Source organism: Lacerta agilis, chromosome 10 (assembly GCF_009819535.1).
Source record: "Lacerta agilis isolate rLacAgi1 chromosome 10, rLacAgi1.pri, whole genome shotgun sequence".
In the NCBI taxonomy this organism is placed as follows: domain Eukaryota; kingdom Metazoa; phylum Chordata; class Lepidosauria; order Squamata; family Lacertidae; genus Lacerta; species Lacerta agilis.
In genome coordinates, this window is record NC_046321.1 from 51,763,724 (window position 1) to 51,907,902 (window position 144,179).

Sequence of the window (144,179 nt, forward strand, 5' to 3'; positions counted from 1 at the left end):
TCTATGGAATGCTGTCCCCGGGGAGACTTTTTGTAGTAAAAGAAAAATGACTAATAAATGAAATTAACAACTACTACTACTACTACTACTACTACTACTACTTAAGGGTCTCAACAAGTGTAGTGTTCCTGTTTTATTATTATTATTTATTGAACTGCTATACCGCCCTATACCTGGAGGTCTCAGGGCAGTTTGCAGAAAATATCAACATAAAAACCGCAATATATATAATCAAAATAAAAACAACAACCCAATAACCCCCCCCCCAAAAGAGTCACATTTTAAAAGGGCATAGGATGTCAATCAGGTCAACCAAAAGCCTGGTTAAAAAGGAACCTAAAGGTGTATAATGATTCTCTATTTTAAATGCTTCTTTCGTTTTTGCATGGACAAGCGGAGTCCCCCCAACCCCAGGTGATCCCTAAGCGGAACAATGACTCAAGACAACATCCTATGTGATTAAAATTGGCCACAACTTTATTAAGATTCAGATGTAGGGAGACCTTGGCTCAGGCATTGGGTGTTTATCCTTCCCAGCCCCCCAGCCGGGGATCTGGGAGACTTCAGGGTTATCCAGAATGTGTGGGGATTGGGCTGGCTCTGGAGAACATATTTTCAAGCAGAGAGCCTACCCCCCATTTTGCCGCCGTTGGAGGGGAGAGCAATGACAACCTCTCAGCGTATGGCCAATGCCTCCCCCCAAGACCCCTTTAACAGCGAACCCTGGTATCACCGCCACAAGGGGGGCATGGTTCACCGCTTCACGCCCCCCCCCCATTTAGGAAGATAGACTAAAGGATTCCGCCCAAGGCCTGAAACCACCAAATTTGTGACGTTTTGCTATGGGAAAGGCAAAACCTGCCAATGCAGAAACATTCCTTTCCGGCCCTTCAACAGCGAACCTGACGTAGCAGCGCCTGTGTACCTGTGGAGAAGAGGTTAACCCGCAAAAGAAGGCTTAACTGAGGGAGGGGAGGGTGGGAGAAGCTCTGGAGCCAACTGACGCTTTGCAGGTAAGATTCACCTTCTGTTGTGTGGGCAAGGCGGTCCCTCCCCTTACCTGGTCAATCCCCTGGCAACGCCTCCCCAGGCGGGATTGGGCGATTGGTTGAGGTAGACGGAGACCTCCAGGTATCCAGCCTGCAGAGGATAAAGCCAGCCCGAACTACCAGGAGCCACACTGAGATCAAGGGGGCTGCGCATGACCACACAAAAGGCACCCCCCGTTTGATGTGGGGAGCAGTCATTATACTCATTTGTTGTAAGCTGCCCAAAAAACCTCATGTTTTGAGGTGACTTGTAAATTCCATAACTACGGTATATAAACCCTGTTTTTATTTTCAGTCAGAAATTTGCTAGTGCTTTGGGAGTGGATAGAAATTGCTCACTAAAATGCTTTAACTATTTCTCTTTTCTCCACCATGTTTTGTTACCGTTGTTTCCCCTAATTTGCGAATACTTCATTAAGTCCATCCATGTGGACCTGGTGCTTCTTTCAGCACTGCTGTCCCTGAGTCAGCTCTCTGCCTGCCATCTGGGAATCCTGATACCACTGGGTGAGCGGCCATTTTGCAGCTCCATCAAGCGCTCTTCACCCAGTGCCTCCTGATAATGCCAGTCTGTATTGGCTATATGCTGACATCTCTGAGAACAAAGTCAATTCAGAGAGAGGGCCTTTATTTTTGGAAAGGAGGTTTATAAAAATAAATAAATCTGAATGCTGTAAACAAAACAACAAAATGCTCATTTTATCCTGACGAGACCAAACACTTGTGAAACAACTTCCATAAAATCATCCCAAAGGTGGTGAAGGGAGGGGGGAAGAAGTTGGTGTAACTGGGGGAGAAAAGTTCCCAAAAAATGGCGAGCATTTTTGCCTTGGCCTAGTTCTTAATGACATTATATTTCAGCAAATTAAAACATGGGGTGTATGTTTAGATGAGAGAAGAGAAACATGAAAGGGAAGACTATGGAACGCTGAGGAAAACAAAGGTGTGACAAGTGTTGGCTGCGAAAGAAAAATCTCTCACCACAGCAGGTCCCGTGAATTCTATCAGCTAATGCTGTCATCTTAAAGGTTTATGAGGCAAGCTAATCCAGAATGAGTTTCTGAGGATGCTATTTTCTGACTTTTGGGGGTTATTAATAATCATTACATTTTAAGTGACAGAAAATTGAACACCCACAATTCGTTGTTAGTGCTTTTCACTTGAATTGACCTTCTCATATGTTTGGACAGTAAGTGGGAAATCTATTTATTACACAGTCAGGTTATTTTTTAATTACCTTTTGGTTTTTAAAACTATAAGCAAAGCTCCTTAAAAGTTGAAAGTTTGAGGATGTTTTTAAAGCACACATTAACGTGTAATATTCTCTTCAACATATCCAACAACTGGCCCATTTATTTGTGCATTTTCATTTCGCAAAAAATAATTGTATCCATTTCAACCACTTTTTCGAACAGAGGAACATTTTTCTCCATTATTGTATAGATCTTACAATTTACTGAAGCTATTTTGGCCTCAGTATATGCAGAGGGAGAGCAAAATTCGGCTCTGCAGATTTCTTATTTTAGAAGAAAAAAAAAGCTATTGGGCCTGAACAGTTTCAGATAGGTTCATACACATCGCAACCAATATTATGAAAGCCTCTTTATTTTATTATTCCAGCGCATCATTTTTGTGCGATGTGCTGTTCACATTCAGTAAAATGACTCACCAAAATGGCTCTGTAGATTTTCATCTCCCAAATAGGAGGTGAATCTCCCAGAGAAAAAAGCCCTGGTGATGGAAAGGTGACATTAACCCAATCCATACGTTGAGTTGCTGCACACAACAAGCTTTAAAAAGTTGCCTCTTAAAAGAGGCAGTGATTCAATCACTCTTGAAAAGCCAACCTTCGACTCCTTAGTTTGTGACATTGACTGCTCAGTCACAAATATTCTTCATCTGGAGGTTAATATTATATGATGTAAGAATCAGGCCTTTGGTGTGGTGGCATTTCCTCCCATTAATTTTTTAGGCAGAGACGCTTATCCAAGTCCATACCTGTATTGGAAATGGAATTGCTTTTATATATGTTATATTGTTAATCCCTTTAGGATGTTTCATGGGAGTGGTTCAAAAGTGAAATGACATGAAAGCCACTTCCGCCCTGGGGAGGAGGTGGTATCGCGGGCAGTCACAGCCCTGCCACGTGCACAGGGGCTGGTTTTCCCGCCCACCCGCCCTTTAAGCTTTTTCTTTTCTGACCTTGCTATGGACCTCAGTTGGTTGCCATTGAGGGGCCTGGTAGGAATTTTTCCCACTTGGCAAATTGGCACCAGCCATTTGGTTTTTTGCCTACCTCGTAGCAATTCGTCACAACTCTTGGTTTTGGCAAAACAAAATAGAAAATTATTTCCAGTAGCACCTTAGAGACCAACTGAGTTTGTTCTTGGTATGAGCTTTTGTGTGCATGCACACTTCTTCAGATCTGAAGAATGCATGCACACGAAAGCTCATACCAAGAACAAACTCAGTTGTTCTCTAAGGTGCTACGGGAAATAATTTTCTATTTTGTTTCGACTATGGCAGACCAACACGGCTACCCACCTGTAACTTGGTTTTGGCAGTTAGGCATTGGAATATCCCTGTGAGGAGGGGAGGTTGCGCCATCACCTGCCCTGCAATTTGAAGGGTATTCCATTAAAGGTTTCCGTGGGCATGGCCCTGTCCGAAGCCTAGGGAGGTTAGGGCCTAAGGTATGCCCCTATCGGTGACCCCAGGGGGAGTACCTAGTTTATTTGCATCACAGGACTCCCTTTAGTGGTGGTTAACCCTAAGGCCTTAGAAGGCCTTAGAAAGCCTCGCTAACAACAAGGCCAGTGGAAGTGATGATATTCCAGCTGAACTATTTAAAATTTTAAAAGATGATGCTATTAAGGTGCTACACTCAATATGCCAGCAAGTTTGGAAAACTCAGCAGTGGCCAGAGGATTGGAGAAGATCAGTCTACATCCCAATCCCAAAGAAGGGCAGTGCCAAAGAATGCTCCAACTACCGCACAATTGCACTCATTTCACACGCTAGCAAGGTTATGCTTAAAATTCTACAAGGCAGGCTTAAGCAGTATGTGGACCGAGAACTCCCAGAAGTGCAAGCTGGATTTCGAAGGGGCAGAGGAACCAAAGACCAAATTGCAAACATGCGCTGGATTATGGAGAAAGCTAGAGAGTTCCAGAAAAACATCTACTTCTGCTTCAAAGCATTTGACTGTGTCGACCACAACAAACTATGGCAAGTTCTTAAAGAAATGGGAGTGCCGGATCACCTCATTTGTCTCCTGAGAAATCTCTATGTGGGACAAGAAGCTACAGTTAGAACTGGATATGGAACAACTGATTGGTTCAAAATTGGGAAAGGAGTACGACAAGGCTGTATATTGTCTCCCTGCTTATTTAACTTATATGCAGAATTCATCATGCGAAAGGCTGGACTGGATGAATCCCAAACCGGAATTAAGATTGCCGGAAGAAATATCAACAACCTCAGATATGCTGATGACACAACCTTGATGGCAGAAAGTGAGGAGGAATTAAAGAACCTTTTAATGAGGGTGAAAGAGGAGAGCGCAAAATATGGTCTGAAGCTCAACATCAAAAAAACTAAGATCATGGCCACTGGTCCCATCACCTCCTGGCAAATAGAAGGGGAAGAAATGGAGGCAGTGAGAGATTTCACTTTCTTGGGTTCCATGATCACTGCAGATGGTGACAGCAGTCACGAAATTAGAAGATGCCTGCTTCTTGGGAGAAAAGCAATGACAAACCTAGACAGCATCTTAAAAAGCAAAGACATCACCTTGCCGACAAAGGTCCGTATAGTTAAAGCTATGGTTTTCCCAGTAGTAATGTACGGAAGTGAGAGCTGGACCATCAAGAAGGCTGATCGCCGAAGAATTGATGCTTTTGAATTATGGTGCTGGAGGAGACTCTTGAGAGTCCCATGGACTGCAAGAAGATCAAACCTATCCATTCTCAAAGAAATCAGCCCTGAGTGCTCACTAGAAGGACAGATCCTGAAGTTGAGGCTGCAGTACTTTGGCCACCTCATGAGAAGAGAAGACTCCCTGGAAAAGACCCTGATGTTGGGAAAGATGGAGGGCACAAGGAGAAGGGGACGACAGAGGATTAGATGGTTGGACAGTGTTCTCGAAGCTACTAACATGAGTTTGGCCAAACTGCGAGAGGCAGTGAAGGATAGGCGTGCCCGGCGTGCTCTGGTCCATGGGGTCACGAAGAGCCGGACACGACTGAACGACTGAACAACGAACAACAACCCTTCCCAGACTCCCAGCACACGGGCTGGGGTCGGATATAGTGGGTTAGGATCCAATGCCTAAGCCAATACCGCTCAACATCTGTAACCAATAAAGTTGTGGCCTTTTTCTGCCCATTAACCTTATATATTCTGTCACGTGTCATTTATTTTCCACGGGGAGGACGGGACATTGCCACGCAATAAGTATTTTATTTTAAAAGGTTACAGCTGCTTTATGGAACAATTTAAAGAACTCTACACAGCAAATGGCTCAAGGTGGCAAGTCCATTAATTTCTTCTAAAAATACAACCTATTTTTACCCCAACCTTCACCATGTTCTCACAGAATCTTACAAAAAATAAAATAAAAACATGTTCAAATAAAAAACAATTGCCTGGCAGGACGGAGGGAGGCAAAACTTCCAAATGAACGAAAGCCAGATTGTCAGGATTGAAACATCTTCAAATGATGGCAAGAGACGGAGATGACTTCCTGGTAGCTGGTGAATATCTGAACATGCCGATTGTCTTGCTTGCTTAGGGGAATTAGAAAGAATGGCAAAATTTATTATCATAAATTAAACTAAAATGGCTTTATGGCAGTATTACAAAATGGAGAAGGTGTTCAGTTCACTACAAGGAACAGCACAGGATGAAGGGTCTGTAGGTAAGGATGTTATGAACAGAATGTACAGGAGAAGGAAGTTAGAGACATAAGGCACAATAATGTGATGAGGAAGGAGAAATTCCTTTAATAATTCCAGGGTGTGGTGATGACCTAAAGGTGCACAGTTGGACACAGAGGGGTTGGGGGGCTGTTTCTGAAGGCTAGTGTTTCATGGGGTGATGGGGACTCCCCTGCAATTAGACAGAGTTGGGACAACCTAGCATTGTCTCCTGTGAGAGGAATCTTTTGCGCCCTGAAAAATCTTGTTCCCTGAGTCCAGTGATGGCTGGTGCCCACTGGAACTGTTAGGGTTGAAGGCAGTCAGTGGACCGAGAGCCAGTGAAAGAACCAACTCCTCATTGGTTTTAAGCAAGGCAGCAGGCAGGCAAGCAGGGAGGGGATGGCTGATGGCAGACTGAGGTTGGTGGGTCCTAATGGACTATCCTCCACTCAAGCTTTCATTGAAGGTAAGCAAAGCTTTCACAGAGAGCTCCTGAGGCAGGACTGATTCCCTTGAGTTTCTAGGTTCCCCCATGATAGAAATGAGTTGCTTTTTGGTAATGTTGGCTTGTGCTTCCTGCAGAAGTTCTGACTAGTTGGGAGGCTGGGGATGATAAATATAATTTGGAGACAGGGGCATTGAGGAGGGAAGCAAGGATGAGGGTCTAGCTAAAGTTGGAGGTGTCCAGCTCCCATGAAGATCAACAAGTCTGGAGCATCTTCAAAATGATGAGCGTGAAAAATGAGAGAGAGAGAGAGAGAGAGAGGAGCGTGGAGCTGTCTGGTAAGTGTCTGATCCGCAGAACTAGACTGAAGTGTGGAACAGCCTGAGTGGGGAAGATTGTGGACTGAGAGATTCCCAGTGAGAAGAAAGGACTTCCAGACTGAAATCTTGACATGCAATGGAACTTCCTCTGCCCCTCCTCCCTCCCATGCAATTGTGTCACCCCCACAATCTGCTATGGGGTTTCCCCCAGTCATCCAGAGCAGATTTAGGAGGGCACATGTGGGAGCAGAGGGCGGCAAAGTTGTATTGTACGAGCAGAAGTTGCTGTGCTCACACAATGGCTGTGGTGGATTCAATCCTAGGTGCACATTAACAGACTGACTCCTCACAAATACACAAGGCACTAGTATTAGGCGTCAGCTCTGCCCATATCACTTGTAAGAGGGCCAGTTTCTGTGTCCAGTTTTTGTGAAAAATAATACTAATCATCTAGCCCACCTGAAGACAATAGTAGCACCTAAGAATACAAAATCAGGTCATTTTTTTTTCTACAGAAAGAAAAACCCACAGCACTGGAAGATCTAAAGATGTAAGTTGTGTTAACGTCTTTACGGTAAGATAACACTATTTGTTGTGTACAAATGTTTAGCAACATTACTAGGAATTTTGCTCTAGGGTATTGATCATGCTTGCACTATTGTATAAAAATACACCAGATCTTCCCCCATTGTCTCCCCCCCCCCACGACTAAAGAGGTTATTAAACATATTTAAGATACTCATGAACTGTTTTGGCAGATACTTATCGATGCATTTTAAACCTTTTGTTAGCTATAGTCTTCAGTCATTTTAGTACATTGAGAAGTAATCTTCAAGTCTGCCAGTCCCGTTTTTGCATTACAAATCATTTGTAGTTTTATAACTGTCATTTCCAAGGACATCTGGAAAAAGATGGATTTATGAAAGGTTACTGTGCATTCTAAGGAGGCCGGGAATTAGCATGACTTTGTAAAGGTTCTTGTAAATTGAGCAGCAGCTATAACTGGCAATAAGCTGTTTTCTGCTCTAGTCAAGTATCTTTATTTAAATATTAAGGGAGAGGTATGACCCCTGCCCTCAAAGATCACTGTGATACAGCAATAGCGCAATCTATTAACTGTCAATGAAGTGCTATGGCCCCGGATCTCTCAAGATACCTATTTGTGGACACTGCTATAATAATCCTTCCATTAGGCATCCCCACGGCAAATAACCTTGGCTTTAACAGAGTCAGTTTAAAATTCCTTGGAGTAAAATTAAGCGAATATCTGGGTTTTGTCAGTTTAGGATGGACTGCCCGTATTAGCGTCGTTCTCTAAATTATAAGTAGCTGCCATTTTAATGGAAGCATTTCAGACATGCCCATAGGTAAATACGAAATGCAGAGGGGCTAAAAAGCCAACACGTTACTTTGTGTCATTTAACCAGAATATATATAGGCTTATTGGCTTCCTTCTGTATACATTTCATCTCTTTTCTTGAAGGAAAACTTGGGGTCGCTAAGAATTGAACCTTGGAAATAAAAAAAGATAGAAAGGAATCATCCCCCATTGATACACAGATAATATTATAAAAGCAGTCTTTTTTAAAAAAAAGTTATCTAAATAGTTCACTCGCAATTAGATAGGCAGTGTTGAAAAAGCAGAGGAGCATTCTAGTTTTGCTGCGTTTTAAGTAAATTCTTTTAAATGCAGATATATAGACAGAAAGAGATTTGGAACTGTATTGATGTCTCCTCAGTGATTTTAATCAAGTTCTGTTCTGCTATTTTCCCAGTTTGCTGCAGTCTAGCTTTTAGCGTAAGGGCCCCTCTAGACTTCTTTTTATTGTCCATTCATCATGATTTGTGCTTATGATGCAATCAGGTTATTTATACGTGACCTTTCAATACCATTTGCGCCTGCAATCATTTTGAGGCAGTTCTAGTGCTTCAACTGCAATTGGTCCATGTCTGGCAGTTTACTGCTAAAACATTGTAACTTTTCAATACTGCAAACATTCCCATTCTTTTCCTTCTCTTTTTCCTCCTGGTTTTAAGGCACTATTGTGGAAGAGCACCTTGGCAATGTGTTTGTTATGTACTAAGCTTGGATCCTGGAACAATAGGCAGGTAGGATCCTAGAATGCAACAACTGATTGGCTTGCAGGAGAAGACCAATCAGGCTCCAGCAGGAAGTTAATCAGCCTATTAGGCTAGTAGGATCATAGGATGCAACAACTGATTGGCCTGCAGGAGAAGACCAATCAGGCTCCAGGGGGGAAGCAGAATTAGCCAATCAGACGGGACTCATTGTGTAAATAATGTATATAAAAGCCTGAGGTTTGGGGGCCAATTCAATCTCTGTTTTACAAGCTGCAATAAAGAGCATGAAATCACTGCAGGACTCCGAATATATTTCAGTGCTAAAACACTTGTGGCATAGCTGCTCCCACGTACTTCCTGGTTGGTGCCAGATATTGGCATTCCTGTGGATTTTTGTATGTGGAAAAAGAAACCCCGGGGAAGCAACTCAAAGCAACAGGTAAAGTGAGCTGACTTGTGGATGATCCAGAATAAATCTACTTCAAATGCACTATTAATGCATTGATAATATGTTGTTGAACACACATGCAATGAGACAGCAGCCTGTAAATCAGGTTACAGTCCCCTAAGCTAAAGGGACAACATCCTCCCCCCAACTTCCAAAACTTATATCTGCTCTCTGTCAGTTTGCATTTCTTAGTGCATAAAGTATTGATCTGATGTGTAGATATCTTTCCTGTTCTGGTTGATTCAGGAGGGTTCTGGAAGCTTCTCTGTGTGAAAGAAACAAGCAGAAGGTTCATGATGTTTGGGTTATTCCTTCAGAGAAGCTGAGTAAAGCTGGCTTAACCTGGTTCTGTTATCTCTTTCAGTCAAGGTCATGCTGACTATAAAAGTAGGGCCACTTTCTCTTTCTATCTCTTTTCCTTCTGGTGTGATGCTCTGTACAGTGAGAGCCAGTGTGGTGTAGTGGTTAAGAGCGGTAGACTCGTAATCTGGGGAACCGGGTTCGTGTCTCCGCTCCTCCACATGCAGCTGCTGGGTGACCTTGGGCTAGTCACACTTCTTTGAAGTCTCCCAGCCCCACTCACCTCACAGAGTGTTTGTTGTAGGGGAGGATGAAGGGGAAGGAGAATGTTAACCACTTTGAGACTCCTTCGGGTAGTGAAAAGTGGGATATCAAATCCAAACTCTTCTTCTTCTCTTCTACATAGTGTTATTGTAAGTTATTGTAAGTTTTAAGTTAAGTCTGCTGCAAATGGATTTCTTATGGACAGTGCACATCCTGAATGTATTGGATTTGTGACCATTGTGCTCATTTGCCTTCAGCAGCAGTAAAGCTCTGCTGGATGAAATGCAATCACCTCTGGTCTATTTTTTGGGAGTCCTGCAACGTGTTTAAGTTTTTACTCTGCTAACTATACATTGGAATCTGCTCTGGATCAATATTGAGTAGAATTCAATGACACATCGTCCTGCACCCGAGACCTGTCATATAAATGTATACCACTTGCTAGTGAACAACAACCGGGGATAGATTCCCAAAGGCATCCACTTGACCGCTGTGGCAAACTGGATCATGGGGTAGATAGGCTTTTGGCCTGATCCAGCAGATCATTTTACTTGCTTAAATTAAATACCGGTAACCCAAATTTCTGAAATATCATTTTATCACTCAGAACCCCTCTTTTCCAGTGTCTCCTTCTCATTCGTCCTTGAAGTTGGATTGTTTCAAGCAACTCATAGTTCACATTAAGCACCGCTGGATACATTCAGATGACGCGGCAAAAAAGGAAGCATGTGCTTCTGATCTTCTCCAAACAGCCACACTGGAAGAAGATGGGGGAGCACATGAGCCCAACATAGCTTAGGGTTTCTTCCCTGTCGTGATAAGCCATGGTTTGTAATGCAGACCTGAATTGCCATTGCACAAATCACATCTGGAAGGGTGTTTCACATATGGAAGTCTGCTTCTACCAGCAGATCACCACTGGTTTGTGCATGCCAAATGTAAAGATTTTTTTGGCAGAGACTGCTAATTTCCCTATATTATGTTTATTTTTTTTGTCTATTTTAGAAGGGAGCCTCGTGTGCCTAAATCAAGGACACCATGGAGCACCAGAGATTTTTTAGAGATCTCACCAGAAATCAGAGCTGCAGAGGGTGGTGCAGTGTTGGGTGCAGGCAGAAGGAAGTGATGCAGCGATGGTGCCACGAGGATAGGTGGTGCAAGAGGTGGAGGCAGTGGTATGGGCAGTGCGGCAGAACAGAGCAGGACTTTCTGTTCCTCACCATCCCTGGGTAAGGATTAACAAGGGCTTTTCCTTAAAAATGATAGTCCTTCATCACTTTATGATACAATCCAGCATGGGATTTCAATGGATTTCTGCTGCTCTACTGAATCATAATTTTGTGGTGCCATATATATATTTTTAAATGCCCCAGGGACTTAGCTGCTCTGCACCTCACATTTTTAAAATGAAGCAAATTATATAACACCAGTTCTCTAGCAAAAGTTTGTAATCATTGAAAGACCGTAGTTGTATATGTATTTACCTCAGATTAAGCCTCATTCAGCACAGTGGGGTTTACCTCTGAGGAAACATGCATGGAATTGAATGGTAGGTGTCAGTTAATAGGTATAATGGTGTTCAGTATGCCTGACATAAAAATACCTGGTAGATATCCAAGACTGAACCATTTCAAATGCCATTTTATGATACATAGTATCTAGCAAGGGCATGAAGAGGATACCAAGCTCCTAACATTCTGATGGTGTAAGTGTTAAACGGGTATTCTTAGATTATAGGAATTTAGATGTTGGGAAAGATGGAGGGCACAAGGAGAAGGGGACGACAGAGGATGAGATGGTTGGACAGTGTTCTTGAAGCTACTAACATGAGTTTGGCCAAACTGCGAGAGGCAGTGAAGGATAGGCGTGCCTGGCGTGCTCTGGTCCATGGGGTCACGAAGAGTCGGACACGACTGAACGACTGAACAACAACAAAGTATTATAGTATTTTGGTATCAAGGGCTTTGTTCTGAGGGTCAGCAAAAGCCTTCCAAATGTAGAAACATATGCTAATGACAGATATATTGGCAAAGAGGGAAGGGATGCTAAGTCTTCCAGGAACTTTTACGAATGGCATTTTTGAAACTATGATTCAGTAGACATTGTTCCATATGGCCCATTTCAGTGCTGACACATTTAGGACCATGACAAGAGACAAATAGACATATGCAGTTGCTACACATTTCATTCTCTGAAAAACAAATGCCTGGAAATGCAGTGAATGTGTTTGCTCCACGTCCACCAATTTCACTTAAAATGAATGTTGAGGGGTCACATGTGTCATCTCAAGTGTTAACAGCAGCTGTGGGGCAGGAGATTCCAACCAGGAGCAAAGGGCCCCAGAAGGCATTCACCGTTTCCACTCCTGCTCTGGTTCTGATGAAAAATATTCTCCTCTTCTGGTGGCTATTGCCTCCAGAGAGCAAAGACACTTATGGGAGCATGCCTTCCAGGACTGATAGCTCCCATGGGGTTCATATGCATGCACAATTTTTGCTGGGACTACAGCTGTCCTTCCCATGCACTGTGCTTCCAACACACTGTGGACTCAGACGACACCCTCCACTGAAGTTATTAATACTGGAGGGGACAGACGACAATTATTGTATTTCAAGTAACTCATTTAGCACCACATCTGCTTTGGTCCTAGGACTGTACATACATTACAATGGTGTACAACAAGAATAATGGTGTGAGGAGATGCCAGGGCAGTGGCATACTATACGTACCAGACACTCTTAAGAGCTTCTCATTGTGCTCCAAGAGAGAGTGAGGTGTGCCTGAAAGTGTGGCAAGGCCACACTCTGGAGAAAAGGGAGATGCACAATCACCAGTAAGATAGACATGCTAACAGCTACCATTTCTGAGACCGATCCCAAGGAGGAGGAGCTTGGAATAAAAGGAGCAGAGATGTGGAAGAGATGCCAGTGAGATAGAAGTTCTCAGCATAAATATGATGGAATCCAACAAGGATAGTGAAGACAAAAGAGGGAAGGGTTGGACAGAGGGGCAAGGCCAAGAGGAATGAGCAAGCACTTCCCCAAAGGAGCTGTAAAAGGCGAGAGAGGTGAAAGGAAGGACTGGGGGGGGGGTGTGTCAGAGAACCTACCTGAGCAGGAAAGCTGGTTTCACCAGGGACATAGCACACAGAAAGCCATTGAAATAATAAATGAATATGGGAGTCTGGTGGGTTTTAAAATTAAGAACTTAACAGAAAATGACATCGAGACTATAGAAAGCTCTATGGGGCTAAAAACATGCCAAAAAGTGAAATATTTAGGAATTTGGATTAGTTCAAAAAATATAAACCTATATCAAGATAACGATGTCCCAACCTGGAACAATATTAAAAAATATATAACGAAATGGGACAACTTCAAACTATTGCTTTTAGGCAGGGTGGTGACCAAAAAGATGATGGTGATTCCCAAGCTTTTATTTTTATTTCAAACAGTGCCAATATTGGGTGGGGAAGACAGATTAAAGGAATGGCAGAGACACATCTCAAGGTATTTGTGGCAGGGTAAGCTACCCCGAATAAAACACCAAAACATGATTGATATAAGAGCAAGAGGTGGACTGGCCTTGCCAGACCTAATCTTATATTACGAGGTGGCATGCCTTACGTGGATTAAGGAGTGGTGTCGCCTAGATAATACAGAGCTACTTGATTTAGAAGGCTTTAACCTAAGATTCAGGTGGCATGCATACATGAATTACGAAAAATACAAGGTACATAAAGAAATTTCTAATCATATTATCAGAGGTTCTTTATTAAAATTTTGGATAAAATATAAATATTTGTTGGAGCAGCGGACCCCATGGTGGAACTCTCCTCTTGAGGCGTTAGCGGTGAGGAAATACTGAGGCCAACTGGTCAACATATAGGTCTCTGTTGGAGGAAAAAGACAATAAACTATAGTTAAAACCATATGAACAAATAAAGAATCAATTAAAAGGTTGGTTGCAATACCATCAGATTTTTGAAAGATATAAAGCAGATAGAAAGAAGGGATTTGAAAAAGAACAATCAAGATTTGAATCAGAAATTATACAATCTAATAATAAAACTTTCGAAAGCCTACCGCCACTTATGGAAGAGGAGGTCAAGCCGACGATGATCCGCTGGGCACAAGATGTGGGGCATAACATATTATTTGCAAGATGGGAGAAACTGTGGAAAGAAAGCTGGAGTTTCACTTCCAGCAATGCCATCAGGGGAAATATGTTAAAAATGTTTTATAAATGTCACTACAACCCAGAAATGATTAGTAAGATATATAAGGCCACATCCAATATTTGCTGGAGGTGTGAGGAGGTAGGCGATTACTATCATATATGGTGGAAGTGCAAAAAAATAGATGTATTTTGGAGGGAAATTCATATTGAATTAGAAACCATCTTAACAACAAAATTTATGAAATCCCCTGAAGCCTACCTCTTGGGAATAACCACCTCAGATATACTGACTAAATTCAGGAATTTCTTCTTGTACTCCTCGGCGGCCACAAGAATTCTTGTAGCGTCATATTGGAAACGTGAAGAGGCTCCAGTAAAAAAGAATGGTTTGTTAAAACAATAGAATTCTTAGAATTGGCAGTCTTATCAGAAAAAATAAAAGAAAACCCTAGAAGTAGAGTGGTGGAAGAATGGGATAGGTTTTTGAGGTACTGTATCTAAAAATGAGATACGATCTGAACATGGTATACGCTCTGTAATAGTTCTTGTGGGTAAAGTAATAAATATTCAGTGGAAAAGTAATGCGTTAAATGAAGTAGGTATGAAGTAAACAATATACTGATAGAGGTTTCGAAGTGGTGGAGCGTAGGAAGTCAATATAAGCACAGAATGTGCACAAGACCTTATTAGTTTATATATATATATATGTTGTTATCCTTCAGTGGGTAGACAAAGTCTCATGCTCCAGGAAAATTATTTGGTCTTAAGACAAATTGTTTGTATTTTGTTTTTTTTTTTCTTTTGTTTTTTCTTTCTTTCTTTCTTTCTTTCTTTCTTCCTTATAATGTATTGAAGATGTGAGCCTGTCGGTTTGCTTGTTAAATGTAATTGTTGTTGTTGTTGTTGTTGTTTTTCGTTGCTTTCTTTGGTAAAATGGAAAATGAACTAATAAAAAACATTTTTTAAAAAAGGAATGAGCAAGCATGTCCCCACAGGAGCTGTAAAAGGCGAGAGAGGTGAAAGGAAGGACTGGGGGGGTGAGAGAACCTACCTGAGCAGGAAAGCTGGTTTCACCAGGGACATAGCACACAAATCTATGTGCAATGTTGGATATATACTGTAAAGCTGTGTCATAGAAAGGATCCCATGATGATAAGTGCTAGGCCTACCAGGAATCAATGAAGGTAAGGGCCTTTTTGGTCTTCCAAGTTCACAGAGGCTGCATGTGAGATTGTGATCACAAGCTCTGTTTCCCCTGTTCGCACTCTCAGACCAACTTGTGAAAGGACCTACACACTCACAAATGGAGTGTGTATAGACTCTTTCTGCATGATCAGGGACAGCATTATTATTATTATTTTGCACAAACCAAGCCTAAGCACCTACAGTGTGTACACATGTACAGTAGCTCTTTCACCAGTGATACTGAGCATGGAAGGGGGGGTTCATGAACATAAGGGACACAACCTCAGTCCCTTGGCCACTTCTTGATTGCTCCACAGTGTCACACATGATATTCTTCTGTCTTCACCCTTGGAATTACTTTCCCCTAAGTAAATATATTTGTTTGTTTAGTTAAAAGCATGTCTATACCATTTGATATTTCAAAAATCTTACCAACACAGTCGCTAGATTAGCAATGATCTGAGGACCCTGAGAGAGGTCCCTGCTGAGGCATAAGTATTTATACGTGTTGCAATGTAAAATACATAGAATGGGTGACTGTGCTACCCTATATAGGGTTTGTCATCCTACTCTCACTGGGTCCAATTTTTTGGGTTTCTGAAGCCTCTAACCTAACCCCTGCCCCCAGGCCACATAACCTGAAAGGAGGGAAGCAGATGTTGCTATTATCCTGCCCCCTGGTCCTTGTTCTTTTTATCCTTTGTTCTGGACAGGTGTGCTGTATGTTTATAAAGGTTTGCACTGGGTGCCAAGAATAACATCGCAGGACATTCTGCATCGAATTAATAATGTCAGCTGAGTAAAATATTCCCCTTAAATTTCAGACATAAATTAATATCTTCATATTATCTTAATAATGACACACCAGTGTCACATATGACCTCAATAAGAACAATTGTCATTTTTAATGAAATCTGGAAGAAAAAGCTAGTTCTTGTACAATATGAGAAATGTTCCCATCTCGTACAGTATATGCCCTCCCCATGAATCTATAATGCTCACCATACAATTGTTTTTCAGCACTTTCTCTCACTCTAACCTAGCCTCTTATTCAATTATAATGCTCGAATGAGTCACATGCAATATTTCCAGTCCACTTTTCCTGGCTCATGAAACTTTTTAACGAAATGTTAGCATTTGCAGACACCAGATGTTTTGACATAAGGAGAAGCAATATGCAAATTTTAATCCATGCTAGGAACAATAGCCTGCAGGCACCATTTTTTTTATTACATGAATCATATACTTAACCACAATGTGGTGGATTATATCAGAATCATTGCCATCCTGAGCATTCTACACTTGTCTTGTAGTTGCCAATTAATGAAAGTGATATATATTTAAGTTGATGGGTATCAGTGATTTAACCGAGACCACTTGGCACTTAACTACCAGAGCATCCTTGATTAAATTTGTGGTCCTGACACTGATTAGTATCAAAACTTCACAGGTTCGTCTCTAATCGACATTGTCTGTCAATACACAGGATGCTGACATCAAATTTGATTGTAAGCACTTTTGTAATACCACTGTCTCTAATCAGGTAGGCAGCATGCAATGTTTTCTTAATTTGAATATTGTGATTCAATTTCTCCATGCTGTATATAACCTTTAACGGCTCCATTCTACCAGGTGCTGAGCATTCTTTGGATTAAAATGCACTAAGCCCTTTGCGGATTCAGATCCCTAGTGTGTTACCACACACGAGAGTCACATTTCCTTTCTAGTTCATCAAATTCAAAATTAACTGCAAGAGTGCTAATTAGCCGCCACTGTTTGCAACACAATAATTAAAAGAGTTATTATTAAACAATTCCAAAGCAAATAAATCTGATGTATGACTAATGGTCTCTAAAATAATAATAATAAAACCTGTGTTTTAAAATGTGCACCACCAAGACTACAAAACTTTGCTAAATTGTATTCACAGTGCGCCATTCTATGATATACATAAGCTAGCACATCCATTCCAAGAATGGAAGTACTCTTAGTACCGGGAGTTTTAAATGTTAACAAGCAAATCCTTACTAAAGTTCATTAAACATGGGTATCTTCCAAGTGCCAAAATGTTGTCTAATTATCAGCTTTCTGAAATGTTTTACATCCTAAAGTACCATATTGTTTATCCTAGATTGTCTGGGGAACATCTAGTATATTAAAAAGGGTTTCCAGTACTTCTTCGTGAATTAACTGATATCATCTTGCCTGCTAGCAATTCCGCAACATTTTAAAAATGTTTCCCATAAATCAAAGCCTTAGCAGCAGGAATAAACAGAAAGGAGGAGATCGTATTAAATGCACAATGGGAAGCTACTGGATCATGATGTCTTATAATGGATGCAGTGTTTAGCTGTTGTTCGACTTCGTCTCTGCTGGGTACCCTCTCAGATGTGCTTAGCTGGTGTTATTATATTGTCTCGCTGGATGTGATGCTTATTGTCAGTCTGAACAAAACAACTTCATGTGGGCTCTACAAAGACCTATTTTACTTTTGCTTGAGAATTGTATACCTATAATAAATATAAATACCAGCCCATATTAAAAGTAGTTTTAATAAAGATTGCATAAAGGTACGAAATAAAGTACCTTCTTTCGCATACTTAGAAAACAAGAGATTTGTATTAACAGGAGAAAATAGCAATTACTATAAAAATGACTCTACAGTCTCATAATAGCAATGTAAATGTCTTAACTGATCTAAAAGACTTAACATAATTTTAAATTACAATAATTTTACATTCTCCGTTTTTATATACAACCCTATTACAGTCAAATGTATTATAATAACAATGTTCTTATTAAGATTAAGTGGCTGAATTATTCTCAGCCCTTTATAGTATAAAGCAACGGCATTTCTAGCTCTTAAAAAAATGGTTTCACTTCTTTTGGCATTTGATATCTACAATGTCAGCCATAAAACACTCTAGGGTTCGTGATTTTGTTGTTGTTGTTGTTCAATGAGGACTTATGTCCATTTCACAACTTAGACAAGACAGCAATATTTCAGTTCCTTTTTTTGCATAATGATGAGTTTACCGGTCGATGTATTCCGGAAGAACAAGATAATTCTCGAATGTCTGTTATTAGCTTGTGGGGTGGGGAGCTAACCAGCCCTTCTCCTCCAATGAATATTTCAGTTCCTAAGGCCTCCACCATATGAACAGTACATACCTATTACTAAGACTTGATTAAAGCTGTATTGGAAGCCTCTCGGACATATTTCTCATAAACTACACTTGTAGCATACACTCAAATATTAATCTGGTCTGCTTTCCTTTCCCATTCTGGGGAATGTTGCATGAACTAAGACAGGAAGTTCCATCTCCTTTCTATAAAGAGCTCTATATGAGATCTCCCAGGGTTTGATCTTGCCAGGTGCTGAGTGTCAGTAAAATAACAAAGGCCTGTAGCCAAAGGCACTATGCAGATACTTAACACAATTTGCACAGCAATTATTTTTGAGATTGGTGCAAAACCTGAGTGTGACCAAGCATACTAGAGATTTCAACCTGCGCTGGGTTGCTGTCCATTCAAATGGCAGGCATATAATCCGACAGTTGGGAGATTTGTCTGCTCGTGTTGTATAATGGAATTGCTTTAAAAAAAATAAATCAAAACGAACATTTGAAACACTTACGCCTACTGCAATGTCTTTTTCAGAGAAGTAAGGAGATTCAGTATCTCCTAAAATCCAGAGTTCAAAGGAATGGCCAAGCACGCCCATAGAAGCTGAATGAGCAAACCATGTAGAACATTCATATTTAATTTCTTTATCTCCATTAAGGACTTGTCCACCGATGTCTTTAAAATAATGTGATTTCTATGAAAGGCCAATCTGAAATACGCTCTCTCACTTTCCACTTTTGAAACATCACTTAACTTTTCTAAGTGCAAAGTTGGGGGCGGATGAGTGCCAGCTTATTTCCTGATTATTAGTATTTGATATAGAATTATTCTATTTATTCAGTTCAACAACCCACACTATTCTCCATGATCCCTTTAGATATGAAAATGATGTGAGTAACCCATGCCCTCTTACAGTTAAACCTCTATTATTTCATTAATCTATATGTACCATTACAAGTGTATTACCATCTTAACACATATAGTTACCCTAATAATCCATTGAGATTCCAAGGTCACCTTTTGGATAGTAAATCTAGAGTGATAAAATATCACCAGAAAGTTAAACCCCACATCTGTGCTGTAGTTTTAGCATAAAACATTGGCAAGGGGAACAAGATATACCATAGTACGGCAAAGTAAACAAGCTACACTTCTTAAATATTACTTAGCTGAAATTATTATGGTTGAAAATAATATTATAATCTAATGATTACTGACTCCAATGAGTATAAAGTTGTGCACTAAGCTCACTGTTTTTTGCATCATTCACAGTTTAACCCTATTCATGTCTACTCAGAAGCAGGACAATGAATTCAGTAAGATATCCCCCAGGTAACTGTTCATAGAACTTCAGCCTTAATTGTGTATGATATGTAACATCACAATTGCAGGAATTATGCATCTCTTCTAGTCTATTTGACCGACATACTATATTGACTCCTTTCTCTGATCAATAATGTGGAAATAGTTGAATGTTTGAGGTAACAGATGTCCATAAACTGCAAAACAATGTTTTAAGCGTTGCCATTTCATTTTTTTTAAAAAATAAATAAATTCTTCAACATTCCTGCTGCATTAAGGGACAAACAACATCCTAGATAGATAGATGGATAGATAGACAGAAAGTCTTTAATATGTATTATCTAACTTGTATTAACTAACTCTCCAGTTGGATAATATTCCCAAGCTCCAGAGTTTTAGAACCAGTATCAATATGTCGTTTAAAAATCACCAGACATTAGGACTGAGCCCATAAGGAGCTTTTCCTCAAATTGTGGGGATGGAGAAGATTTAGGGGCAAAAAAGGAGGTGAAAGTGATTTTTCTTTTCTTTTCTTGCCACTACTTTCAGCTTCATGGCAGTGGGTCCTCCCAGGGTGCTAGAGGCCAATTTACTCTCACAAAGCTCCTGGAACAATGTTACCTTTTCACAAGGAATTGTTTTATGAGGAATTGGGGTTAAGAAATGCCTACTTTTAATAAAAAACAACACTTCATGCTACGTGATAACTGTGTCAGTTTGGGGGGCATTGTGAGGGGACAGAATGGTGGCCGGAAAATAGGTGACTGCCAAGAAATCACAGTAAGTTTCATCCTCATCTCCCCAAAACAGTTGAAAAGTCCATCTCCCCAGCCTGTGAAATTGGCAACCATCTCAATTCAGCCCTGATAAACACATTATCTAATGTGTCTCATTCACTTTGGGAAAGGTGGGTGATATCGGTATTTAGCACAGCCCTAGGATGTATTTCCCTTAGCAGTGACAGAGACTCCGGTGCTTAAACAAAGTGCCTCTCAGTTTCAGGCCTAGCTTGGTTAGCTACTGTAGACCGAGTATTCTCAGCTCCTTTGAGAGAGCAGTGCTGGCCTGTTTATATGGTCCAGGAGCAGACCGGAGTGAAAACTGCCTCTCCAAGGTCAGCTTCTGAATGCCCGCCCCCAGGCCACCATGGATTGGCTGAAATTCAAACCAGATCTGGCGGGGACCTGTGTTGCTCCATGGCGGCCAGGAATAGAGCTAATGGGAAGGTGACGATGCTCTGGTTGGTCCCAGAGTCATCGCAACGGGATGCAGCCACCGTCCACCCTTGAACTGGGTAAGTGGCCATTCTGAGCTCTTTTGGGATGACAGATTCTGTTATAAACAGTAGCAGCCTAGCTTTTTGCCTTTGATTGGTCAAGAGAACAGTACCGCCTGCTTGCTGTACTTCAGGTTGTAGCTTCACCATCTCTTTCTTCAGGCTCCCAAATTAGTATACCCATCTCCAAATCTTGAGTCATGTATGGCTGCCCTTGGGCCCAACACAGCCCCAACAGCAGTCCACCGTTTTTTTTTTGGGGGGGGGATACAACCAGTGCTTTTTTTCAGGGGGTATTCAAGAGTATGCAGTACTGGCACCTCTTTTTGTCGTTGTTAAAAAGTGTGACACTTACTATAACAACTTCCTGGTGAATACCGGCACCTATTTGTCTAGAAAAAAGCACTGGATACAATATTGGTGTATAATTGCAAGGAAACACACCTGCAGCATTATTAGTAAATAAATACGAATCAGTGGGTTGGATCCAGACTGGGTCACACTGAGAGCAGACCCATTGAAATCAATAAAACTGAAGTTAGTCTTAACTTAATTGAGTCCTACAAATTTCAGTGGCATGGCCATGTCTGGATCTTATCCATTGCAAAATGTCAGCTGTGAAATATCAGTCTTACTGTGATCACTTCCAACCAAATATATGCTTTTCACCAGAGCTTCTATTCAGGGGGAACTCACAGGAACTCAGTTCTCGCACCTCTCAGGTGCGTTCTGGCATGTCTCAGGTGCCATTCTAAGAGAACAAGGTAGGTGACTTCCGGAACCTCTTTTTCTATAAAAATAGAACTGCTTTTCACTCTATTGCTCATCTGTGATGTATGCACACACCTAAACTATATATTCCGAGGAAGGTTCTCTCAACAACAGCTGACTCCTTTCTTTTTCCAGTTGAGCTGAGCAACAACATAAATACGTTTCATAATTTTCTTAGCACCAGCAAAGTCAAAACAAAACAAAACAGCAGCACCCTAACTATGCAGTCTTTTCCGTGCTATACATCATCTCCATCATCTGAACTGAAGCTACTTCTTCTGCTGCTTCCTTTGGACACAGCAGGAGACACAGAGGATAACAGTGGATCTGTCCCAAATGGTGAGATTGTATCGTCCAGTAATATGTCATCCAACCTCTGCTCTTTCAAAGCGGCACTAAAAGACAAATCTGTAAAGTGTGAGAGTGGATCCGAAAAGGCTGCAGAGGCATCACCAAGGTCAGAGTGTTGCTCGTGGACCACAGCAAGATGTTGAGAATAATCTACTGAATTCTCTTCCTGATAGACCTGCTGTTTCATGACATGCGATGCTAAGTCCACCGTGCTGATTGTAGGCATGATTGGCAGGCCATGAGCTCGTGCTTGTATTTCTAGTTCCTGTGGTTTAAGACAATAATATTTAGAATATCACTGTAAAAGGTGACTTGATTTTGTTTCCGTAAACCAGAATGGGGAAACTGTGGCCTACCAGATGTTGTTGGACTCAAACTCCCATCAGCCCCAGTCAACATGGCCAATGGTCAGGGATAATTAGAAGTGTACTCCAACAATATTTGGAATGTCACAGAGGTTCCCATCCCTGTTGTAACCTGAGATGTGATAATGAGGGAATTGAAAGCTACATCTGAAATAATTATGAAATCTATTTTGACAGTATGCTTAAAATGCGCAATATTCATACTGCTGACAAACATTGTACAGCATGTTGTTTTTCAGTAGCATAACAGTGATGTTCACACATCATACTAAACCAGGCTTCCACAACCTGATGCCCTACAGTTGTTTTGAACTAAACCCACCGTCATTCTCGACCACTGGACATGTTTGCTGGGGCTGATAGAAGCTTGAGTCCTACATCATCTGGCAGGTACCAGGTAGGGCAAAACTGCACTAGAACACAGTAGGTTGTGAAGTTGGCTTGTTTAATGAGCCAGTTTGCTTTAAACCACAAACTCTGCTTCGTGCATAATGGCAATCCAGGATATGGTGGAAGTGAAACTACACACTGACAAAATCATTCTTCCGCCCTTCTTCGTGGACAGGGGAACACACAAGGCCGTTCAGGCTTGTAAATGTTACACTGAGCTATGGTTAGCATGATAGGGGCATGTGGACATTTTGATTAACTATGGTTTGTCATGATGGTAATGAGCCTGGGAGAACTGGAAGGAGGATACTAGAAAACCTTGGGTTTTTTTTTTTTTGCTAACCACTGTTTAGTGTTATGTCCAAATTTCAACAAACTGTGGTTAGTGTTAACTGTAGCTTACAGAAATTAACCTACTGAAAACCATGGTTTATTAGTTGATGCATTTCAATAAGCCATATTTAGTTTAACTACAGTTCAGACATAAAGCTAACATATAATTAATTGAAAATGGAAGTAAAATGTTCTGATCTCACAGTCGTGGCAGAGGAGAAGAGGCAAACAGTGGGTGCAGAATCCTAAGACTCATTCTCATTACGACGAGTCAGAGTTTATTGATATGTTTGAAAACTGGCATTACCATGGGCATTTTCAAAGCATAAAAGAGTATATTGGAGACTTAAGTGTTTAAATATTTTTTTCAGTAAATCAAGTTGTTGAAAGGAGTACCATTGCTACGCACAATGGACATCTATTTACATTGCGGCTCAATGCACCCAAAGTTAAGCATTCTTAAATTCCATTATTTCAGTGAGAAAATTACAATGTAATCATAGATATTTAACCTTCTACTATGACCTGTTAAACTCAGCAGGGCTTACTTACATGTCTACTCAGAGGTAAGTTCCATAGAGTTCCGTGGGCTTACTCCAAGGTATGAGTACAAGATTATAACTTTTAATTTCTCATTTAAATCAATGGCTCCTAAGAATGACTAATTGTGACTGGATCAACGGTTGGATGCATGATCCAGCCAAACCTAAGCCCTTTGGAGTCGCCTTGATTTTAATGGGAGAGTTAAGCATATGCTTAATCTCCCCCACTGAAATCAGCAGCTTAATTTTCGATGGATTGTGCCCTGCATTAAGTACTTAGAAGTGATGAGAAAATCCTGCCAGCGTTTCCACTTGCTAATTATCTACCAAAATTCAGGAATGCTATCTAGAAGCACACCAGATACCTTACCCAATTAAATATGTTATAAATCATGCGCGCTCTGCTACAGAAAGCCACGGAAAGATGATGTGTGACTTAATTTAACGTGGCACAACATACCCCAAGGTAACACAATGTCACGGGCATTTTTCAAAGTGTTATGCAGTATCCTGGAGTCTTGAGTGTTCAAATACTATTTCCAACAAACAAATGAAATAAGAGTGGTGTGTTTTTTCTCCCCACCCTCAATACTGTGGATTTTACCTAGGTCCAATATACACGAAGGGCAGAATGTCCTTACAGTATTCCTCTCTAAACTGCCGCAATACACACTGTTGTGCAGCTGGCTCTACAAATAGGCCTACTGATGCACAAATTAAATATTGCAATCAGTAAGAATTTTCAGCATTGGTCTGTTAAAGTACTATGGATGATTGGAAAGATACTGCAAGACACAATTTGATGATGGAGAAGCAGGAGGGGAGGGGGGGAGAGAGAAAACTCAAGCCCTAATGGGTCCATCCCGATACAAACCTGAATTCGAAGCAAAAGCCTTCTATTGGCCTGTTCTAATTTCTTCTGTCTGTGCTCTAATTCTCTGCCTCTTTGTTGTTCTTTTTGTAACCACTTGATATACTCCACCGATGCTTTTAAAATAGTTCCTTTGTTCCAGCGCATATCACTGCAGAAAGTGGAGATAACCTTTTCACAATTGTGCATGTCAGCAAAATTCATAAGAACGTACAAAATCTTTTACATTAATATGAAATAATGATTTACATGACCATTATTCACTCTTAGATATTATTGCTTCTGAATGGAAATTTTAATAGAATAGTTAAGAAGCCCTTATATAGTAAAATTAATCCCAGAATGAAAATAAGTGTCAAAGAAAGTAATAAAGTGACTTTTTGTGTGTGGAAGAGCTAAATGCAATATCATGATTCTACCATTACAGTTTTTATATTTTTAGTGAAAATTGCTTTTATTATTAACTCTAAGATTAAAATCTATGTGCAGTATTTCTACATTAATGAACTAGGAAACATACATTACTGAGAGTTTAAGCCTAAATTTTTAAAGATCATTTCAAATATACTTCTCTTTTTCCCTGACTTTCTAATGAGGATGCTTTTATGCTTATTGGAATAATAATAAAAAAGGATCAATTTTGATCCCTACTGATGATGATACACAGAAACCATAGTTTAGCAACTATTATGTCATATTACAAAACCTGTGTGATTAATGCAAACTAAAACAAACTTCCCAATATACAGTATGTACGCCTATTGCCTTGTATTGCATTGCACATTCATGCTGAAGCAGTTCCGAAGCAGTTTAAGAGGATGTACCAACAACTGCAATTGTACAATTGCAATCACACAGAGTTGCATGCATCAAGGTGTATATTTGAAGTGGTGGCATAAGGAAAGACAGCCACTTGGCAGAGTTAAGAGGGCACCGGAGGGGGTGTGTGGACACCAAATAGCACTAGGAAAGTAACTTTAGGGAATCATGGGTTTGCCTTGCCCAGATCACATCTCAAAGGGTGTCACAGAAGCTATGTTAGTTTGTGCCAGCTTATACACTTTCACAACTGTACAGATCTTTAGGACCAAGGTGTCAATATAATTGGTCCTGAGTAATGCACTGCTGCTTCTTACAAGTTTGGCAAATAAACAATGTGGTCATTCCCTTGAAACATCTAGGTTTAATCAACAAGTATAGGGCTTTTCATATGAGGGCCAGTGAAGCCAAACTGGGTATACTGGTCCTGACTTAAGCTGTGATCGATACCATAGTGACCTGGAATTTCTGTCTTTCTGGAAGTTTCATATTTTTATCATTCCATCCCCTCCTCTCCCAATCTCAGTGATCCAAATAAAGCCAACGTCAAGTTAAGTTAAGTCTGGATTGCAACAAAGATAAAGGTGCTTAATTTACATAGGTCTGTAAATGATATTGCATTTAGAACGTTAGCCGCTTTGAGACTCCTTCGGGTAGTGAAAAGCGGGATATCAAATCCAAACTCTTCTCTTCTTCTTCTCTTCCACACACAAACAGTCACTTTATTACTTTGTTTTGACACTTATTTTCATTCTGGGATTAATTTTATTATAGAAGGGCTTCTTAACTATTCAATTAATAGTGGGTTTACTCTGCATATGACTTAGTTGGCTGTCACCCATTGTAATTTATACACCATGTTGTCCACTATGTTGCATTACTATTCAGGGAATCTTTTCCGTGATTTATATGAACGGCAGTAGTTAACAGCACAGTGGGGCTGCCTTACTTGAATGTCCTCCCGCTGGCTGAGTTGCCACTGCATACAAGGACAGAGAGAGGCAAGGTCGGTGCACTGTAAACGCACCAGCAGATCCAAACTGCTGTATATATATGGCCTATGACTGCACTATGTTTATCGCTGGTGAGTTCATTCAATGCGGCTTGTCACATCAACCTTGTACTTATGTTAGTCTCACATAGCTTTGTATTGCTATAGAAATCCTTAATATTTCTTAGCTCTTGGAAGGGGGAAATGTGCCAAAGAGATATTTCACCCCAATATAATGTGGAGCCGTATGCACAAGAAAATGAAAGGCATAATGTTTGTATAAATAAGCAGCTACATGATGGCATCAGAATCATAATACCGCATACCATTTAGGCTTAGCTGAGTGGCATTAGAACTCCAAAGATGAAAGCAAAGGAGCAAATAATAAACTGAGCAGTTAATTCTAATGCTGCTTTAGGCTTTTAAAATCATGCTATTTACAGCAGTGTTTTGCCAAACCCCCTCTTGTAGGAAGCAGAGGTTTACAGCTCATTTGGTACCAGTTGTGAAGTGCATAGGAAGGCATTTGCAATTGGGGGGGGGGCTCTTCAATCAGGGTTCCCCTTATCTTTCTTTCTAAACTAAAAAGCCCAGAGAATTTTGGTTGTACTTTTGGGCACTTTTTCCAGTTCTACGATGTCCTTTTTGTGATCTGACAACCAGAACGGCACTCAGTATTTTAAGTGCGATCTCACTATGGACTTTTTAAAGGTGTTATGATATTGGCATTTTCGAAAAATCAATCCTTTTCTAAATTTTCCCTAATGTAGAATGTTTCTTTATCACAGCCGCCACAAAATGGGCCAATGCTTTATTGGATTATCCACCATGACCCCAAGATCTCCTTCCTTGTCAATCACCACAAGTTCAGAAGCCATCACCATGCAAGGTTAAGGGGTGCTGGAAGGATGACACACAGCTCACTTTATACTTACTTAAAATGAACTGCAGTTGCCATTTATTACTGATTCATCCAGTTTGGAGAGATCCTTTTGGATCTCTTTATATTCCCCTTTTGTTTTTACCACTCTGAATAATTTGGTGTCATCACCAAAACATGCATATGATGGCTCACTCCAAATCATTTATGAATTAATAAACCATCACCCATCCCAATACAGATCACTGGGTAAGGATAAAAGAGTAAAGGACCCCTGGACGGTTAAGTCCAGTCAAAGGCAACTATGGGTTGCTGCGCTCATCTCGCTTTCAGGCCGAGGGAGCTGCCGTTTGTTCATAGACAGCTTTTCGGGTCATGTGGCCAGCATGACTAAACCGCTTCTGGTGTGACGGAAGCCAGAGGGCATGGAAACGCCGTTTACCTTCCTGACACAGCGGTACCTACTTATCTACTTGCACTGACATTCTTTTGAACTGCTAGGTTGGCAGGAGCTTGGACAGAGCAACAGGAACTCACCCCTTCACAGGGATTCGAACTGCTGACCTTCTGATCGGCAAGTCCAAGAGGCTCAGTGGTTTAGACCACAGCGCCACCCGCGCCCCCAGTTCTTCCATTTGTCTGCTGTGAGAACTGTCTATTTATCACTACTCTTCCTGTTTTCTCCCTGTCCAGTTATTTTTACCATTTCAACTTAAAACTCATTCTGCCAACATGTTCAAATTCAAATAAAGAAATGGGGCAACCATCCAATAAAGGCCCCCCCCCAACTTAAAAATAGGTTCTTTTGTAAACCTATTTACCACAATAAATTTAAGAAGATTTCTCTGCTTTTTGGGAGGGGGAGGTGTGTGAAGCCCATGAAACCATAAAGCTTTTTTTGTTGTTGTTATTTCAAAGCAGAGAGGAGCAGCACAGGGTTTTTCACTGTAATGTGCTCTATGTGGGGCTGCTTTGAAGGTGACCAGGAAACTACAACTAATCCAGAATACAGCAGCTAGACTGGTGACTGGGGGCGGCCGCCGAGACCATATAACACGGTCCTGAAAGACCTACATTGGCTCCCAGTATGTTTCCGAGCACAATTCAAAGTGTTGGTGTTGACCCTTAAAGCCCTAAACGGCCTCGGCCCAGTATACCTGAAGGAGCGTCTCCACCCCCATTGTCTGCCCAGACACTGAGGTCCAGTTCCGAGGGTCTTCTGGCGGTTCCCTCACTGTGAGAAGTGAGGTTTCAGGGAACCAGGCAGAGGGCTTCTTGGTAGTAGAAAGCCCTCCCAGCAGATGTCAAGGAAATAAACAACTATCTGACTTTTAGAAGACATCTGAAGGCAACACTGTTTAGGGAAGTTTTTTAATGTTTGATGTTTTATTGTGTTTATAATATTCTGTTGTAAGCAGTCCAGAGTGGCTGGGAAACCCAGCCAGATGAGTGGGGTACAAATGAATTATTATTATATTATTATTATTATTATTATTATTATTAATTTCACTTCAGCCAAACAGCAAATCTAATTGGTATGGAGAACTGATTTAGTGTGGGAAAGTGGCCAGCATATAAAAGCTTAAGTAGAACCCCTTCCCCACCTCCAACGTTTCTTCCCTCAAAGTCATCTTTAGAAGCTGCTTTCTTTAAAGAAAAAAAAATTGCTGACACTTTAGTACACTTATCAGGTCTTGCCTGTGGGCTGCCGATAGGCCCCTGCTAGCATCCTGTAGGTATGTGCAAGAACAGGGTGCTGAATTGCATGGGCCTTTGGACAGACCTGTCAGCACTGTTCTTACATTCTTATTTGTATATTAACATCTCAGTTATAACAGTTTCTTTGCTCATAATTCTACATGTAGGCCATCCCATATTCCTACATGTAGGCCATCCCAGATTTTCATGAGCCACTGTGTACCCTATAAATACGTGCGCCCTCTCTGTGGTACCACAGTTACCGGTACATGCTTGCCCAGTTTCCATTGAACAGTAACAATGCCTTATTGGTGGCAATTCTCCGTTTGTGGAATGCCTTCCCTGATACAATCCTCAATATAAACTTTCAGGAGGGATTTAAAAACATTCCTGTTCGCCTCAGTCAACGTGATGGCTGAAAAATAATATTCCTGGAAACTTTGCACTTATCAGCTGTGAGAATATGTGACTGTTGTACTTGTTTTTAGAGGAACAGGTTTTGAATTGTTTTTTAAAAAATGTTTTTCTATTATTTTTAATTGCATTGGAAGGAAGGGTGAGATAGAAATTTGGGTGTGTGTGTGTGTGTGTGTGTGTGTGTGTGTGTGTGTAATATATATATATTATATATATAATATATATTATATATATATATATATATTTGCAAAAGCTCTCTGTTCCATTGTATTGCATTTTCTTTTGACTTGACACGACAATAGCAGACATCATAGAGCCAGGGCTTTTTTTTTTTTGAACCAGAGCTCGGTTCCGGCACCCCCTCAGGTAGACACCATTTCCATAATAAGAGAACAAGGGAGGGCAGTCATGATTGAGTTCCGGCCCCTCTTTTTCTATTAAAAAACAGCCCTGCATAGCACATACACCTCTGATCATGGGGATTCTGCCCAAAATGATATTAGTATTGGAATGTAAACCTGTAGAGTTATGTAGGGAAAGGGGGAGTTGGATCTGAATTCATCAAATATCAACAAATCCACAGACGTCTGCTAGGAGAACATGATGGTGAAACCAAACTGTCCAAGTAACCTGACATCTAGCAAATCTATTTCATCTCCAGCCCCTTTCATTATATTTTAAGCAGCAGAACAATGACAGAAATGACAGCCGAACTCACGGATCATTAGACTTTGGATAAGTGTACCAAGCTCCTTGATCCGGTAATTAATGTTGTACCGTCTTCTTCTTTCAACTATGAAAACAAGAGATTGTAATATAGCAGCATGTAACAGAACGGATGTAATTCATCAGTAGGCAGTGAAATGCTGTGCCTGTTTCGAAACATCACAACGCCACCCTCTTTGTAACATCTGAAAATACTCGAACCGTGATAACGGGGGGGGGATGCTAGTTCCACCACACTTGAGCCAGGAGGTTCATTCAAGAGGTTACTGCTTGCTCTCAGACTACAATTGTGGAATCTAATGTAAGCCATACACCTAGCCTCCACGTCTGGGCACTCTCAGCCTAGATCTACTTACTAATTAGGAGAGCAAGTTAAATATTTGACTCCTCTTCCTAGACCACTCCCTCAAAAAGTGGGAGGCCTTGGCTTGGTTTCCCAAGCATCCATCTCTGGTAAGACATCCCCAAAGGATTCCCCCTCCTGGCCAACCCAACTGCAGAAATAGGTGAATAGCCAATGTCACCAATGGCCAAGCACACATCTAAGATCTTATACTCAAGAACCACTGCCCTAACCAGCTATAGTCTGCAGTTGCATCTATCCTAGTTTTGCTAACTGAGAGTCAAATTACACGTGTCATTTGGGCATAAAAGTGGGGTAGAAATGAACGAATAATAATAATAATAATAATAATAATAATAATAATAATAATATGACATTAGTCATATAGCTCTGCTTTTAAGTGCAAGGTTGTTTTGCTTTCTAACAAACAGCCAGGGCGGGAGAGCAAATCCAGGAATGGCAGATGGCATTCCCTTCTGGTTTTGATCAAGATCAAAGCTGGAAGAGAGTTGGGGGGGGAGCATTAAAGCTCATCTTGTTTTTAAAGTCAGCATTAACAAGCCCCTGAATTAATCTGCAAGCCTGGCTTGGGCCAGTTTCATCAACATCCCTGGGCTCAAGAGACCTCTCTCTCAGTCCTGCAAGATGAAAACCTTGCAGCTGGAAAAACGATTGAACTTTGGACATTCTGCATGAGAAGCAGAACCGCCACCACCCTTCAGTAGGCAAAGCTATGGTCTCTCCCATAGGTAAACATGCTATTTCAGTGCAGGCAAAACATTATAATATGTAAGACAATGTTCTGGGTGTCAGGAATGAGGTTGATCTCCCTTTTGTTGTTCAGTCGTTCAGTCGTGTCCGACTCTTCGTGACCCCATGGACCTGAGCACGCCAGGCACGCCTATCCTTCACTGCCTCTCGCAGTTTGGCTAGCTAAACTCATGTTAGTAGCTTCGAGAACAGTATCCAACCATCTCATCCTCTGTCGTCCCCTTCTCCTTGTGCCCTCCATCTTTCCCAACATCAGGGTCTTTTCTAGGGAGTCTTCTCTTCTCATGAGGTGGCCAAAGTACTGGAGCCTCAACTTCAGGATCTGTCCTTCTAGTGAGCACTCAGGGCTGATTTCTTTGAGAATGGATAGGTTTGATCTTCTTGCAGTCCATGGGACTCTCAAGAGTCTCCTCCAGCACCATAATTCAAAAGCATCAATTCTTCGGCGATCAGCCTTCTTTATAGTCCAGCTCTCACTTCCGTACATTACTACTGGGAAAACCATAGCTTTAATGATCTTTAATGATCTCCCTTTACACATGTGCATTTTTGTACTGTGTCTGTTTCACACCTAAAGGAACCCAAGTATATCGTTCAGCATTAGCAGGTACTTCCCCACCCTGTACAGCCTAGAGACAACAATTCATGTAATATACTCACTGAGATTATGGTTATCCTTTTTTTGCCTCTCCTTTGCCATTGCTCGAGTATCTGTTTCTGACAGAAAGCAAAAACTGTTTAAACAGTCATTGGGTCACAGTTCCAGAAACTGCTTTGTGTAACAACGGGACCTTTTAATTGCACAACTTTTTCAGGCGAGCCTTCAAGCAATTTTATGTACTCCCTGATTTACTGAAGATGATTGTACCACTTCCTGCAGTTTGTCAGTTGCTGTTTACAGCATGTGTTGCCTTTTGTGTGTGCCAGGGTTTTTTTTTTATAGCCATCATGCATTTTTAATTTTTAGAAACTGAAAAAGAAGATCATGGCATTTAGCAATTTTCTGTACTTTACCATGGGGAGGGTAATCTCCCAAAGTGAATTTGAGTTTCCCTTCCCATCATGCAAGAAATAATCAGATTTCTTAAATACTCATATTGGGGAAGGGGGAGAGGAAACCCCCTCTTTGTTCCTTTTGCATTGCCATGATAACACTGTACACAGTTGTTAGCATTCTTTGGATTAAATGAATGTAACTTTTAAAGTTGTTAATCCATTAATACGGATTTTCCATGAATAGATGTATTGTGAACCTTTAAGAGAGTCATTTGTGGCAACTTGGAACAAATTTAAATGGACGGTAACTTATTTATACCATCGATCAGAAGCCCAAATGTGCCCAAATCTGCTATGTTTCCTACAGTAATTGGGTTTATTAGCAGCATTATAACCAGAAAGATTGCTGCTTAGAAGCTTACCAGCTAGACAGAACTAACTCATCTTTGGGAACATTCTGTCCTGAGGAAGCAGGCAAGGCCTTGCAAAATCAATGAGGAAATATAAAGTTCAGGGCAGTTTGAAAAACAAATTAAAGTATTAACTTGTTTTGCTCCTGCTTTATCCCTCAAAACATGCATTTCAAAGGGCTCAGATGTCAGCAAGAGACATCTGATATAGTTCTGTCTCTGAAGAAAAAGGACAAACGTAGGTGTGACTATAGGCACGAATGATTATGCTTGATTTTTGTATGCTGGATAGCAGCCACAGGAGGGGCAGATCCAAATCAGGAACTTAGTGTGAGTAGACGGGGAGTTTAAAACCACACACCCACCACATTCAATCGCATCAGCCCCAGCTAGTATGGCCAATGGTGGGGGGTGATGGAAATAACATCTGGAAGGCACCCAACTCCCCGCCCCGGCTCTAAAGTGTGGAGGAAGTGGTCAAAACTAGCGCAGAGCCAAAGGTGGGTGGCAAACTGTGGTGCATAATTGAGGGAACATTGAAGGGGCCAAAAGTTGCTACAGGGCATCTCCCAGTTGCTGCGGGCTGACCGATGCCATTTCCCCAAGAGTCCTGGCTATGCATAATGTTAGGATCGGGGGGGGGGGGTCAGCCGGAGTTCACCAGAGCACAGTTCTGGCACCTCTCAGGTGGGCGCCATTGTGGCCCATACTCCCCCTGCCTGCTTCTTGCCTTTATTTACTTCTGAGAATCCCAAAACAAACGTTTCAAGTCAAAACAGAAGCAGGCCAGCGTCTACACTTTTTTTAAAAAAGATATATGACTCCAGCTAGCTCCTAGCTGTGATTGGTCATGCTACAGGACAGGGCCAATTCATATTCCCTTTTCTTCAATCTGTTCTGTGTAGCAGCGGTGGGCTTTAAGCTTTCCAGCCAGGCCTCTACCTTTGCACATGTGCGCATTTGCACGAGATCCCTTCCGAGCTGCCCTAGGCAATCACCTGAATCTAAGATAACGGGGGAAGTGGGGGCACATTAATTTGACCTGCACCAGAACCGGGGGCAACCCCCGAACTAGCTAGGGAGATAGCTTGCCGTAGCTTTTAGCACTTCCAGGGCGATGAACGCAGCTGTTGTCAAACTGGCATCTGTTCAGGGCTGCCCCGAGTCACCCAGTGACTAATTATAACAACTTCATGGTGAGTTCTGGCACCTATTTCTCTTGAACAAAAGCACTGGCTAGCATCATGCAGAATGGACTTCTGGGAGTGGGGTGGGAGAAAGGCAGGTTCTATTATTTTCAAAATGATAAGCCTGTGCCAACATCTCAGTGTATATTACCTGTGATTTCCCTTTTAACAGGCAAATTAGATGGGCAGGATGCATTTGTGAGACCCATATTAGCAGCTGGCATTCCTTGGTCACTGTTGTATATATCCAAAATGCTACTTGAAAGTGGGGGAAATAGGGGGGGGGGGAGAGAGAGAGAGAGAAGAGAGAGAGAGAGAGAGAGAGAGAGTCAGAAAAGTTAGGGGTGAGTGAATCAGAATAAATTCATGATTTGTAAGGTGAAAAGCATATGTAGACACTTAAGAACAAAATTCTTTTCAGATGCGTATTCATGTCTTAATCGCAGCGGGAGGTAGAAAATATGCATCTAAAGGCAGACTTTGCCCTTATCTTGTATAAAACAAAATTAAATGTTAAGGGTCAAAGACTGCCATTGTTCCATATTCAGAAACTTGATGAGGCTGATGTGCATTTCATATGCAGAATGATGCCTGGTTATGGCCCCTGATGTCCGATTTGAATTAATGCCATAGCATATTTTCCAATAACAGGACTACTGCAACTACACTTCGAATATGAGTTAAGTTTAAAGGGAGAATAACCTTGCTGGTCTTACCTGAGACCTGAGCGAATTTGTAACTATCTCCCTGAACTCAAAATTCATTTCTCAGTTTGTTGATACTTTGCAGAAAGGAAGAGGCACTGTGATACAAAACACCTTAAAATGGGTTTGGGCGCCATGTTGTGGACAACTGCCTTAAAATGGTCCTGTGATACATTAGAAAAATCATTCTGCACCTGCCATATATGCCTAGATGTTACACTGTTGTTCATTAATTTCTTATGTGTAACGAGAAACACGCAAAAACAGTGAATTTGCTTTATGAGTTTTCTGAGCATATATATATATATCCTGTAATCATTTCTCCCACATATGTATACTTGCTAATTCAGCATTAGTTTATTCAGTGGTACAGGACTGTGGTTCTGTTGAATTTGTTAGGGAGAATTGGCTAGTGCTGATAATTCCAAGGTTGCATGTTTGATCTTCATATGGGCCCTTGCATATTTCTACATTGCAGGGGGTTGGACTAGATGACTCCCGGGTCCCTTCCAACTATAAAATCCTATGATTCTATCAATCACACAGTTGGTTAGCATAGCCCTTGAATTCACCATCAACCATTAAAAAAAACACCACATTTAAATACTACTTTATTATGTATTTCATCACAAAGTGCTGTAAAAATACATACAGTGGTACCTTGGAAGCCAAACACTTTGGCTCCCGAACAATTGAAACCCAGAAGTGAGTTTCCCGTTTTTGAATGGTTTTCGGAAGCCAAACGTCCAGTGCAGATTTTGTGGCTTCCGTGGCAAATTCCGTGGCTGCGCTTTGGTTTTCGAACGGTTCGGGATTCGAACAGACTCCCAGAATGCATTCTGTTCGAGAACCAAGGTACGACTGTAATTATATCACAATGTACACATTTTCTAGATGCATTTTGTCCTAAACTACATATTTTGAAACCCATTTTGATGCTTCTTTCTGTGCCAAGAACTTTACTCCACATTTTTGAAGAAGTGCAAAATCAGAAGGGAGAGTACACTGATCCATACAGTAGTTTGGGAGGTTCAGATCATGGTCAGTTTACATTGGAATGACACGAGTGGGGAAGGGCTGTAGCACAGTGTCAGAGCACCTGTTTTGCATATAGCAATTCCCAGTTTCAAGGATTCGGAATGTCTCCTGCCTGAAACCCTGGAGACCCAGCTGCCATGCAGGGTAGGCAATGTGGAGCTAATGGACCAATGGTCTTACTTGGGACAGGGCAAATTTATGTTGCAATGTAACTGAATTCTTCCAGCATCTCTACCTGCCGCAGACCATTGGCCATTAAAATACGGGCGAAAGGAGGCACCACAGAACAGAACAAAGTTTTATTTATTATTTGTTTATTAAATTAGTCTACTGCCCTTCACCTGAGATCACAGGGCAGTTCACAACATAAAAATACAAAATGTGAGCACAAAATATGTAACAGAAACAAGACCAAGAACAAAAACAAAAACAAGCCAAACCCTAGATAACCAAACATCTAGAACCAGACATTTCCTTGGCTACATATCCAACGGTAACTGAAGATGTGAAGAACTTTCATGCTATCTTCTCCTATCAAAGCTGGAACACGGCACCTTATTTCAAAGATGTGCTTTGGCATAACTTTTCTCCATCTTGCGATAATGAGCACAGAAACAAGGAGGCAGATCTCACAGACATGGCCCAAATGGAAAGGGGAAAAAGCGGGGTGGGAGAAGAAAATAGCAAGAACAGCTTCCTTCAGGAGAGGAAATAGTGGAAATCTATTGAAGTGGTCTTTAAGAACCCAAACGTATTTGAGCAGTGTAATTATTATTATGCTTCATCTTGGCTTCAGTCAAACAGACGTTTCTCTTTCCTTTCAAGATCTTTTTTAGTATTTCCACTTTATATTCAAAAGTTTATTTTATTTCAATACTGGTGTGCTTCTCCATGACCCAATAAGAGCATCAAGAACAAATGGAACCCAGTTAGACTTGCTGCGGCCTAATGATTATTGACTTGTGGTGATGTGGCAGCCTTCATTTTCACTGGTGGCACTGGTGTTATAGAAAGCACTCCTTGCTGAAATATGAGAGGTCTCATCTGCACTGGCATACCACCGGTTCCCTCGAAGAGGCACCTGCTTTCACATTTTTCAACCTGACTATCCTGCTTGAATTGTTGTGTTGTTTTAATGCACATTTCAATTATGTATGTGTATTTTTCTGTAATTGGTTTTTATGCTAGTAATCTGCTGAGTAGCCTATTTTAGCATTAAGAGGTGTATAAATGTTAATAATAATATAATAACCTTGCATGAGATACACAGGAGCCACACAACTGTTGCACGCCACCTGTATGTAACTGTACCACAGTACTGTAACTCTATCCTCTTTTTCCGTCAGTTGCTTGCTCCATATAAACACAAAGATATGGGCAACTGGCAGTTCTTCCCAACTATTCTTACTAATGGGATGGAGAATAAAAGTCTTTAGCTATCGCCGAACTGAAGCAACTACCACTGCTTAAACTGTAACCAGCAAGTGCCAATTGGAAGCCTTGTGTGTCTTTATCCTGTCACTTCCAGAAAATTCTCATATCTTTTTATGTCTTCATAGAGATAGGTTTTAAGAATGTTCAGAATTCTTATTCAAGAGAAAGCTGTGTTTAATATGTAGGATTTGAAAGCTAAGCACATTTCCAGCTTAAGCACCTTTATTTTATTCCTGAGTAGTAAGACAAAATGTATTCTTCTCATCATAATTTTCATATATATATATATATATATATATATATATATATTCTAGTTCTGTCTCCTTTCCAATCATTCTTTTACTGAATGGTGACAATTAAATTGACATGCACATTGTAGACTGGCTTGCTATTTGCTGAAATTGAAGTAGCTACAGGATCCTTAATTGAAGATCTTAGCAAAATAGATGATCGTCATGGTTATTTAGATTGCATCCTCAATGTCCTCTGAGATGAATAAGCATCACCTACAAATCTCTATACAAGCGAATCCTACCAAGTTTTGTTGGGGGGTGGGAACAGGAAATTACAGATATTAATAAAATTTTGGGCTGTTTTTTTTGGGGGGGTGAATGAATAATAATATACCCAAAACATTTAAGCAGCTCAAATCTTTAATCCCCTTTCCATATGTGTAGTGAACATGTAAAATGAGCAGAACTGTATGCATCAGCCCTAACATCCGTGTGGTCACAGAACATCTGAAAGAGGACTCTATGTGTACACCTATATGCAGGCAGGCTCCTTTTTGAGACGCCACCAGGCAGAGTGGAGCTGGCAGATTCAATTACATTTACTCTTCGGCTATGTAAGTGCAGAGGAATGAGTAGACATAATGAGCTCTTAGTCAAGCCGCTGTGTGTCAAGTTTCAGTTTAGTTAATCTATTCCTCTTCCCATGGAATCTCCTAGCATAGTAAAAGTGCATCTCTCCCCCCCCATGGCACTCTATAAGGGAGCTTCCAAACCGTCACTATTTTCACGTCTTCAAAAAGGACTGGCCAGGTCTTCCAGACCTAGGAATCTCTCTCAATTTTCAAAACACATGCCTTCTTATTAGGGATGGAGGAGCAATTTAAAGCAGGATCTATCAAATTTGCACTTCTGAAACGATGTGCAAACTGAAACACAGCTGTCTTTTCAAATTTGCATTTATCTGAATTTTGCAATGCAGTTCTCCAACCGTTTTCCAAAAAAGAGGGGGGGGGTGAGCATAAAAAATGAAAAGGGCAATGAAAATGGCACAAAAGGCAATGTATTGGGTAGATTTGTTTACAAAAATGCGAACAGCATATAAAATGTGCTTGTTGGGAGAAATTCACACTAAAATGCTGGTGTGATTTCATGAGGATTTTTGAATTGCAAATTGCTGCAGAACTGATGTTAAGATTGGAAAAGGAGAAACGAGGGGTCCAAATGGACAGATCCTACTTCTTATACAACTATTTGATGGGAGTCAATTTGCATCAGCACATAACTTGTAGAACCATCTTCTGCATTCTTACTTCTCACATTCCAAAGCTGATCTCATCCCCCAGCATATTAAACAGTTCTGGTGCTGAGCTCTGGTGATCACCATCTCAAACTAAGCCCAGCTGTAGAAAATTCTTTGTGCCAGTTCTAATCAGGCAATCACTGTGGCAGGCCCACATCGTATTTATTTTAGGCATATTTTTTTTTTAAAAAAGCAACACATACATATTGTCTGTTTTTAAAATGCCTGCAGTGATGTGCAAAAAAACAAAAGGAAAACCAGCTTCCAGGTTTGCACCAGAAAGGACCAACATCTGTGAAAAAGATGATATGCAAGCAAAGGAGCAGCAACTGAAAGAGATACACGAACTTAGAACACAGAACATGGGATGCATCAGACCATGGTCCATCTCGTAGTATTGTCAACATTGGCTGGTAGTAGTGCCATACAGGAATCTTTTCCAACCCTGTTGGTAGTTTCACCAACCTCAGAAAGTCAGGTGGGGCGTTGGCACAGGGAGTGCATTCTCTGCAGTAGCCCCTAAGCTGGAAAATGTCCTCCGCACAGAGGTGTGTTTGATATCTCCTGTGGCTTTTGTTGCATGATGAAGATACACCACTTGACCCTGGCCTTTGACAACTGAGATGTATATTTCAAGACCTGCCCTTCTTCATTTACTGTGATTTTTAAAACCAATTTTAATGTATTTTTAAATGGCTGCAACCTCATGGTGCAGGACGACCGCTATTATTTACAACAACAATCATATCTCAGCTACAGATCTTAGATGTAAAGTGTAGCTACTTTTCTTGATGCGGTACAGCAAGAGTATGAGTTCCCCGTGCCATTCAAAAGCCAGATTAAAATAAGGAAAAAGACAAACAGATCAAGGATCTTATTATGCAATCAAAATTCCACCTCTCTTTAAGGATCAAAGCTAATATAAACTCAAGGATGTCACCATCTTTTAATTCGCCAAAGGCAGATCAGTGCACAAACGAGTCAAGCAAACCTCTGTCCAACCAAAACCAGCATGACAGATAACAAAAATATGCTCCACAACATGATAGTCAAGTACGCAGAACTGCTGAAGGCCAGAATATATTTATATAGCATGCACATGCCAAAAAATACATTTAGAGAAATAGTACCTTTCAATTCAATGCATTTGCTCTCTTCACTGCGACAGTCACTAGGCCAATATACATCTTCTGTGTCTTCATGCAACCGAATTGTAAATCATTTCACTCAGTGATGAGAACTGCACTAAATGATTAACGCAGCAAATGGTTAACTAGTCCCTGCTAGATGGTACAACTGCACTGAAGTATAAGCGAAGGAAAACAAAATGCATTTACCCAGGTTAGACTCTGTGAAAAGATTACTACAAAGCCTTAACCATCGCATAATAGTGTCTTAACATTTCATTTGAATGAAATATGGAGCTTCTCTAGACTTTAATTATGTCGATTAAGCCAAAGTAGCTGGAGATTATGATAAGAATGTTAACAATGATCTTCTTTTATCCAAAGCTCGAGGTGTTGTGCAAGTTTGTGCATCTATCTATTTGGTTTACTTCTCCTTATGTATTTATTCTAACTCATCTAATGGGGGACAAGAGTTTCTGCATCTCTATTAGGATAGTCTAGGATCTAGGGATGGTAGATCTTGCCTCAGATATGCCCTTGTTACACCCAGACTGCAGTGTGGGGCTGCCTTTAAAGGTGATTCTGAAGCTTCAGTTGCTGCCTGGATGCTTGTTGGGACAAGACACACAGCCTGTGTTACTCACAATATTGGAGTTACAATGGTTGCCCATCAGTTACAATGGTTGCACATGCACTTCCAAGTCAAGTTCAAAGTGCTGGTTTTGACTCTTTAAAACCTGAAAATGCTACTTGATGGCTCCAGCCAAAGCAACCTGCCCAGGCTTTGAGGTTAACCACAGGCACAGCTCACAGACGCAGCAGTGAGCATGATTAGGTTAGTTGGAACATGAGACAGGTCCTATTTGGTGGTGACTCGATGCCCAAGGAATTCCCTCTTCTGAATATGCATTGGCCTCATCTCTATATCCTCTCTGAAAGGATGTGAGCCTGGATAGCTCACCCAGTAGAACATGAGACTCTTCATCCCAAGGTTGTGGGCTTGATCCTCGTTGGGTGAAAGATTCCTGCATTGCAGGGGGTTGGACTAGATGACCCTCATGGTCCTCCCAACTCTATGATCCTATGATTCTAAATGGGCCCTAAATACACCCCCTCCAAATCTGCATTTGGTTAGGAAATGTTTTTGGTTAAACAAACAAACAATGCAATGTTAAGAGCACTCTTCTCTCCTTCCAGTTAATATGGTTCACTATGGTCAAAATCGAACACAGATCCTCTTAATACAAGAATTCAGAGCCCAATCTAAATATTTAAGTGAACAGAAAGTATGCTCCTTGAGTGACTTGGTTAGGTAACAATTGCCCAAAAGAAGAACGTATTAAAAATCTTCAATTTAAACATCAACCATATTGATTCATTTTAAACATAACCACCGCTGAGTTAATAAAGTTTAGGAGCTGCACTATTTTCATCTGTCAAGTGGATAGCTGAAATTAGAAGCATGTTCTCATTCATTTCCTAAATTAACTAAAATACAATTTGTTCAATGTTTGTTTCATTTTTATCATTTGCTTTTGGGGTTTATTCAGTATAAGTAGCCAGCACGGATTGGTTTAATCTTTGAAGTTGGCAGATGAACTAGAAAATATGCATTGCTTTTTGTCCAGTTAATGCACACTCGTTTTGTCACTGCTACCGCTACTCACACAGTGATATCAAAGCTATCAAAAGATATTTCCTCTTCTAACTCAAAGGGAAAGCAGAGTGTTTCTACCGGCCATTTGTCTAGCATTTCAAAACTGCTCACAAACAGAAGGGCCGAAAGACTATATGTAATGGTTAGTTTCAAGCATCACAATGACCTCGAAGATACACCTAATTCTGAACTCTTAATTCTCTGTGGCTTAACTGCCCATATATGACATATTTTACCTACACTTGCCTTTGTAAACTGCTGAACTTGATGATGCTGTAAACAGTGAGTGAGATGGATAGTATCTGAAGACCAGAGCCCAATTCAAGTGTTCTTCCTCTAGAGATGGGCAGTTTCTCTCAGTTTCCCATTTTTCTAAAATTTGAGGGTATATTTTATATATAATATATAGTCATCATGAAAATTCAGCACCATTTTAGTGCAATTTTCACATTTTTGTACGCAATTTCATCCATATCTCTGCAAAACAATTTCCCATAATATAAAGCACGTTCATATGTTAGTTCCCCTAATATATGTATTTCTAGGCAGGCATTAACCCAAGTAAGCGCATCTTCGCTTGGCTTAATTTTGCACTGTATTGCAAAATTTGGAGAAGTGGAAATTTCAGTTTGCATGCATCAGAATAAAATAGGTAGGTCTGCCTTTAGGTTCAAACTGAATTGAATTTAACCCCTTCCTTATAGTTTCATCCACACAATTATCCCGTGAGGAAAAGCACCCCCTTCATCACATATCTGTACCACTCCAGTGCTGTCACCCTCCACACATTGAGGGCTGAATTTCTGAAGTGGGGAACCTCTTCTATTCATGGCTCCCCATTCATTTTAGGACCCTGGAAGATCAGACTTCTAAGCCTTATGGAGAGCCTACCTTAGTAGAAAAGGCTATTTGCTGTTGAAGTTTAGACCTCAAAACATAAATGGCTGCAGGATTGGTAACAATGACTTGGTTAGCATGACACAGTAAGCCAAACCATGGGCTCCCCAAGACTACAGAAATGTCTGGGATCCCAGAGAAGAGTCTGCAGCCACTTTGCTCCACCCTGGCCCATTTTAATACCGTCCTGAGCTAAGCCATATTTGGCTTAATGTATCGTCTGAATCTAGGTTTGTGGTTAAGCTAGTCAGTGAAACATTATGCCAAACCTTGGTTTAGCTCAGCATGTGCAAAATCAAAAAGGATCAGGAGCAAATGACTGCAAGCTTTATCCCACATTCATGTGGGCCTGGCTAAGTCATAGTTTGGTTTACCATGTTGTGTGAACCAGACCAGTGACTTGTTGGAGGGTGTGTAGCGGGGGCCCATGCCTCCCACTCTCCCCTTGCACATGATGGGGGAATCCTGAAGAGGACTCAGGAGGACAGGACAAACTAACGGACTAACACCACTGCCATGTTTTCATGATCTGGAAAAGCCCATAATAGAATAAGTCAGTAGCTGCTTAGTGACCACCATGTGGTTCATTTCTCCCCACTGGAAACAGACTGGAGTATATAATGGTGACATGGTATCTCAGTGCTAAGCTATCAATGACAAGTGTATACCCATCTGATTTCTAGCAAACACAGCTTTCTTGAAAGCAGGACTGGCCTTTTCCTTATAGGATGACAATAACTTCCCATCAGTCATTTTTTCAAAGTCCCTATTCAAGCAGCTGCACTTTGTGTCAGATTTTTTTTTGCTGTTTCCAAAGCAGGAGATCAAGAACCCCTTCCCATCAAACAATATGGAAACCTACCATTGCCCCTTTCCTTATGGAATGGATTCCCCCCCCCCAGAACATAAGTAGAGGTATTCCACTACAATGGTCCCCCATTTGGGAAGAGTCTTCTTCTCAATTTCATTAATGGAAACAACTTTTTAAAGGAGATGGTTCGGCACTCAAATTGGTACCCATCTCTTTGGGGGTAGCAAAAGAAATACCCAACGGATATAGCATAACATGCCATTTCAGATCGCAGTACACACTGAACTTGTGGCACATGTTGTGAGAAACGTCTTCTTCTCTTTTAAAAGATTAACAAACCCCCTTTCCTCTCTTCTTCGTCGCCTTTCTTTTAAAGTACAGTGTGAATTGGTTAGGCCCACCATATTTCTATTTATAAGTGACTGGCAGCTCTAGAATAAAATCTGAGCACTTGAGCAAGGAATGCTTCCCTTTACAGCTTTCACCTACCTTTCAAAGGCTGAATGTTCAACAGGAAGGAAGGGAACAGCCTTCCTTTCGTTCCTACTAAATTACCATGGAATACACTTCAACGGCATATATTCACCAGCCTCTTCAGATAGCATTTATAGAGGAGCTGAGGAAATGGGCCGATCCAAGGACAAATATGTAACGCACAGTCTTCAGTGGTGTTTGCAAGGGCCGGGAACAATATGCACCACACACACATAATTAACAAAACTGTCTTCATCGACAGTAGACCACATGAAGCCCCTCACACCAGTAAATACCACAGAGCAGGGCATCTTGTCACTTGGCAGAATAGATCTGGGTTTTATGAAATCTGAGAGTAGGTCTAGTTTTGGACACAAAAGTTGTTGCAGAATGTTATAGACATGTGTGCGTCTAAATGTACACACAGGTGGTTGGTTAGTACCTGGACCCATATTAATGTTTTCAAAGCTGGTTTATGGTATAGACATTAGTCACATACATTCCCTCCATGTGTAGGGATAACTCACAGAGGGTGGAGTAGCGGTTTGTCCAGACCCTGCAAAATGGCCTCAGGGTATCAGCGGTTGTTTGAATGCTGACACTGCAAGCAGGGCTCATGATCACATGGAGTGTGAAGTACTTCCTGATATTTAGGAGCCATGGACAATATAGTGGAGAATATAGTGGCACGTGATACTGAGGGTGGCACCAGTAGGCACAGCTCCATGCCACACACCCCACATTATTATTATCATTTAAATTTATTAGTTGCTTTTTTGCCACCGCAACTCAAAGCAACTTACAATACTTTAAGCAAACACGTGCATACATTAAAACCAGCAACACTTCAAGGACTGCCTCTTCCCATATGAACCTACCCGGACCCTGAGATCATCTTCTAAGGCCCTCCTTCATGTGCCTCCTCCTCGAGAGGTCCGGAGGGTGGCAACATGAGAATGGATCTTCTCAGCAATGGCTCCCCGTCTGTGGAATGCTCTCCCCAGGGAAGTTCACCTGGTGCCTTTATTATACACCTTTAGGTGCCAGGAAAAAAACTTTCCTTTTTAACCAGGCCTTTGGTTGATTAAATGACATCCTGTGCCCTTTTAAAATGTGGGTGTTTGGGGGCGGGGGCTATTGGGTTGTTGTTTTTATTTTGATTATATATTTTGGGGTTTTATATCTTGATTTTATTCTGTGAACTGCCCTGAGACCCACGGGTATAGGGCGGTATATAAATTCAATCAATAAAAACAAAAAACATCCCAACAACACAAAAAAGCCATAGACTAAGGTGAATATATTGCTCTGCAGTGCTGGCAGATGACGAAAACAACCAGCACATCATCGTAAAGTGCATGGCGGACTGTGTCTCTATCAGCTGCTTCATTCTATCCTGTCTCTGCGCAATTGGGTCTGCTAAATGCCCAGAACATTGTGAAGCTTGCTTTGGAAATTGGCATGACTTTAAATGCCATCTCTAATACAGTATCTTATATTAATTGCAATGATGTTCGTAGCAATTCATGAGAGGGGAGTTGGGACTGCCACAAATGAAGTCCGAAGTGCAAAATATTTCCTTAGCAGTGATCAGTACAGTATGTATCCAGCCCCCCTTGCAAGAGTCTACTGAGCTGTGGGAGGCACATCTGATTCTGTTCCATAGTCAGTCCTCCCTGCTCCTCTGTCCAAATGCCACAAGCTCCTTTTGGCAGGGTTTGCCAGCCAAGCTTTGTTCTTTAGGAAGAGTTTCTAAGCTTAAGGGAAACGTCTCATATTTATTTTGATCTGCACAATAAGAAGGAGTATTGATGGCTACCCGTTTTCACAGTAGTAAGTTGCTTGCTTGTCGCGGTCATTTCTCTTTGTGCAAATCTTGTGAACAGAACCTGGAAATGCAATGCTGAGCCTCAAATATCAAGGTGACCTTTGAGTCTTCCTTGGACTTTTAAGTACATCTAGTGTAAAATGTGCCTAGCAAAGACTTTCTCCTTGCTGTTGTCTTGTGCAGCCTTTTCCAGTTACCCAAGATAAGGCGCTGTTAATATTTAGTCTGGTCCTTTCCCAGCAAAGATGTACTCAGCTTTGAAGATCGTGGTAATCACTGACGAGAAACTGCTCATACAAATAGCACTAACTAGGGTGCAATTAGAAGAAGTGAAACCTGAGCCTGGGAGATCAGAACTGCAGGATCTCAGTCTATGTATGTGGGGGTGGCGGGGGGGGGGGGAGAGAAATTGTGCTATCAGTTTTATTGTTCATGAATTTTAATAATTTGCATGCAATCGATGGCATGGATTTTATAATTTGATCATCTGGTTTCTTGAGCACATTTCATATGTTTTTTGTGAATCAGCTTGGCAAAGTGGAGGTGGTGGGGTTGGGGTTTAAAGGCAGCCTATAAATTTTAATAACATAATAAATAAAATAGTTAACTTAAAGGTATACAGAAGGATCTGTTCCACTCTTTTTGATGCTCGGCAACAACAGGCTTCAACATTTTTTGGGTGTTTGAAACTATTACTTAAGTAGAGAAACACAGCCTATTTTGTCTGGCCTTGCAACATTCCCCCATGTTTGAGGCAAATGTTAAATCAGTTGCTGAATATCAGGATTGTTGGGCATTTATTACTTCTGGTATGTTCTTAAAAAGCCCCTGAGCTTACTTAAGAGTGTTAAAACATTTGATTATAAATTGTCAAGGAAGTCAAGATATAATGATACAAAATCAGTGCATTGTAAGAAGGGAGACTTGAGTTCCTATCAGCAGAGATAGCTTATAACATAGATATATATACACCTTTGTAACAAGATGGCATTCTATTGCTCGTTCCATCACCCTGCCATTTATCAGTGGAAAGGATAATTTTCTCAGATAGTTTTATGCAAAGGTGAACAAATATCACATTTGTGCAACAATGAATTACAGTTCTCAGTTGTATTCTTCATTATTATTTTTTGAAAGGGAAGTGTCAATTACTTACAGCGCTTTGCAAGAGTAGCGGTGTTTCTGAGCAAACCTATCCCTCATCCTTGAAACTAGATTCCATGTTGATTATGTCATCGATAACGTCCTCCATCTAATAAAAGAAGTTGTCAATGAATGCAAGAGGATGGTGAAAAGAGGGACGTGGTCTACAAATATTCACTTTTTTAAGAAACAACAACAACACTAATCCTTTGATAAAATCATTCTCTTTGTGATCAGAATCACTTTCAGAAAAGGTGCATGATGCAGTTCTATTCTGAAGCCAAGTGAAATGGGCCATTTAAGATGAATATAACTCTAACAGCACAATCCCAACTACTCAGAAGTAAGTTTTTTTAATTCAATGAGGGGATCTCCCATGAAAGTGGGAGGTTGCAGCTTAAAATTTTGGTGGAAGACAAGCAACTATGGCTGCAAACCTAACCCCACTTACCTGAGGGTAAGCCCCATTGAATTCAGCAGGATGTACACATAGGTGCAAAATCCTAGGGGCCAAGGTCCATCTTGCGCCCTCAGTAAAATATTTGAGGGGGTGCCCCCCCAAGTTGATGGGCATTGTCATTCAAATGGTGTGCGTGTGTCATGTCTTGTGGATGATTATGCAGGGCGGGGCTTACCTGGGCCACCCCAATATTTTATTTAAGTTGGCACCCCTGGATGTACATCTGAATGTGCATAGCTAGGAGTCTGCTGTAAGTGTTCTAAACCACTTGATCAGGCTGAGCTATAACGATTTACTGATCTGGGGAAATATTTTCAGAAATGTAAATGAAACAAAAAAACAAACCCTACTTTTGATTATTTGGGGGCAGTGCTTGCAAAACCATCCGTCAACATTGTCCTCTCTTACCTTCTCTGTCATTAAACTTGATCAATCTACAAAGCATTTCCCTCATGGCATGCCACATAGCTGTACTGAGCATCTTGGCTTGGATACAAGTCCTGAAAACCTGCTCTTCTGCCTTGCAGGCCTTTCCCACTGTGCCTGAGTAGGGGGCTAACTGACTGACTGACTGAACTGACTGACTCCAGCTATGAAATCTGAGGCTGTTAAACAGACTCTTGGACTGGGGTATTGTTTAGGCTTTTTGGGTTTGGATGGGATGAGGTTGTCGCTGCTATTGATTTCTTTTTGTGTGTGTGTGGTGTGTGTGTATCTTTTATTTGAGATCTTATTATGATTTGTGTGGAAATTGTTTCAGTTGGCTGTATACTTTTTGAAGTATACTTGTTATTTATGACTACTTTTGTTGTGTTTGCGGTTATGTGGTATTTTCATGTTGTACGCCACCTTTGGCATAGTCTTAAATATGAAAGGTGGCACACAGATGAAATGATGATGGTGACAGTCAATACTGTTTATAAATTGACCTATGATTAAGCTAGGATCACCCATTTGTGACTAATTCAGTGGGGGAAATGACGGCAAATAAGGAACAAAATAGTGCAGAAGATGAGTGTGCAGGGAAAAGGATAACTGTGAATAAAAGTATCCTCACATTCAAATCATTTTGGAAATATTTATGTCCTTCCAAAATTAATACATTGGGACCAATCCCCCACCCCAAAAAATCAGAGCCCTACAACTGAAGCAAACTCATACTGGGGGAAGGTAAATTTTCAATGGCAATGCAAGTCTCATAAATGAGGAATGCAACATATACATAGGACTTTAAATTCACATTCTGAAAAGATTCCAAGATTGAGAAAGGGGTGGTTTCTAGTAGCAGCCCAGAATGTATCTATGCATGCAGAATATGAGCTCTATTTGCTATTTATATGCATATATCATGCAAAGACTCTGCAGTCCTTATTTGCTGGAACAAGGGGCTGCTATAAAATCCTATAGTTTGTAATTTACAATGGTAGGTTTGAATCCAAACTTAGGTCTTAGTTTGTCATGAAAGTGGGTCTGCTCTAAGCTTGACTAAGTCTGGCTCCAACCTGTGCAAATTTAGGAGGTTTTCTTTAGTCCTGAGACTTGATGCTGAATTCATCACCCCTTAACACATCAGAGAGAAATCGTGCAAATGCTACTGCTGTCAAAAATCCACAGTGATGACATGGAATTTCATGCACAAGCCTCCAGATCTCACTCAACAAATGTAGTTTAACTCAGGCATATTTAGGTGTAGCAACGCTGAACAAATGGGAGACCTTTCCCCCATCTTGTAAACTTTTGGCAAACCAACATTCAAGAGGCCTTAGGTTATTTCACAGCTCTATGACATACCGCATTTTCATGTTCTCCTCCAAGACTTAATAACTTAGTCACTGGACTCCCAGGAGTGCTGATGTTGGTCAGAGGCATATGCCCACTCCTTAATATGGGCATAGCTGCTGAAGAATGGATAGAATGGGAATGAGATGACAGGCTTTGGCTAGACAGCTTCGCATCCAGCGTTAGGTACTGCTTCACTTGATGCCTCTGAGTTTGCTGAACGTGATACCTAGTTGGATTGTCCAAGTGGGTCTGGACCTATGGAAGAAAAGAAAACGATAAAGTACAATTTCTTTTAGATTAGGCTCAAGGACCTTTAATAATACAGTTGTGAGCAACTAAATTGCAGGTCAGGAAACTGACACTGTGGCTGACACTGTGATCTACAAGCTATACAAGATCTATGTCCGCTAAATTATACAGAAGTGTGGTAGTTTAACTGGACAATGCTACTTCCATAAGCAAACAGAGAACCCCAGCCTTCAAGAAATCCATTCAATCTTCTCTGCTCCCCAAATTAATTATACAGTTAATTCTCTAGCCACAGAAACAATCATCTCAGGAAAGAATGCAATTTCAAGAACGCAGAGTAACCTCAGCATACCTTTGAACATTGTTTTTACACCAAGTTTGAGTTGAAACCCATGCATAATGTGTACAAAGATCACTGCATAATCTACCAACAGAGACATTCATTAGATACATACTACATCATTGCCTTCATTAGAAAAATGAGAAACAGCACCCAAACTAGCACTTATTTTCAATAGCTCACCTGATAGTAAGAGCAATCTGTCAGATGAGGCATTTTTAAGTTCGGCACTATCAAATAATCCAAAAACAGTGCAGTAGATTATCACTAACCAACCTCAAGCAATGTAGTATTCTCCATGCTCCTGTTAAGGACTGATAAAGTTTTCAAGCAGCCAGAGAGACCTTATAAATTAAGTGGTCATGCCCAAATCAGCTAATTGTGTCAGAGCAGGCCATCCTTTGATTGTGCTGATTGACAGCCACTACTTCAAACAACTCCCATCTCAGATCCTTGCCACATTCCTACAAATTACCCACTACAGGGATACTGAGTATACAAATATGTACTGTCACATTCACCCTCTGGCTTTCTTGCAATATTATAGTATGACTAATGACAAATTTCTTCTAATAGGTTTTCTTCAAATGAGCCTTAAGACTTAAAAAAATGGTGTTACAGCTCTTGTTTTGTTTTCTTTCCACTTAAACTATTGCAGGTCAAAACATATGTGCTTATATTCCACACATTTTGTAAAAGGCAAAAGATTTATAACAATCTGAAAAGAATCGTATAAGCGTATACATTTTATACACATCATAATGTTTTGGAATTAAGTGTAGTGTACAATTCTACCTCCATTCTAAATTAGCCAAAAGTTATTTCAACCAAATTATTTTTCAAGGAAATTTGATTCCAAGGATCAGTCTCAGGCACCCATTGCTGTCACTACAGTACATTATTATGTACCTTGTCCATCTTGCTGTTCTTTCTTTCAGTCATTACCAAACATTATAATTTATAAACAAGGTTAACTTAATCTAGTCTGAAATGCCTTTAGTGAGTCTTCCCAAGTCCATTATCCCCAAGTCCATTATCTTTATTTCATGGATCCTCCACAACAAAAATAAAAGTATTTCCACTTGTGGCATAGAAAATAAGTTTGCAAGTCTTATCTAAGATTACGCTGGTCTAAATCCAACCAAAATTGACACTGGTCTCAACCCAACCAGTCCTAAACATGTATACCCATAAGTAAGCTCCACTGAGTTCGGAGGGATCTACTTCCAGGAAAGTATATATATGATTGCAGCATTGACTTCCCATTTCTTTTAGTAGGAGAGCTAAGTTGGCATTTGAACTCAATTAAGTACTTAACTTTGCATGCTCATGTCATTACTGAAACTGGGCCATAATTTGAATCCAAGCCTTTAGCTCTCAAGCACAACAGTTTATCTATCCATCTGAACTACCTAAGATGAATGAAACCAAAACTGTATGCATTTATCAAAACTGAAGAAAACACTCACATGTGATGGTGTGTGTGTGTGTGTGTGTGTGTGTGTGACATTCTACAGTGAAACTCAGATCCAGATAATTGTGATCTCTTTATTTTTCAGAACCACCACATGCGGTTCAGAGATCACAGCTAAATGTCAGAAACATGTGCAACCAATCCTCTGCATGTTTGCACATTCACTGTCTCAAATGGAGGCTTCCTCCCCAGTCAGTGTGCAGCTTTAATCTTTGCCTTTTGGGTACTATATTTGTCTTGATTTAACAGACAAATTACTGTAAAACTTTTGCAACATCTCCTGCCTGCATGTTTTCAGTTTCAAATTTTCTGTGGGTCCCTCACACTGTTGGGACTTTTCCTCCTTTATATAAACAAAAAGAACTACAAGTGTGTTAATATACACAAGGATAGAAATGTTTTCTAAAAAGCTAGCAATTTGTACAATGAAGACATCACATTTCAAACTAAGGGAAAGCAGCACACATCTGACAAGCAGCTAACCTCTTCAAAACATTTGGTTGATCTGTTAAGTTCCTGCTTGTTACAAGCAGCACAGCAACTAAATATAAAATATGGGAAGTTTTTAACGTCATCTGGCTCACCAGAACTAGAACTATGTATGCTTTGCAACAAGGATGAGAAACTTGTGTACCACACATCACCCTTGGCCATTGTTCATACTGGCTGAGGCTAATGGCTGGGGCTAACTTATATAAAAACATAATAAAGCATTAAACATTTTGAAAAACCTTCCCTATACAGCATTCCCTATACGGCTTGGGGGTCAGATAACTCCATGCATTCCAACATTTCTCCAATGAAAATAGGGACATCCTAAGGAAAAGTGGGACATTCTGGGATCGAATCAGAAACTGGGATGATGTCCCTAGAAAACAGACACTTGGAGGGTCTTCTCTTCTGAGGAATTTACACCAAATGTTAGGAGATACCACCTACAGCACCATATCAGCTCACATGATCAGCCTATAAATTTTATAGCTGATTTTTTATATAAAAAAACCCTTAGTACTTTCTTTTCTCGAATCTTTACTCTGAAGATAGAACTTCCTTTATATTCATCTCCATGAAGAGCAATTACCGAAGAACACATCTTGTCCTGAAGAAAAGTTACTATGTGAAGAAGCTTTGAAGTTAAAACAAAACACTCATGTGACATTAAATATAGTCTTTTTACATTCAATTTAACCTTTTGACATCATACTCTTCAACAAATTTTGAACAAAGGGAAGCAGATTCAAGCAATAACTATTTTCATGGTTTCCCCCACACACCACCCTTTTTTTACTGCATAGGCCACTCAAAATGTATTATTGAGCTGTCTATTTTAATACCAATATCCTAAAAATAGTCTGCATCTGTAAGTGTGTGTGTGTGTGTGTGTGTGTGTGTAAGAGAGAGACACACAGAAAGAGAGAGATTCTTTATCTATCATAGCTGTCAGGCATTATTAAACCTTCGTCTATTAAAGCTCAAGCAAGGAGAGCTATCTTTAGATGTCAAAATCCTTACAGTGCTGCTGTAAAACCAATAAGCCAGCACAAAAAGCCAGGGTAATGATGAAATAGATAAAGCGTTGGACTTGGATAGGGCAACCTGGGTTCAAATTCTGCTTGGGCGATGGATGGAACACAGTGCTCTAGCCAGAACGGTCAGCTCTGAGTTGGTTCTGTTCGGTGATTTCGCTCAGTGTTTCAGCTCAGTGGTGTTTCAGCTCAGTGATTCCGCTCAGTGAGTGCCTGAGTCTGGCTGTGCTCTGATGTCCATCAAATCCCACCTTTGTTGCCAGTATTAAGTAGTGGGTAGACATAGCAGACGGCACAGTGATTCTCCAAGCAGCTCTCTTTATTCTCAGGCTGGAACAGAACTGGACTGAAGGGCTCAGCCAGCCTGTTTATATAGTACTCAGTAACATGCAACAGTAACAACTCTCTCTAGCTACCCAATCCGTGAACGGCACTCTCAATCCTTCATTTGCATGTTGTGGACCTGAGTGAGAACTGCAGTCATGGTGGGCAGAGTGAAACTATATACACAACACCCCTAGTGGCCTAGGGTGAGAACTTCAATACATAACACAAACTTAGTCACATTTACTCTGAGTAAAAGTTAGCTGAATGCCACACTTAATGCATCAGTGTGAACAACACATAATTAAACTGCATGCCCACAAGGTCACAAAGGCACAAACAGTTGAAAACATTACAGTGGTATCCTATAAGTTTGAGAAAATGAAAACGTATTTGCCTTGGGAAGGACCACGAGAGTCATCTAGTCCAACTCCCTGCAATGCAGGAATCTTTTGCCCAATGTGTGTCTCAAACCCATGACGTTGAAATTCAGAGTCTCCCACTCCATTGACTGAGCTATGCTCCCGCCCAATGAAGGGGCACTCACTGAAGGCCCCTCACCAATGAGCTTAATGTGTAGATATGGATAGGTACATACGGAGTTTGGCAGTCCTTCAAGTACCTTACATAACAGGATTATTGTAAGGAAAATATGGGATGACCCTGTGCATTCTACACTGAGTCTTTGGAGGAAAGGATGACTTAAAATTGTCATATATAATGTCATAACTAATAAGCTCCACTACTGCTTGTAGAGTCAGGTGCACACTGGTTCAAATACATTGGAAAAGTTGTTGAGCATTTTTTTAGCCAAAGTTTTTATGGAAAATTGGCACTGCCGCCATGGGCTGCCATACGACATTCTGCCGATTTCCACCCAGACACTGCTGCCGACTGCAGTGTTCAGGATATGTCCAGGAAATTCCGGGTGTTAGGGCAGCCCTTGTCATTTATAAGATATACAGGAAGCTCCACTGGTTGTTTTTGAGATAGCTGCTATTAGATCAAAATATGGCCTCTTGTTTAGCCATAGCTGGTTCCTAACCCTCAATATGGTAGCCCTGGACAAACTGGTATTCTAAGCCTTTAGTGAATTTTAAACATAGCTGAGAACTTGCTAACTGTAACAGCTAGCTTATGCATTAAAAGGAATTGCTAAAGTAATGATCACCTCTCTTGCTCAGTTGAGCTCGCCTCTACAAGGCACAAGAATCCCTTGAAAGTCAAGGCCATTCCATTGCATCCTGACTTTCCACCTGCCCTTGGTGAATCACAGTGACGTGGATCGTGGACATGAAATCTTACACATATTCCTATGTGCATAGCCAGAAGGCAAGAAACGTGTCATGTAGATGCTGATCTATATGGTGATGGCAATGTATACACCAACTCAATACATTAGGAGTAATGGGTAAGACATACTGTAGTATGCATATCAGAGGACTAATTGGATAGAAGACAATTTATAGGAGACTAATAGAAGATTTGAGAGCCAGTGTAGTGCAGTGGATTAGAGTGTTGGGCCAGGACTGAGGAGATTCAAGTTCAATTCCCCCATAGAATCATAGAATCATAGAGTTGGAAGAGACCACAAGGGCCATCCAGTCCAACCCCCTGCCAAGCAGGAAACACCATCAAAGCATTCCTGACAGATGGCTGTCAAGCCTCCGCTTAAAGACCTCCAAAGAAGGAGACTCCACCACACTCCTTGACAGCAAATTCCACTGTCGGACAGCTCTTACTGTCAGGAAGTTCTTCCTAATGTTTAGGTGGAATCTTCTTTCTTGTAGTTTGAATCCATTGCCCCGTGTCCGCTTCTCTGGAGCAGCCTCCTCATGGTTGTCTTAGATAAACCACAATCTCTCAAGCTAATCTAGCTCATAAGGGTTACTGTGCAAATAAAATGGGAGGAGGAGAACCATGAATTGTTATTCTGCACTTCCCTGAAGGAAGTGCAGAATAAAAATGTAATAAATAACAATTACCAGAAAGCTGTTCTTAAGTATGTACTCACTGGTATAAACAAGCTGATAGCTTGTAATTTCCATGTAGGCCTCCCTGATGGAGATAAATATCATTACAGTGATAACTTGCATGGGGCTACATGGAAGATGGAAATGCCGCCATAAAGCAAGCAATAAGATTGTGTGCCTTACACTAACTACATTATAATGAGGCAACGAGGAGATCAGATTTATGGTAAAGAGATGGGTCGAATGACACAGCAGTTGTTTCCCTTCGGCTGGAAAACCCCCACAGAATTAACACACAGCAAAACACTAAGAAAAGGATCTTGATGTTAAAAATACATATTTGAAATTGCGGCTTCCCACACATCCCACTAAACTACAAGCCAGCTAACTGAAATAAATGAAAAGAATCAGTTGGTTTATTTTCAGGCATTTAAAAAAAAAATCTAAAGTTTCATTTCTGCTTCAAATCACTTCATTCTATAAAGCAGCAAAAAAAAAGAGCAATTTGAAAGCAGAACATTTATCTGAAGTGACTCAAAGCAATGTGAAAAACAAAATAAAAACCTCAAACACACTAACTTCACATAGATCAATGTCCATAATACCATTAGGCCTCTTTGGGGGACAAAGGTTTGTGGATTACAGCACTATATTTAGTAGATGCCTACACTACTCAACAAACTTGTAGCAGTTTTAATTGCCACAGCTTCCTCCAAATAATCTTTGAAATTGTAGTCTGGTGACGCTGCTACAACTATTCTGTTCAAAGCCCCCAAACTATATTTCCCAGGGGTCCACTGTGAAGAGTGGATGATATCAAGATCAAGGGAAGTAATAGTACCACTGTATTCCACTCTGGTCAGACCTCACCTGGAATACTGTGTCCAGTTCTGGGCACCACAGTTCAAGAAGGATACTGACAAGCTGGAACGTGTCCAGAAGAGGGCAACCAAAATGGTCAAAGGCCTGGAAACAATGCCTTATGAGGAACGGCTTAGGGAGCTGGGTATGTTTAGCCTGGAGAAGAGAAGGTTAAGGGGTGATATGATAGCCATGTTCAAATATATAAAAGGATGTCATATAGAGGAGGGTGAAAGGTTGTTTTCTGCTGCTCCAGAGAAGCGGACACGGAGCAATGGATTCAAACTACAAGAAAGAAGATTCCACCTAAACATTAGGAAGAACTTCCTGACAGTGAGAGCTGTTCGGCAGTGGAATTTGCTACCAAGGAGTGTGATGGAGTCCTCCTTCTTTGGAGGTCTTTAAGCAGAGGCTTGACAGCCATTTGTCAAGAATGCTTTGATGGTGTTTCCTGCTTGGCAGGGGGTTGGACTGGATGGCCCTTGTGGTCTCTTCCAACTCTATGATTCTATGATTCTATATCAAACTTGAAAGTCTACAGCTTGGGATATTCCTCCTTTTGCAGATATTAAAGCAAATACTCATTATTTATCTTCCTTTGAAGCAAGAGTCCTAATCTAGATATTTTCTTCTTTAAGGTTTGCAGAAGTGTGTACTGTATAATCCATTGACAACCAACCATGCTTAGTGGGCATGGAATATGGGTTGACTATTGGGGTAGGAGCCATAAATAGAATGAAATACCCTGAAAGAAGACATAGCCGGCTGAACATGAGAAATCAGTCCTGCAACATTTTGTTACGAGTCCCACTTGTTTACAATACAATCACTTTATATCCCACACTTCCATCTGAAGTACTTTGGCCTGGAAGATTTTATAGACAGCGGAGAGGACAATATAGATTCCTATGGCACACAATAGCATAACTACCATGGGGCAAAACAATAGCCCTCCAAGTCAACCTTCTAGAAAGGCCACGCAGAAAGGAGCAGAACCGTTCTCCATCCCATAACCTTGGTTAATAGTATCAGAAGCCACCAAAACATCCCAGAGAATCTGCAGGGCCACATTATGCCTCTCCTTGTCCCACGGTAGATTACCCACCAGGATCTCCAAGGCAATTTGGGTACCAAACCCAGACCTGAAGTGAGACTGAAATGGATGCCGATCATCAGTATTTCATATACCCTCAGCTCACCTAGCCACATAACTGCCAGTTGCACGGGTGGTGAGAGACCCTGAATGTGGAAGCCTTGTTCCATGCCTTCATCCTTTTGCTGATCCAAAGCATGGATATATGCAATTGCAGTACCAATGACATGCCATAAATGTCCTACCACTTCTTTCCATTTGGACATTTTAGTTTCCATACTGCAGGTGTTAAAGATTCCTTGTCTGGTAAGCTAGCTGCAATCTTAAAGCAATGGGAAGGTTTGTGTTAGCTCCCTTCGCCTGAACATTGCAAAAGATTAAAGTGTGGATAGGGCAAGAGCTCATATGCAAGTCCCACCCCCCAATGTCCCCAGCTGTTCTTCAAATCTTTGGTCAATTAGCATGAAGATCTGGACAGAGTTTTTCAGCAAGTTTGGTTGATCACCTGAACATTGCGTGAGGGGATGCAAGAGAACTTGCATGCAATGTCAAGATCAATTCTCTATCTCAGACTAAAGCTTGAAACACAGGGCAAATGCATTTATACACTTCTTAAAAAGGAAAAAGAAGAAGAATTAGTATTCTGAGAACATCTACCTGGGTAGATTAACAAAATATCACGAAACTAGCATTATATCATGGAATAAATGACCAAGCAACAATGGAAAACTACATTTTTCGAAGTAACTATTTGGATATAAATTTTGATCTGAGGAGATATTTACAGGACTACACTGAGCATAGGTAGAAAACCCACTTATTATAAACAAAAATCCCCTGCAAAAATGCCAGAAATAGCAGCGCAAATAAAAAACCATAGATCCTAAAATAAGCTGAATAATTCCACAGAATTTACCAACCTTAGACGAAACCAGCATTCATGAAAGATACACAGGTTTATCAGCAATCATTCAAGATATATACACAGCCTTTGCCAACATGGTGCCCTCCAAATGTTTTGGAGTACAACTCTCATCAATCCCAGCCAGCACTCCAAGAGCAGCAGCAACAGTCAAAGATTTTACTACATTATTTCTCCCCCCCCCCACAAAAAAAATAGGCAACAGAATGCCGAGGTGTTGTTGTTGTTGTTGTTGTTGTTTTTAAGTGGACTTGCATAAACTGATTTTGTTCGTGCCACTTAACTGACAGCCAGAAGCTTGGTTACCTACCAGCATTTATTGGATTTGAGCAATTTAAATAATCGCCCCTGTAAAACAGCACCACCTCGTCGACTCCTGTTGCCAGAATGAAAGCAGCTTGCTAATGACAAGTGAGCAAGGAACAGGGCATTAAATATTTGACAATGAATAATGTATGGCTAATTAGTTTGTGTAAATCTGGAGAGAGAAGAAAGGGGGAAGTAGCACATGGAGGTAACTTCCTGAACTCTGGCTGGAATTTTGGATAAAGAAGAAGTAGTGACACAGCACTTTCAAGGGGGGTGGGGGACTTCTCAAGTTACCAACTGAAGAAAGGATGGTGAATTAACCCCAAATGTAAAGGCATGAATGCACATGTTATTGCCTTTATTTATTTTTCCATTCACTGTGTGTTGATTTATTTTCACACAACTGCAGCATTTGATTCGCAAATCCTTCGCAATCCCTTTCTTCCACTTTTCTCCTTTATCCCATCCATTCATACTCAACCACAGCCCAGCACTTGCCCACACATAAAGGCATCATTTAATCTCTGTTTGGTAACTGTTTGGTAACTGTACATTGCAGAAGAATGGACCAAAACTTTTAATCTGATCTATGCTGAATTAATTTCCTGTGTATAAGAATGAAAAAATAGATCTATTTTCAGCTAGGGCTCATGCACACACTTTCCCCTGGGAAAACCTGAAGTTTAGCGCTGGATTGGAACAAATGGCAATCGGGTTTTCTGCGGATTACCGTTTGTTCTGATTTAGCGCTAAAAAGTGGGTTTTCTAGGGGAAAGCAGCAGGGCAAAGGCAAAGCCACTAGAAAGCATCAGACAAGTGGAAAACCACTTGGACTCATGCTTTCTACGCATGGTACAAGCAGAAGTGTAGATGAGCCCTCAGTTTATCTAAACCAGTGTTTCCCAAACTTGGGTGTCCAGCTGTTTTTGGACTACAACTCCTATTGTTCCTAGCTAGCAAAGCCAGCGGCCAGGGATGATGGGAATTGTAGTCCAAAAACAGCTGGACACCCAAGTTTGGTATCTAAACCAATGGTGGGGAACCTGCAACCCTACAGATGTTGTTTATAACCTACCCTTCACCAGAAAATCTCAGGGCAGGTTACAGCGATATAAAATGCAGCATAGGAAACAATTTAAAACAAATTACAACCACAACTAGTGTGTAGCTCACACTAGTGTCTAAAGCATCTGAAATAGCGTCTCCTCTTAGATGTTCAGAACAGCCAGGGAGGACCCTCTTGGTGGAAGTTTGAAGTTTCCAAGTCTTATTCCAGGGCAACCCAGCATAGAGGACATGCATGTTATTTTATTATATTACATAAAGTGCTTTGAGATTACTTTTCATTTAAAAAGCAGCTAATAAGTGCCTAATAATAATATCAAATGTCCGTAAAGAGCTGCATCTTCAGCATGCAAGCTATACACTGAAGGTGCCAGATGCACTACTGTGGGGACACAATTTTACAACTTAGAGGCTGCCACAAAGAATACTCTTTCCATTGTCACCCTCCCAAAAAGCTTACAAGGGTGGTAGAACTACCAAGAGCAGCAGGAGTCAGGATACTTTGATAGTTGTGTTTACTGGTGAATACCAGAACAACACTCAGCACATCGGCTGGGACCTGCTACATAGGCATGACTAAGGTTCCAAATAGTTCCTACTCAGCTCTGGAAGGAACCACATCCAGAGAGCGGAGGGGAGTTTCTTCTAAAGACTAGACATGTTTGTTAAAGAGACAGACCAAACACACTGCCTCTGCTACCAAGGATTTTACCTCTGCCTACGGCCAGTAGGCCTGCCAACTTGAATAAAATATTTGGGAGGGCTGGTAAGCCATGTTACACAAGACATAGTGCACATGCACACCATTTGAATGGCATTGCTCATCATTTTTTTTAAAGGTAAAGGACCCCTGACAATTAAGTCCAGTGGCAGACGGAGGTGGCCCTATGGTCTAAACCACTGAGCCTCTTGGGCTTGCCTATCAGAAGGTCAGCGGTTCGAATGCCCACGATGGGGTGAGCTCTCGTTGCTCAGTCCCAGCTCCTGTCAACCTAGCAGTTCGAAAGCACGCCAAAAAGTGCAAGTAGATAAATAGGTACCGCTCCTCTGGTTTCAGTGTTCCGTTGCGCCAGAAGCGGCTTAGTCATGCTGGCCACATGAGCCCGAAAAACTGTCTGCGGACAAACGCTAAAAGGATGTAAAAAATGCTATTTTAACTGCTCTCACTGGGGAAAGTAACTCCCTACCAGATGAAAGGAAGATTTAGCAGGGAAGAAGGTCCCCAGATACAATGCTGACCTAGGTTCAAAGAGATGTGGGTTCAAGTTCTCACTCTGGCACAAAATTTACCAGTTCACTGTACTCAAGTCATCAGCTCTCTTGTATACTAACTGAGGATAAAATAAGATCATCCATATACCACCCTGCGGTCCTCAGAATAAGTCTGAGATACAAATATAGATAGATGATTATTGCATAGTACTCTGTTCTGATCACAAGAGCTTAAAATATGGTACAAAGTGACATCTCCCAAAAGATAAAAGAAATTTCACTACTATGAACTTCAACATTTCCGTTGTTACTTGAAGTTCTGCCTCTCCTGTGTTAGAAACTGAAATTCCACATGTGACAAATTAACATTTCAGTCTCCAGGCTACCTAAACTTAACTTACATTTTCAATTCCTGAAGCACGACTTTCATGTTAACTACTGAAGTTTCATTTTCACTTCCAAAGGATCTGCTCACATTGCTGTAGACATTATTTTTCTTCCCCTTCACAAAAAACCATTTTAGTGCTGTTGATTTGACATTTGTGTTTGACAAGAGAGCGAATAGATTGAGATGAACTCTCACACCAAAACACTTCACCTTTTGCCTGAAGAAAGCCTTCATAACCTCAAACAAAAAGAATAGTATAAATGGAAAATGACTGAGCCACTTTAGATTTGTAACTGGCATGATCATATCTCCTAGAAAATCTTTCCTGATCACCATTTTGAAAAGGAAGTAGCAAGGGGGAATAAGAAGTTGCCATCCTTCACAGTTGTTATGTTTCATTGATTTCTAAGCATGCAGAACTGTGACTTGCTGTTGAATGTACTGCAAAACACAAAGATGCATGCTGACATATAAACTAGAACTTCCTCAGAAATTCCTCCATTTGAATTTATCCTGAGATTTTAGGATTTTAAATTACAAGTGTTATTTATTGAACTGTGCCAAAGGATTGAAAACCCAATAATAATCCACTTTTTATTTTCAGGCTATGTGCACATGGAGTTTCTCACTGCTTTCAGTCCCTCCTGTTCACTTGCATCTTTTAATTTTGTCCAATGTGCAGGTGTACTTTTGTGCATTGATAAAAAACCCTTCGAGGAAAACGCAAACTTCATCCAGTGATGCGCATGGTTGCATCAAGAGGTTCATTTTGGGAAGGGTTTCACCAGTGTGTGGAAACACTTGAGCACAAAGGTAATTTTGAAGGAAGAAAAAAGATGTGAATGAATGGAGGACCTAAAAATTTCAAAACTCTGCATTTTAAATCAGAAGGAAAGCATCTTAGAATATGGACCAAGTCAGCTTACAAAACAACAGTGTAATGTAAGTTGAAAATCTATTAATCTTTTGTAAAAAGTAAGTCAGTTAAATTAATACCTTGTGTTCAGGTCATAGCAGGGCAGGTAGCGCTTAAATGACAGACTGAATGTGTAAGAAAATAATCCAAGCAGAGTTCATGAGCAGAATTTAGCAAAGAGCAAGTGGACACATATAACTGCCACGTCAACTAAATCATGCGATTTGGCAGCATTCAAGTAATTTGATGTCCATTCATCATAAAAGAGATCATTATAATGGTATCAGAAATATAATGTACTTGCAAGCACTGATAGTTTCTGGTTGGTACTGCAAATCCTATACTCCGCCATTCTGTTGACATTTCTGTATGCCACCAGAAATCCCTACCACTTGTGAGATGGTTCAGATGTTTGAAGGTACATCTCTCAACAAAGTAGTGCTATATCCTCACTTGCAATTTCCCATTCTTCAGGTTTTCTTTTTGTGCCTGAGAGCTCCTTTTATTAAAGAAATACTTACATACATATCTTCTCTAGCATCACTGTGTATAGAAGGGATTGAGCACATGTAGTCCTCCAGATGTGGTTGGACTGCAACTCCCATCATCTCTGATCATTAGCAATGCTGGTTGGCGGGGATGGGAGTTGGAGTCCAACATTAGGAGACCAGTAGTTTCCCTGTCCCTCATATACAATAGACTTCATGCCCCGTGGTTTTTTTAAAAAATGTAGATATTAACCTGTTTAATGTTCAGATTTTTAGGTTGTTAGGGATTATTTGTTGTTGTTGTTCAGTCGTTCAGTCGTGTCCGACTCTTCGTGACCCCATGGACCAGAGTACGCCAGGCACGCCTATCCTTCACTGCCTCTCGCAGTTTGGCCAAACTCATGTTAGTAGCTTCAAGAACACTGTCCAACCATCTCATCCTCTGTCGTCCCCTTCTCCTTGTGCCCTCCATCTTTCCCAACATCAGGGTCTTTTCTAGGGATTCTTCTCTTCTCATGAGGTGGCCAAAGTACTGGAGCCTCAACTTCAGGATCTGTCCTTCTAGTGAGTACTCAGGGCTGATTTCTTTGAGAATGGATAGGTTTGATCTTCTTGCAGTCCACGGGACTCTCAAGAGTCTCCTCCAGCACCATAATTCAAAAGCATCAATACTACGGTGATCAGCCTTCTTTATGGTCCAGCTCTCACTTCCGTACATTACTACTGGGAAAACCATAGCTTTAACTATACGGACTTTTGTCGGCAAGGTGATGTCTTTGCTTTTTAAGATGCTGTCTAGGTTTGTCATTGCTTTTCTCCCAAGAAGCAGGCGTCTTCTGATTTCGTGACTGCTGTCACCATCTGCAGTGATCATGGAACCCAAGAAAGTGAAATCTCTCACTGGATTATACTTGCACGTAAATTCAGATTTCTATTTGTTATGGGAGTACCCTAACAATTTTGACAGTCCTGTCAGTTGTTCTGTGTGGTTCCATCATCATCATATGTAAAGGATGACATCGGATGTGGATAACAAATGTAAACAATTGCTGGAGATATTTTGCTGAGTTTCTATGGGTTTAGCTAAAAGAGAGAGGAGAGCATATCCCTTGCCCTTTGCCTTTTTACTGATAAAACATGATGATTTTACCCGTAGCTAGAGCTGTCTCGCCTGCTCATGTTTATGCAAAATAGGAAATTTTGGAGGAGGAGGAGGAAGAAGAAGTAGTAGGAGAAGAAAGGAACACAGTAACATCAGAAGAAAATATCAAAGGACCTGTCACAACATCTTAAGGCTTTTATCAAAGTAGTGAGGGAATACATTAAAGCAACAATATATGTAGCTTACATGTGACAAGACTACCAACTCAGCCATATGTTTGATGAACATAGGTGGGTACAGGATTAACATGCATGCTTTGTTTGTGAGCCAGGCTCCAGCTGTCGGCTTACAGCTGAGGGGGGAGAAAACTGGCAAAAAGTTTGAAAGATAAGTTTTCAGCCAATATACTTCATTTTCTACAAATTTACAGCGGTCAGACAGAGAGAGTGTATTACAACAAGCCCCTCGCAGCTTTCATCTTCCAAACACAAGGCCTGTTTGAAGTTTAAATGCAGCCTTTAAACTAGATATGTATTCAGGACATTGTGCAAGAGCATGCGTACATAAGCACCAAAGTTTTACCTAATTTGATATGCAAGACCCTGTGGGATGGGCAGTGTTTCTACTCTCCCCAGTTTGGTTTTGGGGTTGTTGTTTTTAAAGAGGACTTGGTCTATTGATAATGTGGTAGGGGCTTCCAATGAAGAGCAGGTCGTATATCTAAAATGGCTGATGGACTGTTTTTTCGTCACATTTTTGGGAACTAGTGAATGTAAAGGATTGCCAAGCTCCAAGAATGGTGAGCACATGTGTGTCTTTTAGAACCAGGAAAGAGAGCACTCAGAGGCAGGGGCAAAGTGGGGGGGGGCTTCCAGGGTAATAGCCCTGGGTGCATTGGGGGGGCACTGGCAAGGTAGCTTGAGGGGAGTGCAAGAGGCATGTGCCTTTGTGATCAGTCCATTGTGCCTTCCGATTGGAAGAATGAATGCCTGCCCTGCCGCAGTTTCTTCTGATGTTTTCTCGCCACTCATGGTCACCAGCACAATTCACATTGTGAGCTACCACGGAAGGATTGTTTCCTAATAAAAACGACAAAAATTGTTTAAGGTGCTTCCCCACTTTTGGGGAGGGTATATTTAAGTACTCAGGGACCCTCACAAATAGCTCAGCTGCTACCTCACAAGTGGCCATCTTTCAACAAAGTAGAAAATATATGCCAGATCACAGCGAGTTAAGAAAGATAGCAACAAACAGAGAAAAGGATCTCCTGCTACACACAGTTGAAGTACTCACAGGAAGTTCTATTTTTAAACGCATTTGTGCAGAGACCCAGCAGAGACCATGACAGCCTTTTCAACAGACTTATGCATTCACATCTTACTACCACTTATGGAATAATGTCACCATTTGTATTGATCAGTCAACAGTCTTTTTAAAAGAAGAAAGCAAAATAAAAACCATCAGCCATCACTGGCACCAATAATTTAGACTTACTTAAAAAAAAAAAGTAATTGTATACAGACTACCTAAGCCATTATGGTGGAAAGAATGATATCATCATAAGGCAGTGCAGTGAATTAACCCTATATTATCTCTGTCTTTGTCATCAAGACCACAGTAGTTCAACTGCTGGAGCTAACATCTACCATTCAGAAAGCCTAAACATCAGTTGAGGATGAAGGCTTACCCCGTTTACCTGGGATTCAGCCTTACTCAATTTGATAGAACTGACTCTGTGAACAGGGACAGTAGATAAATTCCCATTTAAAGGTGAACCTATCTAATTCACGCTCTCTGAAAGCAACACATGAATTTTAAAAAATCCATCCTTCAAAATTTGCACTTTTCTGAATTTTGCAATGCAATTCTCCAGCACAAATAAACACACTGTACACTTGCAGTTATTCACATGGGATGCTTCATATACAGAACAGTTGAGCTGCACAAATCAGCAAGCTCCCCTTTTCTCGTCATTATACTATGCTTTATTTAAATTTAGAGAATACAAAACATAGAAGAAAAAGTCTGCATATTTTTTCCTGTGGCGGTGGGGAGGTTATGTAGAAATAATTTTTTAAAATAAATAACTAATTCACTAAGTCCACCTAATAACAAAATAATAAAAGCAACAGAAATCATCGTTGCTATTGCGAGCGTACATACTTTCACACAAACACTTGTACCTGTATGTAGAGACAGCTTGAACCTGTGTTCGGTGCAATGTGTGAACAAGTCTATATCTCAGGCAGGAGATATAGAAGCATGAGAAGCCACACCAACAGGTTAAAGAACAGTTTCTACCTGTGGGCCGTGAGGCTGCTGAATGGAAGACATCAAAATTGCAGCTGGCGTTCGGGGTTGGAGGTTGTACGACAGCACATAGAGTGTAATAAGGACTGAGAGATTGTGGGGGAGGGGGGGCTTGGTTAATCTCGCTGTAAACATGTGGTACAGTGACAATAAAGTGCAGTATTTCATTTCCAGGAGGCCTGCCTTCCTGGCTTTTGACCAACAGCACTGCAATGCCAGCCTTACCCAAACCCCCTTACTCCATGCAGCTATATGCAATTCATTTGCTGGAGGTCACATTCCGAGTCATATTATGTGATGAAAGTCAAATTGCCATTTCCTTCAGCAACTGTACCCCTAACCTTTCCAGCCATATATTTTAAGGCCAGAGGAACAGCAAAAGATAACATTAGCACTGGGTTTCATTCCATGATTCTCATCTTCAGGGGGCAGGGTTCAAGGGTGGGATAGAAGAACACATAGCAGTAATGTTCTGAAGTGTGTGGAGGTCTGAGGGACTTGCTCCCAGGTAAATAAGTATAGGATAGCAGCATAAACCCTTTGTCAACATCCCTAAAAGCAGGGCTTCTTTTCAGCTGGAACTCAATCCCGGCACCTCTCAGGTGGGCGCCATTGCCATTCTAAGAGAACAAGGGTCCGAGGTGAGTTCCAACACCTCTTTTACTAGAAAAATAGCACTGCCTAAAATGATTGGTTCTTCTCATTAGTAGTCAATACATTGCCTTACAGTTGTAGTTAGACTCCAACTCCCATCATCCCTGATCTGCTGGCTGGGTCTGATGGGAGATGGAGTCCAACAACAGCTGGAGGTAATGTAAAAAGGTTAAGGTAAAGGACCCCTGGATGGTTAAGTCCAGTCAAGGGCAACTATGGGGTTGCGGCGCTCATCTCGCTTTCAGGCTGAGGGAGCCGGTGTTTGTCCACAGATAGCTTTCTGGATCATGTGGCCAGCATGACTAAACCGCTTCTGGTGCAACAGAACACCGTGACAGAAACTAGAGTGCACAGAAACGCCATTTACCTTCCCACTACAGCGGAACCTATTCATCTACTTGCACTGGTATGCTTTTGAACTGTTAGGTTGGCAGAAGCCAGGACAGAGCAATGGGAGCTCACTCTATCGCGGGGATTCGAACCACCGGCCTTCCGATCGGCAAGCCCAAGAGGCTCAGTGGTTTAGACCACAGCGCCACCTGCGTCTGCAGCTGGAGGACACCACATTGGCTATTCCTTTTCTACATGATGGCATGGCTCACCAACAGGCAGCAAGACCATCCTAAGAGCAGGACATTAGTAAGACAACTAATGTAAGAGAGCCAGTGTGGTGTAGTGGTTAAGAGCGGTAGTCTCGTAATCTGGGGAACCGGGTTCGTGTCTCCGCTCCTCCACATGCAGCTGCTGGGTGACCTTGGGCTAGTCACACTTCTCTGAAGTCTCTCAGCCCCACTCACCTCACAGAGTGTTTGTTGTGGGGGAGGAAGGGAAAGGAGAATGTGAGCCACTTTGAGACTCCTTAGGGTAGTGAAAAGCGGGATATCAAATCCAATATGTTTCTAGCCCATAAAAAATGGATCTTGAGCCAAAATTGCTGGTGCAGTTTCTGTGTGTGGGTAGAAAAGTGGGGGGAGAACTGTGATCCCCCTCCCAAGTTCTTATTGGAGCAAAATGATTGCTAAGAAGAAGTGCGGAAATCCTGTCCCCTTCTCCCTTCATCGGTCAGTACATGCAATGGAGGCGAACGGTGCAAGACACTGCTGTGTCCTGGCTAGCCAATAATGCCTCTGCCTACCACTCATTAACCTCAAATAATGGAAAGCAGGAACAGATTTACTCTGTCCTGGGCAGTTGGGGGGAAATGCTACCTGCACATTTCCCTTTGTTTCATGCATTAGAAATAAGAATTGGAACATAACATGAAAAAGCATCCTGCTGGAAACAGACCCTGTCCAACCCGGCATCCTCTATCCCGCAGTGGCCAATCTGATGCCAATGAGAAGCCCTGAAAATTGGACATGACAGTAGCTGGACTCTCCTGTAGTCATTCTTCACTACTGGTATTGAGAGACATGCCGCCTTTGATAACTAGAGATACTGAATTATTTTTAAAGAAAGAAGAACATTGAAGGCAAGGACCAGGAAGATCCTGGAGGTGCAGAGGTCCAACAGGTCCATGCATAGCTATGGTCCTGATCCGCTACACAGTTCTATGATTCTTGGTGCCTATACAACAGATTAGATCCAGGTTTTTCATCTCAGGGCTATGAGAAATGCTTCCCCATATATTCTAAATAGCTGTTTGGGTAGGACCTATATGCCAACCTGGTGGCTTTCAGACATTTTCAACTACAACTTTCATGAGCTGCAGTTAGCTCAGCCGTCCTAGCTGAGAGTTTTAATCCCAAAACTTCTGCAGGTTATACCAGGTTAGGGGAGTTTTCCATATGCCACAAGCACACAATATTTAGTATATTGCTTCTAGCCACATCTTGTGACAGCATTCTATGTTCATTCAAGTTTTTCAAGCATCACATTTTAATTTTACTGAATACCGCCATTGTTTCCATGTTACAAGCAGCAAATGAACAGGGGCGTTGACCTCCTAACCTTCCTACCAGGCACATCTCTTTCACAGTTATTTGAATAGATTTTGTTCTATAACTTTAGATCTGTGCTATTTTATATTTGATAAACTCGAAGCGGAGAACTGTACTTGCTTGTGTGGTCACTTGGAAAAGCCTTTGTAAGGCATAAACATGTCTTTTAGAATCAAGTCTATTGATGTTTCAAATCCAATTACAGCGACATGATTTTTTTTAATAAAAAAAACAACAACGCAATGTTTCACATTATGAAATCAATGGTATTAGCGTTAAAGATGCTCTCCAAGACTTCAAGCCCAGTGATAAGGCTCTCATGTAAACGGAAGAGTTGAAACAATATTCAGGCATGCAGTAAAGGAATTGTTCTGAGTCCTCTTTGAGACAGATGGCAGGGCATTTCTTCTGTTAATTCTAAGAATTAAATGTAAAAGAATTAAGTTTTATCACGAAGAATGAAATTAGCATTATTAAATAAAACAGGAACTCTGCAGTTTGAAATTATCCCACAGAAAGGCCTTTTTAAAATAACTTAAATATGACTCTTTTTTTCTCCTCCAAATGTTCTTGCTTGCTATTTCATGTTTAATTTAACCCTTTGAACATTTTTGCAGACTACATCACAAATAAGCATTGTGGAAATCAAATAGACAGATAAGTTTTATTAATTTGACTTGGGTAGGGAGTAGGAATATATCAACCTAAAAGGTAAATGACCCCTGACAGTTAAGTCCAGTCGCGAACGACTCTGGGGTTGCGGCGCTTAGCTCGCTTTACTAGCTGAGGGAGCCGACGTTTGTCCACAGACAGTTTTTCAGGGTCATGTGGCCAGCATAACTAAGCAACATTTGGTGAAACCAGAACAGTGCATGGAAACGCCATTTACCTTCCCGCCGGAGTGGCACCTATTTATCTACTTGCACTTCGACATGCTTTCGAACTGCTAGGTTGGCAGGAGCTGTGACAGAGCAATGGGAGCTCACCCTGTCGCGGGGATTCAAACCGCCAACCTTCCGATTGGCAAGCCCTAGGCTCAGTGGTTTAGAACACAGCACCACCCTGGTCCCTATATCAACCTAGTATCATGTTATGAAATATGAAGATAAAGCAGGATTACTGTTGTTCATAATTGGTTGGAAATTATTTCAGAGAGTATCTCATGAAAATTCAAGAAGCTTCTGAATCGGCTAAGGGATATCTGAGAACATGTGTGTTAGGAACTCTATATTCCTAGATCAGTGGGGCCCAGAGTGGTTTATCCCAGGGGAAATGAAGAATTTGGGCTTTAACTCCCTACATGAGATGCTGGGAAAGCAAAGCGTCTTCAGAAAGCCTGACATTCAAACGTGAAATGCATCCTAGGTGGGATGGGAGATAAGGTTGCCTCACCAATTTTCACTCCATTGTGAACCTTTTGGTCCTCATCTCTCTGCTGTCCCATGGTACCTGCTTAATGCAACTTGCAGAAGGATGCATGTCTGGTGTTTTCACCCCTATTGTCACAATGCCACCCACATTTAGAGTAGCACTGTCCAGTGTGATCCCATTATACATTGGAGCCCATGGGTGTTTATTTTCTTATTGTCTTTTCAAGACTGTTGAAACTAGGGATGGACAAGTTATCAATGAACACATCACAGAAGCTCAGGCAGCTAATAATCCATCAACCAATGAATGTAACAATACCTGGCCCCCCAAAAACATCTCTATTATAATGTAAAGCATGTATAATGTATGCCCTCTAGCACCTTTTAGGCAAAAACTGGGACACCATCTTCCCAGAAGCCATATTTCCACTTTGTCTTGCATGAAATAGCAGCCATTTTGGCCACTGTGATCTCATGCGGTTTTGCATCACAATTTTCCTCTGAGAAAGTGCTCTTGGGGGGCAGGGTACCCAAAAAAATGGAATGGGCCTCCCCCCCAGGACACTTGTGGGGTATGATATTGTATCTGACTTACTCCAGGTAGACTCATATTCAGAATATGCCTTAGTTGGGTTGCAACTCAAGAAACAGAGGGATTTTGTACAAAGTTGTGCAGTCAAGCCGATCAATAGGCTTCAGCATGCTCAACTCTCATAGGATCAGACCACAGCTTCCATTTGCTGCTGTCATGGGCCATTCCTCCAGGGAATGTCATCTTTGGCCACCACTTCATGACACTGCAGAGATCACTCTGTAGAAGAGCTAGCAATAACAGTTAGAGAGGGTATACAGAGTAAATGCCTGCAAGAAACTATTGTGTCTGCTACCCTGTTTGTGGGGTAGCAGTTATTCACATGCCATAGCCTTATACAGGATAATTCTACAGTGTTATCGCCTGGGATGGTGTGGAACCTGTGCCCCTCTATTTTTCAGGCCATAAGCTGTAATACTTTGGGAGTGCTATATCTCTAGCCACCATGCTGGTTCTAAGGTAAAAAGGTAAAGGTAAAAGACCCATGGACAGTTAAGTCCAGTCAAAAGTGACTATGGGGTTGCGGCACTCATCATGCTTTCAGAGCCAGCATTTGTCCACAGACAGCTTTCTGGGTCATATGGCCAGCATGACTAAACCGCTTCTGGTGCAATGGAACACCGTGATGGAAACCAGAGCGCATGGAAATGCTGTTTACCTTCCTGCCACAGCAGTACCTATTTGTTTACTTGCACTGGTGTGCTTTCGAACTGCTAGGTTGGCAGCAGCTGGGACAGAGCAACAGGAGCTAACCCCATCATGGGGATTCGAACCACTAACCTTCAGGTCGGTAAGCCTAAGAGGCTCAGTGGTTTAGACCACAGCGCCACCCACATCCCTATACAGTTTTATACAGTGGCTGGCTCAGTGTGACCCCTTCAAGAAATCTGATTCAGTATACCTGAGTGTGATAGCCAATGCATTACAAAAAATAATAGCAACCCCCCCAAATAATAAAATAACCAGTCATTTGTGTCACAGAGTTTCAACTGGTCTTCTAATATCACACATTGTGTGCATATATACATTTGCTTTTCATGATCTGTGTAGAAGCTGGTGTAGTAAACTGCATTGTTTCACAAAATGATTCTCTCCGCCTAGCCATTAATCTTTTAAAAAATCTCGGCCATATACCATCCTATGCAGTACAAATGTAACAGTCATCTAAAGAAAACAGATTAACTGCTACGTGTAGTTAAGAAAGCTTTGTGAAATGTATACTCTGAAATTACTAATTCGAAGTGAAAATAAATCTTATGCTTTAACAAAGGTCAGCTGTGTAGGTCTAGAAATAAATATGTTGAGCTCTATACCATAATTGCTCAGGGACATAAAATTTCACTACACTATATTTAGAACTTGCTTTAAATAGAGTTCCAGCCCAAAGTTTGTAGAATGAAAATAATTAAGAGGATGGCTGTAGTGTAATTTGTACAGAACAAAGGAAAAGAGGGAGAGTGAATCTTAACCATCTAAATCAAGAAACCAGAAGTTCTATTTATTATCCTTTTATCTGAGTTAAGTGGTAGCATTTCAGATTTCCCAAAATTAACATTACAACCTGACAGTGGATTGCAATCTGGTGAATGATTTTATTCCGATTTCTATCTCTAAATTATTTCTCCAAATCTGACAGTGTCCAAGTTACATGGTGTGCATATAAAGATACTTTATTCTCTTAGGCTCTTTTAGGATTCTTGGATCCCGGTCTTCCTAATCTTTGTATTCTTCCTCAATTAATTATATACATGCTATATACATGAATGGAGCAAATGCCTCGTTTGGCCCAAACACTTGGACTTGTGGGGGAAAACATGGCAACCTGATTGTTTTTCTAAAGAGAGATCACAGAAACAGGATGTTATTTCAGGGATTGAGAAAAGGCTTCCATATTAGAAAGTGATAGGCAAGGCAGACCCACCATGTGCTAGGTTCCTAGCAGGTGGACCACTTTTGCTTACCAAGATGAAGAAGGGGAGGGGAGACATGGTCAGAATCAATAGTGATCCAACTGCCAGTAAACTGGTGTAGTGTTTCTGCCCCTTTTAAAGGGGACACATAACAAAGGCAACTGATTTGTTGGTGGCAAATAATCTGTTGATGGCAGTGATAGAAAAGTCTAGCATGAATTGTGATATAGTGTCAGGCTTCAGGGAATCGTCTCCTCCCCCACCCCCCGGCAGTAGATAAGCAGAACAAAGGAAAAGGAGTCTTCTTACCACTTAGAAACTTTAATGATCACAGCGAGAGAACAAAGAATCCATTTCCTAGGAATGGCGGTGCTCCCAATTAAGGGCCCCACCCACTTCCTCCCTAGTCACCCACGTCACTACTGTGTCTTGTACCCTGAGCTCGTGATCTCTGTGCTTTATTTTCCGCCACCTTATCAGCTCTTCTTGACCTTGGGAGAGTGGAGGAATTCTTTCCAGAGACAGTGAATCTATTAACTCTCTATCTCCCAGTGCTTCTCCTTCTAGCTGTTCCCCATCCAGTATTTCCCAGCTTCTGCCTTCTGAACTATGTCCCTCTGCAAACCACTGTTCCAACTCTATACTGTTCTCCTGCTCCTGGGAAGATTCAGGATCCTGATCAGGATCAAGGGGAGGGGTAGGGGGAGGCTCCCACAATTTCTCCTCAATGCAGCCCTACTCAGCATGGTCCCTGACATATATGGGGGAAAGGGGACCACAACCAATATCTGATAAAAAGAGAAGACAAACTTGTGCAGAATAATCCAGTTGCAGTAGAATGGAAAATACCAGATGAAAGTGTGAATGAATGCCAGAACAGAGTGAGGCATGCATGAATATCCAAGAAGAAGAAGAGGAGGAGGAGGAGGAGGAGTTTGGATTTGATACCCTGCTTTATTGTGAGATTTGGAGCTTACAGGGTTAAATAAACTCAACAGTCCGCCCCACCCATAGGGAAGATGTGTCATACTTCCAGGTAGTTCTGCTGTATGCGAAGCCTATAAGATTTGTGATGCACTGTTTTTTCTGTTCATTCTGGTTTCACTTTTAACTGGAGACAGGTGAAATGTGTCCCATCAGTCCGGGAGTGTCCGTGATTTATGTTTGTAAATAAAGCGTGCTTGCTTAAAACAAGCTGGACTTTGGGGGATTTATATTGCTGGCAAGAAAGGCACACATACCGTTGCGCAGGAGAAGTTAGAACAACTCTGCAAAAGCACTGGAGAATTAGAGGGAAAGGCAGCAAGACGCGTTGCTGGATGCCATTAGTGTTTTCCAAGTGCTTAACTGTTTTTGAGGCTTTTCCAGTTAAAACAAAAGTCCCAACATTTATCACTACCCAAAGGAGTCTCAAAGCGGCTAACATTCTCCTTTCCATTCCTCCCCCACAACAAACACGCTGTGAGGTGAGTGGGGCTGAGAGACTTCAAAGAAGTGTGACTAGTCCAAGGTTACCCAGCAGCTGCATGTGGAGGAGCGGAGATGTGAACCCAGTTCACCAGATTACGAGTCTACCACTCTTAACCACTACACCACACTGGCTCTCTCCACACACTTTCTATGAACCATATTAGAACCACCATCAAGTTACAGGAAAAGAGATTCCAAATAAACATCAGGGGAAACTTTCTGACAGTAAGAGCTGTTCAACAGTGGGACAGTCTCCTTCTGGAGGCTGTGGACTCTCCCTCCTTGAAGGTTTTTAAGCAGAGGTTGAACTAGATGGCCTTGGGGTTTCTTCCAACTCTACAATTCTATGATTAGACACTGAGAGCCATTGCAAATTTCAGCTTGGTATCTTTAGTGACAAGCACTGTTTCAACACTGAAAGGCAAATGTGCAATGTTGACTTTTCCTTTTCACACGCTATCACAGTTTCCGTAATTAAAATGTCTTAAATATTGTCACATCAGAGGTAAAAGAGACAAGAGGGAGGGAAACATTGCATATGTGGTGCAAGATCTAGAAATGTTAAAATGTCAGTGGTGTCCTCAGGATACTTTAACAAGCTGGAGTAAGCGAGAAGGGAGGGTCACTATTTTTGATGCTTAATTAAAAACAAATTCAATTTTAGAAAATATAAAAAAATCTCCATGACTTGCTTAACCCTGATTAGTTATGGTGCGTCGCAGTAGCGATGGATTTACAATGGTTTAATTGTGATTTGAGATCTCTGGGCAGCTGGCACTGAAAATAGCATGTTAACCCTGTATCAAAGCAAATGCTGTACGTTTCATTATGGCTTGAGCATGTGCATGTAAATTAATTACTGCTTTCTTAATTAGAGATTCAATTAGAGACTTCCTAATCCCAGCACCAGCATTTACTCTGTGTTACAAGATTGTGAGCTGAGGAGCCCCACCTTAGTACAGCTGCTCTTGAGTTTATCAGTAACCACATTATTTCCGACTGGTTTCAAATTCTCAACCCATGTATTCACACTGGTTTCAAATTCTCAACCCATGTATTCACAGCAGAAGCAAGCATTTCCTCTGACTTCACATATGATGGGGTGCCATTTTCCCTACATGGAGACTATAATGCAAGGTTGGGGGAAAAGTGGAGCAGAGGGCTAGAGCAGATACAATTCCCACCATTCTGATAACTGGCCGTTCTGACTGGAGCTGAGGGGTGGATGTCCGACAAAATATGGAAGGCCGCAGGCTCCGCAACCCTGGTCTCACAAACCCACTACCAGTAGTAAAAGTATGTGTGTGAAGTGTGCGCACAGCATCAGAAGCCCATTGCTTTTTTTCTTTAAAAAAAAAAAAAAGTTTAGGGGTACTCTCATTGCATCTGAGACTCAGGAAACACCGTGACAGGAAATGAGGCCACCATCAGGGGTAGCAATGGAACTGACATTTACCGTGCTAGAGAAGAAACTATTTTTTCTTTTTCTTTTAGTTTCTTCTCCCGTTAGATTCACAAAATGTTTAGGGGTATGCGTCTCCCTGCGTCCCCCTAGAAAAAAAGCACTGCAAAAGCCCATTAAAGACTGCCAAGTAAAAGAGGGACATTTCCCAAACATTCTCCACCATTTTTCGTGGCCACCACCATTTCCCTCACCCCCACAGCATCCCATAACAATGAATTGTAGGGGGTGCAAAATGGTGTCCAGGCTGACAACACGGGGGGGGGGGAGGGGAGAGAAGGCTATTCTGCTGCCACTGCTACCTGTAAACCCACCCCTAAGAAACCATTGGTGAATTTCTCTTCCCCCTGAAGAATATTGAACAAAGCAGTTCCCAACTGCTTAGGGCAGTGAATTTTGGAGAGGTCATTGTATTTCAGGTCCAACAACAGCATTGTCATCTTCCTCAAGTTAATCCATCATAAGAAAGTCTCAATGAAATACAGATATACTGTAGAATACACGCACGCACGCGCGCGCACACACACACACACACACACACACCAAACATGTTTGGGAAGTTTCCCTTTTGCTGAATAATGCATAAAGTGGAAGAATGGCTGATAAAGATGATGGACTATGTCGAATTGGTGAAAATGACCAGGGAAAGAGGACAATAAGTTTAATAAAGAATGGGGAAATTTTTTAAGTCACTTGAAAAAACACTGTAAACAATTGAAAACATTGGCGGGATTTTTAAAAAAACTTGCAATGGAGTGAGAATTATGTTAAAAATTGAGATTTAAGAAAATACAGTGGTACCTCAGGTTACAGATGCTTCAGGTTACAGACTCCGCTAACCCAGAAATAGTACCTCAGGTTAAGAACATTGCTTCAGGATGAGAACAGAAATCGTGCGGCGGTGGCATGGCGGCAGTGGGAGGCCCCATTAGCTAAAGTGGTACCTCAGGTTAAGAACAGTTTCAGTTAAGAACGGACCTCCAGAACGGACCTCCATACCACTGTATGGAGAATATGTTACAATGCAGTTTGAAAAGAATACTGGGGGAAACCACGGAAGGGGATTCTGATAATCCTATTTGTAAAATGATTATGATTTGTGTATGATGAAAAATGTTAAAAGTTAAAATGAATAATATATATATGAGGTACCACTGTATGGAGAATATGTTACAATGCAGTTTGAAAAGAATATGGGGGGGGACCACAGAAGGGGATTCTGAGAATCCTATTTGTAAAGTGATTATGATTTGTGTATGATGAAAAATGTTAAAAGTTAAAATGAATAAAAAAGTCGTGTGTGTGTGTGTGTGTGTGTGTATGCCAGGACGCGGGTGGTGCTGTGGGTTAAACCACAGAGCCTAGGGCTTGCCGATCAGAAGGTCGGCGGTTTGAATCCCCACAACGGGATCAGCTCCCGTTGTCCAGTCCCAGCTCCTCCCAACCTAGCAGTTCGAAAGCACGTCAAAGTGCAAGTATATAAATAGGTACAGCTCCGGCGTGAAGGTAAATGGCGTTTCCGTACACTGCTCTGGTTCGCCAGAAGCAGCTTAGTCATGCTGGCCACATGACCCAGAAGCTAGGATAGTTCAGCTGGTAGAACATGAGACTCTTCATCTCAGGGTTGTGGGTTCGAGCCCCATGTTGGGCAAAAGATTCCTGCATTGCAGAGGGTTGGACTAGATGACTCTTGTGGTTCCTTCCAACTCTACAAATCTATGCTGAGAGATAAGGAAAGCTGATTCCACCCTGCACTTCCAGAGTGAGCAAGAGAGTGGGAATTAACCGCAAAGGAAGCTTTCTCTGAGCTTAATTCTACACACGCGCACACACACAGAGAGAGAGAGAGAGGAGAGAGAGAGAGAGAGGAGAGAGAGAGAGAGAGAGAGAGAGAGAGAGAGAGAGAGATTCAGTGTATGGGAAAGGAATAAAATGAGATTTGTCCCTTCATTCCCCTTCTTTTCAGGTGCTCAATTGAAGTATAACTAAAGTGTGTTTTAAAAGAGGCCTCGGCATCTTAACAAGAGGTCAGTAGAGATAAGTGGGTGAGCACTTTTTGTAAAAGTATCAAATAAAATTGTTTCATTTTACAGTATTTTAAAACTAACAAAGTTAGTTACTGAAGCCTGCCATCCTAAACTCCCTTATAAGGAAGTAAAATCCCTTCTGTGTAAACTTACATAGGATTGCAATGCTGAAATCTAGGGAACTAAATATTAAATACAACCTATTCTGAAGGAATGCCAACATAAAAAAAGTTGTGTGTTATTTTTAAACGATGACGATAATGATGAAATAGCTTTATTCAGTTCATATTTTTTTTAAAAAAAAAGATTGGGATACTTATCAGCGTTATTACTTTAGATGTGAAAAATGCTCATATACGTACTGGCAGGCTGCCTCCAAAAGTAATAGCATAATAATATTCAAGATACCCGACAAAATTAATACAGGATGAGATGACTCTTTCATCACAGCAGGAAAACTCAAAGGGGAGAGAAAAAACCCACTGTCCTGAATATGGATCAAGGTTTTGTGAATTTAAAAGGGCAAGCCAGTCAGGTACATGGTGATGCAGAAATGTTTATCTTAGACTGAGATTAAGACGTGCTTAAAATGCCCTTAAAATGCAATGATGTCTTCGGAATTCTGAATAATTTTCATAATCAAAGACATATACTACCCCGCACTGCAAGATAAACTTCCTACATTACATTCAGGAGACATGAATGTTCTTCTGCATTATAGCATCTCTATCCTCTTAACACATATGGGGCATATTCCAGGCTCTCCAAGCGCCCCTATTTTCCAGGGGCAGTCTCAGATTTACAGAAGCCGTCCCGGTTTCTGATTTGATCCCGGAATGTCCCGCTTTTCCTTAGTTTGTCCCTACTTTCATCGGAGAAATGTTGGAGGGTATGGAGTTATGCCACCCTTGAGCCAAGGAGGTAAGTAACTATACACCCATCTGAAGACATCTGAAAGCACACCTGTATAGGGAAGCTTTTTAAAATTTAATGCTTTATTTCATTTGTATATACAGTGGTATCTCGGGTTAAGTACTTAATTCGTTCCGGAGGTCCGTTCTTAACCTGAAGTGTACTTAACCTGAAACACCACTTTAGCTAATGGGGCCTCCTGTTGCCACTGCACCGCCAGGGCAAGATTTCTGTTCTTAGCGGAGTTCTTAACCTGAAGCATACTTAACCTGAAGCGTACTTAACCCGAGCTACCACTGTATGTTGGAAACTGTTCAGAGTGGCTGGGGCAACCCAATCCGAAGGGTGGGGTACAAATAATAAAATTATTGTGACTGTTATTGTTATTGTTAGGAGTATTTAGGGCATCCCTATTTTCATCAGAGAAATGTTGGAGGGTGTGATATTCCAGTCCTCTCCTTGCAATCTGTTGAGCATGCAGAAAGGAGTCCTTGAAAGTTCAATGGATATTCCAGTGTCTGGAGCAGGAGAAACTTGTTTGCACAGCCCTATAGAGGAGAAGCATGGGTGGAACTACATACAGAAAGCGCAGGCAGGTACCCCATAGCAGAGAACTGTCAGTATTGCGTAATGTCTACGTGCTCATCGAGCCCCTCCTGCATGCAAAAATATGCCCAACATGTATTTGCCTTCAAGGAGAATGCTGAGAAAGCAGTCTTTTTTTGAGAGATCGGTACTCTTCACCATTTATATCTGAATAAGATTTCAAGCGTTAAGATGAGATGCAGGGCCACTCCTGCAACACTCAGTAGCTATAAAAAAAACTAAGAGCCCAACATGATGCTAAACTTGTTTTTAGGACATTAAATAGTGTTTAGATAGATATAGATAGATGAGAGAGAGAGTTTGAGAGAGTTTGAGAAAGAGAGAGAGAGTTTGAGAGAGTTTGAGAAAGAGAGAGAGAGATGATAGATGATAGATAGATAGATAGATAGATAGATAGATAGATGATAGATATAGATGAGAGAGAGAGAGAGATAAAAGATATAGATAGATGATAGATAGATGATAAATAGATAGATGATAGATAGATAGATAGATAGATAGATAGATAGATAGATAGATAGATGATAGATAGATAGATAGATGATAGATAGATGATAGATAGAAGATAGCCATTGCAAGGGCCCCAATTTTAATCAGAATCATGGCATGCCGGGAAAGGATGTTTAACCCTTTCCCAGCTCACCATGATCCCAATGAAAATCCTCCCCTTGCTGCTGTTAGCCCCAGGAGAATATTCCCATTTGTGCCCTTCTTTGTGAGGGAGAAATTGTCATTTGAGTAATGTAGGGGGGAGGGTTAAGCCTCCTACCTCCATACAATACAATATTGATAGAAATAAGTCCCATTGATGGGCTTATTAATGAGGTGTTTAGCATCGCATCTAGTGTGGCTGTAAAGTAACTCCCAAGATAAGAATTAATGTGGAATGTCATATATAACAAAGGAAGAAAGAAAGAGGGTGGGGGACGACAACCAGCATGCATACAGGTGAGTAACAGAGAAGTCTAGTCATAAAGTCAGAGGAACTATTTGCAAGATGCAAGCTTCAGCTGCTGTCAATTATTTTTCCCTTCTAACAAAGATATGTCTTCAGTCTCTTTGTTATGCACACCGTAACATATGAATGCAAAACCATTCAACTAAAAATTGAGGATGAATTTCAGAAAGAATCATGCAATGGAAGGGATTTAGAGTAAACAAAAAGGCATTTCAAACTGTTCAACAGCCCTTCCCATTAAAAGCCACATATTTGGAGAAGGAGAAAAGATGGGAGTAATTTTTTTTTTTTTAAGCATGACACCTGCCCATAGGTGGCATGCCATAGCGCAGCTCCTTTGATGTGCCGTGCTTCTCAAATGGGAGAAATCGCTGGTATGTATTGCAATATTTATAGCTTAATTCACAGCTCATAAGTGACAGTGTTGAAATCATCTGTTGAATGCTGCAACTGGAAATTTAAGAAGCCCAGCTGTTCTAACTTTTGGCCACCCTTGTCTATGAATGTGACCGTAGCACATTCTTCAAAGATTTGGTTACTTTTATGCATCAGAAGTAATCATTAATGTCATATTAATAGTGCAATCCTATGAATGTCAGCTCATTACTCATGTGTCTCATTGAGTTCAATGGGACTTCCTCCCAGGTATGTTTAGGACTGCATTGCAAAAGGATTACATGGGATACTTTTGCTGGGAAAGTTTCAATGCTCCCATCTGAAAATGAGCTTTCCATGCCAGTTTTTCTGGTGCAGGTTTTGAGATTCTTTTCATTCAAAACAATAAATTTCAGACAAGGAGCAGCGGGAATTTTAAAAGAAGAAGAAAAAAAATATGCATATGACCATTCGCTATAATTTGATTTATCCAAACAAAGTGGGAGATCAACCAAAATATTTGAGTTGCCAGAAACTAGCAGAAAAGAAAGAAAAGTGTGTTAATGGCTGATTCACACATATGCACATTTTATTTGATTTCATGATGACTGGCAGCTGAAATGTGTGAACTAGAAAATTATTGTGCTTAAGATAATATATGCAGCGATGGGAAAGTTCTATCACATTATATGCACAAGTCATCAACTGATAAGCTTGCATATGACAAACAGCCATAAGTTGCAGAAACCTATAGTCATGTAAGACCGGGTGTTTAGATCAGGAAAGGGATGTTATGACTGCATGTTGTTTAAACCAAAATTTAGAGAGCAATGGTAATATTATACATAAACAGATCAGATAAAGGGAATTGTGTGTTTTTTCATTCAATGAATACAATTAAATGTCGTAACTGCAAACGCCTAGTAAAAGATTACTAATGTTTCCTGTACTATGCAAAATTATACATTGTAGTGTAATTGTAACATAACACAGCAGGAAAGTAATGTAAAGTTGCTTTGTTTGTTTGTTTGTTTGTTAAAAAACTAGTACTTTGTAGCTTATTCCACATCATTTTACATCATTCACATGGTACTATTGTCTAGAGACAAAAGCTGTGCTGGTAGCTATTTCACAGAAAGTCTTATCCAAAGTTTATTGCAATCGGCTGAAGTTTCATTGACCTGATTCCCAAGATCTTTGAATTACGTCACCCAGTCATTGAATTAAGGATGACTCTTAAACTTTTCACAATATATATTCCGTGACTGCTTCACATGCGATACATCGAGTTTTATACTTCCCGCTTCTGTAAATCCAATGAAAAGGCTACTTTGGATAGAATGTATATTTACGAATAGATCCCTTCCATTTTCTACTCGGTAATAATAGCATTTATACACGTCAAACAAGCAAATGCATTTTAGCATCACATATGAAAATTTCCTAAGCCTGCTCGTGAACAAACAATGTTTTGCTGTGCATGCATTATAAACAATAATTTGTTTCCTCTTTAAAAAGTCCAGTTTATGGTACAGTCCTGATCATGACGGCATGCCTCATAAACTAGGGAAACTGAAATATAATGTCACACAGATGTTGGTTTTCCCCAGCTCCCCAAGCTATTCAGCAAATGATCAAAATTGATCAATATTTAGCCAAGAAACTGGAACAATAACCTCTTGAATAACATTCACAGAGCTTTATAAAGTTAACAGTACACATTATATACTCATCCATAATGAATACTAAGAAGTCTGCCCTAGCTCTCCATTCTCCCTTGCCTTTTCTTCCTCCAAAGTTCTCCCACATCATTAGCAATGGTGGTATATGGTGGCCATAGCAGTACCTTCCCAGCCAGAAAAGATTTTTTTCCCCTGCAGATATTTAAGCATTTTCTATTTCTAGTTGGGCAAAAACAAAAACAAAACAAATCCAGCGGGGGAGGGGAGGGAGGACGAAACCACCTGTAACCACATTTATGGAGCAAATCAGCCCTTTTAGGGACCGATGAGTGCTTCCAACAATAAACGGCCATTATTGGCAAATAAATAGTGACTTGCACCTGTGACACATGGCGTCAAGCATTCAGCCTCATTCATTATATTGGAAGGCGCGCTTTCTATCTGTCCCTCTCTATCCCTGCTGCTATAATAAGACAGCTTTAATTGGAGCTATACATACCTGCCCATACCAACTGTATTCCAGCATTGTGACTTGTAGGGAAAGCCAAACCTTAGAAAACTCGGGAAAAGTTTGTGAATACCCACTGTTTCATTAAGTGCAAAGCTAATGCCTTGCACCGCTCCTTTCCCTTTCAAGCGAGTGTGCGCCAGTCCACAACTTTTTTTTTTACTTCTTCTTCTTTTTTTTTTTTTTACCGAGCCACCAGTACTGCTACAATCCCAGCTTTGTTGAAGTGTTGTACTCTTGCAGCTAAAACCTGTTGATAATGAACCTGAACCCATTATTTTGAGTCAATGAATTGAAAGAAATAGGGCAAAGAATGAAAGCCACAGGGCCAATTACCAGCATTCTTTGATGTATTACTTGCTAGCACACACCAAATCACTTTGTGTCTTTGTCTTGATCCTCTCTGTTATTCATTAATTATTCTGGAAGGGTTAGAGTTCAGATAGCTAATTGCGCAGACAGTCTTTCTTGGTGGGGATTCTCCCTATGCTGACACTTTTCCCAACTGTGCCCAGCCACCTTGTATTATGCCAATTAATCCAATTCTTGGCATTTTTGTACAACCTTCCAGGCTCTTTTTAAAGTTATGCCTAAAATGTTTTCTCACTCCCCAGTCAGAAGAAGAAGCTGCTTGAAGAACTGACTAGATAATCAAGACTTGAAGGAGCTGCCTGGTTCTTTTTTTTGCTACAACAACCAGCCTATTGCTCTGGAATTTGTTGACTGAGTAATATTTTCCCACATTTGCCAGGCACAGACTTCCCACTGCAGTCCTCATATAACATGCATTCTTGTACTGTACAATAAATATACAGGTGATAAAATCAGGCAACGGGACGGCAAGGAAGTATGGATTCTCTCAATGCAGCTTCTCTCAGAAATAATATTTTATTACATTCAAACTATTACATAATCAGTGTACAGTGGTGGTCTCTGAGGCCAACGACCAGCTTATGAGATATGATGGAGCAGAGAATGGCCAACATCAGGGGGCAGCAAACTTTTTCAGCAGGGGGGCCAGTCCACTGTCCCTCAGACCTTGTGGGGGGCCGGACTATTTTTTTGGGGGGGGAATGAATTCCTATGCCCCACAAATAACCCAGAGGTGCATTTTAAATAAAAGGTCACATTCTACTCATCTAAAAACATGCTGATTCCCAAACAATCCGCAGGCTGGATTTAGAAGGCGATTGGGCCAGATCCGGCCCCCGGGCCTTAGTTTGCCTACCCATGGGCCTACATAGTAAAGCTTGTTTACGAAACATTTTTTAAACACAACTTTTGTATTTTGGACATATTGCCTGTGACTCTTAGTATGCAAAATCCAATACCCAGCAATTGGTTCAAAATAAAAATTCAATAATTATAGGAGTCTTTCATAATCTGTAGAACACCTAAGAGCATAAGGGAGTTGTCAAATGTTGGTTTGTAGATTTTTATTTTTTTTGCCATGAGAATCTAAATAAGCCTGGGACCATACTTTCTCCCAGCATGAACATACTCCATCATAGAATGTTGTTAGTAAAATTTTTGATGGACTTTTGTTATCTCACACATAAATCCAGTACCACTCAGGCTCCATCTTCAGGTGAAAGTTTGAGCAAGCTTTTGCATTTTAGACTGACCTGTTGGCTAGGCTAATACAAAATCTGTAAGCTCTCAAATTAATCAAATATCCCATTCCAAGGTCAGTTACAGAAATTGCAATGTCATCAAACCTAATAGGGCAACAAACAGTTGACAGGATTAACAAACATTTCTACATCTTGTCCTTTCTATGGCTTAACTGCTACCCACCAGAAAGGTTGAGAATGATGTCTGACACATCTGCTTTTTTATTTGGGCATGCACATCATTCAAGGAATTGTTCTACTATACTACAGCCATCTTTTATACATGAAACAGAAGATAATGCATTATGTGGAGCAGGAAAGGTAAGACTTTGGGGGGCATGTGTTCCCGCCCCCCACTCTCCATACAGTCTTCCTGGTGGGGGTGGAAATTGATTCAGATCCCATTTAAAGCCAAATCTATCAGATTCACACTGTCCAAAACAAGATGAAAACGGTAATGCAGCCATTCTCCGAAATTTGCACTTATCTGAATTTTGCACTGTGGTTCTACAAGCAGCCAAGGTTTAAAAAATGCATCTATTAGGGGAAATGTGCATAAAGATGATTAGTGAGAATAGCATACAAAAATGTATTGCATTAATGCATATTAAGGGGGTGGCTTTTCCATTTGCTTTGCCCCACTCTTTAGCCCGAGAAACCTTCTTGAGGGGAGCTGCTGTCAGAAGAACTGGGAAGTGCTGATCATCAGCGATGACTGATTCCACCTACCTTGCCCTATTCTCCAGCTCTATGAGCCTTCATAAGAGAGTTGCTTAATGGATACTTTGACTTGACCTATTGCTAAGCTGGGAGTTGCTTTGGGATCTTCTTTCTGCCATGGTAACCTCACCTCTAGATAACTGTAATGCAATCTAGGCAGACTTGTTTAGAACCCTTGTAGACTTGTTTAGAAGCTGCACTTGGTACACAGTGCTGCTGTTGGGTTTCTGAGCAGCACACAAAGTCAGTGTCATATTACACCTATTTGCCATGAGTTGCACTAGCACTAATTTGCTACTGAGCCCTATTCACAGCAGCAATGTTGATTTGTACAATTTAAAAACTTGATGGGACACTTAGTATGGGCCAGCCAAAGCACTGAAATCTGCAAGCAGACAGGTATCACTGGATGTCACCCATTGTGCTTCTTAAAAAATGAAAACATATTGACCGTTGTGAATGCCACTGAAGAGTTAGCATAATACTTAACTTTAATGTACAGTCTTGACAATTATATCTGTTTCTTTGCTAATCAGTCTGCTCCATGAACCAATTTCCCCACAAGCTCCAAATCAGTATCTTCTCCTCCCAAAATGCTGTGTGTGTGTGTGTGCACGCACACACGTGTGTTTTCACCACTGTCTTGATTTTAAAGTGGAAATAATAAAAATTCAGGAGTAAAATATTAATATTTCATTCCTATGTTGTGCTTTTTTTTAACCAATTACAATTTGAACTTCACCTAACTGAAAAAGACTGCAGACTTCACTCAATTAGCAGTAATAGGATTAAAAACATAGCTTTGGAACTGAAGATTTAAATAGGGGGGGAAATCTTGGCAAATATACACTGCATATGCCAAATTAATCTCAAAATAAATATGCAGTCTTGGATAAAATAAGTGGAATGTGGAATTTTAGCGCTCTCTCTCGCTCTTTCTCTTCATCCCCACTTCTTTCCCAACACACACACACACTTTCTAGTATTTGACTTTCCCAACACACACACACACTTTCTAGTATTTGACTTTCTTGAGATTTTTGCTTTATGAATTGTGACTGACCCAGAATATCAGTTCTTTTCCCTTTGACTATAACACTCTCCTTAATATGAGCAGTCATTCACAACAGGCTTCCCTCTGAAGGAATGCTTCATTCTATTTTCTGCTGGGTACCCCATAGTTCTAAATATGGATACTTATTGCACTGACATCCGTGAGGCTTTAAGGGAGCAAAGTATGTTTGGCAGAAGATGTCAGATTAGCCTAAGTGATGGATCTTACCTTACTTCTTTTGTCATGATATGACCCACACAATCAGATCACTGCACAATAAACATGCAATTCTTTTATTTGTGTACTTGTGTACATTCCTCACATTTTCCTTCGAGATTGCACTGCTGTCATGGAAATACAGTATTTTCTGAGCTCTCTAAGTATTTTGAACCTGGGAAAATGTAATACTTTCCCCCTCCCTCCATTTAACATGACATAGGTAAACCTGTGGCTCCTCAGATATTGTCAAGTCCAGCCTTCCCATGCTGGGCAGGGGTGAGGGCAACTGGAGTCAAACATTAGACAGCCACAGGGTCTCCTTCCCTGAAAATACATTTGTTGTTATTTGGTGGAACCAACTTGTGCAATTCAGCCTTCCCACATGGTCCTGGGCTTTTAAGAAAGCAGCCCCACACACCACTGCAGTTTTAGAAAAATCCCATCAACGGGTATCACAAGCCATAGCTTGGTGATAGAACAGGTGTGGCAAGCCTTTAGCCTTCTAGATATTGCTGAACTACAACCCCCATCAGCCCAAGCAAGCATGGCCAATGGCCATGGATGGAGGAGGTTGTAACAACATGTGGAGCGCCAAAGGTTCCACACATTTAGCAGTAGAGCATCTCCTTTGCAAGCAGAAGGTCCCAAATTCAATCGCTGGCATATCCTGGTATGAAGACACCACCAGTTTTTACTACTTTCATTCCAAGGAAACCCAACCCAAGGTATGTGTTGGCATCCTTGAAATCTCTCACCGCTTAGTTTTTTAAACTTCCAGACTCCAAAAATCCACTCTTTAAAGGTTTAAATCTGCCGGAAATTTTTGAGGTCAACTAAATTGAAGAAGTAACATGAATCAACAGTGTGATGCAGCAGCAAAAATAAAGCGAACACTATTCTAGGCTGAATCAACAGAAGTATAGTGTCCAGATCAAGGTAAGTAATAGTACCACTCTATTCTGCCTTGGTCTGACCACACCTGGAATACAGTGTCCAGTTCTGGGCACCACAATTTAAGAAGGATGTTGACAAGCTGGAATGTGTGCACAGGAGGGCAACCAAGATGATCAAAGGTCTGGTAACCAAGCCTTATGAGGAACACTTGAAGGAGAAGAGGAGATATGATAGCCATCTTCAAATATCTTAAGGGCTGTCACATGGAAAAGGCAACAAGCTTGTTTTCTCCTGCTCTTAAGGGTAGACCCAAGGCAATGGCTTCAAGCAGGGGTCAGCAAACCTTTTCAGCAGGGGGCCAGTCCACTGTTCCTCAGACCTTGTGGGGGGCCGGACTATATTTTTTTGGGGGGGATGAACGAATTCCTATGCCCCACAAATAACCCAGAGATGCATTTTAAATAAAAGGTCACATTCTATTCATGTAAAAACACGCTGATTCCCAGAGCGTCCGCAGGCCGAATTTAGAAGGCGATTGGGCCAGATCCGGCCCTCAGGCCTTAGTTTGCCTACCCATGGCTTCAAGTTACAGGAAAGGAGATTCCAACTAAACATTCAGAAAAAACTTTTTGACAGAGCTGTTCAGCAGTGGAACAGACTCCCACGAGAGGTGGCGGACTCTCCTTCCTTAGAGGTTTTTAAAGCAGAGGTTAGACGGCCAGCTGTCATGGATGCTTTAGGTGAGATTCCTGCATTGCAGGGGGTTGGACTAGATGGCCCTTGGGTCCCTTCCAACTCTAAGATTCTGTTATTCTATTGTTATTCTAAGTAGGCCAAACTCAATACACTTCATTCAGCATTTTCTTTGTGAGTGTTTTTAACTTGGCTTGATTCCGTTTCAAGTGAGAACATTGCTAGAGAGAGATACCCTGATGCCTGCTATTGATATGCTTGTGTTAATACCTCAATATTTTTGCAAGACTAGGTAGATATTTTGGGGTTTTTTTTTAAGAAATGCACCATTACTACTGAACAAGAGAGACTCCTTGGAGGCAACTTACAAAACAAAGGTCTAAGATTAATTGGTATTGATGCTCAATTTCTTGAAACAAGCTTGATGTTTGACAACAGGCTGAGATAGGTGGTGTAATTATTGCCCCGGTTTCCTGCCCTCTGTCACTTTGCTAAGATAGTGAGCCTAAGAAAGCTTTTCAATTACTAAATTGAAAATACAGTGGATAGATGAAGGCTAACATGCTAATTAGTTGTGTGGGAGGAATACATTTAATGTAAATATTTTTCGTCTCCATGGTTGACATGCCACTTCTTGCATTAAAGCATTCATTATGCACATGTAGTTGCCTGAATTTTCAAATTTAGTTATAAAAACACAAAAAACAAACCTCAATGAAAGCTCAATATACTAGTACCTTGTACAACTAACCACCTCTGAATTATTTCCTAAACCTGTAAAATCACTACATACTTATTACATAATTAAGATAATTAGGCTGGGAGCAAGCTGAACTTTTTTTTTTTGGACCAATTTCTGAGAAGTTATGCACTGTTTTGCACTGTTAGCGAGATATGGAAAAAGTAGTTGCACAGGGGCTAGAAAAAGCTCCACTCCATATTTCTATATGCAAACCAGAGTTTCAAACATCCATTGGTTTAATTGGTAGGCCACTTAAATAAAATGTTTATTTTCTAATCTGTAAGATAAATTCAGTTCTTGAACATGCTGGGGTTTTTCAGAAGGGCTAAGAATGACATGGGTGGCGCTATGGTCTAAACCACAGAGCTTAGGGCTTGCTGTTCAAATCCCCATGACAGGGTGAGCTCCCGTTGCTCAGTCCCAGCTCCTGCCAACCTAGCAGTTAGAAAGCACGTCAAAGTGCAAGTAGATAAGTAGGTACCGCTCCGGCGGGAAGGTAAATGGCGTTTCCATGTGCTGCTCTGGTTCGCCAGAAATGGCTTTGTCTTGCTGGCCATATGACCCGGAAGCTGTACGCCGGCTCGCTTGGCCTATAGAGCGAGATGAGTGCCGCAACCCCAGAGTTGTCTGCAACTGGACCTAACGGTCAGGGGTCCCTTTACCTTTAAGAATGATTCATAAACCATTTTTCTGTTATTATAAAGTTTGCAGTGGGCTCCTTTTTATAACCTCATTTTTGTTTTGTTTTTTAATCAATCTTTTATTATTGGTAAAGCAGCATTGCTAGGATTTTTAGAAATGAAAGAGTTTTATAATGTTATAATACCATGGTGTAATAGCATTATTGCAGTATGGTGCAATAGCAGTATGCTTCTTTTTCAATGCAAAAGAAAAGGTAGAAATGGGCTTTAGCAATAATTAAAAGACTGATTGAAAAATGAAAATGGGGTCATAGTATGGTACCCACAATAGTTATGGTTATAATGCATGCTAAGCTACAGGTGACTCCACTCAAAATAGGTATGTTCTGCCCAGAGATGTGGACAAAACATAGTGAGATGTACACACAGAAAAAGTGCAATACCCAGTAGTCTCAGTAGTGTAGCAATGCTGCATGTAAATTACAACAGAAGAACAAGGACTGAGTAGGATGTGGAGTAGAGAAGTTGAAAAATTATGATGGAAATGGGAGAGGAAATTGGAAATGTTTGTATATTCATCCCATGTCCAGAACAAATATCAGCTCAGCAACTGTGATCACTATCGCTTTTCAGTCCATGAACTGATTACGTTTCCAACCCCTTGTTTCCATAGCACTGAAATGAATGATGTGGAATAAATTAATGACATTCTAACTAAACATAGCATAATTAATTTATGTAACTAATTACGTTTATTAATTAAGTAAATTACATAAGTTACATAGCTTGACCATTGCTTGGTGGAAGATGAACTGCAGTGAAACAGAAGCAGCGCTGCATAGGACACATACAAGGTCGAATGGAAAACAGTGCCAATTGTTGGGATAGCTCGGTTAGTAGAGAATGAGACTCTTAATCTCAGGGTCATGGGTTCGAGGCCCACATTGGGCAAATGATTGGACTAGATTCATCGTCATTCAGTCGTCTTAGTCATGCTCGACTCTCCGTGACCCCATGAACCAGAGCATGCCTTGGAATTTCTTCTCAAAGCTTCTCCTTTTGTCCATGGAGTGTTCATGGCAAAATACTGGAGTGGGTTGCCAGTTCCTTCTCCCTGGACTAGATTACAATTCTATAATTCCTACATCCCTAATGAGGAGACACCCCTCTGGAATCAGCCACATTTCTGGAAAAGAAGAAAGTAACAAAAGTAATGGCAGCTCCATCCACCCTTAAAAGGAATTTTATCTTCACCCTGACATCCGGTTAATAAATGAAGCAAGCCAAAGTCTCAGTGATTTGCCCAAAGCCATATTAAAATCAGAGGAATACTGGCCGAGAGTCCTAGCAGTAGGAAATTCACTTCCTGCTTGTCCTTTTCAAGCGGCAGAGCATGAATCACCGATGAGAACCGTCGCTATAGATCAGACACAGCAGATGCAAACAGTGGGGCAGACACATTGATATGTGTCACTTTTTTGCGGTCGATCGACCCAAACAGGAACGCAACAGAGGAATTGTTGCCATTCTTTACGAAGCTTAGGGGACTTGCAGTTCTTAAAAACTGCATTCCTCTATTAATCCGAAAGCCAGCTCTTATACAAGCAGCCCAATGCATGCCTCAGAACACTGCTTCATTTGTTATCTGCTCCCTGACCTGAGAAGAACACCTTCTCGGCAAAAGCAACACTAATTTGGCACCTTGCATCACTTCTGGGGGCCTTTCAAGCAGCTGCATTTTAAGTCTAATTAGAAAATGGCACGCAGGATTAATTTAGAGGGTTCTTTTATATATATTTACAGGCTGACAAGACCACGAAGAGCTCAAATTCACGTTTGCACCCACCCCGCTAAAGCGGTTCACTTTCTTGCGAGTTCTGCATCCTCGAGGCTGGGTTTAATTAGTATTACAACCAAACAGGTTGCTTGGCAGTTGTAGAAAAGCAGGGAACCATTACGAGTCAACCTGGTGGGTAAATGGAATACTGTAGAACTGAAGATCATAGAAACATATATGCTGATAGGTGTGCTTTTTTATTTAAATAAGAATTTTAAAATAATAGTAAAGTAGAATAGCAAAAGTTTTTTTCGGGGGGGGGGGGGGGGACAACGACCAGAAGCATTCCAGGAGGGCTGCCCTCGGCACAGCGACAATTTAATGCTTTTTGCAAATCAGACTTGGTTTGAAGTCAGCAGAGGAGGACCAACCACTGTCTGTGTGATTGCTTTCTCCTCTATTATGCCTGGGTCCATCTTGTGAAATCATCTTCCCCCTTGCATCAGCATACAGAACTCTATCACAGATTCAAATAATAGAAATAATTATTCACGGGATTCTAATAATAAAGAATTTATTTCCCCAAATTAAGAGAGAGGATATATATATATATATATATATATATATATATATATATATATATATATATAATCAAGGACAATTCTAACATCCAAAAGGGTCAAATCACAATGAAATGGTATCATTGTGGCAAAGCCTTTTATTCCTTTCCGTCCTTAATAAATGGGAAGTGGGGGACTCTCCACTCACTTCGGCAGATGCTAATTGAAGCTGAACATCTCCTGCTTTCGAGAGAGAGAGAGAGAGAAATTTTGCTTCAAAGGAGATTAAACTCGGGAACAAAGTGAGAGTTTCTTTTTCTTATAATAAAGGCTTTTGGATAGTCATTAAATCTGAATTACAGGTTTAACAAACACTTGCATAAGAATCATTAATATCATCCTTCAGGATGTCACGTAATTACTAATGCTGTTCGTTTCAGATGTCAGCTCTTTTCAAAATTCAATTATCACACCCTCTTCCATAAAGTTGCAGCCCTGCCATTTCACAAGCAGATCTCCTTCTCGGGCGGTTTCTACTTGACTGTGTTTTAGAACTGGCACATAGCTTGGGTGTAAGGCTACTTGACACATCTCCATTAGAGTTCGCACAATGAAATAGTTTGTTAGAGGGTGACACTCCTTTGGCCTGTCAATAAGAGGATTCACACTTTCCCCCCTCCATTCCCCGCTCCTATTGCCTTTGAGAGTTGCATGTAGGGCAGAAATTCCACTGTTGAAACTTTCCCCAGCATGGAGATACAGCAATAGGAAACATCACACCTGTTGAGTAATTTTAATATCTGCCATTCTGCTTTTAATAGCGTAGAACAGGGATGGGGAATCTTCCGGTGTTGTTGGATTCCCATCAGCGCCAGCCAACATGGCCAACGGTCAGGGATGATGGGCGCTGTAGTCTAGCAACATCTGCTACAGCTTCCCCATTTGTGGGAGAGAGTTTCTGAAAGGGACAAGAGAGGTGGCAACAAGAACAAGACAAGGAAATCTGTCAGGATCTTCCCCAGTGCTGCTCATGAGTATCAACAAAGCCTCTTTTGAAAAACTGAAGCTATTTATTAAGCATAGCTATTTACAAGCGGAGCTAGTCAAAAACATGACTGTTCAATCACTATCAGAATCCGGAAGTACATTCCTTCGGCTACCCGCCCAACACCAGATTTTCGGCACCCTGAAACGATGTCTCCTGGGTCCTCTAGCCCCCCTGCGCTGTGCCTGTGTCGGAAGCTGTGGGCTTCTGTCCAATCTTGTCTGGCTGGTGGTGCTGGGTCTTTCAGCAGTGTCACGGAGCCCTTGCTCCTCTCCCTCGTATGGAGACAATTCCTGTGATAAGCTGGAGGAGGAGGAGGAGGAGGAGCCTGTTTGCAAAAGGGGCTCGGGTTCCCTATAGCTTCGTGAGCTGTCTCCCCTTGAAGAGCAGCTCTCCCTGCCCTGCTCCTGAGCAGGGCTTCCTCTCTCCCTCTCCTCGTGAGTGTGGAAGCTGGATAGTGGAGTTTCATGGATGAAGGCATGGGTGGAGGACTGAAAAGGAGCACTCCAGGCTGCAACATTTTGTCTCAGCAGAATCCACTCATTTGTCCATTTCTCTTGTGGATTTCTTTCTTTCTTTCTTTCTTTCTTTCTTTCTTTCTTTATGGTCCCCCAAAAGGGATGGAAGGCGATATTTCTACAGGGTCTTATTTTGGTCAACATGAAGTCACACTGCATTGAGTACACCTGGCTCGGATTGCCACAGAGGTGTGGCGAGGTGAGATGTGCCTGATGATCGTCTTCCAAAGCAACTACTCTATTCTGAACTTAAAAATGGAAAGCGTAATGCTGGTGGTCAACAAAAGAGGTTTAAAGACTGTATCAAGGCAAATCTTTTTTTTAAAAAAAGTAGTATAAACACCAACAATTGGGAAACACTTGCTAACTGGAGAACAGCCTTTACCAAAGGTGCCATGGGCTTTGAAGACACACGAACTCAGGACGCAAGGGAGAAACGTGCTAAGAGGAAGGCACGCTTGGCAAATCCACACCATGATCATCTCCAATCCGGGAACCAATGTCCCCACTGTGGAAGGATGTGTGGACCCAGAACTGGCCTCCACAGTCACTTATGGACTCATTGTTAAAACCATGTTTATGGAAGACAATCTTACTTGGCTATGAGTGATCGCCGAAGAAGAAGTCATTGTGCAGATGAAGCTGTTGGTTTTCCTTCCCGAGGAGGGAGATTAGCAGGACCTAATGGGGCAACATTGAGGCAGGTCCCAGGTATTGCTCCCAATTAAAGGCGGATTGCATGAAAACAAGGAAAGCTGGCACACTGTACTAATGTGAACTGGCCTACTCTTAGGTCTTATTAGGAGCCATCTCAATCAGCATTTCTTCCTGTTGATTGATAGGAAGAGGAATGTGTGGCAGGAGTAGATCATTACGGCACATTAACTCAGATAGGAGACAAATGCCCACAGGGCCTTGAAACACGATGAGGAATAAATAAAAACTCTGTTTGGCGGACAGTGGAGGTGCGGAGATAAAAATTCTTCATTTCCCCAGGCTAGAGTGGAGGAAAGTGAAACAAATGGCACACAGAAGGTGCCAAATGAGAAAAAAAGGAAGCAGCAAGCCAGGTCAAGGGCGCTCATTAGCAGTCAACAATACTTCCAATATATTGATAACTTTATTCATATTTTCAGATCCTAAACAACTCTCTGCTTCACTTCCTTCCTGCTACTAAATACAGTCTAAAAACACCAACAAAAAAAGAAAGGAAGCCCATGCTTTGTCTAACCTCATTGAATTTTAAATTTATATCTGAATATACCCTGAGTAAAAGTTAGCTGAATACTGTGTGTGTATTATTTTTGTACACTGCTTTGGAGTAAACAACAGAGCAGGGCATAAGCAAACTTATTTTTAGATGTGCCCTATGTTTTGGAAGGAAGGACTCAAATGTACCAGCAGAAAAAGATCTGTTATATTTGGTCACTGTTTTTTTTTTAAAAAAAAGTGGGGGTTGAGGGCATTGACTAGGGCCAAATGGCCTCTTCTTGGGGGTTCGTTATCTTTCTGTTTCAGAGAAATTCCTCTCAGCTGAAGAGGTAGTACTGTTAGAACATTTAACATAGTTCTATTTTTTATGTTGCCCAACTCTGAGCACAGTTGGGGAACATAAAAAAAAATCACTGTAAAAAAAACACACAGACACACAAATAATGCAGACACAACTAATTTAATTTCTACAGTGTCAGTCTGTTACAGTGAGAGAACGGTTTCCATAAATAGAAAGCTAAATTAACGTTATGGTTGCAACAGTCCACCCATAAGGACACACAATCCCTAATGTGCCACTAAAAATAAAATAAAAAAGATAAGAAGAAACAGTTGGCATTCAGTTAACAATCATGTTTGGAGGCTTGTGGCGGACTTTGTTATTCCAAGGGAAGCCAGGTACAATTCTCTTGGGATTATGTACAAAGGCAGGAAAAAAAGTGGACATTTCTGAAACTCAAAGGTGACTGCTGGGTTAATAAAACAGCCTGTTTTCTGTTCACCCACTCTTCCTCACAGTGTGTAGGTACATTAAAATACGTCAAAAGGAAAACCATTTGCTGTGGAGAAATAATTCAGCTAAAAGTCAAAATTTCCAGCTGGTACATCGCTTTAGAGAAAGCGTGTGTGTGTGTGTGCGTGCGTGCATTTACAAAGTGACCCGCACATCTCATCGGATGAAAGTTGATCTCCTCATTAAAGTAGAAACAAACACTCAACATAGGAACAACTGCCAGGTGCAAAAAATAATATACTACACTGGATATCAAAAGCCTACATTTCCCCATCCCTGTTGCCTATCAGCACTGCAGCTGACTCCAAATGTAAGGAACCTCTTGAAAGCATAATGAGGGCAAAGCTGACTCTAGCCATTTGCTAAAGCAGTTTTGTTGCTGTTAGCCATCTAGAATTGCAATTGCATTGTTGCCCCATAATAGGAGGAAAGTGCCTCCGTTTCTTGTTAACAATCCACTCGCTATGGAGTCTATTAAGACACACAGAAGTTTGGGTATGGCATGAAACATCACCTTAATTAAGGGCTGATCTACCTCTTACATACCACATACAGAGTCCAGTACACATGGCGGTTGTAACATGTACGGCAGCATGCTTTGTGTCCATCTCTCAAGTTGTGTGGAAAGAAGCAATTCACACTGTTAGCTTCTTTGCACAACACGGCTTCCGGAAGGAGCATAGGTCCTCAGTCAGCCTCTACACTGGGAATGGAGAAAGGGCTGGACTACAACTTCCATCAACCTGACTGGTGGCCATGCTTCCTAGGGCTGATGGGAGCCAGAGTTCATACATATATACTCAGGAGGAGGAAATCCTGCTGCGTTCAGTGGGTCTTCCATCCCGAGTAAATGTGCATAGCATTCCAGCCTTAAAGACACAACATTCCCGCTGAGAGGAACAGGACTATTCCAAGCAAGTAAGGCTTAGAATTATGGGTTTCATGATTCACATGAAACATTAACATAATATCATAGTTGGCTGATGATTTGCTACCAGGCCAGGTTAAAATTATTGATTCACTAAGCCAAACACAACTTGGGCCCAACATACCTTCAAGACCATCTGATCCTTTATACTCCACCTCAGTCACTGAGATCCTCTGGTGGGGCCTTTCTGGTAGGTCCCCATGCCCCTGAGGTTTGGTTGAGGACCAAGTCTTTGGTGTGGCAGGCCCTGCCCAGTGAAACTCCCTACCTGAAAAGGTCTGCCAGGAAGCATCCCTGCCTCCTTTCAGACATCCATTGAAAACTGTACTATAAGGTGTGACCGGAAAGTTCAGTGAATGGTCACAGAAATCGAACAGCGATAAATATTCAAACATACAATTGGCATCGGAAACCCATGAAATGCTCACAATTGTGTACAGAAATGAAGCTGTAACTTGAAAGAGAGTGTATGAGTGGCAGGCCATCGACGAGCAAAACAGCAGCAAATGTTGACAGAGTTTGTGAGTTATTGATGCGGGATCGGCATTTGTCCATCTGAATGATGGCGGAAGAATTGCATATTCCATGTGAAATTGTTGCTGAGAATACTGAGTTGTCCCACCCTCCATATTCTCCTGATCTGGCAGCACAGGATTTATTTCTTTTTCCAAAACTGAAATCTGTACTGAAAGGGCACAGATTTCCCAACATTTCACACATCTAAGCTGCTGTGACGAGGGAACTGAAAGCAGTACAAAAAGAGGACTTCTCCATAGGTTTCCAACAGTTCTATGAACATTGTCAACAGTGCATTGTATCAGAAGGGGCCTATTTTGAAGGCCTATGAGGTTGAATGTTTGAATATTTCTCACTGTCTGATTTCTGTGACCATTCACAGAACTTTCAGGTCACACCTTGTATTTAGACACCCCTTCACTATATGATTTTTTTCTTTCTTTTTAATCAGCTATTTCACTGTTTTAAATTATGTTTTCTAGATATAGTGATTTATTTTGTTGTTGTAAGCCACCTTGATATATTTTATGAATGTACATATCATACATATTCAAATAATAAATAAAATACGCTGACATGTTCACATTGTGTTGCATTTGGACTTTGCTGAAAGTTGAAAGCTACTGGATTCTATTATGAACATGTGGATCTCATCTGAAGAGCAAAAAAGGGTTACAAGCAGGTAAGGAAAAGTTAGTGAAAATTGCCCCTTCCCCTTTCAATAAGTCGAAGCATCCCAGGAGAATAATTCCATTCACAGGATCTCAGAATCCAACCATTGTCTCTGAACTCAAATTGAATTGGATATTCTCCTCTTTTGTTGGGTCTAGCAAGCAACATATATGATAACCTTACCTATTCTCCCAGTCTATGTATCCCAACAGGAGAATAGCAGAGCAAAATGGATGGATTATCCTACTAATTAGCTGTGAATATTAGAACAACAGTAACCCATGAATAAATTCCTTATGATGGTCATTGACCACAACAATGAAGACTTTATCTGAATCTATGAATAAATGCATTTGAAGGAAGAAAAATGTTGATAAAAATAATAGTTGAGAATCTCCAAGATTAGATCTTTAAATAAGAAATATAACACTCCAACAATAAATACAAGTTTAGATAATGTGTGCAACATGCATTACTCAATAATCTAATGGGGATTTTATATTCCACATTGCTAGAGCTTTTCTTTAGTTCTTCTGTCTTTCCATAAGATCATAACCCCTTTCCCTATTATGCAAATACATAACTAAGACCCTTTGAAGAATGCATTTTATGAACCTGTTAGACAATAATGGCTTTTAAGTAGCTGTTATGAGTGAGTTTGTCAATACCTATCAAGGCACATTTAAAAACACTTTATTCAGACATTATGCTGATGAAGATTATTATTTGAGACTTAGGATAGGTGAGGTTACTAACCTACTCTCAGTTATTTCTAAGACAGCTTTGTCAAAGCATTTCCCATTAGTTTTTTTTTAAAAAAATACAACCAACAAAAGCCAGGCTATTGAGCAATACTAATAATGTGTGATGTTTCTTGTGCACAAAATCACTCCAAATCCCGGTTACAAATTTCTGGGCTAGGACCTTGGAATGGCAATTGAGGTTTTGTGAGGTTTCGAACGTTACTGACTTCTTTGGAGAGCCATCAATAAGAAAACGGTTTCCATTTTTATATATGAGGTCCCAAGTTCACCTATCAAATCAATCTGCTATTCAGAACTCTGATGTGTAACATCCCTAGTTGATGAAGACAGATTTCTGTAGTCAGCTTTAAAGAGTTTCTTTTCCACAAAGGAACAAGCCGAGCAGGGTGGCCAATAATGCATAATGGATGGCAAGAGAGAACACAGGTTTAAATTACGCGATTGTTAGGCCATAAACACACCACACATTTAAAGCACATGACTTCCCACAAAGAATTCTGGGAACTGTAGTTTGTTACTGTGGTGAGTTACCATGGTTTGTTTGTGTGTCCCCCCCCAAGGGCTGGAGGTATCCATGTGCTTCAAATGTATGGTAATAGACGTGATACTAAAGGTATAGGTACAAATTTAGAAATAATTGCTGTAATTTAAGTGTTTTATTTATGTATTGGAATATGTTACCTGCCTTTGTACATTCAATAAATCAGATTTAAATAACATTGAAATGTCACTTAAACCCATAACTAAAACAGGATTATTATAACAATGCAGAAAAGGTGGGGGGAAACAACTCAGTCTAAAATAATTCATCTGCTCCCAGAAAGTCTGGACAAAGAAGTATGATGTCAGGTCAGGTGGCAAACAGGAGAAGTTCACTCTGCTGCTAGTTCTGCCCCTGGCTGCTGCAGGTCTGGGCACAAGCAATTCTCATTCCCTGCCCTTATGAATCCATGACATGGTCATGACTTTAAAAAGAAGAGAAAAAGACAAGCTGTTACCTAGTAGCATTCACAGCATCATGGTATATTGACCAGAGCCAAAGAACAGGCAGTTAAAATTTGACTGATCAACTGAATGATGTTCCAGGCAGACCATAGTTTTCATTCATTCATTCTTTCATTTATTAACTGCACTACTATATAAGCATAGAACCTGGACAACACAGTAATTACAATTTTAAAATCTTTGTCAAGCTGCCTGGCAAAGAATCTCAGCTTTGAAGGGCCTGCCTGCATAATGGAGTTTTCAAAAGACATCTAAAAATGAGCACAGATGCTGAGCGTCTATTATCAAAGAGTTACCAGTATCAGCCATGCCTATTGCAGCATCTGATCATGCCCAGCCCGCTAAGAGACTGAGGTGGGCGTGCTATGAATTAGAGACAAGAAGGGCCAAATAAGGAAGGATTGCCCTTAAGATAAGACATCTGGACCTGGGAGGAGAGTTTGGCAACTGAGAGGGCTTTTCAAATAATATACAGTATATTGAAAAACGGAGGGTGGATTAGGATGGTAGAGCTGCGCTTGAAAAAGAACAGAGAAATCCATGAAGGCTATAGATGGGTAAGTTGCGCCTACACTGCCAGAGGCAATATGTCTCTCAAGACCAGTTGTTGTGAATCACAAGTAGGGAGAGTGTTGTTGCATTTAGAGATCTCGTTGGCCACTGTAGTTGCAAGACTCCTGAACTGAGAAGGAGATAAGACAACATCACTTTCTCTTCCGCCTTCCTTTCATCACATGCAGCACTGCTTCCGTTCTGCTGCAGTTAGTCTTCTGTTCCAATGTTGTCATTCTCACTATCTTAACTTATGATACTTATGTAATTTGTAATGCCTAATAAAGGTTTGGCAAAGTAAGTAAGTAAGTAGGTATTTATGTAGTTAATTATCCCACTCCATTCATTTCAATGCCAAGGAAACACAATGAAAATGGGGTGAAATGTCATCAGTTATCAGGGCTCGCTCAATACATGTTGGCTCCTGAGGTGAATCAACAAAATGACGCCCATCCCTCTCAGCTAGGGAAGGTGTGAGTGAAGATGTACATCAGGAACAAGGGAGGAAGAAAGGTTCACATTGGGATCTGCTGCCCCGGTGGGCCCTGCCGCCCAAGGCAGTTGCCTCACTTTGCCCTCCTGTTATTAACAGGGCTGGCCCACCCATATCACTTGTGACTGAAAGCAGCAACAACAGTGGATACCGATATTATTTGCTGGATTGATTTATCTTCTGGACATGTTTCCATTTTTGTCAACATTCTCCAACATCCCAAGTTAGAGCAGATGACCCCTGAGGTCCCTCCCAGCTCTGTGATGTAATGCCCTTGGAATAAAATGAGATACAAATAGAAAACATGAGACTTCAGCAGATTCTTCAAGGTCTGCCCCTCCGCCCTCCATTATATCTTCATACAAACAGCTATATTGTTCTGGACAGACACACAGAGTCGCCATTCTTGAAGTCACAGAAATGCCTCCTTTTGGTTCTTCTCCCCAACTTACAAGGCAGTCAAAGGTAACTATTAAGAGAGAATCTATTTATTTCTTTTCCGGCAATATCAGCATCTCAGTCCACAAACATTATTTTTGTGCAGCCTTAAGTCAGCCAAGTGGATTTCTTCATTTGTTTGCCCTTTGTGTTGACTTTGTGCATGCCAAGGATTAGCCTGGAGCAGAACAGAAACAATTCAGAAATATTCAGCTTAAAACAGAATATTATTCTCAGTGCTTTATTTCTTTTTTTAAAAAAATTGTGCTGGTACTGTATACCGCTGAGTGCCACCAGAAAGAAAGCACTGGTCTCCCCTATCTCCCAGGCTTTTTGTGAGAACACCCTGAGTAAATTAAATCATAAAGCGGCAGCAGTAAAGAAAGGGCACATCGCTTCTAACCTGGCTGGCAGCAGTCCTCTACTAAGCACAAGTCTCTGGGATTCTTTCATTTCACATATCCTGCCAACTCTTTTTCCTCATAGCGCTGACAGGAACATTGGGAAGCCAAGGGCGCAAAGGTTTTGCCATCGCTCCCTGAAGCCGTCTGCCAAATGTGACAGATCTTCCCCTAGCTGAGAAGAAGAATGAGAGCTGGAAGAAGATATTTTGTAGGTACGGTTGCTAACTTCTTCTATTAACCAGGGCTCTTGTGCAGCTGTATGACCAGCACAAATTCCCACTTTGGTTGGGGTGGGGATATTGCAAATGCTTGGATTTCTGCCCACTGCACAATTCTTAAATATGAATTGTATAACAGTGGCAGTCCCAAAGATGAAAAATAGGATAGTGGGCAATATCTAATTTTAGATCTGATAATAGGTCTTATTCAAAAGGAGAATGTGACTGGACAGTACACTGGTGTCTTCCTCTCTTGCGGAGAGAGAGAGAGAGAGAGAGAGCAGGAAAGCCAGATGTTTCTGCTCAGTTCTTATTTTACATGAAAAACTTTAATTACTTTTTTTTAAAAAAAATTAGATAACCGCATGCAAGTCAATGGAGCACAGCGCTTTTGCACTGGATTTGGCCTGGGGAAAGGTACAAGGGGGTATTTTGATACTGCTCTTTGACGAACTGAATGTTTTGTATGGGGGGATTTTTCAGTTGAAAACCTGAACTTCAGCAACCTGCAACATGGACTGAACTCAGATTTTTAGACAAATAGAGCTACACAACCCTATCGCATATATTGTCTCACAAACAAGGCCTACTGAGTTGGTTAGAGCATGCAGCTGATAATGCCAAGGTTGTAGGTTTGATCCCCATATGGGACAGCTGCATATTCTTGCATTACAGGGGGTTGGACTAGATGACCCTCAGGTTCCCTTTCAACTCTATAATTCTATGATTCTAGTAATCCTGGGATAAGTGTGTGGAGGACTGCAGCGTTTTTTCTTTCTCTTTTTCGCATGGAAGACTGGCCTTTGTTACAGCTGGACTGAAGGAACAACAGCTGACTCACTAGTGTCCAGTCACAGCCGCAGTAAAATGTTGGCTTTCCCGGTTGAGTTTACATTTAAACCTATTATGAATGATGCTTAACATCACTTTGGATTAAGGAGTAGGGGAGATGCTCATCAACTTCATAGATGACTGTTGGGCTTTTGGTTTTAACTGGAAAAGCCTCAAAACCAGTTTAGCACTTGGAGTGGTGTCCAGCTACGCTTCCTCTGCGTTTTCCTGCTTCTCCAGGGCTTTTGCAGAGTTTTTTCAAACTTCAAACTTCTTCTTGCGCAACGGTATGTGTGCCTTTCATGCCAGCAATAAATTCCATAACGTCTGGGTTGTTTAGTTTTTTCAAACTTCAAACTTCTTGCGCAACGGTATGTGTGCCTTTCGTGCCAGCAATAAATTGCACAATGTCTGGGTTGTTTCAAAGTAAGCAAGCTTTAATTACAAGCATATAAATCATGGATTTTCTCCAGGAGATTCGGACGACATCTCCTGCCTCTCCGGTCCGCTCAAAAGCGAAAGTAAGACAGACAATAAACAGTGCGTCACATAAATCACATAGGCATTCGCATACAGCAGATACCCGGATGTTGTGACGCATCCCTGTGGGAGGGGCGTACTGTTGAGCTTCTTTAACCCTGAAAGCTCCAAACCTCACAATGACAAGAAGCTGACCAGGTTAGATAGTACTATAAAAGACAGAAGCGGGAATTAAGGCCATATTGGCAGGTTGTAGACCTGGATAAATAGTAATGAAATGAATTTCAGTAGATAAACATAAAGTTCATAAAGTTCTTCCTACAGTGGGAAGAATTAGATGCACAAACATAGGATGGATAGATATCTGCCTTGATAGCAATGCATGTCATAAAGATCTAGACACTGTAGTAGACCAAAAGCTATACATGATTTACACTGGTGTCAGAAGTAAACAGGCGGGAGCCACTCCCTCAACAGACAAAGGCAAAGTTTGGAGTAGAGTTTTGCAGTGTGGTGTGACCAAGAAGTAAAGCAAGCAAGATGCAGAGTCAAAGTGATGTTTGGGAGCAATATTTTATTTCTGTTTGAATTCAAGTCTTTAGTTCTGCGGGGAAACAAAACGCTTTTGGGGAGTTGATGCTGTGAATCCCTCCATCACTGGCTCAGATTGTATATATGTGAAAATAAACCATATATCATAAAGGTAAAGGGCCCCTGGATGGTTAAGTCCAGTCAAAGGCGATCATGGGGTTATGGCATTCATCTCACTTTCAGGCTGAGGGAGCTGGCATTTGTCCACAGACAGCTTTCTGGGTCATGTGGCCAGCATGACTAAACCACTTCTGGCGCAACGGGACACCATGATGGAAACCAGACCGCACTGAAATGCCGTTTACTTTCCTGCCACAGCAGTACCTATTTATCTATTTGCACTGGTGTGCTTTCAAACTGCTGGGTTGGCAGGAGCTGGGACAGAACAATGGGAGCTCACCCCATCGCGCAGATTCGAACTACCGACCTTCCAATTGGCATGCCCAAGAGTCTCAGCTCAAGAAGTCACAGCCTGCACTATAACACAATCTGAAAGGAAACACAAACCCTGGGAAAGCACCTGGAACCCCCAAAATTTCACACCGCTCAGAGATTGGGGTGACATGGCAACCATACACAGGTTTATATCACTCATGTGATGTGACACGCAGGTGTATTTTTTCCTGAATACAAAACAAATGGCAAGGAGTCACTCATTAGAAATGCGTACCAATGGAATGAAAGGAAGAGAATATAAAAAATTGAAAGTATATATGCTATACAGATAGGCTCAATGGATTAAATAGCAAGCTAATAAAATGGGTGCCCAACTGGATAAAAGCAGGAAAGAAATAAAGGTTATGTGGTACTGTTGTGGTGTTAAAAGTGTTAAATTTAGATATATTATGATGGATAGAAAATCATGACACTGAGTCTCAAAAGCCTGAAGAATGGTCCCATGCGACAAAGTCGTGTTAAGCCCCATCATTTTTGCTCTTTTAAAAGCAGACTTAGTGGAGCACTAGAATAGATATGATACAGTAGGTCAAGATCCTGCACCGGCAGGGGACGCACAGAATGACCTACCGGGTCTTTCTCCCCCTCTAACATTTCATCATTCTATGAAGTTCTAAGCCAAATACTTTTATCACTTTTTGTCTATGTGAGCAGCTGAGCTTCGTGTCACTAGAAGCGAAGGGGTGAAAAATGATTGTGTTTACAAAAAAAAAAAAAAAAAAAATCAGTTACAAAAAAAAAAAAAAATCAGAAGTAGCCCGTACTGGTTTGAAACAAAATTTGCTCTTTTATAATTATAAATGCACTCCCAAATACCGCGGCTGAAATAATGAATTGAAAACTGAACACGGAGGACAATGATGAGGAAAGAGAGATAGAGGGGAAACGCTGGGCAAGGCAGGTGCCGAAGGGAATGAAGGATTGCAGTTGCAGAGCCTTCATAATAGATGGATATAGACAGGCATGTAAAAAAGAGATAGGTGTGCCACAAGTATTATGAGGAAGAGACATGGTACCTCACAGAGAAAGCCAAGGCAGTTAGGACCTGGAAGAACTCACAAAAGTCTGAAATCCACCTGAAGTGCCTTTGGTTCGTGGATGTCTCCACCTGAGGCTCCTGATAGCTCAATCCAAACACATACTAAACCCTACTTTGAACCCCAATTCTCCCCTTTACCAGCCAGGCCTCAAGAACGAACGTGGCAGCAGATGCAATGAGAAGCCCAGCGTCACCATGAGATCCTCAAGAGAAGATCCAGCTGTAAAGAATGATCCAGAAGATGACCAGTAAGAGGAGGAGATGGAATCAGTGAGGTTATAAGCGAGGAGGTGGCAGTGAGGATTTGTGTTAAACATACATTAAAACTGCCAATTAAAGTTAGAAGTTAATTACAAATTGCTTAATGTCGGTGCTGCCACACTGAAAGATCAGCTCCTTGCAAGTGAGGAAGAGAGATTATGTGGCACTTGTAAAATACCAATTTCCCAGATCGGAGTGGTCAAATAGTTTATTCCACTATGTTTCATTCCTCCCTCGTTCCATCACCCCTGTGGGTTTGTTCTTTTTGTGGTTGTCATGCCAATGCTGGGTGATAAATTGTGGCCTACAGAAAGGACCAGGCCTCCATGTGTTCCCTCAGTCTTAGCTCCAACAAGCATGCCATGTAAAACCAAGTCCACTTCTCATCTAACTCCCATAATTCTTTGGGGGAAGTCATGACTGTTTAAAATGGTACCATGGTACTACATCTGAGACAGCAGTCTAGTTGTAAGCTGGCTATGATAGCTCTATCCTCCAATGGAGACTACTGGCTGGGGCTCCCCCACCAACATCTGCCGCCTGAGGCGATTGCCTCACCCTGCCTAATGGCAGAATCAGCCCTCCATCTCCCTATTCCATGGGTAGGCAAACTAAAGCCTGGGGGCCGGATCCGGCCCAATCGCCTTCGAGATCCGGCCCGCGGATGGTCCAGGAATCAGCATGTTTTCACATGAGTAGAATGTGTGCTTTTATTTAAAATGCATCTCTGGGTTATTTGTGGGGCATAGGAATTCATTTAAAAAGATTTCATAATATAGTCCAGCCCCCCACAAGGCCTGAGGGACAGTGGACCGGCCCCCTGCTGAAAATGTTTGCTGACCCCTGCTCTATCCCTTTCCATTTAACTTTCCTGCCTTCTTTGGCTTTCTATTTTATATTTCTGTAACTTTTTTTCAATCCTTCCTTACCTCACAGGGTTGTCGCAACTTACGCAAACACTTCAAAGTGTGGCCTAACAATTCTGCTGGTTATCAATGCCTGGCAAAGAATTATGGAGCAGACCCTCAAGTTAGGGTGGGGAGTCAGCCATATTGGAATCTGCATCAATGCCTGGCATGGAATGGTGGTTTCAGCATGGCAGGAACCTCTTGAATCCCAAGCTGCAAAACTGGCTGTGATGGTGCCAATATCATCTAGATGACCTTAACTCTTACGTTCCTTGGAAACAGAATGAATGTGCAGGCCGTCGCAGTGGGATGCCCAGGTCTGCATACTAACTCATTTTGCAAGCTGGCAAAACCTTGAAAATGATAATAATACTTGGCATCCATTAACAGAGGTTGGAAACCGCTGAATGAAGTTTCCGTTTCCAATTATGCTAATGAATTTGAAAGGGAACCTGTGAATTGTCTGTCGAAGTTTCCCCATCATCACCTCCCCCACAATCTAGCTTGGGTGTCCATGTGCCAATAATAAATCAGGCCTTTTGATTTGAAAAGTGTTGTTTTAATTTCAGAGGCAATTGTACCTGCTGAGATTTAAACTTCCCACCCATTGACCGAAAAGCTCCAGAGCCAATAATTAACTGTGGTACTAGCAATTATCATCTTTGCAAACCACTAGGGGGCAAGATCATCACACTCAGCTCTTTAATTCGAGTAGAACAGTTTTTCAGGCCTCTGGAAGAATTTTTGCAGAAAGAATCTACTTTCTTTTAAATGCAATTACACAGGCACTACAGAAGTTCAGCAATTACTGGTGCATATTCCAAACCAGTGTCTCTGCAAATATTATTGAAACAAAGCCACTTCAGTTCTAAGACCATCTCAAAAGAGAAGAAATAAATCCAATCTATTCTTAAAAAATAAATAAATCACACAGCACAAAGCCAGAACCAAAATCCCCACATATGACAGTGTTAATATTTACACTGCTGGAAACAGGATAGCAGTCCTTTAATGACCCACTTTCTGCTATTGACCATTCTCGTATTATTTATTTCTATTTTTGGCCTTGTTGTTGTTGTTGTTGTTCAGTCGTTCAGTCGTGTCCGACTCTTCGTGACCCCATGGACCAGAGCACGCCAGGCACGCCTATCCTTCACTGCCTCTCGCAGTTTGGCCAAACTCATGTTAGTAGCTTCAAGAACACTGTCCAACCATCTCATCCTCTGTCGTCCCCTTCTCCTTGTGCCCTCCATCTTTCCCAACATCAGGGTCTTTTCTAGGGATTCTTCTCTTCTCATGAGGTGGCCAAAGTACTGGAGCCTCAACTTCAGGATCTGTCCTTCTAGTGAGTACTCAGGGCTGATTTCTTTGAGAATGGATAGGTTTGATCTTCTTGCAGTCCACGGGACTCTCAAGAGTCTCCTCCAGCACCATAATTCAAAAGCATCAATTCTACGGCGATCAGCCTTCTTTATGGTCCAGCTCTCACTTCCGTACATTACTACTGGGAAAACCATAGCTTTAACTATACGGACTTTTGTCGGCAAGGTGATGTCTTTGCTTTTTAAGATGCTGTCTAGGTTTGTCATTGCTTTTCTCCCAAGAAGCAGGCGTCTTCTGATTTCGTGACTGCTGTCACCATCTGCAGTGATCATGGAACCCAAGAAAGTGAAATCTCTCACTGCCTCCATTTCTTCCCCTTCTATTTGCCAGGAGGTGATGGGACCAGTGGCCATGATCTTAGTTTTTTTGATGTTGAGCTTCAGACCATATTTTGCGCTCTCTTCTTTCACCCTCATTAAAAGGTTCTTCAATTCTTCCTCACTTTCTGCCATCAAGGTAGTATCATCAGCATATCTGAGGTTGTTGATATTTTTTCCGGCAATCTTAATTCCGGTTGGGGATTCATCCAGTCCAACCTTTCGCATGATGTATTCTGCATATAAGTTAAATAAGCAGGGAGACAATATACAGCCTTGTCGTACTCCTTTCCCAATTTTGAACCAATCAGTTGTTCCATATCCAGTTCTAACTGTAGCTTCTTGTCCCACATAGAGATTTCTCAGGAGGCAAATGAGGTGATCCGGCACTCCCATTTCTTTAAGAACTTGCCATAGTTTGCTGTGGTCGACACAGTCAAATGCTTTTGCATAATCAATGAAGCAGAAGTAGATGTTTTTCTGGAACTCTCTGGCTTTCTCCATAATCCAGCGCATGTTTGCAATTTGGTCTCTGGTTCCTCTGCCCCTTCGAAATCCAGCTTGCACTTCTGGGAGTTCTCGGTCCACATACTGCTTAAGCCTGCCTTGTAGAATTTTAAGCATAACCTTGCTAGCGTGTGAAATGAGTGCAATTGTGCGGTAGTTGGAGCATTCTTTGGCACTGCCCTTCTTTGGGATTGGGATGTAGACTGATCTTCTCCAATCCTCTGGCCACTGCTGAGTTTTCCAAACTTGCTGGCATATTGAGTGCAGCACCTTAACAGCATCCTCTTTTAAAATTTTAAATAGTTCAGCTGGAATATCATCACTTCCACTGGCCTTGTTGTTAGCAAGGCTTTCTAAGGCCCATTTGACTTCACTCTCCAGGATGTCTGGCTCAAGGTCAGCAACCACATTTCCTGGGGTGTATGAGACCTCCATATCTTTCTGGTATAATTCCTCTGTGTATTCTTGCCACCTCTTCTTGATGTCTTCTGCTTCTGTTAGGTCCTTTCCACTTTTGTCCTTAATTGTGGTAATCTTTGTACGAAATGTTCCTTTCATATCTCCAATTTTCTTGAATAAATCTCTGGTTTTTCCCATTCTGTTGTTTTCCTCTATTTCTTTGCATTGCTCGTTTAGAAAGGCCCTCTTGTCTCTCCTTGCTATTCTTTGGAAATCTGCATTCAATTTCCTGTATCTTTCACGATCTCCTTCGCATTTTGCTTGTCTTCTCTCCCCCGCTATTTGTAAGGCCTCATTGGTCAGCCACTTTGCTTTCTTGCATTTCTTTTTCATTGGGATGGTTTTCGTTGCTGTCTCCTGTATAATGTAACGAGCCTCCATCCACAGTTCTTCAGGTACTCTATCCACCAAATCTAAATCCTTGAACCTGTTCTTCACTTCAACTGTGTATTCATAAGGAATTTGATTTAGATTGAATCTTACTGGCCCAGTGGTTTTTCCTACTTTCTTCAGTTTAAGCTGGAATTTTGCTATAAGAAGCTGATGATCTGAGCCACAGTCAGCTCCAGGTCTTGTTTTTGCTGAGTGTATAGAGCTTCTCCATCTTTGGCTGCAGAGAATATAATCAATCTGATTTCGATGTTGCCCATCTGGTGATGTCCATGTGTAGAGTCGTCTCTTGTGTTGTTGGAAAAGAGTGTTTGTGATGACCAGCTTGTTCTCTTGACAGAACTCTATTAGCCTTTGCCCTGCTTCATTTTGATCTCCAAGGCCAAACTTGCCAGTTGTTCCTTTTATCTCTTGACTTCCTACTTTAGCATTCCAATCCCCTATAATGAGAAGAACATCCTTTTTTGGTGTCATTTCTATAAGGTGTTGTAAGTCTTCATAGAATTGATCAATTTCGGTTTCTTCAGCACTGGTAGTTGGTGCATAAACTTGGATTACTGTGATGTTAAAAGGACTGCCTTGGATTCGTATCGAGATCATTCTATCATTTTTGAAGTTGCATCCCAGTACAGCTTTCGCCACTCTTTTGTTGACTATGAGGGCCACTCCATTTCTTTTACGGGATTCCTGCCCACAGTAGTAGATATGATAGTCATCCGAACTGAATTCGCCCATTCCTGTCCATTTTAGTTCACTGATGCCTAGGATGTCAATGTTTATTCTTGCCATCTCATTTTTTACCACATCCAGCTTACCAAGGTTCATGGTTCTTACATTCCAGGTTCCTATGCAATACTTTTCTTTACAGCATTGGACTTTCCTTTCGCTTCCAGGCATATCAGCAACTGAGCGTCCTTTCGGCTTTGGCCCAGCCGCTTCATCAGCTCTGGATCTACTTGTACTTGTCCTCCGCTCTTCCCCAGTAGCAAGTTGGACGCCTTCCGACCTGAGGGGCTCATCTTCCAGCGTCATATCTTTTATATGCCTGTTGTCTTTGTCCATGGAGTTTTCTTGGCAGGGATACTGGAGCGGCTTGCCAGTTCCTTCTCCAGGTGGATCACGTTTGGTCCAAACTCTCCGCTATGACCTGTCCATCTTGACCTGTCCATAGCTTGCCTGAGTAATTCAAGCCCCTTCGCCACGACAAGGCAGTGATCCATGAAGGGGATTTTTGGCCTTAGAGAGGGTTAAAAAAAATAAACATATAGACAGCATTCGCATAGACAGTGAACCTACGTGGGCAAATAACAGACACACCATTTGTTTTGTCAACAAAGAGGGTGCTAGAAACCTGCCACAGAAGATATTGGCTGCTTGCTTTGAATCTATATGTGAAATTTGGAGATGCCTGCAAAACTTGTTCTTCTGAGGCCTGGTACAAATTTTGAGGGCTCATAATGCCTGGACCTCAATGCAATTCCACACACCCCTTCATTCCCATTGAACATCCAATCACCCCAAGTCACTTCTCTCCATCCAGTTGAACTCAGCTTCCTTTTTTTTAAATTATTTGGTTTTACAAATTAGTTAACATTCAAAATCACACACACACACCCCAAAAAAATATTACACAAGATTCTTCCAAATCTCTAGACTTCCATCCTCCCTTCCATGGGTTCTTTTGTTAACCTTTTCAACTGCATTTTATAAACCACTCTAGTTTTTCAGTTCTCCATTGTGTCCAAAGTCTATGTAACTTTACAAGACTTATTTAACACGTGGTCTAAACAACAGAGCCTAGGGCTTGCTGATCAGAAGGTTGGCGGCTCAAATCCCCGCGATGAGGTGAGCTCCCATTGCTCAGTCCCTGCTCCTGCCAACCTAGCAGTTCGAAAGCACGTCAAAGTGCAAGTAGATAAATAGGTACTGCTCTGGCAGGAAGGTAAACGGTGTTTCCTTGTGCTGCTCTGGTTCGCCAGAAGCGGCCACATGACCCGGAAGCTGTATGCCGGCTCTCTCGGCCAGTAAAGCAAAATGAGCACCACAATCCCAGAGTCATCCACAACTGGACCTAACGGTCAGGGGTCCCTTTACTTTTAAAGAGTTCAAATGTTTACAGTGGTCTCTCAAGTATAATATAAATTTCCCCCATTCTTTATTGAAGTTTTGATCCTCCTGGTTTCTGATTTTCCCAGTCATTTTTGCCAACTCTGCATAGTCCTACAGCTTATTCTGCCATTTCACTCTGGTAGGGACCTTGTCGTCTTTCCAATTCTGGGCAACCAGCATCCTTGGAGCTGTTGTTGCATACATAAACAGTCTTTTCCTTCGATATCTCTGCACCCATAATTCCTAACAAAAAAGGCTTCTGGTTTTTTAACAAACGTTTAAACACCCCCCCCCAAATTCATTCTATATCATTTCCCAGAATTCCTTTATTACTTTACAATTCCACCACATATGATGAAAGGTGCCTTCCTTTTCTTTACATTTCCAGCAGATTAACTCTGCTTACTTTGTTGGTGTGGCCAACAGTGGCGACCAACCACACAAGAAGAGAGGGAGAGAACGCTTTCTCTCCCCTGTCTGGCACTTGCGAGCTGTACTGTCCTTGGGAGATGCAATGCCAGAATACCCTCCAACATTCGTCAGACGAAATTAGGGACATCCCTCCCCAACTGGCCCTCCCTGACCCCCCATTTTGTCCTCCCCCAGTGCATTTCCTATAAGAAGGGAAAGTGCCACCACCATTTCACCAATGGGACACAGCACACATACCCTCTACCAGACTTGAGGAATGATATTATCGCCCCTCTTTTATTGTCCATTCCGGGTCACCCAACCACTGCCACAGTGTCCTTTCTCTTGGCAAATCAAGATGAGCAGGTGACAACAACGGTTGCAAGGTTTTTAGCTGGGGCAATCAGAATAAGATCCAGTATTTGACTATTGATTCAAAACCCTAAAATGCATTTTATATAATTGACATATTATTTCTATTTTTTTGTATATCGTATTGTTTTACTGCTATGGCCGATGGCTGATGCAAATTAAGTTTCATTCATTCATTCATTCATATCCTCCACCCCTTAACCCTGATGTTATTTTATTCTTTAGTAGATTTACAAAAAGAAAAGCACACAGCAATCAATGAATTTTAGAAAGGGACAAGATTGGATGCACAAAGTAGTCTTTTAAAAAAATCAAAATCAAAATCAACACTCCTTGCGCTCCGCTCCCCTTCCCCCCCCTCTCAGAACTGTCACATCATGCAAGGCTGGGATTCAGCTGCAGCACCCTCTCCTCCTTCTTGCCCACTCTCCAGCAGCTGCTACGAGCTGCCCATGGGAGGAGACCAGCAACAGTGGAGAGCCAACAGGATGCTTCCTCGCTGCTGCTGCCGCCGCCACTTGGTACAAGCGCCAGCTCACCCTCCTCCTCCCTGAGCTTGGCGGTGTCACCGGCAGGGAAAATAAGGACATTCCGGGATCAAATCAGAAGTCAGGGTGCCTTTTGTAGTTCTGCGACTGTCCCTGGGAAACCAGGCCTATCAGGGTCTTACATCCTGATCTGCCACTATGAAGCATGACAGACATAACAGAGGGAGAAATGTTCATAGCTGTTTGCTGCCCTCGGCTGCGTCAGCTAGACAAGCAGAGTTTAAAGGAAATAGAGAAAGTGTTTTGGGGATTTAGGGTGGCTAGAGATGGGGAAGGAATTTGATTCAGTTCCTACTTGAAGGCTAACCAACCTAATTTTCGCTTTCCTAAACAGTAAAAAAACTGATACCCGGATATCCTTCAAAATTCACACTTCCCTGAATTTTGCGATTCAGTTCTCTAGCCAAGTAACATGCATTAAAAATGCATATATTATAGGAAAGTGTGCTTAATGCTCAAGTGGCCAACCAAAATATCATTAATGCACACATGCCATATATTTAAAGTGCACACTCCCCCAAGAATCTTAGAAACTTTTACCTCTTCAGGGAACTCTAATTCTCAGAACCCTTAAACTATAGTTACCAGCATTCTTGGGATGTGTGTTTCAAATGTGCTTAAAAAGCTTGTTGTTTATGAAGCCGTACAGATTGATAATAGCACAAGACACATATTTAGCACAAGACACATATTTAACCTTTGAATTTTGCATTTCTATTCTTTTTTTACGGAATAACATGAGGGGAGTCTAAAATAACAAAGTTGCAGTTAATGTCAATGCATTCCAGTGAAGAGACATTGCTTTGCACCAACACAGGATGTGACCATGCTCATTAAAATGTGACAATAGGTCTTGATGTTGTGCCTGATTTGCTGCGATTCTACATGCTTTCGTTACAGTGAAGTCATCACAGGTTCCCTCAGTTATAACCTCACCATGATATAATGTGCTGCCTTGTTTTATAACAGCTATAAAAAAATTCCAGCTGCATTCATCAACGGGCAGAAGAAAACTTAAGTATTCAACAGGAAATCACTGTTATAAGGCCTTACTTACAATTAAAGCTGCTGCATTCTGCAAATATCCCAGCTAATGAATCAAATGTGCCTTCTTACGTCGATTTTGAATATTTTTGTATGTCTGCATGTAGATGTTGCTTTGGATAACAATACAGATGTGCCTTTTCTTCCATCCTCCCACCTTTTATTTCCTTTTATGAAAGATTGCTACTGTGCTGGCTAAAAACTGCATAATAACTAACTGGATACCTAAGACATTTTTAATCTACAGTGGTTCTTGGACAAGAATACTGTGCTAAAGCTGGACACTGAAAAGACAGGAACAGGAAGAATGTCAGATTAGCCCAAACTCCCAGGCCCCAATCACTGTAAGAAAAGTCTGGCAAAGAACATTCAAGGACATGGTTAGAGCTCAAACATACAATTATATAATTTACCAGAAAAAGCAGGTGCAAAGGTTAAGATTTGGAAACCCCAATCAACATTTTGTTTTTAAGGGAGAAATTTATGCAGTTTAGGAAGGAATATACTTCATAACATATTTGCAGTTGGAAGATCAATATTCAGAATATCTAAGCAAACTTATTTTATATAAATTATATACATACTTTAAAAAATAAATCATATATATGTAAGTATACAATTCAGTTTTCCTGATTGTATGTGACTAATTTTTACTCACAGTATACCCATTGAAATCAACGAGCTCCAGTTAATCATGGGCATTAATTTCAAATATCTAACCTTCTTAACACAAAATGATGGTTCCAATAAATAATAAAATAATTATATTCATTTGCTTCATATAACCAAGAAATAGGTTCCTAAAGCTTGTCAGTTTCTTCCATCAACCATATTCTCTATGAATACATTTCCAGCACTGTAAACAACCATTCTCTGGCAGCACCAATTTTTGATTGTTGGCAGTAAATGACTTAAGAACTATAGAGAAATTAACAAACAAATTTTCACATCCTTGGTCTTGTCCATCCATTATACTAATGAACAAACATCAAATTTTAACATAATCTTTGCTATATAAATTATTTGTGAGGATTTGAGACCAGTAACTTCAAACATTTGAGGAATTCCGTAACATGTCATATATATCTACATTCACATTGCCAATACCCACACATATACCTGATTCATTCTTCAAGGAGGCATATAACAATAACATCTAAACAATCTTCTTAAATTGGGTTTCTTTCCATGATGCACTAACAGAAAAATGCTTATTTGTCTCATATATTTTTGCCATGGCCTTTCTGAGATAGCTCTGAGATTTCCTTCCCAAAGTACCCTATTACAGTATCCTGTTTTCTTAAAAGATACCACATTTTTGTATCAAACCTGTATTTGTTTACCATCTGGTCGTATTGCCAAAATTGTTTCACAAAGGGTCAGCTGTGGGAGTCGTCATACTCCCACATCCTGATCTGATAAGACATTTGATCTGAAAATATTGACCCCATTCATTTATCCTCAGTTGGTATTTTGAAATCAAACTCAATTGTACAATCAAATCCTGAAATCTAACCATTATTCTTTTCCCATTTCTGGAATCCTCTACCCATATTATTTCTGTCAAATGTATCTTTTCTAATAATCAAGACCAACGGTGAGCTATCAGAGTTTATTTTACTCTTATATTTACCCCATGTTTTTATTCTGCATTTAAAGAGATTTTTACCTGACGGTGTCTAACCTTAACAACTTTTATATTGTGCGACTGAGAGTGGAGAGAGTATTCATCTCGTGCAAAGTATCTTTGATCACCTGACTTGCATGCTTCCAAAGGAAAAGAGGCTACATCCCATACATTTACAGGAGTCTGAAAACAATGGAACTTAGCCTCCTATCTGAGATCAAGAGTAGTTAGAACAAATGTCAAGTCAAGCTCTACCTCTGATGTGGGTGGATATGGTACCTACACAGAAATTGCTTAGAAGAATGGTTCCACCTTCATATTGTGCCGGGAGTTGGTGTAGCAAAAACAAAATAAAACACCGCTTCCTTCAGTCCTGCCCAATTGCTTTGCACACCGGGTCTTTTGTGTTATTTCAGTTCCTTTTTTCTTTCCTGAATTGTGAGGGGTGACTTATCCAGACATTTCACCACCACCACCACCTGATCTGCTCTTAAACAGCTTCAGCAATACCCCATTTTCCTTTCAAATTTTTCGATAACTTAAATGGGATACCCAATTTATATGTAATTTAAAAGTTCCTTCTAAGAAGGCCATATGGAGGAACATCCATTATTATCTCTATTTCAGAACCACATGCTAGATAGAGAGTGAAACTCAGGCCCAAGAGCCAAATACAGTCCCCACACTACCGGTATATACAGCCCCTCTTCTCGGGCCACACCACTCAATCCTATTTCATGCCCTCCTTCAATGTTTGGCAATGAGCAGCTGTGTTAGCTAAGCTCTGCCTCCGTAGCCAGAGACAGTCTGCTTCTGAATACCAGTTGCTGAAAGCTTCAGGAGGGGAGAGTACCCTTGCCCTTGCTTGTGGGCTTCTGATAGGCATCTGGTTGGCACTGTGAGAAGAGGATGCTGAACTAGACAGGCCATTGGCCTGCTCCAGCAGGCTGTTTTTATGAATGTGTCCTTCATCTCTGACGCCTGCCTGGATGGAGGATGCATATGTGGGGTGGTGGAAACTGGCCTACCGTACAAAGGGGGAATTTGTTGCTTCTCCCAGTTTTGCTTATGGGCCTGTCTGCCAATAGGATGTGGGCCCAGCAGCAGATCCTGCTTGCTTATGAGGCAGTCTGAGGCAGTGCCTCAGGCAGTGGAACCCCATCACCAGCTCTGAAAGATCTCACTGGACTCCACCATTGTCACCGCTGCTTTGGGGGTGCCACTACACAACCCAGGTAAGGAAGGCTTCAGGAGTGGGGTGGCACCTTCCCATTTCACCTCAGGCTGTAAATGATGCAACCTTTTTGTATAGATTGCCCCATGGGTTCCTCAGGGAAGGAAAGCCATATTGTCAGAATCAGCTGAATGATTCTATCGTCAAGCAAGGAGGCAGGACCATCATCTCCAATGGAAGTAAGACATTCATCCTTCACCAAACCATCTGGTATGGGAGAAGATAACTAGCCAGCTTTAAATACGGTAATCTATTTCCAATGGTGGAAACAGTAATCTTTATTTGTATCCCAGCATTCTTGTTAAATACTTTTTTATTAATTTTTCATTAATAACAGTCCAATTAAAGCCACATTAATACAATACCAAATTATAATACAATTAAAAGAGCCAATTATCCAATTCTAAATTAAACAATTTTAGATGACTTCCCGTGTTCTGGTATTCAGGGAATGATGTTGTTCTTTCATCCTGCTCCGATCCTCTTAGTTAATCCAATTACAACAGTTCCGGTCCTAATCCTTTATTTTGACAGCCACTGATATGATGCCTTTCGTTCGTATTTAACTATTCCATATCCATTAATTCGCAAGAAGAGTTTGTATTCTGTAGATTTCTGTGTGAAATGTTTGTTTTACATTCATCATTATCTTCATGTTGTAATCCATCATGTCCAGCATTTCCCCTTTCACTTTAGAGACTACAGCTTCATGTCATCTTGCTTATCCCACACCAAAAAAGATCTGGCATCTCACCATAGCTCCAGGCAGACTTCCAGCATTATCTTCTTTGATTCCTTTCCCATCTGTTAACAAGCTGGTATTTCGCCAAAGCCATGATAAGTCAGAGCTCCCTCTTTAGGTGAGTGCCACAAAACATTACAATGTTTTCACACAGTTCAATTCTTTCAATTAATCCATAAAAATTATGAAGTTCTTGTTAATTTCCTCTTGCAATCCATCAATAATTACATTGCATTAATAACTGCATTCCATTAGTAGTTAATTCTTTCTTCAGGGAAGGCTTGCTGGATCATAAAACAGCATATATAATGCATATAAAGAGAAAAAAAAGGCTCCCCTCCCCTTACATAACAATCTGGTTACAGTGAAAATCCTCTCCAGATTGAGACCTTGGCACTCAGTGGCTGATTCATTTAGCAGGTTATCTTGTCTCCTTATACCAGAACACGCCTGTTTCTTAAGCCCAAATTCAGATCCATCTTAAAAAACAGAAGTACCTCCGCTCATAGTGACTGCGCTGGAGAGTTACCAGTACAGTACGTGCAGTGCTATCCACTCAGCGTCCCCTGCCACCCGCATTAGCGAGAGGCAAGCACCAAACAATCTGTGGGTGAAAGCTCACCTCTACCCGACCCGGGGGAGGGGCTTGCAAGGATAATTACTCTCAAATTATCCTTAATTTGCTGCACAGACGGTCTCTGCTAGCGTGGAAGCCACTTTTCACCATGGCGGTGAGCGCCAGAAGTTTATCCCAGGATTCTTGCAACCACAAGGTAGTTTATTGCATACAGAAAGTTTTCAAGTCTTGGAGATCTAATGTTTTAGCACACTCTATTTGCTTTCAAAGAAAACGTAATCCAGTTACCTATTTTTTGGCATTCTACAATGAAGAGAATAGGAGTTCTTCCAAGAAATCTCTGTCTTAAGAATGAGGTGATTAAACTGATGTAACAAGTAGATTCTGCAATTCTGCATTATTATGCCATTTTGTGTGTGTGTTGAGACTGCCTCTCACTTGTGTAGGCCAGGAGAGAGCCGTGTCTTGATTGTGCCTTCCTGCATGGTGGCATATGGAAAGGTGCATTTCTGGAAGATGTGGGCACTAATAAAATTAGGCCTTATACTCCATTGCACTCCGTATATGAGGCATGATTCTGCTCACACCATTGGTCTGTGGAAGGCAATTAGGGAGGCTCTGCATGCATGCAAAACTTCATTTATTCTTCAATCCAATCCTTGGAAACTGTCTACAGGGAGCATCCATAATGCTACAGTCATGCCATGTGTAATCTTAGAGACTAGCAAAGCAAGGAAACACCCTCTCCACAGGTGTCTGCCCCTGTAGACAACAGAGAGGATGACAGGCTGCGAGAATTTCCAGAAACTGTAGATCAACAAGAGGGGTTGGCTTGCCATTGATCAGAGCAACGTGCTTTGCACAGTCCAGTTTACTTATTATTGACTTGCTTATTTAAATCATATATATTTATCTACCCATTAAAATATTTATTAAGTGCCCTTCTTCAGAAGATTTTAGAACAGAAGGTGGGACCACCTAATTTGCAACCCAATTTAAACCAGCAAATTAGCATAACCAAATACAACAAAACGATAACGTAAAGCAGGAATATTAAAAAAAAAAACCTCTGGTGTAGGTGAGAATACAGCAAAACTCCCAAAATGATCTAAAACTTAAAATACTTGGGGAAATTGTGTGATCGTCAACTGGAGGCATAAATCATGCCTCCATAGGTTGCTGGACTACAATTCCCATCATTCCTCACCCTTGGCTTTCCTGACTGGGGCTGATGGGAGCTGGAGTTCAGAAACCCCTGGGAGGCCACAGGTTCCCCATCACTGCTCAGATTTCAGGTGGTGTGCGGCATAAAACAAACAAATAGCAGTTTAAAATATTAAAGCAGATTTAAACTTACTCAAATAAAAGAAGCAAACATCTATTAAGACTTTTGAGCGAGTAAAAAATGTTTTCACTCAACCCCCCCCGCCCCAAATGATAACAGTGTGGACTACAGGTGAACCTCTGGGCTATACGTTGCCAGTTTCCTGGCCTACCCACCCCATTCAATTTCCCTACGGCCACTAGACCACCACCAGGATTTCCCCCCATCCCCCAGAAGCGGCACACCTTGCCCCCACCAGAGGCAACCCATTAGGCGACTAGAGAAAGATGTGCAACAGCTAGAGACAGAAATTCTTGCATTTTCAACGTACCTCTCCTTGCAGAATAAATTTATACTACTTCATCCTACATTGGCGGTGCTCTCAGCCAAGCTTCAAAACAGGTGTGTTCCCAAGTACAAAGACACCTGCAGATCAGCAGCATTTGCTATTACTGTTCTCTAGGTTGCCAGGATAGGCTTTGCTCGTGCAGCAACTGCACATAGACAGCGGTGCGTCCGCGAAAAGCAAGAGTAAGAAATATTTGCTCGATTTATTAATTTTCTTTAGCAGTTACCAAGCACAACTGAGCCTATTCCCCCCCCCAAAAAAAAATACTCTGCGTGTTTTATTATTTACCAGGAATAATAAAACTATAATTAGACTACTCTGTGGCAATCTAATTAGTACTCTGCTTATTGTCTACTACAACATGGATTTTCTGACTGTCGGTCAGCATATTCTATGCATCCCCTATTTGAATAATGGCATTCTCGTTGGGACCAGTAGGGTAGGGGCATTTGACCCAGAATGCTGCTTGCTCCATTTTTTAAATACCATGTTTTTGAAATGCCGAAAAACTAAAATTGCAGCGAGTTTAATTTCAAAGTCATTTTTGGCCTCCCTTTCAAATGGCATGTGGTAATCCTGCATATCTATTTTTATTTTATTTTATTTTATTTTATTTTATTTTATTTTATTTTATTTTATTTTATTTTATTTTATTTTCTGCACTGATGGAAAATGTTAATGAAGAGAGCTGCAGTGTACCATCTCACCTAGAGCAATGGAAAACATTAAAATCACTTTGAGAAGAACTGAATAAAACTTTATTTTTATAAATATAGCCCTCGTCGGAGCTCTGTCATTCCACTGTACTTTTGAAATAAGGGCACATGGAAAAATATGGCAGAGAGCCTTTGAGATAGCTAACTAAAGCTACAAAATGAGCACTGCACTGTATTTCCAAGGAACACAGTTCAAAAGTTGTACGATTACTACTAAGGTTGTTTTATTCTTTACCACATTTGGAACAGGAAGTCTGTGTTGTTCTTGAAGAATTCTGAAAAGCAATGTCACAGTCTGATGACCTCTTCTCCTCATTAAAACGTTCCCAAAGACAGCTCTCTGCATGATGTTTTGTAGCTTCAGCAGCCATGAACTAATTTGTACCTCTTATTTTGATCATGCACACTGGTGAAAGCACCAAACAATATTTTTCTTTAAACACAGAGAGGCCTTTCAACAGCTCAGCACGCAATTTCTACCCTCTTTTTAATCTTGGAGCACCTATTTATTTGCTCTTTTCACCACTAAATCTTCTTTGCTCCTCGCTGCCCCCTGTAAAGTCGCTAGTTAAAAATCTTCTGTGTGTGGGTATGTGTGTGTTTTCCCCCCTTCATAGGCTTAAGCCATTAGAGGGTTATTACAATAAAAAGGGAAGAGAAAGAATTAGAGATATCAGAATTTGCATTAGTAAATTTCAATCCAATTAAACTAAAATAATATTTATTTAGGAGCTACCTTTCCGGGACGCGTATCCATTCTGTAAAGCTGATGAGGCAAAAGCAGAATAGGTACCCAGTGACGTGACTGATTTGTTCTGAATACTGGATGTTGCAAGATGGTGCCGATAGATAATTAGCATTCATCTGGTTGATTTGTTTATTTTGCATTCCTTCACTCTTTCTGATAGATTCATTATGCAAGCCATCTTCTTCTCCCATCTCAAGCTTTCAGTGCTATGCAAATTGCAAACAAGTCCTGTCAGGGCCTTTGGCGCAGATGGCTTGGAAAGGCAGTCTACGTTGGCTGACATTGAGAGTAACATCTCAAGTTATCAATATTTAACAGATGCCGAGCAAAGCGATTACATGCTGTATTTATTTGTGCTTCATTTCTAATTTAAAAAAATGAATTCTATGGAATTAGACCTTCAGTAGTAGTTTCTTCTGGAACCCCTCTCCCAATACAAATGTACATGGAACCTTAGATCTTCATCAGAGGTCATTCTCTGGGTCCCTCCTTTGAGGGAGACCTGGAAGGTGACAACAAGAGAGAGCCCATTCAGTTGTGGCTCCCTGCTTGTGGAGTGCTCTCCCCAGTAAGGTCCACTGGGTGCCTCCACTGACATCGTTTTGATGCCTGGTCAAAGCTTACCTTCTCTCCCACCCCACCAGTCTTTCGATAGACTTTATAGATCACTTTATACCCTAACATGGTCACAAAGCAGTTTACGCATCAATCAATAAAACCATCATCCATTCATCAACAACGTGTTTGAAGCTGAGGAACACAAAACAAAGTCCGATAAACAGGAACAGATCTATAGAAACACCACAATCCACTGATCCAGAGCAGGCTAACAATGTCTGAGTGAAAAGAAATGTCAAATTGCCAAAGGATGCTAATTGAAGAGGTGTCTCTCAGGGAAGGGTGTTCCACAGTCAAGACACAACCACAGAGAAGACCCTATCCCACATCAGGTGACAGTGCAATGGACCACTCTGGTAACCTCACAGTCAAGGTGGGTGGGCTGGTATGGAAAGAGATGCTCCATCAGCTACCTAGACTCCAGGACATCCAGGGCTTTGTACATTAATTCCAACTTGGGCCTGCTAACATATAGGCAGCCAGTGAAGATACCTGCCACTCAACAAGGCTATCCTGGTCCAGGAATGACCACAGGTGAGTCAGTTGGAGCTGGTAAAAGCCATGCCTTGCAACTGAGATCTCCAATGACAAAGATGAATTGAGCAGCACCACTAAACTATGTACCTGCTCCTTCAGAGGGAGGACAACTTCACAGATTGGTCACCAATTTCCCAGAGCCAGGAACCACCCACCAACACTTAGGACATCCAAGCACCAGTTTAGCATTGCTAGTTATATCCAGCTCTGGTGGTAAGGATATAAATAGCTGGATGTTATCCACATACTGACAGCATCGAGTCCCAAACCTGTGGATATCAGCTCCAAACAGCTTTGTATAGATGCTCAACCGATATTTGGGACTGAGGGGAATTTGTGGTATCTTGCAGGTCAGAACTCGTGACCCTTAATGCTACAATGGTCTTGCAGGTAGGAGCAGAGGCATCGTGGCCCCAACTCTCAGCCCATCAAGCCACTTCAGAGGGTTGACAGTATCAAAAGCCACAGAGATTTTTAAAAGTGTCAACAGGATAATGTCCCCCATCCACCATCTCTCTCCCCAAAAACAGGTCAACAACCACAGTGACCAAAGCTGTCTTGGTGTCAAAACCAGGCCTCAATCTGGATTGGAATGGATCTAGATCACCTGCTTCACCCAAGAAGGCTTGGCATTGAACAGACTACAAGCCTCTTGAGTACCTTGTCCAGAAACGGGATATTGGCAATTGGACAGTAATTCTTCAGGATCCAGAGATGGACTCTTGTGAGGTGGTCTCTCATCCTTCAAAAACTACTCCCTGGACCAAGCCAGTCAATCTCATCTGGCTAGTTCCATGACACGTAAGGATTGGGAGAGGAAGTATTTAGCTGCACTCTTCCTGCTCATATTCCCAGGCCATGATAACTTAAATTGATGCCAAGTAACAGAACCAGGTGGCTCTCTGGAAACCCCCTCTGAGATTGTAGTATAAGCAGTATCAAGGTTAGAGTACAGTGGAACTTGAAGTGCTTTGCTAACTTGTCACAGCAGGCTTCAGATGTTCTAGGTTATAGTACAGAGTCATGCCTTCCATGTGGCACTGGTAATGGTGATGAAAAAATGCTGTTTTTGGACTACAGTTCCCATCATCCCTGACCACTGGTCCTGCTAGCTAAGGATGATGGGAGTTGTAGGCCAAAAACAGCATTTTATAGTTCAAATCAGGGGAAAATAAATACATTAAATGGACAAAAGTACAAAGATTCACAAAATGTTTAGGGGTATGCCTACCCCTGTGTACCCCCAGAAAAAACACTGAACCTGGAATTAATTAAGGCATGGATTACTGCGCCCAACTTGTGTTTTCTTTAATAGTCTATACAGTGGTACCTTGGTTCTCAAACACCTTGGTACTCAAACAACTTGGAACCCAAACACTGCAAACCCAGAAGTAAGTGTTCCAGTTTGTGAACGTTTTTCGGAAGCCAAACTTGCTCCATTTTGAGTGCCACGCTTCTATTTCGAGTCTGTCTGTTTTTGCTATTTATTTTGCATTTTTGTTTTTGTGGCTCTTTTTTGTTTTGTTTTTGTGACTGTGTGGAACCCAGTTCAGCTACTGGTTGATTGACTGATTGATTGTGTGACTGCAGTACTTTGTTTATTGCTTTCATTTTATGGATCAATGGTCTCATCAGATAGTAAAATTCATGTTAAATTGCTGTTTTAGGAGTTGTTTTTAGAGGTCTGGAACGGATTAATCTGTTTTGCATTACTTTCTATGGGAAAGCGTGCCTTGGTTCTGGAACGCTTTGGTTTTGGAAAGTACTTCCAGAATGGATTAAGTTTGAGGACCAAGGTACCACTGTAGAATTGTGTGGTGGGTTTCTCTTCCCCACCCCCAATAAACAAGGACAATGTGTGTGGGGGTGGAGATTCTATACACTATGGGGTGGTTCCAGGTTTGAGGGGGCCCTGAGTAAAGTGTTCCCTGATTGGCCTCTTCTTTCCTACCTGTGGTTTCTGGTGGGCTTTGCCTAGCTGTGGTAGCGGTGCTTTGTGCTGCCTCTAGACGCCCTTTTAAATTCCATACTACTTTCTACAGCAATGCTAGGTCACAACACATTGTGAGAAATGTTTAGGGTAGCTAGATCCAGCTGCCTGGCACTGTTCAAAAGGTCAGGTCAAAAAGAAATATTAAGAGTGGGCATCAGCAGAGAACCAGGGCTCTGGCATCTCCCCGGGATGCTAGATGTTGACAGCGGTTCTGTGTACGCAAATTTAGGTGGCTTTGAGAATGGTTACAGGAGAGGGTTACCCCTCCAGATGTTGTTGGACTCCCATTAGCCCCCAGAGACCATGGTCAGTCAGGGATGACTGAACAACATCTGGAGGGTCAGAAATTCTACGTCGTCAGGGCAATCATTTTGCTAGCAGAAAAGAATAGCCTCTTATTACAGGAAGGTTTATTTCCAGGCACCAAGCAAACTGGTACACAGAAAAGAAAATGGAAATGTAAGCAGGGGGAAGAATGGGGGGGGGCGCATTTTCAGGAGCTGATGTCTCTCCTGTGGCTCTTTCTCCACTAGATGTCCTTAGAGTTTCACGCATCAGCTTCAAATACAGTAAATGAATATTCCACAAGGGTAAGGACCTTTTTTGAAGTGTGTGGTATTAACAGATCATGATTGATAGTTTGCACTACAGAGTTCATTTTATCTGGGAGAGAGAGAGAGAGAGAGAGAGAGAGAGAGAGAGAGAGAGAGAGAGAGAGAGAGAGACAGAGACAGACAGACAGACAGACAGACAGACAAAAGGAGCACAATAATTTATTCCACTGCCTGGGTAAGATATATATGGGTATCCCAATTTAGGAAGCTATTAAAGTCATGTGTGCTTTCTTCTTTGGAAACATTTAAGCAATCAAGGCATTCAAACAATCTGGAGCAGGGGGAATCCTTACAGGGGGGAAACATGTTTGATAGACAGATATAGATATTATACTAACCAAGAATTCCTCCCCACCCTCAACCTAATTGTATTGCTTTCAAATCCTATTTTATAGTTGTTATTTTTTTGAAGTTTTAAAAACAATTTTATTGAGATATTCTTAAAAAATAAATTCCAATATTTATACAATATTGCATTCAAGCTCAAAAAAACCTACAAAAAGAACAAAAAAGCAAAAAATAAATAAATTATATACACAAATCATACAATACTACATTGAACTTAAAAAATTAGAGAAAAGAGCAAAGAAAAAAGCAAAAGGAAAAGATAAGTTACACACACAACTCACATCCAGTTACATAAAAAGAAAGAAATTACAAATAATAATAGGTAGATTAAAGATAAAAATTAAAGATATAGATTAAAAGACTTCCTAAAGTTCTACTTCGTGTTCCTTACGGATACTCCTATCAATGCTGTTTATTTTATTTTTCCCAATCGAGCTTATATCCAAATACTATTGTATATATCTACATTTTCTTAACTCCTGTGAGTGAATCATTCCAAACAGATCAACAATCTTGTTTCAACTCCTTCTTTTTTTCATATATTCTTCTACATATTTCCATTCTCCTGTCACTTTTTGGTTTGAAATATTTCTAATAGCTGCTGTCATTATTGCCAGGTTCATAAACTCTACCAATCTTAAGTGCCATTCCTGTAATTTTGGAACCTCTCCCCCTTTCCAATGTTGTCCTATTTTATAGTTATACAGACCATTTGCAGTAATCCCAGTTTAACAGCAGGAGTTTTGTTTGAGTTTTACTAGATCGTAAAGGGGGAGGTATCACAGGTATCCATTTCAGCCTTGCAAGCCTGCTCCAACCAAAGCCATCTACAAGGAAGGAAGGAAGGAAGGAAGGGCATCTAAATCAGGCATGGCCAAACTTGGCCCTCCAGATGTTTTGGGACTACAACTCCCATCATCCCTAGCTAATAGGACCAATGTTCAGGGATGATGGGAATTGAAGTCCCAAAACATCTGGAGGGCTAAGTTTGGCCATGCCTGATCTAAATGAAACTAATGCATGCTGAGGTAAATTCACCTTTTCTGTTTTGAAAGACTGCAGATACTTTAAATGAAGCTTTAACCACACACATTCTAACTAGAACGGAGGGCTACAAATCTCCCGTAGTCAGGAAATGCAGAGAGAGAGAGAGAGAGAGAGAGATATTCCTGGAAGGCGCCAGCGAGCAACAATTTGGCCATACTGGAGCAGCATGTGTCTGATTTCTCAGAGCAGTAGGCAAAAAGTTTGCACTGCATACATGAGCAGTTCCTTTCCCAGGGGCAGACAGACAAAACACAAAGAGGATGCTTTGAATAACCTTCAGAGTCCACAGCTCTAGCACACATCTCCGGAAAAAGTGCCAACAGTTAAGGGGAAGGTTGCAACCTCCGGTGGTTTCATTGCACTTCACTGCCACCAGCGGGACTCAATGTGACAACAAAGACCACAATGCCAACAAAAACAGCAGAACAGGAGATATGGGGGGGGGGAAGCCAAACAAAAGAGACCATGCTTGCTAGCAAGCAGGGTACATATTTAATATTTAACCATGCCAGAGTTTGCAATGACCGGGTTATTTTTCATTGGCTATCACCAGTGGTATATTGAAGCCAACAGACTTGAACATCTGTTTTGATTAGAAATTGGAATTCTTTTGGCGTTGTATAATGTGTGTCAGGAGGGGGCACTTATCACTCTACAGTTACCTGTGAGGAAGGCCTTTGAACAGGTTTATTTTTTCGTGTTACCCTTTTCACTCACGTCACATTTTTTTAAAAGCTATTTTAAAAAAGTGGTATTCATACATAGGAATACACTACATGTTTATTTTTTTAAGCCCCCCAACCCCACATTTCAATGTGAATTCACAATCTTGAATGCTTTGTGGTAATATTGACTCACCTCAGCCATACATAACCTTCAGGTTCCTCACTACCAGCACCAGCCTAAACTTGTGGGGCAGGGAGGTCTATAGGAATTAGATTCTTCTGATCAGGGACTCTATTCATCATTGAAATGAAGTCAAGTGTTTGAACTTTAGGTTGGGAATCAGCCAGGATTTGGATTCTGCAGGTTGTCCACCCAGCTGCCCAATCGTTTCCCTGCCTGACCTCACAGAGGCCATCTTGGCTGTGGTGCTGAAATGCTCAAGGACACCACAACGTACGTACCAAAGAGTTTTTGCCTAGAGTGGTTCATGAGTTCATGGCCTCCACAAACAACCATGGGATCATCTCAGATTATATTTGGTTCACCACATGTGGCAGGACACAGACTTGATATTGTCTTCTGTTCTGGAATAGGGGGTAATAATCAGTGGATGGGTGAGCTGCAATTGACTCCATTGTCGCAGACAATATCATCACAGGTTTGTGGTGGACAGGTTTGACCTGTAACTTCTACCTGTAACACCTGTAGGGGTGGAGGACCAGTTTTGATTATCCGCTATTGACAGCTGATTCAACCAATGGATCCCTGGGGGTGCTAGAGAAATTTCCTATGGGTATGGCTGGCATTCCTGCTAGAGTTCTGGTCACTGCCTGGAATGTGGGGTGAGCCAGCATTATCACTCCCAAGTGTCCTTGGCCCAGCCTCAGAATCATTTCAGCATCTAGTTACTCAAGAGAAGCTAATGGCAATGAAGCAACAGGTCAAGCAGCTGAAGACTTGTAACAAATGCAATCAAACATAGATAAGACCCTTTGGAAGGAGGTCCATTGATCGCAGTGGAATTACCGGTACTTCCTTGTAAGTAGCCTCAGGAATCACAAACTACATGAAATACAGTTCCTTCAGTTGGACATTAGACAAGGATGTTGGAACTCCTCCTATCCTGCTTTTGTCATTTCCTTAACCGGGGGACAAGTTTAAAATGGTTTGGGGGGGGAGACAATTGTGGGGAGGGAGTGAAAAGGCAAACTTAATTCTCTAATGGCATAATTCTCTAATAACATAGGAGAGACATCTAGTGGTTAAAGATAAATATGTGAAACACAAGACAATAATGTGGACTATTGCCTATGAAAGCTCATATGGTAAACCATGAATGTTTCTTAAGAGCTCACAGCACTTTCTGAAGCCTTAGAGTACAGTCTGAGAATCTTAAGAACTGAAAGCAGCAACGCTGACATACGAAGTAGGCATGCAGGGATGACTTTCCTCACATGCCTTGCTCCTCGTCACAACTACACTGGTTTACATGTGGAGAAAATTGAAAAAGGGGAGCTGGTGGCAAGGGAAGAAGTCAACAGATAAGTCAAGCATCAAATAGACAAAAAGTGAACCATAAAAAATAAAATAAGGGGATCAATATTGTTGATCCAATGTTGATGGAGGAGTTTCAGTTGATTTAGCTGAAGGATGTGGCAAGTTCTTGGATTGGGTTTGTGTGACTGCATGTGCCCCTCTTGGTGGCAGTGGGGCAGGGAGAGGATATGGGGAGGGGGCTTATAAATGCCTCATTCTAAGAGCAAGTGGTTCCCACCATCTCAAGGAGGAAAGGACGAGGCCATTTCTAAAGATGGCTTCCCAGGACCTAGAAAATGTAAACAGCTATAGGCCCATGGCAAATGTTCCCTTCTTGAGCAAGACTCTGGAGCAGATGGATGCTACGCAGATCCTTGTGGTGAGAGAGAGGGGTGGGACTGTAACCCCATTGATTCTTCTGGACCTTTCAGGAACTTTTGATATCATCAATCACAGTGCCCTTCTAGGACGGCTGTCTGAGGTAAGGGTTGGTGGCACCACATTGTGATGTTTTTGCTCTGACCTGGTCTGTCAGACCCAGAAAGTGGTGCTGGGGGGGGTGTTTAGCTGTGTAGAGCTTGTATTATGGATTTCCACAGGGCTCGGTCCTATCTCCCACACTTCTTAATAGGAAACCACTGAGGGAGGGAGCTGGAGTTTCGGAGTATGTTGTCTTCAACACAGAGATGGCACACTACTATATTTCTCTCCTTCATCATCATTATGTGTGGCAGTGGGTGTGCTGGACTGGACAGGTCCCTGGCTGTGGTAAAGGATGGATGAGACTTAATCCAAACAAGACAGAGATGATGTGCGTATCAACCAGTTCTGGAAGGGGTTGCATTTCCTCTCAAGGATTAGATTCACATCTTAAGCTACTGCAATTAGCGACACAAAGTGATCTCTGTGCTACATTTCACCAGCATAGGTTGGTGGCCCTGGCATCAACAATCTGCTTTATTATAATATTATTTATTTGATTTATATACCGCCCTTCATCAAAAGATCTGCATATGCATACTGCATATGTTACAGCAGTTCACAGGACTGTGCCTGAAGATGGACCAGAAATTTCAGGTGGCCCAGAATTCCCCAGTGAGATTCCTAAGAGGAATCAGCCTTTCTGAACGCATTATGATGGTCTGTGCTGAACAAGCTTGCATTGGTTTTCAGCAGGTTTCTGGGCCCCAATTCAAGCTTTAAAACCTTTGGACAGCACCACCTGAAGGAAAATTTCTTTGGCTTCTGGGCCAGAGTTCCCCCACCCCTGCACTCAATTTTCGTTGTCTTATATTGCCTAGACCAGGTCAGTATAACTTGTGATGACACCACCGCAATACAGAACTTCAACAACATATGGTGGCTAAGTAAACCACCAGTTTTTGCTGCGTGGCTAGTACAACAAACAAACAAACAAACAAACAGAAGTTGTCAGTGCCTAACAGTGTGCAACACATCACTTGAGCGAGTTGCGTTTGGCTTCCTGGCCCTCAAATTATACAGGCCAAGCCAGGATATGTGATCCTTTTGTTATTGTTGTTGTTCCGTCGTTTAGTTGTGTCTGACTCTTCGTGACCCCATGGACCAGAGCACACCAGGGCCAGGCACTCCTGTCTTCCAACATCAGGGTCTTCTCCAGGGAGTCTTCTCTTCTCATGAGGTGGCCAAAGTATTAGAGCCTCAGCCTCAGGATCTGTCCTTCCAGTGAGCACTCAGGGCTGATTTCCTTAAGAATGGAGAGGTTTGATCTTCTTGCAGTCCATGGGACACTCAAGAGTCTCCTCCAGCACCATAATTCAAAAGCATCAATTCTTCAGCGATCTTTAAATCACTTTTAACTGGTTGGAGGATACGTGATTTAAATCGATTTACAATCCTTGATGCATCTATTCAGAAGTAAGTCCCATTGAGCTCAATGGTGCTTACTCCCAGGTAAGTGGTATAGAATTGCAGTCTCAATTACTTCTGCCTCTGCACCTGTCATATTTTTTTAAAAAGAAATCAATATAAGGCATTCTGCCAAGAACCAGGACCTCTTATGCTCCCCTTCTATGAAATTCGCCATAGTTTTTTTTATTTAAAAAATCTGCTCCGACACATATTCTTGCTTCCTTGACTTCTTGCATTTGTAGTGGCATAACACTTAAGGGCTTCATTCTTTACTGTGGCAATTACAATCATTTTGTTTCATTTATAATCCCCTTTTAGAGTAAATGAACATAAAGACATAGATGGATTTTAAATGACTGTCTCTGTCACATACATTTGTAGAGGACACTAAATCTCCCGAGAGTTAGATTTGTGTTAATTAAATCTACAAAAAGAGAGAGAGAGAGAAGACTCCATAAGGTCCAAAGCATGCTTAATGAATTAACACGGAAGCCCTGTTGAGCAGGCCTTTTAAACTATACTGAAACAAATCAACTCACACTTTATTACTACCCACTTAACAAATTAAATCTGTCACTTTATATCATAGTAAACCAGGGTTTTTCATAAATGCTAATTAAAGCCATTAAAAATGGAAATCTCCCATGCAGATTATGCAAAGCATGCCTATTGATGCAAAGAGTTAGGTCCTGTTTGTTCTTCTGAATGAAAACTAGAACTTCAACTCTGACAAGCTAGACTGTGGTGGGAGGGAGCAATACACTTCTGGGAACAAGCATACGAGCCTAAATAAAACAGACACAGATTTATTTTTTAAAAAGAAGGATTCGGAAGGGATTGAACTTGAATGGCTTGGAATCATCCTTTGAAGGCGCTGTCATTTATCTATTTTAACTAGCACTGCAGCATCTTACACTTACACTTACACACACACACACACACACACACACACACACACAACTAGTAAGCCAGTAGCTAGAAGCTGGAAACACATATATGCAATGGATTGCTTTTACCAGCTGAAGTAGCACTTTTTGCTCAAATTTGGCTGAGAAAAATGCCTAGGTTTTACTGACAGACTGGCCTATCTGTGTGCTTCCTTTCACAAGTGATGGAGAAATACGTTGGGTGATAACCAGCTAAGTCATACTCACAGCAGATCCCCAGGATCACGTAATTTAAATCCATTGATTTCAATGGGTCTACTCTGATGACTAACCATCAGCCGTCATGTGCTAGTGTCTCTACACCAACCTGTTGTTTTGACTTGCAGATGGCAGGCAGAGCCATAGTGCCCAGCTGGAAATTTGGCAGCCCTCTTTTCCGTAGTGACTTATTTCAATGTACAACCTAAATGCAGTTTGTTGCCAGTCAGAGTTCTATGTGGCAGGGAGCAATAGCCAAGCTCAGCTTCCAGCCATACAGTACCAGAATGATCAATGGTTTGCTGCACTTATTATTTACATAATTTTTATTGGGCAAGGAAACAATGGAAAGTTTGACACTATTGGGGACAAGTTTATTTCCCCTGTTCCATTCCTCCTCCCCACTCTGGCTACATGTGGCTAGATTTACAGAAGATTGTCCTGTGTTCAAAGAGATGTCTGGTCTAGGTTGGTGGTATAGGAAGGGTGCAGGCCGCCCTGGGTGTTATCACTGAGGGGGGTGACCACGGGGCTGGTCTTCAGCATTCCCAAGCCACACATCTCTCCTGGGGAGTGATGTGGTGGCTCGGGCAACTGCAGGCTCCACGCTGCCCGAAACAGCAACGTGGGGCTTGCGGACTCCATGGAGGTTCTGCACAGCATGCTCTGCCCCGGCTTACCCTGCCCTCAGTGCAGGGCATTTGTGCTGCCCTGGGCACCCAAGCAGCTAGCTATGCCCCCAGTCTAGGTCTGATTTAAAGACAGAATCGTCAGAAAGGAAACAGACGCCTTGAAGTTGCCTGTTAAAATTGACCTCTGGACAACAGACTCAGAAGACAGTTCACTTGGCCTGCACCCACTCTGGTGAGATTGTCTTTCCATGTAAATTATCCTATTTCTCAAGTTGCAGTCATTCATATAAATTAGCATGAGCACGTTTCATGCAAATCTGTCTTCTTTGGAGAGAGGCATGTTTACTCTTTTTTGGGCAATATGTAAGAGGCCCTCTAGTTGCTTTCCACTCCACCTGCATTCCTGTTGCATTGTTCCACTTTCAGAACAAACCCAGGTAATTCAGAGCCCCAAAATACAAGTAGAAATTTGGAGAAGGTGTGGAAGTTTGGAAGAATGCCTTCTCTGAATGTCATACATCCAGACTCTCCAAATGTCTCTATTTGACAGGGACAGTCCCAGATTTACAGAAGCCATCCCGGTTTCTGATTTGATCTCAGAATGTCCCACTTTCCCTTAGGGTGCCCCGATTTGATCCCTAAGCCAAGGAGATAACTAACTATGCAAACTTTATAGGCAGCCCTTTATAGAGAAGTTTTTAAATTATTTATTGTGTTTTATTATGTTTTTATATATGTTGGAAGCCACCCACCATCATCAGCAATATCATCATGGAATAAGACACCCCTCTTTTCATCGGAGAAATGTTGGAGGGTATGTACGTCAATGTGTACGAATGCAGTACTGTATAATGGTTCATATACTGTATTAGAAGGGGTTGGCAATGTGGTGTCTTCCAGATATTGTTGGACTACATCTCCCATCATCCCTGACAGCTGGGGTTGATGGGACTTGTTGTCCAGCAACATTTGGAGAACACAGCATTGGCTACCCCAAGTATATAGGCTTGGTAAAACCCGTTCACAACATAACAAATGCAAACAAGAAGATGTTCTATTATCTCACCCACTCCAACAGGCTTAGCTTGCATTAAACATAGGAAAAACTGGAAACGAACGCAAGTCTATACAAGCCATACTTCACTGGATGACAACACATTAACATTTTGGCCAGTGAAAGAGCTCACTCACAGCCCATTTCCCCCCTTAAGAAACCAATTTTCCTCCAGCTGAGTGCAAACAAATATCGCTTTCATCTTCAGTAATTAGCATGGAATGAAATGGAGAAAAAAACATGAAAAGCCCAGTCATATCCATGTTTGTTCAGATGTCCTGCAGATTTCAATAGGATTCGGTTTCAAGGCACAGTCATTGCTATCACATGAGAGGGAGAGCACAGCTGCATGCCATGGTCATGTCAGCCCTGCTCTCTCCCCCATCAATGCATCGGAAGCCATGTCTGCAGAGGTGAGCTGGTTGGTACTGCATTGCATAGGCCAGGGGTCAGCAACCTTTTTCAGCCGTGGGCCGGTCCACCGTCCCTCAAACCATGTGGTGGGCCTGACTATATTTTTTTTTGGGGGGGGGGGGAATATGAACAAATTCCTATGCCCCACAAATAACCCAAAGGTGCATTTTTAATAAAAAGCACACATTCTACTCATGTAAAAACACCAGGCACGCCCCACAAATAACCCAGAGATGCATTTTAAATACCTGTAAAAGGACACATTGCCCAAAAATGGAAAGAAGAAGTCCCAGCAAAGAAAGAACAGATACAGAAACTTATAGAATATGCAGAAATGGAGAAACTTACTGGAAGAATAAGAAATCAAGATAAACTTTTTATAAAAGAATGGAAATTGTTTATTGAATATTTACATATAAACTGCTAACAGATAAAAGCATTGGCAGCATTATTGTAATAACCTGCAGTTTCATAAGACTATATATTTAAAGAAGATGAATAAATGAACAAATCAAGTTAAATTGGATATGCAGAAAATATTTTAAAAATTTTTTTAAGGAAACGCAGAAAGTAGGGGAAGGAAGTAAAGTTTTGAAAAGTCAAAATGGTTGTAAAATCAGTGGAATGCATAAATCTGAAAAGTATAAATAATTTTTTTTTAAAGTAGTAGAGTTTTCAGGATTGTGGTTTTGCCTGATGTAAGATGAAAACTAAGGGCATTTTACAAGCGGTTTGCAAGCTGGAGAACGAGCAATGTGGGATGGCAGTTTGAATCCAAAGTGGCAGCCATATGAGAAATCGGGTCCTCCCTCAAAGAGGGCTTGTGTTGTTGTGAGACTTGGAATTTGACACCCTGTGTTGTGGGTGGATTCGATTGGTCAGCCACAACACCTGATTGGAAGGTCCCTCGATGCTGGCTTCAATCTGGCCAATGGGGCGCAGTCTAAACGGATCGAGGGACCTATTTATGCCCATGCACATGACCCAGAGCTTCCTCTTTCGGTGCGTGCATTCGGAACACCCGCCTACCTCTTCCTACTTTTAGGGCTTGTGTGCTTGACCTTGCTATGCCGCCGTGTGTCGTCTGTCATTGGGACAGGGGCACGGCAGGAATTTTCCCCACTTGGCTGATTGGCTGTTGCTATTTGGGTTTCGCCTGCCACTTAGCAAATCATCACAATTTGTAAGGTTGTGGATAGGCTCTGGTTCAGGTGATAGGGATGGGAGAACGCTCTCGTCATCCCTATGTGAAGGGTATTTTGTTAAAAGAATCCAGGGACTTGATGGTTTGGTCAACCCCTGAGAGGGGGTTGTGCCCGTGCCCATGCCTGAGTCCAGGGGGACATTTGCGTGGCGGAAATAGCCTGTTCCCTGCTTTCTGCTTATCCAGGTGTTCACCTTTGGCTGACCTATGCTGGAACCCTGGGTCAGTGCTACCTGCATGGCAGGGAGCTAGTCGAACAAGAACCTATGCAACCACTCACTTTCTGTAATCAATAAAGTTGTGGCCTAAATTCTGCCAAAACCAAACCAAAATTTGAGTCAAGTGTCAATTTATTTAGGGGGGAGGTTTCTGGGTCTGAACACGCAGATAGGACCCCCTTGAAGTGTAGTGCTTTGAACCCCTCTATTGTAGGCTCAGGTTGTATATATGTGTAAAGAAACCCTATATCATAAAGACACCACAGTCTCTGCTGTGCCCCATTTCCAAAGGAAACACAAACCCTTGGCAAAGTGCCTAGAACCAATGGAATTTCGCACCGCTTGGAGATTGGGCCGGCATGCAACAGTATGGTAAAAAGACAGAGCTCACAACTTTTTACAACTAAAATTATCCAAGTGACATTTAAAAACCAGGAAGTATGTCAAGATGTGAAATTGAATGAAGCAGATTTCAACATTCTCATGCTACATTGTTAAAATAACAGATCAATCATTGCTGATAACAAAGCTCCTAGCAGTGAATCATTCAAACGACATTATGCACATCCAAATGCTGTATTAAACCTCTAATGTTCTTAGTCAAGCAAAATAGCACTTTACGTCTTAAGCAGCTCGCCTAAACTGAGCATCTATGAGATTATCATAGGGCTGCTTCACACAGGTTCAATTTATGACTGCAACCATCAATTTGTGACTTAGATGTATGGATGTATGCTTTCACAGATAACACAGCAGTGGGAAACTTAAAAACATAACCTCATTTAATACTAGGATACCCTGACACCAAAGTCAAAGGGCTGACTTTAAGAGCAGTCAGAAATATCTGAGCTTTGGACAGAAATATTACTTCCTCAATTAAGACAGTACTGTAGCTCTGTCTCGAAACCTAAACTGGCCAACTGTCAGCCACCAAAATATTTTCTGTGGTTTTTCCACCATTTGCTCTGGCACTGAGTCACTATATCTTCCTCGTCTCTCAGCAATCTACAAACATCTTAAGTCACTTAAATACCCGAGCTCTAATGCTGTCGCATTCAACTCTTGAAAGTGATTTTACAAATCATAGAATCGTAGAGCTGGAAGGGATCCTGGGGGTCATCTAGTCCAACGCCCTGCAATGCAGGAATTTCAGTATGAATCATCCATGGCATGGCCATCCAACCTCTGCTTATAAACATCCAAGAAAGGAGAGTCCACAACCTCTTGAGGGAGACTGTTCCACCATCGAACAGCTCTTAACGTCAGGACGTTTTTCTGTATGTTTAGTCAGAATCGCCTTTCTTGTAAGTAGAACCCATTGGTTTGAGTCCTACCCTCCAAAACAGGAGAAAACAAGCTAGTTCCCTCTTCCATGTGACAGCCCTTAAGATATTTGAAGACCATTAATCATATCTCCTCTCAGTCTTCTCTTTTCCAGGCTAAACATACCCAGCTCCTTCAAGCACTCTTGGCAAGGCTTGGTTTCCAGACCTTTGATCATCTTGGTTGCCCTCCTCTGCACGCGTTCCAGCTTGTCAACATCCTTCTTAAATTGTGGTGCCCGGAATTCGACACAGTATTCCAGGTGTGGTCCGACCAAGAGTGATTTATATGCCACCCATCTGACAGGGTTGCCCCAGCCACTCTGGTCAGCTTCCAACAAATTATAAAACCACAATGAAACATCTAACATCAAAAACTTCCCCATACAGGACTGCCTTCAGATGTCTTCTAAAAATCAGATAGTTGTTTATTTCATTGACATCTGGTGGGAGGGCGTTCCACATTGTCAACAGACAATGATGGGTTTAAAAAATATTTAATAAGATTTGGATTTGGAGTATGTAACAGCAGATGAAGAGAAATAGTTATGTTCACAATGTTATGTGTTCCTCAAGTGATAAGAAGTTCCAGAAGCAGGTTTTTTTTTACCCAAGTCTGGCTTTCTTTGAGAAAGAGAGATCATTTCATGGTATCTGGGTTTATTCACAAATATACAAGTTGAACATACCTCCCTAGAAAATCTGTTAACAATTAAATGTAATATTCTAATAAAAACTTACCTGCATAATAATGTCTCCTGCATCCAACTGGAAAAAGTTACTTTCTCTGTTTGCTTTACGCACATTGTACATTGCTCAGATTTAAGTGGACAAGGAGAAGTTAAGCTCCGTCACCCAGAGTGCCACTTCCCCTTTCCAGCGTCATGCTAATTTCTCTGGCAGGGCTGAACTAAAATATCAACAAAGAATGACTAATCCAGCAGTGTCACAGGGCTAGCTGATTATATATCAACATTTATCTCTGCTGAGGCCATGTTATATTCCATACTCTGCTCCCTTGAAGAAGGGACATTCTGGAAATGAGCATCAAGGGTAGATATCAAGCAATATTTCTTCATTGGACAGCAAGAAATTGCATTGCAACATATCAAGGACACCCAAGCAAAAATATAGTTTGCTTATATATCAAACACACCTTAAGAGCACAAGGCCGTGCATGTCTACTCAGAAGTAGGTTCCCCCTGAGTTCAATAGAGCTTACTCCCAGATCCATGGGAGCATGATTGCTGCCTAAACACTTGAACAATTCTTATTGTCAGCTCTACAGTATATTAGCTCATTATTCAGTATTTGTGATCAAACCTTAACTGCACTCACTGCAAAGACTGCTGGTTTATAAGTCACCATCTTGCTAGTGATAGGGCAAATAAAAAAATCTTTTCTGCTGCCACCCTGCTAGCCTGCACCTGCTTCCCCCAAGGCCAGCACAGCAAGGGCCTGGTTCTTGCAAACTCTCACAGTGCTCAGGGCCTGGCTCCTGCAAACACTCGCGGTGCTCATTACACTAGTATTGTCCCTTTACAGTATTGAGATTTTATACAGCGGTTTACACAACCAGGAATAGGAAAACGGTGGCTCTGCAGCTGTTGCTACACTACCAATCCCATCATGGGAATTTAACAATATCTGGAAGGTCAAAAGATGACCATTTCTGGTGTAAATCCTGCATTTGGGTATGAGCGCTGGGAGCTGTAAGATGTGGTGGGTGGGTGTATCATTTATCATAACAGAGCCTCTTCATTATCCAGGAATAAACAAAGGGGAGTGCATATGGACCAACCTCAAAAATCAAAGCAACAAAGAAATTGTGAGATAAAATATGTAAACAACAACACACACACACACACACACACACACACACAACTTCTCAACTAATGGCAGATCCACAAGCATACATTTAAAACACATCCAGTGCACATTTAAACACACAAATTCTACCAAAGAATCCTGAGAATCATAGTTTTATGGTACTGGGAATTGCAGGTCTGTGAGGGGGGAAAGACATTTCCCAGGATTGTTTGGATGCAGTCAAGTGCATTGAATGTGTTTTGGGTGCACTTTAAATGTATGGTGTGGTGCTTCCCCAAATACAACTAGTTTTATAACCACAAGGCCACAAACGTTTAAAAACAAATACCTTGGTACCTGTAACATAGACACAAACACATGCTGATATATAAATGAACAATGAAGTATAACTAAGGATGGCTCAGTTGGTTAGAGTGTGGCGCTGACAACACCAAGAGCCAGTGTGGTGTAGTGGTTAAGAGCGGTAGACTCATAATCTGGGGAACCGGGTTCGCTTCTCCGCTCCTCCACATGCAGCTGCTGGGTGACCTTGGGCTAGTCACACTTCTCTGAAGTCTCTCAGCCCCACACACCTCACAGAGTGTTTGTTGTGGGGGAGGAAGGGAAAGGAAAATGTTGGCCGCTTTGAGACTCCTTCGGGTAGTGAAAAGCGGGATATCAAATCCAAACGCTTCTTCTCTTCTTCTTGAGGTTCAATCCCTATATTCAGGTTGGACTAGACGATCCTCGGGGTCCCTTCCAACTCTGTGATTCTATGATAACGAAAACTATGTGTGTTTCAATCAAACACTGGTCCTCTGCAGTGATAGAATAGAATCAAACACACATTTATGGAAGGACAAAGTAAATCAAGCCTGAATGTGCCAGATATTATAAGCATCTTAACAGCGGTGCTACAATTTAAAAACCAGCCACATTCAGAGGAAGCCTGTACAGAATCCCCAAAATTAGTTCTCAGGGACACCACCACCAACTCAAAAGAAGGGAGAAAGGAACAGGTTGTTTTGATACATTTGCTATGGCATACACTTTTTTGGACTAAAGCCCACTTCCTCAAATGCATACAGCGTTATCCTCAGTTGGCAGGGACCTTCTTTTCCCGGCAACTCCAAGTGCAAAGGAGAAGTTCCCCTAATTTTCCATTGGGTGGCAGCATATGCTTTCTGTTCGACATTCAGGAAATCGGCATCTTTTCGAAACATTCTGTAGAAGCAGTTGGACCCCTTCCATCCTGCAAATAAAAGAGGAGAAGGGTTCTTGCTAAAGAGACATTTCAAACAGTTCTGGCATTTTATCTCTGTCCAAAGCAGCGATCAGGTGGTTTGTGGGTAACAAAATGATGTGCGGAACAAACTCGGTGGGGCAAACTTCCACATAGGACTTCACTGTATGTGATTATTTGCTTTTTATTGTTAGCAACCAGTACAGACAGAGAACTTCAAAATCAACATTAAAACAACGGCTTTCCGTTTAGAGCCATGATACCACAAAAAACACAGAGCTGTCTATTCATGTATGGCTAGTGGCTGTTGCAAATAAAGATTCTTCTGTCTGTTCATGTAAGAAAAATGCCAACAAGAAAGTAGGAATTATTATTATTATTATTATTATTATTATTATTATTATTATTATTATTATGCCACCCTTCTGGCTGAGTTGAGTTGTCCCTGGATATTCTGGGCAGCTATCAAGAACATGTCCACCCCTTTATACTGTATTGGTGGGTGAGAGATAAAACAAGAAAAAGGTTCTTTAAAATGGCACTTGAAGACATGTGCACAGGGCAACGGACTAGAGGTACACACACCCCAAATGAGAATCGTATGAAATGTTAGTCCTACTCAGAGTAGACACATTGGGAATGACAGACATGACCAGCTTGGATCCATTAATTTTAATGGGTCTACTCTGTTCCTGGTGCTTAAAAGGAGGCTGTTTCTTTACTGAATAAGAGCAAAATAATAATAATCCGTAACACCAAATGCTACCTTAGATTGCCTCCTGAAATAAGAAAAGTCCTTCTTGTGCTCCTGAATTTCAGCAAGGAGAGTACCTGTCTAATCTCAGTGGGGAGGAGTTCCACAGGCTTGGATCTCTAACACTGAACGCACAGCTTCTAGCAATTGCAAGCTGTGACTCTGAGCCGCCAGGGACCACCAAACACAGGAAGCATGTTACCTGTATTACGAGAGCTGCTTCACACATGGCCTCTTCCTTAAACAGGTATGGTCCCTTTGCAATTCAGAATCCTGGCCCATTTTCTTTCCGCAAAACAAACATGCCATTTAGACCAAGTCTGGCCGCTGGTCCATTGAGCTGTCTATATTGTCCACGGTGACTAGCAATGCTCCCCAAGATTTTCAAACAGATGATTTTTATAGCACTACCTGGAAATGCCAGAGATTGAACCTGGGACCTTTCACTTTTTTTTTCCACGATGTAGGACAAAAACAGATGTGGAAACTCCTAACTAGAAAAAGGGACTGTATGGATTGGTCCACAGAATTCTCTCTGTATGGGGTAAAATTATGATTTCCTGGCTTTTTGAACAGATGCTTCCGACACCTTGATTTCTACTGATTTCCTGTTTTTATGTAGCTCAGGATTCTCACTTCTGTCCCACTTCCTCCTTTTCAATAAACAATGCTTGAACAGAGAAGATTTCTTTTATTTTTTTTGGGGGGGGGAGCTAGGAAAATGCAGAAATAAATCAGAAATACCTCCATAAATTACGGTAAGCTCCTCTTGGCTGAGTAGCACTGCAAACCAATTCACAGATACAACAATCATCTTTTTTAAAAACCTTGTCAAGGCACTAGTGCTAAAAAAAAGAGTTTCTCACATCTGTTAAACTACATAACCTGACAGTCCAGAGCTAATAAGCTGTTGCTGAAAAACTTTATCTATTGCGTTTTTTTAAAAAAAAAAAACTTAAAAGGAATATAACAATTTACATGCCCTATACTTTGGATTTTTTTTTCCAAAAAAAGCAACGCTAACAGGAGAACTGGGTGAAAAATAAAACTTCTTGCCTGTATAACAAAACATAATTTCTTGAAGGCCTAAAAGAAACTTCCCACTGCCAGCAAATATATATATATTTGTCATGATTTTAAACAGACAATTAAAAACGCAGTACATAATTTGTGTTCTTTTGACAGTTGAAACGCTAACAGAGGTAATATATATATCTTAATAACCAGCACAAACTTCAAGTTATTTTAGGGATGTTTTTCCAAGAGGGGAGACCAGATTCCCAATTATAGTCTGGCTGCCAAAAAAGAGGAACACAGTAACACAGTCTCATATATATATATATATATATATACACACACACACACACACACACACACACACACACACATTTATTTATTTATACCCGGCCCATCTGGCTGGGTTTCCCCAGCCACACTGGCCGGCTTCCAACAGAATGTTAAAATACAATAATCTATTAAACATTAAAAGCTTCCCTAAACAGGGCTGCTTTCAGGTGTCTCCTAAAAGTCTGGTAGTTGGTTTCCTCTTTGACAGCTGGTGGGAGGGTGTTCCACAGGGTGGGTGCCACTACCGAGAAGGCCCTCTGTCTGGTTCCCTGTAACTTGGCTTCTCATAGCGAGGGAACCACCAGAAGGCCCTCGGCACTGGACCTCAGTGTCTGGGCAGAACGATGGGGGTGGAGACACTCCTTCAGGTATACTGGACCGAGGCCGTTTAGGGCTTTAAAGATCAGCACCAACACTTTGAATTGTGCTCGGAAACGTACTATTATTATTAATACCACGCCCATCTGGCTGGGTTTCCCCAGCCACTCTGGGCAGCTCCCAATAGAATATTAGAAGCACAATAAAACGTCAAACCTTAAAAACTTCACTAAACAGGGCTGCCTTCAGATGTCTTCTAAAAGTCAGATAGTTGTTTGTTTCCTTGACGTCCACAGGGTGGGTGCCACTACTGAGAAGGCCCTCTGTCTGCTTCCCTGTAACCTAATTTCTCACAGGGAGGGAACCGCCAGAAGGCCCTTGGCGCTGGACCTCAGTGTCCAGAACGATGAGGGTGGAGACAGTCCTTCAACCTAATGTGGTGCACTCCAACTCCCATCAGCCCCACCCAGCATGGCCCAAGTTCAGGGGTGATGGGATTTGTAGTCTAACAACATCTGGAGTGGAAGAAGGTTGATCTAAGGAAAGGAAGAATCATTCCTTAGTCCTTTGGTGCCTCTTAACATCAAATGACACCGAAGCACCCTCCAGACACAGGGGCCAAACAGGGGCTTTAAATTACAATCCTTTACACATTTACTAATGATTTCCTGCTTAGTTCAACCGAACATACTCCTGAGTTTTTAGGACTGCAGCCAAAAATACACACTCCAGACTGTGCCCTTTTACTTTTTTCGGAAAGGGATATATATCCCCCCTCCCTTTTAAAGTGTGATCCTAACCTGCTTTACTTGGAAGCAAGCAAGTCCCATCGATTGCAAAGTTAGGTATGCACAGGAGGTTTTCAGCCTTAGAGAGCCACAGTTAGTGGCCAACATTTTTAGAAATAGAATTCAAAAGAGCGCTGCTTACAAGAACACAGGGGAGGTTTTAAATTCATTCATCTGCACACAAAAGTAAATGGAAATATCATTCGAAAATGACATGGATAGACGAAGGCATAGCCTGATAAGCAGCTTAGGCAGCTCACTGTGGAGAAATGTATCCTCTCCGGAGCCCCAAGAGAAGCTTAATAGAAGTCTAAGAATTCAATATTTCACTGAGCCAGAGAGTGCATTAAAGGAGCTTACACTGTCTACAATAAAAAGCCTTTGCCTTCAAGCATCCTATCATGAGAGATGTCTCTATTGCAGGGTCCAGCAAGCGAAAACTTCGCCGTCTCAGGGCGCCTTCGTGCCAGACATTGGAAATACCTTTCCCCTCGGTTATGTCAGTACTCAGAGATTTCCCATGGTGCTCAGGAGCCGTTTGTTTCTTCCCCCACATTATTTAAAGCAAGGGCTTGCTGATTGTGCCAGAGTAAATCACTTTTAGCGATTATTGAAAATCTGCTTTTAAGTAACTCCAGGAAAATAGCTGTGGTTATTACAGCACACAACAGGGAGTGCAGGCTATTCATAAACTGGAAGTTATTGGGCAAGTCAGCAACATGCTCTTCTGTGAGGAGAGTTCAGGTGGGAGCCATTTTAAGTTTCCAGACAGACCTAGGCAGACTCTCCGGAAGACCACACAACTAAATCAAATTACATTTTCTGAAGTGCCATGGGAGGCTTCTGCGAAAAAGGAAGCCAGCTCTATGGCCTGTATCATAGCAGAATTTGGGACTTATTTGCTTCTCTTCCCCCCCCCCCCACCTTAAGCAGGTCTGGGGAACCTGTGGCCATCCAGGTGTTGTTGGGCTCCAAATCCACCAGGCCCACCTAGCATGGCTTCCCACTACAAAACTTAGGCTCAACACAGGGCCAGCCAACCCATGAGGCAAGGCAAGGCAACCGCCTCGGGCAGCAAGATCCACGGGGCGGAAGATCCGGCCTCCAAGAAATGCATTGACCTGCTGCTGCCACATCCATCCCAACACTCAAAAAAAATTGGGAAGAAGCAAGCGAAGAACATCTGGTAGCAGCAGCAGAAGCGATAGAAGCTTACGGTAGCTGTTTGCTAAGCACCACCTGCAGCCTTGGCACAGGTACTGGGGAAATGTAAGAGGATTGTGTAAGGAACAAGAGAAGCAGCAACAAGAGATGATTTTACAAACACGAGCCTCGTTGCCTTTCACTGGAATAATTTCTCACATTTATTATGGCAGATACTTCCGTTGACAGTGCAGAGGAATGTGATGTCATGACAATTTGTTGCACAATTTCTTCGCCGAGCCAAGAAATGTTATCTGGCCTTATTTGGTATTAAGCAACTTGCCGTGTTTATCTGAAGTAAACTACGATGCTTTTAAAACTTGATTTTTCCCCAAATACTTCTAAATACCTGGACTTGCAGATCTCACTCTTGGGATCAAAACCTAAAGTCTGGGGAAAATAAATGAGTGACAGTAGTATCTTTGTCCAGTAATGAGGAATCTGGTGCTGCTCTCAGGGATGTTGTACCGGAACAGATTTTTACTTTTTTAAAAAAATCCTTTTGGGGTCTGAACCCTAAATATGTTTTTAAAGCAGAGGCATAACAGACTTCTGTATTTACTCTACACTTAACATTATTTCTTTTTAAACACACACACACACACACCCAAAAGACAGTGTTGCACTTTTTAAACTAACAATATAAGTATAGTTTTACTTACGTTATAAGTAAACAGTATTGCCAAAGGAATTCGGTTCCATATTCACAAGGTACTGGGTGTATCCAATAAAATATCCTTGTAATAAATGTCACCTTACTTGGAGAGGAATGCTAAACTTTGCATCTTTCTTACAACCTCCTCCAGTCTTGCACTTTTAGTTGGATTCACAAATATGTTTAGCTAACCTAAAGACGAGGGTGGGGGACATTTTCCAGTCTGAGGGCCATATTCCAGTCTGATCAACCTTCCAGGGGCCACATCCTAGTAGAGGGGGAGGCCAGAGCATTTAATGTGAATTTTACCTTTGCATATTAGGCTAGTTTCTGTACACACAGAGACCCCCTGTGCTTCATCTATCCAGGCAAGCAAGAGACATTGTCAGAGTTCAAAAGGATACATTCCACCCAGGGAAAAACACTTGGAGTGCAAAGCAGAGCCAAAGAGTGGTGTGACCTAGGAAAAGCACTGAGGGCCAGGCAGAAAGGCCTGGAGGGCCACATTCACCCCACCCACCCCCAGCTTGAGGTTCCTCAGCCCTCTTCTAATGCACCTACCTATCATCTTACTAATCGGATACTTGTGACTGCGACATCAGAGTTCAAGCACCATAACAACCAAATTTTATTTTGGTACTTGGCGGCTTATGATGTTCTCGGAATTGCTAGCATTTTTAAAATTCTGCTTACATTGTTAGGGCAGTCCTCCTTTCCCTGAGCAGAGAGATGTCTCAGGTTCAGCTTCTTTTAGCGATTACGAGAGATTTAAGGCACTGTTGGAATATTTGAACTTATTTGTTTAAAAATGAACAATTTGAGCCTAGGCGGAGACAAAACGTAATAGCACTGCTGCAAACAACAAATCTACTGATGCATATCAGATCTACTGGAGAGGCGCTCTTACAGTTTAACTAGATGTTATATCAAATACGCAGAGAGGGTTTTCTTTAATACTAAGTATGAGATTGATTTTTCATTGGGACCACAGCAAATAGGAGGTTTTAACTCTTCCCTTCCTAACTGCAATTGCAAAGAGAACCGTGGCCTGATGTCACCATTAGGCTTAGGGGGAAAGTACCACCAAGGACAATTTTCATTGTCCATTTTCAAAGGCCATTCTCTGCCTTTCCCCCTGTTTGTCTTGTGTCTCTCTGACTCAGTGCTGGACCACAATCTGTCCAAAGTTTCCTTCCCCTGTGAAAGCCGCTTCTGCTCTTCTGCCTCATTCTCAGGGCACGTCAGGATTTCAGTGGGTGTGGGGAGCT

At 41.4% G+C, this 144,179-nt stretch overlaps 1 protein-coding gene across 1 annotated transcript; it reads right to left on the bottom strand.

Annotated features, from left to right (window-relative positions):
* Window positions 1–21,216: 21,216 nt before the first annotated feature.
* Window positions 21,217–81,825, bottom strand: TFEC (transcription factor EC). The gene is given in 9 exon segments (XM_033163051.1): window positions 21,217–22,282; window positions 24,522–24,669; window positions 30,042–30,060; window positions 30,063–30,116; window positions 31,824–31,880; window positions 33,908–34,022; window positions 46,416–46,511; window positions 48,654–48,899; window positions 81,654–81,825. Coding segments are annotated over 9 exon segments (1,140 nt in total). The 5' UTR covers window positions 81,681–81,825; the 3' UTR covers window positions 21,217–21,904.
* Between the last annotated feature and the right edge of the window lie 62,354 nt (window positions 81,826–144,179).